We start from the raw sequence: 132,188 nt of genomic DNA on the forward strand, positions 1-132,188 counted from the left end.
TGCCGTATTTGCTAGAACCACGTAACCAGCCAAGTCCAATCCCTGGCCACAAAATGAGACCGCACTGAGCCGGTCGTCCAGAATTTATCTTGATTGTTACTTCAGGGCGCCGGAGAGATTTATGCCAGCACCGGGATTTAATTTCTCCCCGAAATCGTGTGCAGGGCGACCGGGGTAAACTGCAAGCGTAGAGGATGTGTGTAGCTGGGGTAGCAGCAACAGAATGTTACATCTGAGGTGGCTGTATGCCGACTGTCTCCACTTCTTCGGCCTCTATACAGTCTGCATCATGCTAGAGCGGCCATTTGCCACCTGGCCCACCGACATGCGGTTATTACCTAGCCGACTGGTAGCGTGTGTTCGGGTCCACCGGGCACTCATCGGTCAGTCCCGAGCTTCCTAATTCGTCTTACTGCCGAGAACTCCGCTAAACTCTCACCTGGCCGCGCCGGGGCGTCTCCGGCGCGCCACATTCCTCCCCCACTCCACAGGGCAGCCGGAGGACCGGACCGGACCGCCCGCTCCGGCCCACGGCGGGCTGCAGGCCCATTGATTGAGTGCCGGGTGTCAGCGGGTCGGGGGGGGGGGGAGGGGAGGTCAGTGATGTCAGAGAGCTCGCAGACAGGCACGCAACACGAGGGCCGCTCTTCAGACGAGCAGGCTCTCAGGACGGCATGTCAGCCCTCAGCAGACGGCGTGCCGACCTGGGCCCTGTTAGCTTGCACAAACGATTCCGCATGCAAGCGCCGGCCAGGGTGCAGTGTAGCTTTCATGGTGAGAGTCCCGCATGCAAGGGAATTTCGCCTGCTGAATGAACACATTCCTACCAGTTTAGCATTTCCCGTTGCAGGGATTGATAGCATGTTTAATTAGACGGAGGTATGCAGCTAAGCAGTGCCGACGACGCGATTACGTACCCGGTCAATAATTTATTACCGCAGGGGCGAAAACTGCCTTATTCAGTAAAGTTGTAAACGTATCGGAAAATATGATCGCCGTTGATCATTTCTAAAACGACGCTCTTAAGAGAATCGCTGCAGAGTACAATTTCCTTAGAGACTACACACAGACAAGAACTGAACTGAGACTGGAACTGAATTGATCAGGGCACCGGTGATTTATGAAATCATAAAGAGTTATTGCTAAGATATATTTTAGATGTCTTATCATTACTAAGGGCGTTATATATTATTTTTGTTTAATTTTGATATGCTCTATAAATGTTGATGCAACAAAGTTTTAGCAGAATCGCCGAGTCCCGCATTAACTTAACAATTAAAATTAATAATTAATAATCGAAGTTGATAATTTCAACAGCGTTATCAGTGCCACTTTCGAAAAAACGGATATCAGTTCATATAACTTTCTAGCTACATGCCTGTTCTCGTGTAAGGGGGCTGGTGAGACGGCGCGGCGGTGAGCTGGCCGCTGCCATCATCTTGCGCCTCCGCGACTAATTTCTGCACGCGACCAAATGGGCCTGTCAGAGGAGACTCGTCAGGCGCGAGTCAGCACCTCGAGCAGACATACAGTAGACTGTGTGCGACTTCATCCATGACGGCTCAAATGGACGCTCATGAACATAAATGATGAGCGTTTGCACAATGCATGGGCTCTCTGTCTGCATTTTCACCGAAAACAAAAGTGTTGTGGGAATGCTAGTGAGATATGGTGAGGCAGTTTGTACACCTTTTTTCAATCCGAATCGGCATCCGTTCATTCAATTACGGCAGCGGGCACCTTATCTCGACAGGCACTCCAGCAACTCGACACTGGAGCACGCATTTCGACACGTTTCACGGATTTAGACTAGCATCTGTTGATATTCGACCAGGGTCATTGAACAACGGCATGGGCATTTAATATCGACAAAGGGCATTCTGTTTTGTCATATTGCATTTTACGTCGGCAGCTTGCAGCCAAGCTAGACAATGGTCAATTCATCTCATCAGTGAATTAAGCAACTCTTATCTTTTCGGAAAGGCATTTTAAGAATGTGCGTTAACCCTCGCATGTGTAGGGGGGGTCGGATGGACCCCCCCCCATGGTTTTTCGCGAATAACTCGCGTAAAAAGCGGCCGATCGCGACGAAACTTTCAGTCCCCTCACATTGATCAATTTTACACATACCCTGAAAATTTCATGACCCTGACCCAAATGACCTTTGACCTGTGACCTCTTTTCCGAGACCATGTTTGGCCGGAATCGCGATTTCGCGTATGTCGGCTCGCACTAGCCGCGTGTTTGCAAGCTTTTCGTGGTTTCAAACGTTCAAACATGTGATTTGATGTTACTCCCGTGTGTGTCAAGGTCACCTGAAGGTCAGGTCAGGTCATTGACCTTTGGTGACCTCGGGTGACCTCGGGTCACTTCTTCGAGTTTTACATGTTTCTAGGCTAGTTTTTGGAGCTGAATTCGAATTTAGCAACCATTTGAACATTTACGAAGTAGTTTTGGTGACTTCGTAACATGTTACGAAGCTGTCAGAGGCGGTTGACACGTACTACGAATACCCGTCACGACGCTTACTGGTTGACCTGACCTGACCTGACCCGACCTGGTCTAAATGCTTCAAGACATCATCTGTGATCAAAACTAACACGATATTCGTGATCAGCACCCCGAAAAACCCCTTAGCAGCCACACTTTACGACTTTCTAACAGGTCCCGATTTTCCCGACTTTGGGTCATTGACCTGACCTGGAAGGTCAACCAATGACCTAGGACCTTAAAATTGGGTATCATCGGCTTCCTCTCGTCACGGGCAACACGCTCGTTTTTTTCGCGAAGCTCTAGCTCGATCAGGGGCCAAACGGCAAGGGGGGGCGTCCAACCGACCCGACCCCCCCCCCCCCACACATTAGAAGCTGGCAAACGCCGCACACATGCGAGGGTTAAAATGTACCACGGTACTGTAAAGAGACACTCAATATGGGCGCTTGGTTGCTAAGTAATCACACCTTTTTCAATCCGAATCGGCAACCGTTCATTCGAATACGGCAACGGGCACCTAATTTCGTCAGTCGCTCTGGAACCTTAACACCGGTTCGTCCCTAACATCAACCGCTTCCGGCACACAAGCTGACCTCATTCGAGGTCACCATCCTTGCGTCACTCTGTGACAATGTGGAAGCACTGGCGAATCCAAAGGGCGACGGGGGTCATTCGGGGCCACGCTCCTGGCAAATCCAAAGGTTGACGGGGGTCATTCGGGGCATCGATCCTTTCAACGCATCTAAAGTTGACAATGTTTTAGCCGTATTTCTTGCATGAAAAAACAAAAATATTGATTTTTTCATTTGTGTCGATCTGTCGACACATTGTGAGTGGCGCTGACCGCCAGCGCGGATGGTTCAGGTCTGCCGAGATGGGAATGGGCGTGTCACCGGAGAGCGGCAACAATGTTTGCAGGACGGCGGTGGTGTCAGTCATGGTCAACTGTACCTACTTCTGGACAAAAAAAAAAACTGCCCTCTGGAAAGGTGGAAACCCTACGGGCTGACCCATATCGATCGCTTTGGCTGCTTATCCGTAGCGAGACAGTTTTATACCGGCGTCTTGTCAGCCGCCGCAGCTCACCGCTCACACTGGTTGACTCACCCAAATGCTTCCTCCGCATGATCCTCTCATCTCACGACTCTGACATGGCTTGCTAGCCTATACTCACCCTCCATTCACAGAAAAGAAGAAGAAAACGTTTAGACCTTAAAACCACGGCCTTGGCGTATTTTGTGTTCCATTAATCCAAGGGAAGTCTAAAGGAAAGGAAAATGCTATAAATTCTAGTGGTAAGCATTGAAAACGCATCAATGTAAAAGAATGGTTTGAAATTTGTTCGATTTAACTTGTTATACCGCCAACGAAACTGCATGACCATTGCCATTGTAAAATGAAATTTGCCTTTTTCCAATGCCCGATGTCACAGTCCTATGCCGTGTGCCGAACTCCATTAGCCAGTGTCGAAATCACGCTCATTGTCGACATCAAATGCCCCATGTCACGCTGCTGCACTATGCCGAGTTTGAGGCGTGGTTTGTCGAAAGCGCACTCCAGCTGACGTTCCTAATGCAGATCTGCCGAAACTAACTGACCAGATGCCGATTCGGATCGAAAAAAGGTGTAACTGAGAAGAATTGAAGACTGATCTTTGAACACTGTAGGTACATACATATGTTGTTTGGAGGATAATGTTCAGGCTGCCTGTTTATGGTAATTTAATTTTCTCTGAACTTGATAAGGGTAGAGATCGAAATACATAATGTTACGAAAATGGGTGATTGATTTAAATGAGCCGTTTACCTCGAAACTATAATAGCTTCAAATGTCCTTATCTTCTCCCACATTCAAACAATTGTGAACTTGTAAGATCCTCGAATGACATGCCATTTTTCCTGTGAAAATATGCCAGTTTTTTTTTTGTCCAGGTCAAAATAAACAAGCAAATAAATGAATAAAGCAAACGGATGCAACGAATCGATACTAAATTAACATCCGTACTCGTCGCTAATGCTGACAGCTGTTCGCTTTTACCGTATCATTCTCAAATAACATGAAGCATGGATATCACTTGTTGAAATTGATCGGTTATCCCTGATGTTTTTCTCTGTCTCAGGATGTTTCCGGCCCCGAGTTTACTGCTGATCCTTCTGCTGTCGCATGCTCAATGCGAGGTTCCCGATGAAGACGACTCCCGGGATCTGGAGGACACCGAGTATCCCGACGTAGGTGGCATTGACGGCCTCAGCCTCAGTGGCCTCCTCAACGACCCGGTGGACCAGTTCGCAGGTGAGGCTTGGCACGGCGGATTTTTTTTTTCTCGAATGCCTCACACAAACATAAAAAAGCGATAGGTGTACTTAAATTGATGAATGGTTTTAGGGCAATGTTCTGAGAGGAGGAACGGTACAAGTCATGGTTGCGCAATGTACTCATCGAGTTATGCAAATCGCAGAAATTCAAAGCAATAAACACAGCTACCTATCACGTCCTCCCAATAAAACTACACAGGAATGGGTCCATAATGCACCATCAGCAGCCACGCACCGGTATCTCAACTCGCGACAGTTTTATTCAGCCTCCGAAAAATGACCCGCCGATTACCGGAAGCTCCTCGGGGCTGTCAGCGGTCCGGCGGTCCATCTGGTCCGCACTGATCACATCGTCGGTAACGTCGCTCCACGTTGATCGCCGCGTCGTCGCCGACGGCGCGAGCTGATGGCCGCGTGCCGCCGTCACCCCTGGACGGCGAACGGGCGCCCATTCAGTGCCGGAGCGGCGCTCAGAGGTAGCCGATATCGAATGGCTGCCATCGGGCGCGGCGCGGCGTCCCGTCGCGGCCGTCTCCGCTCGGGGTGAAACGAAGCTCGTTGGGTCGTCGGAGCGGCAGCGATCAGGTCTCGAGCGGCGCTGAGTGCCCTCGTCACCGGCCGGTCGGCAGCTATATTAATCGGCCGCCGCCCTCCGACAGTCGAGAGTTCGGCATAGACAACGGAGGGGCTGAGGAAGAGAGGGACTGAGTAGAGAGGAAGAAAAAAGAAAAGAACAATAGGAGAGAGATGGAGAGAGAGGGAGAGAGAGAGAGAGAGAGAGAGAGAGAGAGAGAGAGAGAGGGAGGGAGAGGGGGAGATAGCGAAGGAGTACCGTACAGGACCGAATTCATTTAAACCGGTGCGAGACCCTAAAATCCGGCACACTCCTCATCCTCAATCCATCCCAACCGGGCTTTCGTTTTCAGGGCGAGACGCGAATTGTGTAATTCCTAATGCACTTCCAATAAACAGAAGCCCTAGGTCAACTAACAAAGCGTCTGTCCCAGTTCCAGTCCTGTCTTCTGCGCGGAACGGTTAGGCGTAATGGACGGTCATTTTACCGCGACCACGGCATTGCATCACCCGTCTAAAGCTGGGGAGAAATCCTCCGTTTGCACGGAACGCGGCCCTCGTGTCTGGCTGTCGGCGGGAATGTATGACACCGGCGCCGGCCGCCGGTTTGCGTTCGCCCGGTGGCGCCGAGTGTAAATTTGGCGCGGCTGCTGCCGGTGGCGGGTCGATGGACCGGCCTCGGGTCGCGCACCTGGCCGCCTGGGGTCCCACCGGCTGCAACACGGGCCCGCGGCGACAAGGTCAACGGACCAGGTCGGCTGCATGGTGACGAGGGTCACCGCTGGATATATTTGAACAGTGACAAGAGGGTTGGTTATACTGCAGCAAACTTAGGGCAGATGAGCCTATATGGAATCCCCTTGTTCCCTGTGTAAAGCATGTGCATTTATATGTGAATTTCTAAATCTTCCTCAACTGGACCTGCAAATTCAACATGGGGTAGCTTATTTGGAACGTGAGGCGCAGTTAGATAAATCCACCGTTCCGCCAGCCGATGCTGCTTTTTTCTCTCTCGAACTGCGTCTAACGAAAAGCGGAGGAAGTTTCCGGGCCGGGGTTTCGCCCACTGATGATCCATTGACTCGCTGGCGGCCGGTGAATAGGCGGCGTTTGGTGGTAGATTAGCCCCCCCCCCCCCCGGGAAAGGAAGCTCTGCCCCGTCCTCTGAGCAGACCGATGCAAGGCCCTATATTGCTGCAGAGTGAGAAGTGAGTTCACCAACTGGGGTTCATCCTAGGGGGACGGAGCTCAGGAACTCAGCAGGACGGGAGATGAGGGATGGTATTGGAAGTTAAGTCATTCTTAAGCTATGCAATATTATTTACCGTTCAAAGCAGTTTGAATAGGGAAGGGACACGAGTACGGCAATGCAGAGTGGTAGCTTCACAGACCCAAATGTTATAGGATTACTCCGGGCCGTCGTGTGATCTTTTAACAATAAAAAAAACGTAGTGCAGATAACCGACAAATACCGAAAAGCTCATTTTCATTGCCGAAAGTTGTTTGGCCACTTCGCGCAATGAAACACTTGAAAATGTGTTTTTTTATGTAATCATTGCAAATTTCGATAACACTATAGACAATGCACAACGCGGGTGAACAGTTCGTTTTATAACGTCTTATATCTGCTCTAAGCTCATTATTATTGGTGTCTCATATACGAACGTTCTGTTGAAGCAAACACTGCCAACCAAAGGAATGATATGCATTTGTATGGTTTCATGATCTGCATTTGTATTCTTATTCAAATGCTTGTATGAAATGTTTTTCTGTTTTACGTCCTCCTATAAACAAAAGCTCAAAATTTCTGCTAGTAAAATGGACATTTATCATGAAGCCTGGAATGGCAAGCCCGCATTCAACACATTTCGCCTTGCTCATGGACATAGACGAGGACCTGTTCTTACAATTGCCGAAGTGAAAAGGTATGCTGTTTCCGATAGCGGACCAAATCGGGCACATCTTTGAATCTCGGTACGCGCGCCAGCGGAGACGTGTGACGAATGTGTCCCACCCACGTGGATCACAGCGACCAGCTGGCGTCTGTCGGCCATATTTGGACAGGCGGCCGACAGGATTAGCATGCACGCGAAACCAGTTATCCGGCTGAAAATACAGATTCTAGAAGCTGATGTCACTCAAAATATGACAATCAATCTGCTTCATGGCCAGCTCAGAAAACCATGCTTTAGATTTTATCGCACAAGGTATACCATTCATGCACACAACCTTGTTAAAATATCCGAAACAAATAAAGAAGAGCTAAGTCACATTCAAGTCCTTACGACTGACGTGAGAAAATGTCCTCGATGGACAGTCCGTCCGTAACTAACAGGGAAAATAGTCACGTCGTTCTATGGCAAGATCCACATTTAATTTTGTTAGCCCCTTCAATGTGTCCACATTGATTTAAATCTTGCATCAATAATTCGCCGTTGTTCAGCACGATAGTATCACCGCCAAATTATGTAACAGTTGATGAATATCGTCTTTTTGGCAGCAAAGGTGATGGCTGGTGACTGCCTGGTAAGAAGACCCTCCAGAACTCTGGGCTAGAGATGTCCATAGGATACCAAGATTTTGGTTTACGGATACATACCGATACCAAACCGATGCTAACTTGGTGTTTGGTATTTTAAGGTATATGCATTTGGTATTTTGGTACAAAGTTAGTATTTCCCTTATATTCCCATGTCGGTTCGGTTTTGGTATTTTCCGTGGGTATTGTTGGTATTTGGTTTGGTATCGGTATCACGATTTTCCATAATTGACAACACAACTCTGGACCTCACAGCTGCTGCTCTCCTCATCTCCCCGCCAGTTTCTGTTCAGTGCTCCTGCTACTGCAGAGGTACAGTCCACAGCAGAAGTAATGTGGGGTTTCAGTCATGGGTATATTCTGCTTCTGAAGCTTAGGAACGATTAGCCAGACTACAATGAAACTTTGAATGTAGCTTATATGTTTCGTCACCCTTGCAGCTGCAACTTTAGCTATTGAAATCTTCTTTTCGATCACTCCGCATTAAACAATCGCCAGTCAAAGCCAACCGTTGAGATTGGTAAAACCCTACATTACTTTAGCGGTGGGCTGTACGTCTTCAGGCGCTTATACAGCCACCCTGCCCTCCCCACCAGCTGCTGGTTGGTCAGGCTCCTGCCGATGAGATATACCTCCAGGCCCTACAGCCACCCTTCCCTTCCCACCAGCTGCTCCTACTCCTAAAACAGGCCTCCGGGCTCCAGTCCTTCCCTCCAGGCTCTGCAGTCCATCCCGCCCCACCCAGCGCTAGCGTCTGCCGGCGCACGGCCGGCCGAGCCGTGCGGGTCGCATCGGCTGTTCAAATATTGAGCCACCCGCGCAGTCGGCTCTGCTCACAGACCGGGCATAATCCCCCGTCCCGAGGTGACGCCCGGGCAGAGATTGTCCGAACCCGCGCCCTCCCCGGGCCAGTGTCTAAACTGGGATGGTTATATAAATAACCGAGGACACTTTCCCCTTATTTTACACCAACGGTCTTCTCTTTTGTGTGCGATTGTTTCCCCTCTATCATTTTCCTTCCCTTTATCTCCCAGGTGCTCTTCCTCCCTCCCACCCATCCCTCTCTCTGTCCTTTCCCTGCACCTTCCCTCCACTAATTCTCTCATCTTTCCATTTTCTCTTCACCTCCTACTCTCTCTTGTCTCGTTTCTCCCTCCCTCCCGCCGTTTACGACCAAAGCTCGCCTGCCCGCATCCAGTCTCCGTCGACACTCTACACGCCCGCGAACCACGGCCAATCGGTATGGGTCGTCTCTGAACCACCGCTATCTCCGCTGCTGGGGCGCCGGGTCACACGTCACAGGCGGGCCGTACGCGTCGAGTGCGTGGGAGAGCCGCTCGCGCCGTATGCGTGTGCGCGACCGATGGCCTCCTGGGGCCACTGACCGGCCACGACGAGCCGTGCCGTTCCGTGCTGAGTCTTACCATGCTGACCAGACGTGGGGGTGGCTGACAGCTCGGAGTTGTGAGCTGGAATTGAGATGCACAGAGGCTGCTATCTGGCTAATAGTTATGCTCTTAATTTGTGTTTAGATATCTGGGCCCAATATGAGAAATAAACACGGCATTCATTTACATCTAGCGATTTAGGAAATTACGAGCTAACGTGGGCAGATTTCGTCTTATGCATTCCTCGTGTACCTATGTCATCAAGGCTGCATACTAACATTGCCTAGGCCGGCAGAACTACCGAAATAGCGGCATTGGCAGTGGAATTATTGTCGCTATTTATAAATACGGCACAATGCATACACGTCTGTTCAAGACCAGAGCCTGAACTGTGATTGATCCGCTATTTCGAGCTGTCATTCAGCAGCTATTTACCACCGCCATTCATATAGCCGGTGCTATTTGCAGCCGTTTCCGATCGGGGTCCCGTGTGGCCCCATTGGTTTGCTGCGTTAGAGGTTGTGGTTCCCGTGGTAATGGTTCTCCTGGTCCCCACGGTCGCGAATCAGCGCCGTTACCGATCATTACCGCGCACTTCCGGGCGGCAATCTGCGTCTGATCGGTAAATATTGGTGCCGTATACGGAAGACCAGTGGGCTTGGTGCATTACGATTGCACAATATACGGCGTAGAAGCACCCTATGATAACATGCTCGTCACCGACTACTATTGCAAATGCTGATTGAAGTGGCGGCTGGTGGTGGTGACAGCTGACTCATCCGGCGGTCAGGTCGGACAGCCGGCCGACGGGGGCTGACGCCGGAATGTGGCCGTGGTCCTCAGACCGACGGGGCCTTGCAGAACTCACCTGGCTGGGTGGTCTGTACGGCTCTGATCGGCTCCGAGCCGTGTCTTTATCAGATCAGCGTCAGCAGGACAAGCAGCAGCAACAACAACATGACAATACAATGACTGCGGTGACTGGATCAGCGTGCAGTGACTGCACTTCCAGGCTGAGTCTGAGTATGCTGTTTGCCTTGATTTGTTTATTTTCAATTGCTGATGTGGGTGTCTGTCAATGTCTACTGCCCAGTTTCTTCAGAGTCTGACAGGGTAATTTTCCTGTGACCGTTGCCGAAGACTGTTGGTGATTACTTCCGTCTGATTCAGAATTCTACGGACCTAGTTATGTAGTAAGCGTTGACACAATGTCAACAGTCTGCTTTCGGCGTATACCAGATCATACTACTGGAGTATATCAGCGGTTACACGGCGTGTTGACGTCTGTGGTCCCACTATCGGTATGGATCCAGCGTCACCGTCTACGACGATCGGTATGTGCCGTCCACGGTCCTGTCGGCGCGCCTGGCCCTCTGCGGCACCACCGGAAGTCTGCCGTCGTCAGTGAGGCTGCGTGGGAGGGTAGCTCGCCACTCACCCCCGTCTCGAGCGCCGTGCACCGGTCTGCACCGGCCGCACTGCTGAGACCGCGCGGCCGGTCCGTGCAGACATCAGACACTATTACTGCGTGATGGACACGCAAGGTGACTCGACTGTGGTGTGTTGTATACCTACTATGCATTTCAGACCCCATGAGACCCTGTTTTTCGGCGATAATTTATTTAATATTTATCCAATTGGCTTCAAATTTTCGCACAGCACATTTCAGCTCAAGCGCCAATTTTCGCTAATATGGTCTCTTAACAAAATATCAATTGTTAGGGTACTTGTCGTTGCCTCGTAATGTTAAAATCAGCTCCGTAAATCCGTCAGTGGAGTAGAGGCTATCCGTACGTAGGCGTGACGTCACAGGCACGTGACCATCAAGCTCCGCCCTCCCGGCGGACGGAGCGGTGACCTTGGCCGGTCAGTCGGATGCGTGGAGCCGACGGGGCAGTAGCCGCCGCACCCAAGGCCGTATGCCGGACCGGGGCGGCTCGCATTGGACGTGGCTGCCTTGCGGTTGCCGTTGCAGTAATAACGATACAGCAGAAACTAGCGCTCGTTATTAGCGCACTAGCCTTCGGTATTGCATTTATCGCAAAATAACCTGCACCTTGTCAATCAATAAAGATATATCTACTTTAATACTAAGTTCAGGGCTAGTGACTGCATTTTTGCTTGATTGAACGTCATTAAAAAAGGCCGTTGATGTCAATTGACTGTGAACTGATGCAAGACGTCGGTAGGCCTACGTCAAATTTGCAAGACATGGTAAATAGTTACACCGTAGCATTTAAGAAGTGTGGTTAAAATCATGGGTGGAGCCTTTCCAGGGAAGTTGGTGAGGCAAAAAGTCGTCAAACTCACAATGTCCGATTATGAAGTTGAATAAAATGCCACACTGAATCAATTCTTATCATTACATATATGATATTTTGCATTAAACAGACATTCCAGGCAGGGGCGTCGCCGACGGGGGGGTCGGGGGGGTCGCGACCCCCCCACTCGTCAGAACCGGAGGGGTCGACCCCCCACTTTTGGCGATGCTGAGTATGCTTTTTTTAGCTATCATGTCAGAGAAGTTGGCGCCAGCAACATCAACAAATACAACGTCAGATTCAGAATCGCTTCAAGAGCTCCCTAGTCCCTATTGCTTATAGGTCAATAAGCTGTGGGCTAGAACATCAGCATGACAATATGATTCTAGTCCCTTTTTATCCATCAAATGAGCGAGCGCGTCAAGACTGACCCAAGCGTTCGTCTGATTGTCAAAATAATGGTTGCAGTCGATTCGTCGGATGACGTATCAGTAACTACGAGGTACCTGGCTAGCCTCAGCCCTGCTACCCTCGGACCTGCCTGAGGTATAGCCGGGAAATGGGGTCAGTTGGTGGACCCCTCTCGGGCTTTCCCAATAAGACGCGCAAAAAGGAGTATATTGCAAAGAAACTTAATGAATTTTACACCTATTCTAAAAAAATTGGCCCTGATTCGAATATGGATGAACTTGGTTAACTTTAAGTTTTATTTGCTTCCACTTACAAGTGTGGTTTTGGGGCTGATTTCGAGTTTAGCGTCTGTTTGAACATAATAAGTAGTTTTGATAAATGGTGGTTATGTAACATGTTACGAAGCTATCGTTGGTGGTTGTCAGTCACCCACTCTAGATGGCCGGCAGGAAGCCTGCTGGTCGACCTGACCTGATCCGACCCGATCTACCCAAAATGCATAAAGTCATCATCTTTGTTCAAGACTAACATCGTCATCGAACTCGTACTCGGGACCCCGATGACAGCTACGGCTCACTAAGTTCTAGCAGGCGGCCAGATTTTTCCTACTTTTGGGCGTTGACCTAAGATGACCCGGCCAAGACCTTGTAATTGGACATCATCGGCTTGCTCTCATCACGGGCAGCATTCTCGCTCTTCCGCGAAGCTCTACCTCGATCAGGGGCCGAAAGCATGCCTTAGCGTTACGTTGGTAAACGTTTTACCTTAGCGACCCGTAAAATACGAATAAGAGCTACAGCAACACATAAAGCGTATTCGATAGCTTTTTTTAAAGCTCTTTCGCCAACTTCGCCTCAGATATGACTTCGGGTCTTTGGGTTGTGTACCATAGAGTCCAAACAGCTAAACGGACAGATTTTGCCGAAACATTTGTTCTGTAACAACCTATGATTCAGTGAATGTGTATGATATCCATGTTATCACCATCGTTTTTATTTCGTCGAAACACGTCGCATGGCTTACAATTTGAACTTAAAAACTTGAATAGAAAACTTGACATCAGGTAAAGGTCATGACCTGATCGGAAAAGAACCTGCTGCATATGGATCGATCTGTGTTACTGAGCTGAACACACTCCAGGTGCTGTCATCGCTCTACAACGTCTCCATCAAAAGTTGTTGTCGAAAATGTGTTAGAGACCTTTGATGACCTAATCACTGACCATTCAATTCACCACTGATCATTAGCTGCACCTTGTCTCTAAAATGAACAAGGTGCCATGGCTACAAAAGTATCTAGCGTTTTTAGCATATTCTTTCAAAGCAGAGGGCATCGTGCTTTTTCCCATATCTTATCATGATAGGTGAGGTCACATACCTATTTGACCGGACTTCACTTCTCAGACGTAAAATCCCAGATTCATGAACTGTTGGCACTTATAATCCCATTCACTACACCAAATTTCAGACTTATAGGAGTCAGGAAAAAATATATAGGAATGACAAGATTGCAGTTTTTAGACGCATTAAAACTGAAATTGACATGACATTGTGACCTGACCTCAGGTGACCTGTGCTTGATTTTTATGCACGATGCAAAATTGATGTACAATAAGATATACCGCTGCTTTCGCGGCGCTGCGCGCCGAGGTTTTTCTCCGGGCACACGAAAAAACCGGGAGTGTGGCTAAAAACACCCCTACCCATCAAGACGAAGACCGGAAACCCGACCCCCCCCCCACTCAAAAATCCGTGAATCCAGAGCTCTTCAATGCGAAAAAGATTTATTTGCAAAGTAACAAAGTCTTAGAAATAAGCTTAAGTTGGTGGGGCAAAACGCTTATTGGTGGGGAAAAATACCAAGTTGGTGGGGCAGCCGCCCCACCAACTGTAAAGGAAGCTCCGCCCCTGGTTAAAATATGAAATATATTATGCTTATGCGTATGCTTGAGATGGATTCATGTGATTGAACACCTTCAGAACTAGCCCATTTTATAATTGGCTAGATTGAGGTCAGCGGACTGACTTGACCCCAGGCTTTCGTGTTGAACTGCAAATACCTAATTAAGATACCTGTAAGCAAGTACCCTACTGTCTCACTATTGGAGAGCTTGAAATGTTACTTTAGTTTCACAAAAAGACGCGATTTCTTTACTAGCCTATGCTCTTGTTTCCCTTATTCTGATGTCACATTTCTACCATGCGCAATAAATCGCAACATCACATTTGTGCTCCCTTCTCAACTCTTCCTGAACCAGTATAACGCCTTTTGGGGCGACTAACGGAGCGAGCGAGAGGGTGAGCCTTGCACGTGCGAAATTTCGAGGCGGTACCTCCAGCTGACTTGTGCACGGCACTCTACTAACCGGTCTCTAGCGATGTGCCAAATTTGAGCACAATCGGCCCAGCCGTTCTCGAGATCTGGAAGCGGCACCCTGCACGTGCGCACGTGCAAAATGGGTCCCAACTGACTTTTGCACGGCACCCTACTAACCGGTCCCTAGCCATGTACCAAATTTGAGCGCCATCGGTCCAGCCGTTCTCGAGATCTGGAATCGACCCCTGCACGTGCGCACGTGCAGCAGCACCCCAACTCTGGCACATGGATCTGCAGTGCCTAGTGGGTGCCTACCTTCATGCCAACTTTCAGCGCAATCGGCCAAGTAGTTACCGAGATATTGCAACAATTACAAAAGTGACACCTCTTCGTTTTGCACGTGGCACGGCACGTGCATAAGGGGTCACCCACATGCATCGGGAATAGTCCAATACTTGGTAGAAGGAATGAAGCTACCCTACAAAAATTACCGCATGTAAATCGGTCAAGTGGTTGCTGAGATATAAGCGTCGCAGAATCGTGACCACGGCCGGCCCGGCCGCTCATACTCAGAAATTTCCGTTATTCTTCGTAAGACTCCGCTCGCTTCGCTCGCTCCGTAATAATGAACACAGCTCGTGGAGCGATGTCTGAGGCAATCGGAAGTGCTCGCGACTAATAATCCTACTCTGTTTTTTTTTCTGCATAGTTAGGTATAACAGCGTCTTCAGAAACAGCAATTGACGCAGCCAACCATATCGATATTTTTGAGTAGTGCAGAGGCTTCGCATGATGTCATAGGTGACAGAATAGTGGCACGATCTGACCATGAGGTAGGCGCCAGAATGTGCATTCATTCAGATATTCAGATATGCATGACTCAGCCTCTCTATTTAATGTTGGTTCTGGGGAGGTTGATATCCTCATTTTGATTATTCTTCATATTCTGAGCTGGATCGGTATTGATATACCAAAAAGAGAGAAGCGGTTACCAACTCCCCCAAATGAAGAGCAAGCTTTCGCTCAGGCACTTCCTGTCGATTCCATGTATATTTCCAGTGCACGGCCCCCGTGCGACCTCTCCGCGGTTCTGCCGCCGACTGAGCCTGCATAGACCCAGCGCGGTCACGGCCAGTGGGCGGAGCTTAGTTGGGCCCGGCGCGACGTGATTGGCCAGCGCTCCCATCCAATCCGGTGCGGTAGCGAACGAGCCTCTATCCGGGTGCAAAATCTAATTAGCATTACGAGCCAATGACAAGTGCTCTAAATATTGACATTTTGTTAAGAGACCATATTGATGAAAATTGGCGCTTGAGCTGAAATGTCCAATGTCAAAATTTCAAGCCAATTAGACACAGACTGAAGAAATTATCGCCGAAAAACAGGGTCTCACGGGGTCTGAAATACATAGTAGATGCCTCTCAGCACTGACAGACTCATAGAGGCTATCAGCGGGAAGCAGGAGGCCGTGAGTGGGAAGCTGTGTACAGTGGGTCTATTTAAGATCTCCAGAGCCACCACGTGGCGCTACGGTCGGGGTAGGACGAGTCCAAATCCCGAGGGAAATCAGGTCACCGGTCATTGTGGGGGAAGGAGGGAGGGGGAGTGACGCGGTATCACGGCGCATGGGGCGTGCGTAGCGCCGGGAGTGGGCCGCCCAGGGCCGCCCGCCACTGCGCCGAGGCTGAGGGGAGGGGATGATGGTTGCGGGTGCGTTCACTCCGGTATGGTGGTATCCTGTTCATGTGGAACCGGCAAGAATGCGACTGAAGGGAATCATTATCTCAAACAAACGGGCAAGCCAGAGGCAGCGTCAGTTCCAGCCAATATGTTGAACAATGATAATTGAAATCTAGGACGCATTCATAGCATGCAACTATTCAGTCGATAGTTGCATGATGCTTTTCATGATGCATGATGAGGCTTTTCTAAACTGTTATTTGAGTTAGATATTTTTCATTTGGCACGTTCAGTTTTGGTGGGCTTTATCGGGTCCAAAAGAAGCAGAAAAGAAAAAAAAGAGTTGAAATGGCTCCAGACAAATGACCAAAAATATTTTCTTAAAAAGTGAAACTTAGTTAAACATTTCAAGCTATATTTTTGACTTTTGGAGGGGATATTGGGGAAATATATGAGGGAAAGATGTCATCGTGCTTATCTGTGTTGCAGTAGAAGGAAAGGTTTTGGTTCTTGTCTAGAGAAAACTAGACCCGGGAGTGGGGCTCGAACTCACGACATCGCGTTCAGCTCACAGGCTACCCAACCTCAACGCTACGAGCACCTATCGCCCTGCGCAGCTTGCTCGGTGTTTCGGCTAAAGTTCGGCCAAAGTGTCTGACATCTGTCAATGTCACGAGGCGAAACCCCAATGTAAATGTCCGTCCCGGTAGCTCGGTCGGTAGAGCGTTGGACTCCATGTGCCATGTTGGTGAGAGCGCACGTCCCGGTTGCAATAGTCCGGGCTCGAAACTCGACGTGTGCTTGACATTTTTGAGCGGCTCTTGACGGTATGGTTTTGGTTGGTGGCAGGCCGCTGCCAGGCGAAGTCAGTGAGGGGACCGGCCGTGCGCGACTATGTGCGAACGTTAAAATTTGGACTCTAAATTCTGCCATAGACCAGGAATTGCTTGATCGGAGGGTTGAGAGCAGGGTCAACGCAACAAGCTCAGCTTAGCGGGGAGTTGTCCTTTGTCCTTGTGATTCCTTTCTTTCAAAAGGTTCGGGCCAAATTTATATCAAAAAAGGGCCTAACCAGGTTGGGCCGGGTTGAACCCGGTTGGACCGGTGTCTTACACGCAATCATGATCAGACAAAACAGAGGCTACTTTCGGGTCAAATATTTTTGTTAACTGATCTTCTTGTTTTTAGCTTACACGTATAATAACTGTTAGCTTTTTTAACCCCTGACTGCATTCAAAAAAAAAAAAAGTGGTATTCGTCCACTTTTCCTCATATTCTCCTAGCGACTTGATTTGACCTTCAAGGCCCATCTTACCAGCAAAAAAAAATCACCTGCGTGATAATTATTTGCCAAAGTGCGCTCTACGCATGAAACGCCAGCCGGTCAAAAAACTGGCGAACGATACGATCTTTCTATTGCTCGAATTAAAATAATCTTAATCCTTATGCTACTGGTCGCCCGGAGCATTCGCTAGCATTCCATTGCCAGCTGCATTACCAATATCACATTTGCATTACTTTGGGCTCACCATAGTTGATAGTCATGCCTCATTATCCTTTCCTTCCAAGCAGCCAACTGCCAAGCTAACCGGCCGCCCGGCCCACCACCGCGATATGGAACAGCGCTGGAGTGCGCCATTTGCCTGCGGGGGCTGTTTGACAGGTCACCCGCACCGTGACCTCGCCACCCGACCCACCCCCCTCCCCCCACCTCCCCATCGGGCCCAGCTCGGTAGTGACCTCTCCTTGAATATCACATGGACTCGACTAAGGCTCAACGCCATCTAGTTGCGTCTGGAGATCCTTACTAGATCCACTGTACGTGTAAACACTGAACATTCATACGGGCGAATGAATGGCATGAAAATGAATGGCTATCACGGTGCTCTTTCAAAGCTTTTTAAGGGTACCCGTTTTTGTTTGATACTTGCCGCTTGGCCTCAGGAAGTCACTAGTCAGCATGTTCTTTTACACTCTTTTTTAGTTCCGGGCATCTAAGGTCCACGTCTTCAAATAACGGTTAGGAAGAAGCTCCAGCATTCAGTTTTCACTGTTCCCGCTCCTGGTTGTCAGACGCCAGGCCCTGTAATTCACGGCACCTCCTGCTACCGACAGTCGCTACTCCTCGCGAGTTTTGTTTGGCTCATAGAACTGAAAGAAGCAAACAATTCATTCCTATACCAAAGTTCAAGGCCACTTGGACGATTACTCCAAGATGCTAGGAAGGAATAAATAAGACATGCTGTGATGTGTATTGGTGCACACATAAGACAACAATCAACAGAAATAGAACAATACAATACGCAATAAGCTGCGCGCTGCCTTTGCTCCTGCCGCCCGGTTCCGAACCAAACGGTTCTGTGCGCCCCTTCCCCATCCCCTCCCCCACGGCGGCGGTCACTCGCCTCGAGCGCTGATCAGTCGTGTCAGCTGGCCCAGCCAGTCAGCTGGTCAGTCCAAACGCTCAGCTGTTTAGCCCAGACGGGCAGCTGCTGGCCCAGCCCAGCCAGTCAGCTGGTCAGCTCAGCCCAACCCAGGCCCAGTCCAGCCAGCTGACCAGACTCTCTGGCGGTGGACGCGGCCTGCATAGATAACACATAACTAAACAATACTTAAAATGTGAATGCTGCCTGAAAATTAAGCATTTCTTATACTTTCAGTCTTTTCCCAGACTTATGTTATGACTTATTTCCCAGACTTATGTTACTAAATAGCAAAATATCAACAGCCCCTTATCCTATGCTGTTAAACAAAAAAAGCAAACACGAAAATATTGTCTGGCGACACAGCACAGATGATCAATATCACCTACTCATCTCACGAGCACTGATTTACATTGCAGATATCTCTTAGAGAGACACGCGAGTGGTCGTCCTCTTCAGCATCCGGGGCTTAGCATATCTAGGCCTCCAGAAATGAAACCAGGCTTCTCTCACGTTTAAAGACAACTGCTGTTTCGGCAGAATGTATTAGCGGGTACACTGAATGTCCTTTAGCGGTTGATGACGCTGTTATATTCGTTGTCACTTTGTCACCCGAATGTAGGTACTGGTATCCCATTTTTACCTTTTTCTTAACATATTTTACTTCTCGTTACTTTTTCATTTACGATGCTTAACCTAACCCGTGCTGCGATGATAAATTCATGCTTTCTTGTTGATCTCCAAATTAGCACTTCATTACGTCATAGCTTGTTTTGAATGCATGAAAAACGATGTTGGTGAATTAGCCAATGTTTTGCTCTGTGAGTCATTTTTAACTTTGAATGTGCACGAACTTTAAAAGGAACGTCCTAAGATTTGTTCAAAGAAATTCATGATTAGCGCACTTTTGGATGCTAAACAAAATAAATACGGAGCATCCTTACGCAGGATCCAGCTATGAATGAATGAAAGAAATGAAGAATGAAAGGAATGAAAGGAAATGAATCAATTGAGGATGAAATAATGGATGAATATATGAATGATTGAATGAATGAATGAATGAATGAATGAATGAATGAATGAATGAATCTTCCCCCCTAATTCCATACCATGTCCGTGCCTTATCTATTCTGCACGTCTGCAGTCTGCCGCGTGCACACTGCCCTGATTGCTGCTCTGCCCGCTCCCGCTTCCCCTTGTCCCATCACCCCGCACCCTGCACCAATCCCCTGCGGAGCCAGTCTGGCCTGCGTGAGCCCGCTTCTGACCTGTTTTACGACCCTATCACGACTGCCGCCCCCGCGGCCCCGCCAGCCGCCTCAGAAGTCGCCGGGGTGCCGGACGAATGGCCAGCGCGGGGTGATGGGCGTCTGTTGGAGCCATCTGCAGCCCCGGGCGGAGGGCGTTGAAAGGCGACCTTCACTGACAGCCGGGCCGGGGCGGGGCAGTTTTAACACCTGGCGCTGGGAGGGGGTAAATGTCTGGGGGCGGATCCACCAAACGGAAACGGTTTTATTTGTCACGACGGTCGTTCGGTCTCCGTTTCACGACGCGTCTCGTTATGCCAGCTCACGGTGTTGTTTTGCTTTCTCCTCGTCTGTGTTTGTGTGTCTTCCCTGTGTTTGTGCTTCCCGCACCCGGTGTGAAACACAAACTGAGCGTGCCTGCCTTTGCAGCCTTATCTGTATTTTGAATCATTTGTCTTTCACGATGCCCATATCAGTAACCAGTAAAACGCCTTTTGGGCGACCAACGGAGCGAGCGAGAGGATGGGCCTTGCACGTGCGAAATTGCGAGGGGGTACCTCCAACTAACTTGTGCACTGCACCCTACTAACCGGTCTTTAGCGATGTGCCAAATTTCAGCGCAATCGGCCTAGCCGTTCTCGAGATCTGGAAGCGGCACACTGCACGTGCGCACGTGCAAGCGGGGTCCAAACTGACTTTTGCACGGCACCCTACTAACTGGTCCCCAACCGTGTACCAAATTTGAGCGCAATCGGCCCAACCGTTCTCGAGATCTGGGAGCGCCCCCTGCACGTGCGCACGTGCTGTAGCACCCCAACCTTAACACATGCAGATGAATTATCTGATGGAGACCTAACTGTGTACCGAGTTTCAATTCAATCGGCCCAACCGTTGTGCCGTTATTGAGGTTGCAATTTTGGGGGTTCTTAAAAAATGTCCAACTTTACCACGCGCCACGTGCGGTGGTTGGCAAGAATGCATGGTGGCAATCACACCACAGAACTTTTACGTCCAAGTGACATTCAGTAAAGAAGACCGCTTGTCAATCGGATGTCCCGTTCCTAAGATATTAGCTTTTGAAGAGCGTCCCCACGGCCGGCCGGCCGGCCGGCCGCTCATACTCAGGATTTTCCCTTAATTCAGTATGAGACTCCGCTCGCTTCGCTCGCTCCGTAATCATATCACGTGATGTTGCCACGAAATCTTCAACCCTATCAAAATTGGTCACACCTGTCGATTTTCTACGTGCTACAAACCCAAATTGTTCCGTTTCTTATTTATTTGAAGCTCCTCAGAAAAAAAAAACGAGCATGCTTTCCATCATAGACACAACGAATGGTATGTAAGTGCCTACATACCTATGTATGGGTGTTTGTTTGAGTATGAACTCTAATCAAATATATAATGGCCTCCCACTGCCCTCCATGCAATTGCGAGTCTTCGTTTGGCAAAAAGCTGGGTGCACCTGATTTGAATCTGATCAGGTAGGTGCTGCAGCATGTTTTGCGCAGTGGAGTGGCATTGCCGCCGCTGACTGGACGTTTTCCGTCATTGCACTGCCCAGTGCTCGTCACTGCCCCTCTGCCTCGGACAACAGTCCGTCCTGTGCCGCTGTGCAGCGCGGTGCAGGAGCGCGGTCAGCACGGGCCGACGTGCCGCAGCCGGTGCACGCCGCGCTACCAGCGTGTCGGGCTCTGAATGGTCGGCGCTGACCGTGCATTTCGGCCGTGCGCCGTGCCGGGAGGTCAGACCCCGTTCAACAGCGGCACGTCGGACCACTGCGCTCGTGCGCCGCTGCAGCTCGGGCGGGCGGAGAGCACACTCAACACGCGCCTACAGAGTCGCCACCACGTGCTACCTATTCATAGGGAGCAGCGCCGGTTACGTCCCGAACTTGAACTGCCATCATTGGGCGTGGCCTAATAACTCGCTGAATATCCGCTGAATCCCGCGCACCGACGGGGGTCTGCGCCAACTTCGCACCGACGGGGGGGGGCGGATGACCGCCCCCCCCCCCCTGAGATCTCGAGAACGAAGCAAGATAGCGACAAGCGATAAACAGCATCGGATACGCACGGCCAAGATCTACAATTTTTACTAAGGTCATTTTCAGGTCAGGTCAAAGATGACGTCACAGGGGTCGAAAAAGTCAAAATGGCGGCGCTAGACATGGAGAGAGTTTTTCTCGAATAACTTTCGAATTAATCAAGATAGGAACAAACTAAGGGCATCATCGTGATCCTCTCGTCAATCCGCATCGAATGATATATATGTTGACCTCGAAAGGTCAAGGTCAAAGGTTGACCTCAGGTCACGTGACCTCGAGGTCATCATGTATATCATTCGATGCGTCTTGACGAGCTGAACACAATGAGACCATCCACGCGTCTGTATCTTGTTCCTGTACGGAGTTATTGGCCAAAAACCTTTGGTGACCTTTGATGACGTCACATGACCTCACAGCTGCCCAACAGCAAAACAGACCTAAAGGTAGTGAAGGTTGATTGTATATGAAGTCATGTAAAGTATATGGGGCCATTCCGACCCGTTTTAGTGGTAAAAACAGGGAGTTGATTTTTCCCCCATTGACGTATAATGGGGAGGTCGCGAAATTGACCTGACCTTAGGTCACCGATATCAAAATTCCGAGATATACAAATTGTAGCTACTAATGACCTAATAATATCCTGCGACTTTCAAAGGCCTCCGACATCTACTGTAGCTCTGGCACGGTGACAAAGTTGCAAAAAAGTGACTTGAGGTTGGGTCATTCAAAGTGACCTGGTGACCTGACCTTAAAAGGTAGGAAGTTCAAACTTGCACACCATGTGTAAAATTGATGAGGTTATAGTCATACCAAATTTCGCGGCGCTACGCGCCGCGGTTTTCCCGCTATTTGCGAAAAACCTCAGGGGGGCGGATATCTGCCCCCCCGTCGGTGCGCGGGTTAAGTTCTCTATTGTTTACTGTGAAGGCAGGTGCACATGTGAGATCTCATTTCACATTGTGTAATGTGCATAATACATTGCCTTCATCAAAAGTTCAATGTCACGGCAAAATTGCTCTCATATTCCTAATTCCACCCTCGTATTTGCGGTAGCAATTACACGGCGTGTTAACTCTCACCAAGCATGAATGTAATGCGGCTAAGATCATGCAAAGTTGAAAAATTTTGTAATTCAGCACAGCTGCAGACATTTTATTCTGCTAACCAATTTATGACTTCAATCGCCCGGTTAATTAAAGAAACGTCTCATATGTGATTGTCAACTTTCCGTACCGTAGCTCCAATTTCGCAGAAACGACGTCGTTAGACCAGGATTTATAAAACTGGGCACAGTTTTATCAAGTTTAGGCGCATCGTGCATTGTTATAAAACTAGCAAGGCATGATATCAGAAGTATCTGTGTAGACAGTCGTGTTGAAATGAAGGTATAACTGTATAGAGCAGTGGTCGGCAGGTCATTCGGGGTCGTGCCCCCTTTTTGGGCGCCAGGCAGGGCCATTACCCCCACCTACCAGACCCCATTGCTGACACAACCAAGTTTACTGAAATTCCATACCGTCCTGGAACTCTTTGGGTATTTGTGCATTTCCAATGCATCAAATTTAAAACATGACACTTCCTCCACAAAACATTTAATGCCTATATCCCAGTAGCGGCGGAACACCTTCAATTAAGGGGAGGGGGGGGGAGCACTGCCGACTTTTGGTCCCATTCTTTCCATGCAACGCCCATAGGGCTAATGTTAAAATGCAAAAATCAAAGGGTGCACGGTGCCCCGGTGCCCTCCCCGTTCCGCCGCCTATGCTATATCCCATTTAACCCTTGTACGTATAGGGGCGGCGGGTGGTTTTTCGTTAAAAGTTCACGTAAAAGGCATTGGATCACGACCAAATTGTACCCTCGAGCCATCATTTTTTTTTTTCACCAGCCCGGAAAATATCATGACCGGAGACCAGTTTTACCAACAGAAAAATAACCGCCTGCCGGAATTTTTGCCTCAAGACCGCTTCACATATGGAGCGTAAACGCGATGGGCTCGTAAGCGGATAGGGCTTTACCGTTTACGCTCCATATGTGAAACGATCTTTAGGCAAAAATTCCGGCAGGCGGCTATTTTTCTGTTGGTAAAACTGGCCTCTGGACCCATAATGACCGTTGGCTTATGAGCTTTTTCTGGAGATCATCTTGAGCCATAAAATCTCACTTCAAGAAGTTATAGCGGGTCCCGATTTTCTCGACACTTATCATTGCCCTCTTGAATGAGACGGAATGACCAAGGACCTTAAAAATGGGCAGCAGCGGCTTCCTATGGTCACGGGTAGCACGCTCGTCTTTTTTATGCACAGCTCCATATCAGAGTCCGAGAGGCCGCGGGGGTCCGATCGACTCCTCCCCCTTACGTTAGCGGCTGTTGAAACGCCAACAGACGGGCGACGGTTAAAAGTTGCAGCTGCTTTTGAACGACTGTACACGGAGGGGTGAGATGGTGAGGCGAGCAGGTACGTGAAAATTGGTATGTAATCAATGTGTGCTGTGCCTTTGGCCTGGGCTAATCTTTGAACCCTGGGATGCAACAGTCACGATGGCTCCATCATTGGAGCTACAAACTCTAAAAAGATAGGCTTTCTCAGAATCCCTCATTACCCCCACCGAAAGGGCTCCATTACCCCCAAAGGGGGCATGCCCCACCATTTGCCGACCCCTGGTATAGAGCAAGCAAAATCGTAAACGGGGGTGACTTTGCCAAGCTGGGTGACTTTGCCAAGCTGGGTGACTTTGCCATGCTTCTCAAAAAATGCTTTAGGGTGATCTCCAGTGATATTTTACGAATAAGGTAATAATTTTGTATGCACAAATGAAAGATAATTGATGGGCCTTCCAACATAACCAACACTGAGAGATAAGTTACCACTAAATACTGAACTGGGCTCCATTTTATTGGAGTCATTGAAATGGTCAAATTTGAAGAGGTCCGAACTTTTTATTATCTAACCATGTTCTAGACCAACTGCGATGCTGAAACTTGGTATGGATGATCATTGATCATGACAAGGCTGTTAAGGTAGTATATCCAACAAAACTGGCATTTGTCACTTCATTTAGCTAAAATTTTTGGTGGCGATTCTTCCAAGTGAATTGCAGGCCACACGGGGTGACTTTGCCACCATGTTATTAATGCAAAAATGAAATACTTTTCCGATGCAATTCAAAATAAGTTTTAAATGTAGCATCATTTTGATCTCCAAACTGGTTTCTTAAATGTTAAAGTTTATATGTTGAAAATTAACACAGGAATGCACAGTGGGAGTATAAAAGGCAAAGGTTACCAAAATAAAAAAATGGATGAAGCTGGGCCCAACTTTTAAGCACAGCGATGATCATCTACAACTCCTAAGTTTGTCAATAAGACTGGCTGAAGAAATCTGTATCATTTCCCGGGGGCGCCACGAGCAGACGTAGCCGGTTTCACGTCGTCAGGCATTGTTCTGACTCTAATACACTACGAAAAGAAAAAAAAACACACACACAAAGCCAAACAATACACGACACCACAGAACAGTACTTAGCTCATTAGAAGTGAGTGAAGTCTGGTTGAGAGGGCAGGTTCAGCGCACCAGCGGCAGCAGCCAACCGGGCGGCGGCAGCAGCAGCCGACAGGGCGGCGGCAGCAGCAGCCGACAGGGCAGCGGCAGCAGCAGCCGACAGAGCAGCGGCAGCAGCAGCCGACAGGGCAGCGGCAGCAGCAGCCGACAGGGCAGCGGCAGCAGCATCCGACAGGGCAGCGGCAGCAGCAGCCGACAGAGCAGCGGCAGCAGCAGCCGACAGGGCAGCGGCAGCAGCAGCCGACAGGGCAGCGGCAGCAGCAGCCGACAGGGCAGCGGCAGCAGCAGCCGACAGGGCAGCGGCAGCAGCAGCCGACAGGGCAGCGGCAGCAGCAGCCGACAGGGCAGCGGCAGCAGCAGCCGACAGGGCAGCGGCAGCAGCAGCCGACAGGGCAGCGGCAGCAGCAGCCGACAGGGCAGCGGCAGCAGCAGCCGACAGGGCAGCGGCAGCAGCAGCCGACAGGGCAGCGGCAGCAGCAGCCGACAGGGCAGCGGCAGCAGCAGCCGACAGGGCAGCGGCAGCAGCAGCCGACAGGGCAGCGGCAGCAGCAGCCGACAGGGCAGCGGCAGCAGCAGCCGGCAGGGCAGCGGCAGCAGCAGCCGACAGGGCAGCGGCAGCAGCAGCCGACAGGGCAGCGGCAGCAGCAGCAGCCGACAAGGCAGCGGCAGCAGCAGCCGACAGGGCAGCGGCAGCAGCAGCCGACAGGGCAGCGGCAGCAGGGCCAGAAGTCCAGCAGGGTGAGCAGTATCGGGACCGATCGTTAGCGTCGACCGAGCAGTCAGCCACAATCAGCTACTTTACCCTTGGTTTGGGTCAGTAGCTACACAGCCAATGGAACGTTCAAAGGCAACACTGGATTCAACTCACCGCTGTCACCACTGTAGTCTCTGCTGGAGAACACCAACAGAGTCCATTTATCCTGTATTCGGCCAGTCACCATTCACAGTTCACACGTGGATCCGGGCCGGCCGGCAAGCCCGCACCTCCACGACTGGCGCGCCTCCCCGATCGCACCGCACACGATCCCGACGGGTCACGCCACCGGCACGTGGCGACCACCGATTGGCCGTCGGCTCGACCTCGACCGGGTCACGCCACCACCACACACACAGCCATTGGCCGACCACGCAGCGTCACCAGGGCGGCCCGGGCGGCCGGGAACCTGCTCGGGCGGCACCGGCGGCAGCCGCCCAGCAGACGGGCCGCCCAGCTGGGCTGCCGCCCACATATAGATCAAAACGCTGACAATAAGGGTGTCGGTAAGTTCCCGCAAGAACTTCCTCTTTCTGTTCCTCTTAATGCCGCTGGAAAAACGCGGCAAGGTCCTAGAGTACCGATACAATAATATCTTTGCTTATTTATCTATTCTGAACCATTTTCAGTTTCTATTTACGATCAAATCTCAGTTATTTTCAACAAACATAATGTATTATAAAAAGTAAGGTACCTATCTCTCCTTTTTTGTACATCGTTTAGGAGCAAAAAATATCGAATTGCTTTATTTTTTCTTATTAAACAGTTAAGGATGGTTGCCCTTCCCCATACAATGGAACAAATATGCTTGAAAAGTATTTTTAGGCAAGATATAAATACGATAATAACAAAACCCAAAGAGCTAATCGTCATCCGTGTTTTAAACATAGAGTCATCCCGCCAAGTTTAAAAAATACAAGCGTCTAAAGTTGAAAACATGGCAAAGTCACCCTCGTTTACGGTATCGGCAAAAAAATCCTTCAAGTATTCATTAGCCACCACAATGATTTTTGCTATTTATGATCACATCTCAATTATATTGCTCCGAATCTATTCAAACGTTTCTAAGTATCCCTGACCTTGCCATAAGCTTCCAGTCTGTTTTCATTAGGGTAGCCTGGGGCAAGACGCCCCAGATAATTTATTTTGCTACATAACTTTTGTCCCACATCACCTGGAAGGCCAAATTTGTGCTCAATGCGTTCTTTGGACATTTTACTTTAAATTCCACCCCTCAAATTCATTCACTTATGATCGGACTCCCAGCTAGGAAGTGATTTGTGAAGCAACTGCAAATGGGGCATTTTGCCCCAACCCCAGGGCAAAACGCCCCACGGCCTGGGGCAAGACGCCCCATACTCTAGATTAAAGATTGAACATGCTAGTTGACTAAATCTTATATGAGAGGCCCGTTAGACCTTTGGAGGCACGGCACTGAAGTTAGCACCTTCCATGCTGTCAGGTGTTCAGCTATGACACTATTGTATGTACAGGTTTTTCACCTGCCTCATAAGGCCAAATAATAAATTATTGCAATGCAAATGTTAACAAAATACTTCCTTTGTCATTAATTTGCTGAGAAAGGTGCATAAAATTGCATAGAAACTTACTGTTCGCCAGCAACCGAACATTAGGAAGTGGATAGTCGGAACAACACATGAGGTAAAACGCCCCATGGGGCTTTTTACCCCGCGACCTACTGGGGCGTTTTACCCCATCACGTAGTTTGGTCAGAGAACAACGCCTTGCACTCCAGCAAGGCATAATTTAAAACGGACCAACCCAGCATTATAAGCGTTAGACAATAGTTGTTCAAAATACATAAAAGTCGTTAACCTGATGTGAACCATAAAAGAACGCCATGATGCATAATCTGACTACAAAACATAAAAATCACTCCAAAAACAAATTTTTGGCTATATCTCCCTAAAGAGTTATCACAATATCTTTCCAGTCTGCTCATATAATGATCATATAGTGCACGTTTTAAAGAAGAGAGAATGTTTCCCCAGAACCTTGCCAGTTCCGAGAAACATCGGTGAGGCGTTTTGCCTCGGCGGGGCGACTTGCCCCGGTCTACCCTACCGTATTCTCCGACCTAACATTTAACAAGCGACATCGGTCAAGCTGGAATATCGAATCAACCCAGAGTCATTTTACTGCCAAGTTGCTGATAGTTTCCGACTGGTGCCCATAAAGCGCCTGCATGCGTGCGCGGCTGCTGGTGACAGCTAGCGGAGGCGAATAGGTGCACGTGCTGCTGGCTGCCGCCGCTACATGTGGCGGCCGTAATTAACGCTCCGAGTTAGAGCTCTGTGGACTGTGGAGTCTTGTGGAGCCGCCCACGTGTACCAGTCTACTCGCAACGGGCTTGTGGCAGAACACTCTGAATGACTTGGCTACCTGACTCACTTACTTTTCATGTTTTACCCCGTGGAGCGCCTGTTGTATACAACAGGGGCATATCGGGGTAACATATGCAAACTATAATTTCAAGAAGTCAAGTATGCATTAATCGTTGCAAACATACAATATCCCCGTCAAAAAAAAAAATAGATTGCACTTACCGTTATTTAGAAAAGGAGAAACAGCGCGATTTGATATATGCTTGGTTAGGCGTTGAACCTAATTGAAGAGTGAAGGGCATGCTACACAAATGCGTCATGTATTTCCTTTTCGACAGTCAGTTGCCTCCATCGTAATCGTTCTGCAATGCTTAGCACAGTGACAAGACTACCTGGATACCACAGTCCCACCTATCGCCTACCAAGCCTTCCATGAAACTCCAGCTAGGAAAATACTACACAATAACCGACTTCCATTCGGATAAGATAAGAGGAAAGTTTTATTCACACAGCCGCGAAGATGGCCACTGCACTGACCACAATAAGCGTCCCTCACTGTACGGTCACCGCCGTTTTCTCGGCCGTATCGTCCTGGCCTTCGTGGCCACCGCCGCGCGCAGTTTTGCCGAGGTTAGTCAGACCGTGGCCGAGGATCTCCGAGAGCTCGCCACGTCTCCGCTGGGCGCCTTCTGCCTGCTTCAGGTCACTCGCCAGGTCCTCCATGATGGTCGATAAGGTCTGGCTGTAGACCTGTTTGTACCACTGCACGCTGGGATCGCAGTTGTTGTTGTCGTGGGTGACTGGTGGTACGACAGGGGGCACCAGCTGGTTGTAGGAGAGCGCCGCCATCAGCAGCAGCACGGACACCACGCCGGTCAGGCCCAGGTAGGTCATCTGGGGCCCCAGCTGGGAGTACACGGCTGTGAAGGCCACCGGGTACACCGATCGGCCGACGTTGGCACAGGCGCCCATCAGACCCCAGTAGGGGCCCTGGCCGGAGGCGGGCAGCAGGCGCGAGAAGGTGGCGCCCGCGCTGGTGAACAGCACCGCCGCGCTGGCCGCCGTCAGGATGACGCAGGCCACCAGCTGGCTAAACGGCAGTCTCGCCGCCGACGGACACCAGCTCTGGTAACCGGGACAGCGCGCCGATGAGTTACCGCTCGCCGAGAGCAGCTCCGGCCAGAGCGTGAGGCTGCGCCGCCCGCCGCCGGGCGCGCGCTGCGAGAGGGCCAGCTCCTCGAGCGGCAGTCCCAGCACACTGCTGATCAGAGCCCCCAGCAGGGCGCCGATCAGCACGGGACGCTCGCCGTGCTTCTGAGACGCGCGCGCAGAGAGGCTGTTGATGGCCATAGCCACGACACTGGCCAGGAGGAGCACCAGACCGGCGTCCCGCAGGGCGCGAGTCTCCTCCCACCCATAGAGCTCCATCATCATCGGCACGAGGAGCGACTCGTGCAGGCGCATCGCGCCGAAACTGTGTGCAGAGGCGAGCAGGCAGACGAACAGGCCGAACCACTGGGCTCGGTAGCGCTGGTGAGAGAGCGCCAGCATGCGACTCTCCTCGGCAGCTATGTCGGAGTCCGTGAAGAGACAGCAGGACGCCACTGTCACTGCGGTGAAGAGCGCCGTGAGGAACAGCGAGCTCACCGTGAACTGGTTGAAGCGCATGCCGGCAGCGCTGAACCCCTCGGTACCGATGTACGACATCAGCGCCACGACACCGGGGCCCAGCAGAGTGCCGATGCCGATCGTGCCGCCGGCCTGCGCTGTGGCCAGAACTCTCTCCTCCGAGGAGGTTCCGTGCGCCACATAGGTCATCAGCAGCTCCAGCTGTCCCCCGCAGAGACCCATCACGGCGCGGGCCGCCAGCAGCCACCAGGCGGCCGGCAGCGGGGCGGAGTAGGCGGCGCTCCAGAGCAGGCCGCCGACACAGGTCAGCAGGTCACAGGCCAGTGCCACCCAGCGGAACGACACGCGCCGGGTCATCCAGCCGGCCAGTGGAGCGCTGAAGGCGCGCACCAGCGGCGTGGCAGAGACGATCAGCGCCGCGGCCGTCTTGCGCGCGCCCGGCTGCGCCGACTGCAGGTAGGGCCACGTCTGCGGCAGCGTCACCGAGTTGATGAGGAAGAAGAGCGCACTCTTGGCCATCAGGAGGCGGAGGCAGCGCCGGCGCCGGCCGCGCTGCTGCCACGACTCCAGGTGGCTGGTCGGGAAGGCGATGGGGATGCCACTGCGCTCTGGGGCGCTCAGCTCCTTGGAGCGGGTCCACTTCATCCTGCCGAGGGAGGCGAGCAGCGTGTGCATCCCCGACCGTCAGACGGCGCTCCCTCTAGCCGCCATGATCAGGGGCGACCCCCGCTGCCCCGGGCCGCAGCTGGATACGTGGAGTTTCTGCCCACGACGAGGATGCAGAGATGACGCTCTCCTCCAAGTCTGAAGTCCCTGAAGCTACTAGAGTCGGTTCCGTCACCCCGACACCGTTGGCTGGCCGGACTAGGCCGGGACGCGGACTGTCGGCCGGCGGCTGCCGACGCGACACCGTCCGCCACTTAGTCGGCCCCATTAGGGCGGTCATTAGCGCCGCTCTGAGCACACGCGCCACACCTGTGCCGACTGTGACGAATGGCCAACGGACTGATGACGACATCAGTGGACCGAGTGACGTCATTAGTTCCATTAGACGGTCTGAAAGGCGCTAGTCCGCACCGGCAGTGGTGTTTGGCAGAGCTAGCGGCTTCTCAAAGTGTTTGTGGGAAAACTAGTTACCTTGGCACACGGCGTCTTGGAGTGTTGGAGCGGACGATATGGCTGATGATTCATGGTATTTTTGCACGAGCGATTCCGAGTGGATCTTGGCATTACTAACTGTGTGGATTCCGTCATTATTTCTTCACTGTGCTAAGATTACTAGCACAACAGTAAAATGACTTCGTAATGCTGTTGTATCATGCCACATCCGTTCTCACAGCACAAAACAATACACAGGCCTTTACTGCTCAAGCTTCTACTATTGCTTCCTTTCTCGTCCATCTCCCCAATCCGTTCTGATTAATTATACAGCGGATTCTATCTGCAATGCCGCCAATTGGCCGGACCGATCCCTATGTCCAGCGCCCCGGTCCTCCAATCATGCGACCACCTGTGTCACGTTGGTTTGATGACTCGGGAGGCTGACCCTCAGCTGTAATTACATTTGGACAAAGTCCAAATGTAAATGGCCAGATCATGCTTACGGAAGCCGAACTGTCTTTACTGTGTTTAAGCTGAAACTCCCTGAGATACACTACCTTTCGTAAAGTCTACATCAGTCTTGAACTGATCCCTAAGTGGCAGTATTCTTAGTACCGGCGTATATGCCATATGCCAGGCGTAAGTGGTAAAAGTACTTCAAAGGAAAAACATTTCGAAACAAGAGTTACCAATTATGGGTTTTGTGTTCACTCAGATACCATGGAATCAAAAGCAGATTAGATGTGACAAACAATAATGAAAATGATATTGCAACTCCATATTCAATTTAGATATACAACTGGACAAGGTCGAGCACAATCGAAATCAATAATCATATATTCGATTCAGGTTTTGGCGTTCAACTTTATACCATGACCCTGACATTACCAGCACCCTTGGCGCCGATCGGGGGCACATTCTGTTCCGAGACGGCCCTCCCGGGAGCGGATATTGGTTTTGGTCGGTCGGCCGCCGCCGCCCGCGGGGATATTGGTCGAGTCTGGTGCCGAAACCGGCGCCGGTCGCGACTGTGCAGAGCCCTCGGGCAGTTCCCGGAATCATGGCCGAGCATAGTGAGACTCTCACTGCCGCACTCCTCTTACAAGTGAAATTACTCCTTAGGTGGGACTGAAAGTGCATTAAAAAGAGGTGCAGTCTCAACATAATCAGAACATTTGGTCTTTTACCACATGCCGAGATATCCCTTTAACATTAGCACGTGCATTTGGGAAATGGCTTCGGCCCGCCTCGGCTAATGTTGAAGGTATTTGGGAAACGATTCGGCCCTAGGGCTTTTTGATTTTCCCAGACAAAGTTTTACTGAATATTCTGAGCGGAAGAACCAAATCCAAAGAAGATATTTTCGGATTGTGTGTTCACTAACAGCAACAGCAGAAGTGAGCAAAATTAAGTGACGGCGTTTTCACTTGCTTTTGCTGTCAACGTAATTCAACTAAACAAGGGTAGGTATCGTTCCAATGCCAATGTATTTATTGCTGCAGAACATGGTCAGAGTACCTACTCATTATTACAATTCATAATGCACGCAAAAAACGAACACTTTAAATGCGCGAAGCATCTTAACGAGCCACAATGAAACATTTGGATATCGTTCCAGCTGGGATCTAAGACGCGTTTGATTCAGCGTTTCACCCAATTTTCGGTTTTCCTCACGGTTTCCTCACTCCTGCTGGACTCCATATCTTTATAGTTTATTCTAACTTCTGGCGCTTCACCATCTTCATCCTCAGCTTTTTCAATCCCTAAATAAGGGAAAAGTAAGGAATTTCATCTTTCATGCTCAACGGCCAGCGCCGCCCAATAATGAAAAACACAAAAAATAATCGCAGTGACTATAAATATGGACATAGTATTAATAGAATATTAACACCATATTAAGAATATAATATATAATACCAAATGAATATGATATTAACTGTTGCGCCGGTACGGCATGTGGTAAATCTCTTCCCAACCTTGGGCCAGCCCCACGGACGTATAATTAAACTGGACCCGCAACCACCTCCATTCAGGTGAAGCCGACAAGGCGCCATTTTACGTTGCCAAAACCCATGCTCTGAAAGGTCATCGAACCATTACAATTGGAATTGCGTCTTAACGGATGATCGGATCGAGATGCTGGTGGTACCGTTCGATGGGTAATGCTTTGAGGCAGGTGATGATGCATGACACAGGTCATTCGGTGTCACGTGGCGCGTGCCACGTGCCGACAAAGTCGGGAAGGGCAAAAACCTTTAAGCGACGCTCCAAATTAAACGGTGGACGGCACAGGTGCCAAATTCACAGGTCACATGTCCCGGTGTTTGACCATTACCATATGGTATGCTCGGCAGCAGGGGGTGCGGAATGCACGCGCCAGGGGCGAAAAACATGTTTTGAGGATGCATCCTCCGATTCCGGAAAACCTTGACCTAGGCACACCAAATTTGGTACACTGACACTGATGGACACGCGCTTTAAGGTGCTGTATAAATAGGCGTGCTTGGGTACACGGTGCACGTGCTGTGCACGTGCAAACCTTTTGATGTTGCACTCTGTGTCACACATGCGGGTAGGGCGGGTAGCGCTGGCAAGCTCAAATTTACACAGGCCACCCAGAATGCATTCCAGCATAGTTATTGAGCATATCTATCTCCTGGTGGACCCCAAAGGTGCGCTCTGCACGTGCAAAAAATTATCCGCGCCGGGCGGTGGGGATGCTTGGACACCCCATGTAGGTTTATGTAAATATATCTCGAAAACGGCGTTGTGGAGCGCCGCCGTTTTTAGCACACCCTTTCATGCATCTCTTTCACGCATGCTGCATAACTTTCAGACCCAGGTCACTCAAGGTTAGGTCACCAGGTTACGTCCAAGTGGCCTTACCTTAGGAAAAGTTATAATGCCCGTCATAGCTACACAGACTGAACAATCGGTCTAAAACGTTGGCGGCGATTATTAAGAGCACCATATAGGTATACGTAAAGTATCTTATCCATAGTAAAGTATCTTATCCATAGTAAAGTAGCTTATCCATAGTAGGTGTCCACCACCACTGATGGCGTCGTAACATGTTACGAATGCACTAAAACTATTACTTCTTAAATGTTGAACTGAATGCTAAATTCGAAATCAAATCAGCTCCAAAACTGTCCTAGAAACATGTAAAACTCGAAAAGGTGAACCAAGGTCATTAAAGGTCAGTGGCCTTGACCTAATTTTCACGTGACCTTGACACCCACCAATCACCATATTGCATGTGACCAACATCAAATCACATGTTTGAACGCTTGAAACCACGAAAAGACAGCAAACGCGCTGCTAGTGCGCGCCGACGTACGCCGAATCACGATTCCGGCCAAACATGGTCTCGTAATAATAACTTAATATCAGATGCTGATTTACCGCTACTCAGTCAAGTTGGAGCCATTTCTTCTTGGCCGCGGTCACCGGTCCAGGCCACCACATAATCGTATTACACCGCGCTTGCTCAATGCTCAGTTCGTATTGTAAAAGCACTGCGGCACAGCATAAATGCAGGCGCTCTGCTACTGCCATCTATGGGTGAAAGATGAAGATAATGGTTATTGCGGTACAGTATCACTACAGGCGCAAACAACGTGGAAACAAAGATGCCTATGCTGCGCTATCGGGCGATGGTAGCGTAAATTTGCGTTGCTGGGTAACTAAAAGTTTTGGAGCCCGAATTTGACAAAAGAAATGGTTTGCCGTTTTAAAGACCGTATCAAACAATCCGCGGTTACTCTCAATTCTTGCTTTGAGATAATTGGTGATTTGTTTATCAAACTGTGGTACTACCTATTGCCAGCACATAACGAACTTCTTCAGGCGACACCGCTCGTCTATGTTTTGTGTCCTTTGCCTCACGTGAGGGTGATGGGTACCTACTGGAGTAGGCAAAAGTGATATCATCTCCCATTATCAAATGGATCAGCACCTAAATGGTGAGCCGACCAGGGGGACCGACGAACGTTGTTGTTATCGTCATCATCGACCATAGGTGGCCATCGACCATCGACTATCGACCATCGACTATAGGCCAACGTTTTAGACCGATTGTTCAGTCTGTGTAGCTATGACGGGCATTATCACTTTTCCTAAGGTAAGGCCACTTGGACGTAACCTGGTGACCTAACCTTGAGTGACCTGGGTCTGAAAGTTATGCAGCATGTGTGAAAAAGATTCATGAAAGGGTGTGCTAAAAACGGCGGCGCTCCACAACGCCGTTTTCGAGATATTTACATAAACCTACATGGGGTGTCCAAGCATCCCCACCGCCCGGCGCGGATAATTTTTTGCACGTGCAGAGCGCACCTTTGGGGTCCACCAGGAGATAGATATGCTCAATAACTATGCTGGAATGCATTCTGGGTGGCCTGTGTAAATTTGGCACTTTGAGCTTGCTAGCGCTACCCGCTCTGCCCGTATATGTGACACAGAGTGCAACATCAAAAGGCTTGCACGTGCACAGCACGTGCACCGTGTACCCCAGCACATCTATTTGCACAGCGCCTTAAAGCGCTCGTCCAGTAGTGTCAGTGTGCCAAATTTGGTGTGCCTAGGTCAAGGTTTTCCGGAATCGGAGGATGCATCCTCAAAACATGTTTTTCGCCCCTGGCGCGTGCATTCCGCACCCCCTGCTGCCGAGCATACCATATGGTAATGGTCAAACACCGGGACATGTGACCTGTGAATTTGGCACCTGTGCCGTCCACCGTTTAATTTGGAGCGTCGCTTAAAGGTTTTTGCCCTTCCCGACTTTGTCGGCACGTGGCACGCGCCACGTGACACCGAATGACCTGTGTCATGCATCATCACCTGTCTCAAAGCATTACCCATCGAACGGTACCACCAGCATCTCGATCCGATCATCCGTTTAGACGCAATTCCAATTGTAATGGTTCGTAGACCTTTCAGAGCACGGGTTTTTGGCAACGTAAAATGGCGCCTTGTCGGCTTCACTATCTTCCATAGGAGGTCCATTGGGATCGTCAGTCCAGTTTATTTATACGTCCGTGGCCTTGGGCTGTGAAAATGCAGTTTTATTCACCTGCTCCAGAACCGCTGTGAACGGTAGGCGCACAGGTGCAACTCGAAGCACACACTCAGTGCTCTCCGGGGCCCGCGTTTTTTATCGTGTGTCGTGGAATTGTCATGTGTCATTTGTCCGTCCTTTTTAAGTAATTACGAGATATCAAGCCGGAAAGCGAGCCGTGTCGGCCCGATTTTCGGCCGACCGCCGCTCTCGCCGACACCATGCTATCCCTATGAGAGCACCCTTTTGCACGTGCCGACGGCGCACCCCGGGACCAATCAGCCCCAAATTTTAATACAAAGGCCGCCCAGGCCCACAGATTCGGCATGCCAAATTTCACGCCGATACGCGGCGCCTTTCAGGCGCAATAAGACACATAAGGCATGACACACGCACGCACGGACAACTTATAAATCATAATATAGACTAGATGGCATGTTTTGCGCTATAACTGTGCGTTTTGATGGATGCGTTTGAGGAGGCATTATTTTGGGTGTGGGAACTTTTGATTTTTATTTGTCTTATTTTGTCGGAGTTGGATATTTGTTTGAACGGCATGGTATGCTGGTGCTGGTTGCGGGTTGTTGGAGCCTTTCTCATGGTTTGCCTTTATCAAACTCAAACCCACCCTACCCTACCCTAACCTACCCATACCCTACCTTACTAATAACACTTAGTTACCCTTCTCATACTCGATTAAAGTAACGTACCAAGTTTGAGCGCAATCGGCCCAGCCGTTCTTGAGATATAAAACTGGCCCACTGCACGTGCGCACGCGCTAGCTGAGACTCCAGATGACTTGTGCCAGCCACCTTTCTAAATTGTCCCCAACAGTGAACGAAATTTGAGCGAAATCGGCCCAGCCGTTCTTGAGATGTATAAGTGGACCCCTCACGTGCGCACGTGCAATCGATCCACCCTACCTGTCAGAAATGACCATGCATCGCCAGGTTATTGTCCCCTCCACCCACAGTCCAAGTTTCAGCGCAATCGGCCCAGTAGTAGCTGAGTTATTCCTAGTACAATAATGTGCTGTTTACTGGTAGGCGCTTATTTTCAGTGTTTGGAATTCCCCTTTACGGGTGGTGCATTGCAGCCCATGCTTTGACAGCTATTGTGAAAAGTTGTATGACCTGCCGGCCATAAGCCATCGATCAGATTTTGTCGAAAAATACCTGTAACGTTAACAAAACACGGTCGTATGTTTGAGTCATTTTCACAAAAGCTTATTGACTTTTCGATAATATTTTGGATGGATATTGGTCAGAAAAGAATGCTCTTTCCGAATATGTAGGTTTCATAGCGATTTATCAGCGTTTTCAATACGTTTTGATGTTGTAAAGGACATCGCGCTCCGTACGAATCAAATTTTCAAATAAATCTGTCATTTTTAAAGAAATGGTACGGATCAACAATTTTTATTTGCTTTCCTCTGATTACACGTACATTTGTCTGCAAAATGATACAACACCGATTTTATTCCGTTAAGCCGTTTTCCAGCGGCATCGGTTTTCTTCCCACAATGCACGAAATCGGTCATTTTTTCACAACCGGGGATTTTACCTTGCACGTGGCGCGTGCTATACTATGAAACCATATCAATACGCTAGCTCCATCTCTCCTCTATCCAGTGGTGGCAACCGCATGTCTCTACGACCTCGTTTCGCCGAGTAATAAGCTCGGGAAAGGAGCGCTGCAGGCCCAATTTTCGTCCGATCGGCATGTCAGCCAGCCCCGTGTTAACCCTATGAGAGCACCCTTTTGCACGTGCCGACGGCGCACCCCTGGTCCGATCACGCCCAAATTTTAATACAAAGGCCGCCCACGCCCACAGATTCGGCATGCCAAATTTCACGCCGATACGCGGCGCCTTTCAGGCGCAATAAGACACATAAGACATGACACACGGATGGAGATCGTACAGACAACTTATAAATCATAATATAGACTAGAATACAGGTTTACGCGATAACTGTACGTTTGGATAGATACTGTTGATGGGGCCATTAGTTTGGTTTGTATGTTTATATAAGTAGGGTTGGGTTTGATGGTTACTTTATTTAATTGTATAGTAGGTAGGTATGGCTCTTCGAGGAGCACTACGGATGTAAAAGTTTGGACATTGAATTATTTAAAAAAAAAAAACACGCCCGCCCGCCGCCAACCGCAAACGCCGCAAAAATGAAAACGACCGCCTCCAACCGCAAACAACACCGCAAACGGCGCAAAAAAATAAAAAACCGCTGGCATCGCGCGCCCGCCCGCCGCCAACCGCAAACGCTGCAAAAATGAAAACCGCCCGCATCGCACGCCCGCCCGCCGCCAACCGCAAAATCCTCGAAAAAAACGGCCGCTCGCCGCCAAACGCTAAAACCGCAAAATGCGCCAAAGGCACGCCCGAAATGCCGACGCAAAAACGCCTAAAAACCGTCCGCATCGCACGCACGCTAACCGCCAACCGAAAACGCCTAAAAATCGCCCGCCCGCCACCAAACACAAACACCGCAAAAAGCGCCCGCTCGCTCCAAACGCAAACACCGTAAAAAGGAAACAAAAAAGCGCCCGCCCGCCCCAAAACGCAAAACGCGCAAAACGCACGCCCGAAACGCCAACGCAAACGTCGCAATAAATTAAAACAAATAAAAAATCGCCCGCCCGCCGCAAACCGCAAAAAACGCAAAAATGCCGCAAAACAAATCAAAACCGCCCGCATCGCCCGCCCGCCCGCAGCCAAACTCAAACACCGCCGCAAAAAAACGCCCGCATCGCACGCCTGCCCGCCGCCAATCGCAAAACGCCGCAAAAAAAGCGGCCGCCCGCCGACAAACTCAAACACCAAAAAACGCAAACACCGCCGCAAAAAACCGCCCGCATCGCACGCCTGCCCGCCGCCAACCGCAAAACTCCGCAAAAAAACGGCCGCCCGCCGACAATCGCAATCACCGCAAAAACGCAAACACCGCCGCAAAAAACCGCCCGCATCGCACGCCTGCCCGCCGCCAACCGCAAAACGCCGCAAACGCCGCAATAAAGGAAACCGCCCGCATCGCACGCCCAACCGCCGCCAATCGAAAAAGCCGCAAAAGGCCCTACCCTACCCTACCAATATACATACCCTACCCATACCCTATTCCTACCCAAACCCTACCCTTCCCATACCGTACCCTACCTATACCCGGCATACTCATGCCCTACTCATACTTGACTGAGGAGATTTACCAAATTTGAGTGCTATTGTCCTACCTGTTCTTGAGACATGTATAAATGGGCCCCTGCACGTGCGCACGCGCTTAATAAACTCCAGATGACTTATGTCAGCCACCTGTCTAAATTGTCCCTAGCAGTGTACAAAATTTGATTGATTCGACCCAGGGATTCCTCAGATGTAGAAGCAGACCCCCTCACGTGCGCGCGTGCATAAGTCCACCCCACTCGTGACACATGGTCCTACATCGCTTGGTGAGTGCCCTGCCTGCCGACAGTCCAAGTTTCAGCGCAATCGGCCCAGAAACGGCTGAGTTATATGCAAGTACAGTTTTCAAGGGTTTGGCGATATCCCTAAGCGGGCGGTGCCCTGTAGCCTATGCCGTGCTGACTGATTGGCAAAAGTTTAAAGACATGCCGGCTATAAGCCATCGATCGGATTTCATCGGAAAATATGTCTAACGTTAACAAAACACGGTGGTATGCCTGAGTCATTTTCACGGAAGTTTATTGACTTTTCGATAATATTTTGGGTGGATATTGATCAGAAAAGAATGCGCTATCCGAGTATGTGCGTTTCATGGTCAATTTTCAACGTTTTCGATACGTTATCGTGTTGTAAACGACAGCGCACTCGGCGCGCATCAACCTTTCAAATGAATTTTACATTATTAAGGAAATGGTAGACATAATCACTTTTTGTTTACCATCATCCATTTTCTCATATATTTACCTAAAAAATGGTACCACACCGATTTCATTCGGTCAAACCGTTTTCAAACGGCACCGATTTTTCCTCCACGAGGCCCGAAATCGGCCATTTTTTCACAACAATTGGTCCTGATGTGCACGTGACGCGACCAACGTTATAAAACCATATCAATACGCTAGCTTTATCTCTCCTCTATCGATCGGTGGCAACCGCGTGTCGCTGTGACCACCGGTCGTCAAGATATAAGCCAGGAAAGGAGCACGCGTCGCACCGATTTCGGCCAATATCGCCATTTTTCGCGCCGCGTGTTAAACCAATGGCGAGCGTGCCTCGTGCTCGCGACGCCGCCAGAGACGCACCCCTGGTCGGATTGCGCCCAAATTTTAATACGATCGTTCGATTTGACCACGCTTGGAGCCTGCCAAATTTCACGCCCCTACATGGCGCCGTTCCGGCGCAAGACACCCAGATGTGGATGACACTTTTCGTTTGTGACACACAGACGTACAGACCGACAACTTCTCTTTTATAATATATCCGACTAGAATACAGGTTTACGCGATAATTGTATAGGTTGGAGATATATGTTTAAGCGAATTATTAGTTTGGTTGTCAAAACTTGTATGTTTATATAAGTAAGGTTGTGTTTGTTAGCTTCTTCATTGAACTGTGTGGTAGGTAGGTATGGCTTTTCGAGGAGCACTACGGATCCAAAAGTGTGGACATTGAATTATTTAAAAAAAACACGCCCGCCCGACGCCAACCGCAAACACCGCAAAATAAAAAACGGCCGCCTCCAACCGCAAACAACACCGCAAACGCCGCAAAAAATAAAAACCGCCTCCATCGCGCGCCCGCCCGCCGCCAACCGCAAACGCCGCAAAAAAATTAAAAACCGCCCGCATCGCACGCCCGCCCGCTGCAAACCGCAAACGCCTCGAAAAAAACGGCCGCCCGCCGCCAAACGCTAAAACCGCAAAATGCGCCAAATGCACGACCGAAATGCCGACGCAAACGTCGCAAAAAATAAACAATCGCCCGCCCAACGCAAAAAAAAAAACGCCAAAACGCCGAAAAACTGTCCGCATCGCACGCACGCTAACCGCCAGCCGAAAACGCCTAAAAATCGCCCGCCCGCCACCAGACGAAAACATCGCAAAAAAGCGCCCGCTCGCCCCAAACGCAAACACCGTAAAAGGGAACAAAAAAGCGCCACCCGCCCCCCCCCCCCAACGCAAAACGCGCAAAACGCACGCCCGAAGCGCCAACGCAAACGTCGCAAAAAATCGCCCGCCCGCCGCAAACCGCAAAAAAAAAACGCAAAAACGCCACAAAAAAATCAAAACCGCCCGCATCGCCCGCCCGCCCACCGCCAAACACAAACACCGCAATAACGCAAACACCGCCGCAAAAACCGCCTGCATCGCACGCCTGCCCGCCGCCAACCGCAAAACGCCGCAAAAAAAACGGCCGGCCGCCGACAAACGCAAACACCGCAAAAACGCAAACGCCGCCGCAAAAACCGCCCGCATCGCACGCCTGCCCGCCGCCAACTGCAAAACGCCGCAAGAAACGGCCGCCCGCCGACAAACGCAAACACCGCAAAAACGTGCAAAACGCACGCCCAAAACACCAACGCAAGCGTCGCAATAAAAAACAGCGCCGCCAACCACAAACAAAACCGCAAACGCCGCAACAAAGGAAACCGGCCGCATCGCACGCCCAACCGCCGCCAATCGGAAAAGACGCAAAAGGCCCTACCCTACCCTACCAATATATATACCCTACCCATACCCTAGTCCTACCCATACCCTACCCTACGTTTACCTTATACCCTACCATACCCAACTTTACCCTACCCTACCCAAACGGCAAACCTACCTCTACCCTATACCTTGCCATACCCATAGTTTACCCTACCCTACCCATACCCAAAACTACCTCTATCCTATACATTACCCTACTCATGCAATACCCTACCCTACCCTACCCATACGTACCCTACCCTATCCTTCCCTACCCTACCCATACCCTACCCTTCCCATACCATACCCTACCAATACCCGGTATACTCATGCACTACTCATACTTGACCTTGGGGTTTAACAAATTTGAATGCTATCGTCCTACCTGTTCTTGAGATATGTATAAATGGGCCCGTGCACGTGCGCACGCGCTTAATAAACTCCAGATGACTTATGCCTCAGCCACCTGTCTAAATTGTCCCCAACAGTGTACAAAATTTGAGTGAAATCGACCCAGGGATTCATCAGATGTAGAAGCGGACCCCCTCACGTGCGCACGTGCGTGAGTCCACCCCACCTGTGACACATGACCCTACATCGCTTGGTGAGTGCCCTGCCTGTCGACAGTCCAAGTTTCAGCGCAATCGGCCCAGAAACGGCCGAGTTATATGCAACTAAAATTTTCAAGGGTTTGGCGATATCCCTAAGCGGGCGGTGCCTTGCAGCCTATGCCGTGCTGACTGATTGGCAAAAGTGGAATGACATGCCGGCTATAAGCCATCGATCGGATTTCATCGGAAAATATGTCTAACGTTAGCAAAACACGATGGTATGACTGAGTCATTTTCACGGAAGTTTATTGACTTTTTGATAATGCTTTGTGTGGATATTGGTCACAAAAGAATGCGCTATCCGAATATGTGTGTTTTATGGTCAATTTTCAACGTTTTCGATACGTTATGATGTTGTAAAGGACAGCGCACTCGGCGCGCATCAAATTTTCAAATAAATTTATCATTATTAAGGAAGTGGTAGCAACAATCACTTTTTCTTTTCATTCATTGTATCACACGTGCAATTACCTAAAAAATGGTACCACACCGATTTCAATCGGTCAAACCGTTTTCAAAGGGCACCGATTTTTCCTCCACGAGACACGAAATCGGTCATTTTTTCACAACAATTGGTCCTGATTTGCACGTGACGCGACCAACGTTATAAAACCATATCAATACGCTAGCTTTATCTCTCCTCTATCGATCGGTGGCAACCGCGTGTCGCTGTGACCACCGGTCGTCAAGATATAAGCCCGGAAAGGAGCACGCGTCGGACCGATTTCGGCCGATATCGCCATTTTTCGCGCCGCGTGTTAAACCAATGGCGAGCGTGCCTCGTGCTCTTGACCCTGCCAGAGACACACCCCTGGTCGGATTGCGCCCAAATTTTAATACGATCGTTCGATTTGACCACGCTTGGTGCCTGCCAAATTTCACGCTCCTACATGGCGCCGTTCCGGCGCAAGACACCCAGATGTGGATGACACTTTTCGTTTGTGACACACAGACAACTTCTCTTTTATAATATATCCGACTAGAATACAGGTTTACGCGATAACTGTACGTTTGGATAGATATTGTTGATGGGGCCATTAGTTTGGTTGTCAAAACTTGTATGCTTATATAGGTAGGGTTGAGTTTTATAGTTACTTTATTTAATTGTAAGTAGGTAGGTATGGCTTTTCGAGGAGCACTACGGATCCAATAGTTTGGCCATTGAATTATTTAAAAAAAAACACGCCCGCCCGCCGCCAACCGCAAACGCCGCAAAAATAAAAAACGATCGCCTCCAACCGCAAATAACACCGCAAACGCCGCAAAAAATAAAAACCGCCCGCATCGCGCGCCCGCCCGCCGCCAACCGCAAACGCCGCAAAAATGAAAACCGCCCGCATCGCACGCCCGCCCGCCGCCAACCGCAAACGCCTCGAAAAACGGCCACCCGCCGCCAAACGCTAAAACCGCAAAATGCGCGAAAGGCACGCCCGACAAACGTCGCAAAAAATAAACAATCGCCCGCCCAACGCAAAAAACGCAGAAACTCCGAAAAAACGTCCGCATCGCACGCACGCAAACCGCAAACCGAAAACGCCTAAAAATCGCCCGCCCGCCACCAAACGCAAACACCGCAAAAAAGCGCCCGCTCGCCCCAAACGCAAACACCGTAAAAAGGAAACAAAAAAGCGCCCGCCCGCCCCAAAACGCAAAACGCACGCCCGAAACACCAACGCAAACGTCGCAATGAATTAAAACAAATAAAAAATCGCCCGCCCGCCGCAAAACGCAAAACAAAACGCAAAAACGCCGCAAACAAATCAAAACCACCCGCATCGCCCAACCGCCCGCCACCAAACACAAACACCGCCGCAAAAAAACTGCCCGCATCGCACGCCTGCCCGCCGCCAACCGCAAAACGCCGCAAAAAAACGGCCGCCCGCCGACAAACGCAAACACCGCAAAAACGCAAACACCGCCCCCCCCCCCAAAAAAAAAAACGCCCGCATCGCACGCCTGGCCGCCGCCAACCGCAAAACGCCGCAAACGCCGCAACAAAGGAAACCGCCCGCATCGCACACCTAACCGCCGACAATCGAAAAAGCCGCAAAAGGCCCTACCCTACCCTACCAATATACATAACCTACCCATACCCTAGTCCTATCCATACCCTACCCATACCCTACCCTACGTTTACCTTATACTCTAACATACCCAACTTTACCCTACTCTACCCAAACGGCAAACCTACCTCTACCCTATACCTTACCATACCCATACTTTACCATACCCTTCCCATACTTAAACCTATCTCTATCCTATACACTACCCTACCCTATCCATACGTACTCTACCCTACCCTACCCATACCCTACCCTTGCCATACCGTATCCTACCTATACCCGGCATACTCATGCCCTACTCATACTTGACCGAGGAGGTTTACCAAATTTGAGTGCTATCGTCCTACCTGTTCTTGAGATATGTATAAATGAACCCCTGCACGTGCGCACGCGCTTAATAAACTCCAGATGACTTATGTCAGCAACCTGTCTAAATTGTCCCTAACAGTGTACAAAATTTGATTAAAATCGACCCAGGGATTCATCAGATGTAGAAGCAGACCCCCTCACGTGCGCACGTGCATGAGTCCACCCCACCTGTGACACATGACCCTACATCGCTTGGTGAGTGCCCTGCCTGCCGTAAGTCCAAGTTTCAGCGCAATCGGCCCAGAAACGACTGAGTTATATGCAAGTACAATTTTCCAGGGTTTGGCGATATCCTTAAGCCGGCGGTGCCTTGTAGCCTATGCCGTGCTGACTGATTGGCAAAAGTTTAATGACATGCCGGCTATAAGCCATCGATCGGATTTCATCGGAAAATATGTCTAACGTTAACAAAACACGGTAGTATATCTTAGTCATTTTCACGGAAGTTTATTGACTTTTTGATAATATTTTGGGTGGATATTGGTCAGCAGAGAATGCGCTATCCGAATATGTGTGTTTCATGGTCAATTTTCAACGTTTTCGATACGTTATCGTGTTGTAAACGACAGCGCACTCGGCGTGCATCAACCTTTCAAATGAATTTTACATTATTAAGGAAATGGTAGACATAATCACTTTTTGTTTACCATCATCCATTTTCTCATATATTTACCTAAAAAATGGTACCAAACCGATTTCATTCGGTCAAACAGTTTTCAAACGGCATCGATTTTTACTCCACGAGGCACAAAATCGGTTACTTTTTCACAACAATTGGTCCTGATGTGCACGTGACGCGCCCAACGTTATAAAACCATATCAATACGCTAGCTTTAGCTCTCCTCTATCGATCAGTGGCAACCGCGTGTCGCTGTGACCACCGGTAGTAAAGATATAAGCCCGGAAAGGAGCACGCGTCGGACCGATTTCGGCCAATATCGCCATTTTTCGCGCCCCGTGTTAAACCAATGGCGAGCGTGGCTCGTGCTCGCGACGCCGCCAGAGACGCACCCCTGGTCGGATTGCCCCCAAATTTTAATACGATCGTTCGATTTGATCACTCTTGGTGCCTGCCAAATTTCACGCTCCTACATGGCGCCGTTCCGGCGCAAGACACCCAGATGTGGATGACACTTTTCTTTTGTGACACACAGACGTACAGACCGACAACTTCTCTTTTATAATATATCCGACTAGAATACAGGTTTACGCGATAACTGTATGGTTGGATAGATATTGTTGATGGGGCCATTAGTTTGGTTTGTATGTTTATATAAGTAGGGTTGAGTTTGAAAGTTACTTTATTTAAATGTATAGTAGGTAGGCATAGCTTTTCGAGGAGCACTACGGATCCAAAAGTTTGGACATTTAATTATTAAAAAAACACGCCCGCCCGCCGCCAACCGCAAACGCCGCAAAAATAAAAAACGACCGCCTCCAACCGCAAACAACACCACAAACGCCGCAAAAAATAAAAGCCGCCCGCATCGCGCTCCCGCCCGCCGCCAACCGCAAACGCCGCAAAAATGAATACCGCCCGCATCGCACGCCCGCCCGCCGCGAGCCGCAAACGCCTAGAAAAAACGGCCGCTCGCCGCTAAACGCTAAAACCGCAAAATGCGCCAAACGCACGCCCGAAATGCCAACGCAAATGTCGCAATAAATTAAAACTAATAAAAAATCGCCCGTCCGCCGCGAACCGCAAAAAAAAAAACGCAAAAACGCCGCAAACAAATCAAAACCGCCCGCATCACCCGCCGCCAAGCACAAACACCGGCGCAAAAAACCGCCCGCATCGCACGCCTGCCCGCCGCCAACCGCAAAACGCCGCAAAAAACGGCCACCCGCCGACAAACGCAAACACCGCAAAAACGCAAACACCGCCGCAAAAAACCGCCCGCATCGCACGCCTGCCCGCCGCCAACCGCAAAACGCCGCAAACGCCGCAAGAAAGGAAACCGCCCGCATCGCACGCCCAACCGCCGCCAATCGAAAAAGCCGCAAAAGGCCCTACCCTACCCTACCAATATACATACCCTACCCATAGGCCCGGGCAGCGCTTGTCGAACAGCACTGCGGATCCGAAGGTTGGGACTTTAATTGTGAAAAACCGCCCGCCCGCCGCCAAACGGCAAACACCGCAAAACGCGCAAAACGCACGCCCAAAACGGCAACGCAAACTTCGCAAAAAAAAAAACAATCGCCCGCCCGCCGAAAACCGCAGAAAAAAACGCAAAAAACGCCGCAAAAAACGAGCGTCCGCCACAAAACGCAAACACCGCAAAAAACACAAACACCGCCACCGCAAAAAAAAACGCCCGCATCGCCCGCCGCCGAACGCAAAATTCCGCAAAAAACGGCCGCCCGCCGCAAACCGACAGACCACAAATAACGGCCGGCCGCCGGCAACCGCAAAACGCCGCAAAAAAGCGGCCGCCCGTCGCAAACCGCAAAACGCCGCAAAAAACGGCCGCCCGCCACAAACCGCCACAAAAAACGGCCGCCCGCCGCAAACCGCAACACCGCAAAAAACGGCCGCCCGCCGGCAACCGCAAAACACCGCGAAAAACAGCAGCCCGCCGCAAACCGCAAAACGCCGCAAAAAACGGCCGCCCGCCGTACCCTACCCATACCCTAGTCCTACCCATACCCTACCCAACGTTTACCTTATACCCTACCATACCCAACTTTACCCTATCATACCCAACTTTACCGTACGCTACCTAAACGGCAAACCTACCTCTACCCTATACCTTACCATACCCATACTTAACCCTACCCATACCCAAAACTACACCTATCCTATACACTACCCTACCCATACAATAACCTACCCTACCCTACCCATACGTACCCTAACCTACCCTACCCTACCCTACCCATATCCATACCCTACCCTTCCCATACCGTACCCTAGTCTCTACCTACATATACCCGGCATACTCATGCCCTACTCATACTTGACCGAGGAGTTTTACCAAATTTGAGTGCTATCGTCCTACCTGTTCTTGAGATATGTATAAATGGGCCCCCTGCACGTGCGCACGCGCTTACTGAGACTCCAGTTGACTTATGGGAGCCACCTGTCTTAATTGTCCCTAACAGTGTACAAAATATGTGTGAAATAGACCCAGGGATTCATCAGATGTAGAAGCAGACACCCTCACGTGCGCGCGTGCATGAGTCCACCCCACTCGTGACACATGGCCCTACATCGCTTGGTGAGTGCCCTGCCTGCCGACAGTCCAAGTTTCAGCACAATCGGCACAGAAACGGCTGAGTTATATGCCAGCACAATTTTCAAGAGTTTGCAATATCCCTAAGCGGGTGGTGCCTTGCAGCCTATGCCTTGCTGACTGATTGGCAAATGTTTAATGACATGCCGGCTATAAGCCATCGATCGGATTTCATCGGAAAATATGTCTAACGTTAACAAAACACGGTGGTATGCCTGAGTCATTTTCACGGAAGTTTATTGACTTTTTGATAATATTTTGGGTGGATATTGATGAGAAAAGAATGCGCTATCCGAATATGCGTGTTTCATGGCCAATTTTCAACGTTTTCAATACGTTATCCTGTTGTAAAGGACAGCGCACTCTGCGCACACCAAACTTTGAAATGAATTTTACATTATTAAGGAAATGGTAGACATAATCACTTTTTGTTTACCATCATCCATTTTCTCATATATTTACCTAAAAAATGGTATCACACCGATTTCATTCGGCCAAACCGTATTCAAACGGCACCGATTTTTCCTCCACGAGGCACGAAATCGGTCATTTTTTCACAACAATTGGTCCTGATGTGCACGTGACGCGCCCAACGTTATAAAACCACATCAATACGCTAGCTTTATCTCTCCTCTATCGATCGGTGGCAGCTGTGTGTCGCTGTGACAACTGGTCGTCAAGATATAGGCCCGGAAAGGGACACGGCTCGCACCGATTTCGGCCGACGGCGCCGTTTTTCGCGCCCCGTGTTAAACCAATGGCGAGCGTGCCTCGTGCTCGCGACGCCGCCAGAGACGCACCCCTGGTCGGATTGCCCCCAGATTTTAATACGATCGTTCGATTTGACCACGCTTGTCGACTGCCAAATTTCACGCTCCTACATGGCGCCGTTCCGGCGCAAGACACCCAGATGTGGATGACACTTTGCGCTTGTTACAGACCGACAACTTCTCTTTTATAATATATCCGACTAGATGGCCATGTTTGCGCGATAACTGTATGGTATTTAATTGATTTTACGGGTTCTGTAGTGTGCACCAAGTTTGAGAGAAATTGGCCCAGCCGTTCTTGAGATAGGAAACTGCTCCTTTCCAGGTGTGCACGTGCATTAGCATTTAGCACCCTACATATGGTAATGTGTCGTTCGATATGTGCCCGTTGACAGTCCCAAAATTCAGCACAATCGGCCCGGTAGCGGCTGAGTTATTGCAAGAATAAATTTATTTTATTTACTGGCGAATTCCCCTGGCGAGAGGTGCCTTCCGCTACCGTTTGTTGTCAAAGGTTCAATGGCCTGCCTGGGCCTGTCTGCCGAAGCCACCGATCCGATTTCGTCGGAAAATACGCGTAACGTTATCAAAACACGGTCGCATGCTTGAGTCATTTTCACAAAAGTTTATTGACTTTTCGATAATATTTTGGGTGGATATTGGTCAGAAAAGAATGCTCTTTCCGAATATGTAGGTTTCATAACGATTGATCATCGTTTTCAATACGTTTTGGTGTTGTAAAGGACATCGCGCTCCGTAAAAATCAAATTTTCAAATTAATTTTTCATTATTAAAGAAATAGTACGGATCGTCACTTTTTATTTGCTTTCCTATTATTACACGTACATTTGTCTGCAAAATGATACAACACCGATTTCATTCCGTCAAGCCGTTTTCCAGCGGCATCGGTTTTCTTCCCAAAATGCATGAAATCGGTCATTTTTTCACAACCGGGGGTGCTGTCTTGCACGTGGCGCGTGCTATACTATGAAACCATATCAATACGCTAGGCCCAGCTCTCCTCTATCCAGTGGTGGCAACCCCATTTCGCTACGGCCCCCCGTTGCAGAGTTATTAGCGCGGGGAGCAAGCAGTGTCGGCCCGATTTCGTCCGATGTCCGTTTTGGCCGTTTCCCGTGTTAACCCTATGGCGCACGCGAGCGCGTGCTGACGGCGCACCCCTGGTGTGATCACCCCCAAATTTTAATACAAAGGCCGCCCACACCCACAGATTCGGCATGCCAAATTTCACGCCGATACGCGGCGCCTTTCAGGCGCAATAAGACACATAAGTCATGACACACGCACGCACGCACGGACAACTTATAAATCATAATATAGACTAGATGGCATGTTTTGCGCTATAACTGTGCGTTTTGATAGATGCGTTTAATGGGGCATTAGTTTGGGTGTGGCAACTTTTGATTTTTATTTGTCTTATTTTGTCGGAGTTGGATATTTGTTTGAACGGCATGGTATGCTGGTGCCGGTTGCGGGTTGTTAGAGCCTTTCTCATGGTTTGCCTTTATCGAACTCAAACCCACCCTATCCTACCCTAACCTACCCATACCCTACCTTACTCATAACCTACACATAGTTACCCTTCTCATACTCGATTAAAGTAACGTACCAAATTTGAGCGCAATCGGCCCAGCCGTTCTTGAGATATAAAAGCGGCCCGCTGCACGTGCGCACGCGCTAACTGAGACTCTAGATGACTTATTCCAGCCACCCTTCTAAATGGTTCCTAACGGTGTACAAAATTTGAGCGAAATCGGCCCAGCCGTTCTTGAGATGTATAAGTGGACCCCTCACGTGCGCACGTGCAATCAATCCACCCTACCTGTCACACATGACCATGCATCGCCAGATGAGTGCCCCCTCCACCCACAGTCCAAGTTTCAGCGCAATCGGCCCAGTAGCAGCTGAGTTATTCCTAGTACAAAAATGTGCTGTTTACTGGTAGGCGCTTATTTTCAGTGTTTGGAATTCCCCTTGGCGGGCGGTGTATTGCAGCCCATGCTTTGATAGCTATGGTCAAAAGGTGAATGACTTGCCGGCCATAAGCCATCGATCGGATTTTGTCGAAAAATACCGGTAACGTTAACAAAACACGGTCACATGCTTGGGTCATTTTCACAAAAGTTTATTGACTTTTCGATAATATTTTGGGTGGATATTGGTCAGAAAAGAATGCTCTTTCCGAATATGTAGGTTTCATAGCGATTGATCAGCGTTTTCAATACGTTTTGATGTTGTAAAGGACGTCGCGCTCCGCGCGAATCAAATTTTCAAATTAATTTTTCATTATTAAGGAAATGGTACGGATCATCAGTTTTTGTTTGCTATTCTCTGATTACACATACATTTGTCTGCAAAATGATACAACACCGATTTCATTCCGTCAAGCCGTTTTCCAGCGGCATCGATTTTCCCGTCACAATGCACGAAATCGGTCATTTTTCACAACCGGGGGTGCTGTATTGCACGTGGCGCGTGCTATACTATGAAACCATGTCAATACGCTAGGCCCATCTCTCCTCTATCGAGTGGTGTAAACCGCTTCTCGCTGCGACCCTCCGTTGCCGATTTATACAGCCGGGAAGCGGGCGCCGCAGGCCGGTTTTCGCCCGATCTTCGATTTGACCGTTTCCCGTGTTAACCCTATGGAAGCACCCTTTTGCACGTGCCGACGGCGCACCCCTGGCCCGATCACGCCCAAATTTTAATACAAAGGCCGCCCACGCCCACAGATTCGACATGCCAAATTTCACGTCGATACGCGGCGCCTTTCAGGCGCAATAAGACACATAAGGCATGACGCATGGACGGACATGTTATAATTCATAATATAGACTAGATGGCCATGTTTGGGCGATAACTGTATAGATTCGATAGATATTGTTAATGGGGGCATTAGTTTGGGTGTATGAGGTTATATTTTTATTTGTATGAGCTAGGTGAAGTTTGACATTTGGTTTTAACTGAACTGTATGGTATGCTGGTGCTGATTACCCGGGGTTGTTTTAGTCTTTCGGATGTTGGGCCCTTATGCACTCAAACTTAACATAACCTACAAATATACATACCCTACCTCTACCCTACCCTACCCTACCCTACCCTACCCTACCCTACCTTACCCTACCCTACCCTACCCTACCCTACCCTACCCTACCCTACCCACACCCTACCTTACTCATAACCTACAGGTGGGGCATTCCACGTCAAATCGAACAAAAATCGGCTGTTTTGCACCTTACCATCAGCGATTTCATTATAAATTTGTGAGCGAGTTCCTGTGTCGTCCCGAACATTACATTGATGTTTTTTGCACATTCTGACCACAGGTCTTCTAAATATAGGGCATCGAATTTTTACAAAATGCTGCATCTCTATATTTTTGAACGACCATAACTTTGGTTGTACTTGTTTGATTTGAATGAAATAAACCTTACTGTTTAGGTAATTTCTTAAGCATTTGTTTAGAATTGCACCTACTTAAATATATGACCTTGAAATTTGCTTAACTCTGTTCTTAAGCACAAAAATTGAAATAGCAAAAAACACGTCACCTTCGATTTGGCTAATTTTCATATATTTTATTGCTTACCATATTATTAACAACCTGTGAAAAAATTAGAGTGGGCCATTCATAAGTTTTGAAGAAAATGGCACATATGCTAACGCATGTTACCACGCGCAGTGGAGGGGGAAGAGTGAATTTCGCCCCACCCCTCCTGTTTTTCGCCAATATCTCATAGTATTAATGCGAAATTAATTATAGCTACCTGTCCAAAATTGAATTGCACATCTCATCGTGCAAGCAAGAAGAAAATCGGTTCACAACTGGTCTAGTATTAGCGGTGTAAAGTGAACATCCTGTCGCCGCGGCGACGCGGCGACTCGGCAGCCGGCGCCGACCGCTAGCCGCCGCCTGAATTGTAGACTGTGCCGGGACGGAACGGAACGGTTCCGTCTTTACATCGCGCTCCTTACCGCTGATTACGTTCGATTCGCTTCAAATTTTGTGAGAAGACTAAAAAATGTATAGGCAATCTTATGGTGTAAGAATTTTGAAAATCGGTTGGTAAACAATTGAAATATGAACGTGTAAACACAAAATTGTGATTGCTGCGTTTCCCGCGTCGGCCGATCCCACCTCAGTCGGCGACATGTTCTTAGCAGGTCTCTAACTGCCATATTTATTATTGGATTAACTAGAAATTCCCCATACATACTCAAAAATGTATATTCTTTCGTATAGTGAAGATAAAAAGACGTGAAGATATCGTTGCGTGATAATGTTTTCGTTGAATTTTTGGCTTCATGATGCATTTCCACACGGCTCAAAATTCGCCGCAAAATACCGTTTGCCTGAGACACTTTTACTATGGAACTTGCATGCTTGACTACGATGACTATGTATTTCCATTCTCGCAGAGTTTGGGTCGGGATATCACTAATCAGCAATCATTCATTTCAGAAAGTGTACACAAGCAAGCATGTCTTGACTCTGTCTTTCAAGGTCACGCGCGGTTGCGTGATGTTGATGCATGAAAACGGCGTTTGCCGCGAGAGTTATGAATGGCCCACTCCAATTTTTTCACAGATGGTTAGGAACATTGTGACGGACATAATATGTAAAAATTACCCGAATCGAAGGTGACGTGTTTTTTGCTATTTACATTTTTCTGTTTTAATTCAAGGTCAAATGCATTTCAAGGTCACTTCAATTTAATTTTATAATGAAAAACCAAAGCCTTATCAATTGCCTACAAGACCCTGTTAATATCATTTTGATACCAGAAAAGGAACCAGAGTTATAGACATTTAAAAAATTGATGTGTGGCATTTTTGGCTATATTCGATGACCTATATCTCAGCGATACTTTATCAAATTTCGAAAATATTATACGTAACTCAGTTTTGAACCATGCCCAGTCTGCCTACAAATTTTCAGAAAAATCGAAGGGGATGACGGATTTCGGTGTTTGATTTGACGTGGAATGCCCCAGGTAGTTACCCTTCTCATACTCGATTAAAGTAACGTACCAAATTTGAGCGCAATCGGCCCAGCCGTTCTTGAGATATAAAAGCGGCCCGCTGCACGTGCGCACGCGCTAACTGAGACTCTAGATGACTTATTCCAGCCACCCTTCTAAATTGTTCCTAACGGTGTACAAAATTTGAGCGAAATCGGCCCAGCCGTTCTTGAGATGTATAAGTGGACCCCTCACGTGCGCACGTGCAATCGATCCACCCTACCTGTCACACATGACCATGCATCGCCAGATGAGTGCCCCCTCCACCCACAGTCCAAGTTTCAGCGCAATCGTCCCAGTAGCAGCTGAGTTATTCCTAGTACAAAAATGTGTTGTTTACTGGTAGGCGCTTATTTTCAGTGTTTGGAATTCCCCTTGGCGGGCGGTGTATCGCAGCCCATGCTTTGATAGCTATTGTCAAAAGTTGAATGACTTGCCGGCCATAAGCCATCGATCGGATTTTGTCGAAAAATACCGGTAACGTTAACAAAACACGGTCACATGCTTGAGTCATTTTCACAAAAGTTTATTGACTTTTCGATAATGTTTTGGGTGGATATTGGTCAGAAAAGAATGCTCTTTCCGAATATGTAGGTTTCATAGCGATTGATCAGCGTTTTCAATACGTTTTGATGTTGTAAAGGACGTCGCGCTCCGCGCGAATCAAATTTTCAAATTAATTTTTCATTATTAAGGAAATGGTACGGATCATCACTTTTTATCTGCTATCCTCTGATTACACGTACATTTGCCTGCAAAATGGCACCTTACCGATTTCATTCCGTCAAGCCGTTTTCCAGCGGCATCGATTTTCCCGTCACAATGCACGAAATCGGCCATTTTTTCGCAACCGGGGGTGCTGTCTTGCACGTGGCGCGTGCTATGCTATGAAACCATATCAATACGCTAGGCCCATCTCTCCTCTATCCATTGGTGGCAGCCGCTTCTCTCTGTGACCACCGGTTGCCGAGATCTAAGCCCGGAAAGCGATACATGTCGGCCCGTTTTTCGCCCGTTGGCGGTTTGCGCCGGCACCGTGTTATCTCTATGGAAGCGCCCTTTTGCACGTGCCGACGGCGCACCCCTGGCCCGATCAGCCCCAAATTTTAATACAAAGGCCGCCCACGCCCACAGACTCGGCATGCCAAATTTCACGCCGATACGCGGCGCCTTTCAGGCGCAATAAGACACATAAGACATGACACACGGATGGATGGAGATTGGACGGACGACTTATAAATCATAATATAGACTAGATGGCATGTTTTGCGCTATAACTGTGCGTTTTGATGGATGCGTTTGAGGAGGCATTATTTTGGGTGTGGGAACTTTTGATTTTTATTTGTCTTATTTTGTCGGAGTTGGATATTTGTTTGAACGGCATGGTATGCTGGTGCTGGTTGCGGGTTGTTGGAGCCTTTCTCATGGTTTGCCTTTATCAAACTCAAACCCACCCTACCCTACCCTAACCTACCCATACCCTAACTTACTAATAACACTTAGTTACCCTTCTCATACTCGATTAAAGTAACGTACCAAGTTTGAGCGCAATCGGCCCAGCCGTTCTTGAGATATAAAACTGGCCCACTGCACGTGCGCACGCGCTAGCTGAGACTCCAGATGACTTGTGCCAGCCACCTTTCTAAATTGTCCCCAACAGTGAACGAAATTTGAGCGAAATCGGCCCAGCCGTTCTTGAGATGTATAAGTGGACCCCTCACGTGCGCACGTGCAATCGATCCACCCTACCTGTCAGAAATGACCATGCATCGCCAGGTTATTGTCCCCTCCACCCACAGTCCAAGTTTCAGCGCAATCGGCCCAGTAGTAGCTGAGTTATTCCTAGTACAATAATGTGCTGTTTACTGGTAGGCGCTTATTTTCAGTGTTTGGAATTCCCCTTTACGGGTGGTGCATTGCAGCCCATGCTTTGACAGCTATTGTGAAAAGTTGTATGACCTGCCGGCCATAAGCCATCGATCAGATTTTGTCGAAAAATACCTGTAACGTTAACAAAACACGGTCGTATGTTTGAGTCATTTTCACAAAAGCTTATTGACTTTTCGATAATATTTTGGATGGATATTGGTCAGAAAAGAATGCTCTTTCCGAATATGTAGGTTTCATAGCGATTTATCAGCGTTTTCAATACGTTTTGATGTTGTAAAGGACATCGCGCTCCGTACGAATCAAATTTTCAAATAAATCTGTCATTTTTAAAGAAATGGTACGGATCAACAATTTTTATTTGCTTTCCTCTGATTACACGTACATTTGTCTGCAAAATGATACAACACCGATTTTATTCCGTTAAGCCGTTTTCCAGCGGCATCGGTTTTCTTCCCACAATGCACGAAATCGGTCATTTTTTCACAACCGGGGATTTTACCTTGCACGTGGCGCGTGCTATACTATGAAACCATATCAATACGCTAGCTCCATCTCTCCTCTATCCAGTGGTGGCAACCGCATGTCTCTACGACCTCGTTTCGCCGAGTAATAAGCTCGGGAAAGGAGCGCTGCAGGCCCAATTTTCGTCCGATCGGCATGTCAGCCAGCCCCGTGTTAACCCTATGAGAGCACCCTTTTGCACGTGCCGACGGCGCACCCCTGGTCCGATCACGCCCAAATTTTAATACAAAGGCCGCCCACGCCCACAGATTCGGCATGCCAAATTTCACGCCGATACGCGGCGCCTTTCAGGCGCAATAAGACACATAAGACATGACACACGGATGGAGATCGTACAGACAACTTATAAATCATAATATAGACTAGAATACAGGTTTACGCGATAATTGTATAGGTTGGAGATATATGTTTAAGCGAATTATTAGTTTGGTTGTCAAAACTTGTATGTTTATATAAGTAAGGTTGTGTTTGTTAGCTTCTTCATTGAACTGTGTGGTAGGTAGGTATGGCTTTTCGAGGAGCACTACGGATCCAAAAGTGTGGACATTGAATTATTTAAAAAAAACACGCCCGCCCGACGCCAACCGCAAACACCGCAAAATAAAAAACGGCCGCCTCCAACCGCAAACAACACCGCAAACGCCGCAAAAAATAAAAACCGCCTCCATCGCGCGCCCGCCCGCCGCCAACCGCAAACGCCGCAAAAAAAATTAAAAACCGCCCGCATCGCACGCCCGCCCGCTGCAAACCGCAAACGCCTCGAAAAAAACGGCCGCCCGCCGCCAAACGCTAAAACCGCAAAATGCGCCAAATGCACGACCGAAATGCCGACGCAAACGTCGCAAAAAATAAACAATCGCCCGCCCAACGCAAAAAAAAAAGCCAAAACGCCGAAAAACTGTCCGCATCGCACGCACGCTAACCGCCAGCCGAAAACGCCTAAAATCGCCCGCCCGCCACCAGACGAAAACATCGCAAAAAAGCGCCCGCTCGCCCCAAACGCAAACACCGTAAAAGGGAACAAAAAAGCGCCACCCGCCCCCCCCCCCCAACGCAAAACGCGCAAAACGCACGCCCGAAGCGCCAACGCAAACGTCGCAAAAAATCGCCCGCCCGCCGCAAACCGCAAAAAAAAACGCAAAAACGCCACAAAAAAATCAAAACCGCCCGCATCGCCCGCCCGCCCACCGCCAAACACAAACACCGCAATAACGCAAACACCGCCGCAAAAACCGCCTGCATCGCACGCCTGCCCGCCGCCAACCGCAAAACGCCGCAAAAAAACGGCCGGCCGCCGACAAACGCAAACACCGCAAAAACGCAAACGCCGCCGCAAAAACCGCCCGCATCGCACGCCTGCCCGCCGCCAACTGCAAAACGCCGCAAGAAACGGCCGCCCGCCGACAAACGCAAACACCGCAAAAACGTGCAAAACGCACGCCCAAAACACCAACGCAAGCGTCGCAATAAAAAACAGCGCCGCCAACCACAAACAAAACCGCAAACGCCGCAACAAAGGAAACCGGCCGCATCGCACGCCCAACCGCCGCCAATCGGAAAAGACGCAAAAGGCCCTACCCTACCCTACCAATATATATACCCTACCCATACCCTAGTCCTACCCATACCCTACCCTACGTTTACCTTATACCCTACCATACCCAACTTTACCCTACCCTACCCAAACGGCAAACCTACCTCTACCCTATACCTTGCCATACCCATAGTTTACCCTACCCTACCCATACCCAAAACTACCTCTATCCTATACATTACCCTACTCATGCAATACCCTACCCTACCCTACCCATACGTACCCTACCCTATCCTTCCCTACCCTACCCATACCCTACCCTTCCCATACCATACCCTACCAATACCCGGTATACTCATGCACTACTCATACTTGACCTTGGGGTTTAACAAATTTGAATGCTATCGTCCTACCTGTTCTTGAGATATGTATAAATGGGCCCGTGCACGTGCGCACGCGCTTAATAAACTCCAGATGACTTATGCCTCAGCCACCTGTCTAAATTGTCCCCAACAGTGTACAAAATTTGAGTGAAATCGACCCAGGGATTCATCAGATGTAGAAGCGGACCCCCTCACGTGCGCACGTGCGTGAGTCCACCCCACCTGTGACACATGACCCTACATCGCTTGGTGAGTGCCCTGCCTGTCGACAGTCCAAGTTTCAGCGCAATCGGCCCAGAAACGGCCGAGTTATATGCAACTAAAATTTTCAAGGGTTTGGCGATATCCCTAAGCGGGCGGTGCCTTGCAGCCTATGCCGTGCTGACTGATTGGCAAAAGTGGAATGACATGCCGGCTATAAGCCATCGATCGGATTTCATCGGAAAATATGTCTAACGTTAGCAAAACACGATGGTATGACTGAGTCATTTTCACGGAAGTTTATTGACTTTTTGATAATGCTTTGTGTGGATATTGGTCACAAAAGAATGCGCTATCCGAATATGTGTGTTTTATGGTCAATTTTCAACGTTTTCGATACGTTATGATGTTGTAAAGGACAGCGCACTCGGCGCGCATCAAATTTTCAAATAAATTTATCATTATTAAGGAAGTGGTAGCAACAATCACTTTTTCTTTTCATTCATTGTATCACACGTGCAATTACCTAAAAAATGGTACCACACCGATTTCAATCGGTCAAACCGTTTTCAAAGGGCACCGATTTTTCCTCCACGAGACACGAAATCGGTCATTTTTTCACAACAATTGGTCCTGCTGTGCACGTGACGCGCCCAACGTTATAAAACCACATCAATACGCTAGCTTTATCTCTCCTCTATCGATCGGTGGCAAGCGCGTGTCGCTGTGACAACTGGTCGTCAAGATATAGGCCCGGAAAGGAGCACGCGTCGGACCGATTTCGGCCAATATCGCCATTTTTCGCGCCGCGTGTTAAACCAATGGCGAGCGTGCCTCGTGCTCGCGACGCCGCCAGAGACGCACCCCTGGTCGGATCGCACCCAGATTTTAATACGATTGTTCGATTTGACCACGCTTGTCGACTGCCAAATTTCACGCTCCTACATGGCGCCGTTCCGGCGCAAGACACCCAGATGTGGATGACACTTTTCGTTTGTGACACACAGACAACTTCTCTTTTATAATATACTAGAATACAGGTTTACGCGATAACTGTACGTTTGGATAGATATTGTTGATGGGGCCATTAGTTTGGTTGTCAAAACTTGTATGCTTATATAGGTAGGGTTGAGTTTTATAGTTACTTTATTTAATTGTAAGTAGGTAGGTATGGCTTTTCGAGGAGCACTACGGATCCAATAGTTTGGCCATTGAATTATTTAAAAAAAAACACGCCCGCCCGCCGCCAACCGCAAACGCCGCAAAAATAAAAAACGATCGCCTCCAACCGCAAATAACACCGCAAACGCCGCAAAAAATAAAAACCGCCCGCATCGCGCGCCCGCCCGCCGCCAACCGCAAACGCCGCAAAAATGAAAACCGCCCGCATCGCACGCCCGCCCGCCGCCAACCGCAAACGCCTCGAAAAACGGCCACCCGCCGCCAAACGCTAAAACCGCAAAATGCGCGAAAGGCACGCCCGACAAACGTCGCAAAAAATAAACAATCGCCCGCCCAACGCAAAAAACGCAGAAACTCCGAAAAAAACGTCCGCATCGCACGCACGCAAACCGCAAACCGAAACGCCTAAAAATCGCCCGCCCGCCACCAAACGCAAACACCGCAAAAAAGCGCCCGCTCGCCCCAAACGCAAACACCGTAAAAAGGAAACAAAAAAGCGCCCGCCCGCCCCAAAACGCAAAACGCACGCCCGAAACACCAACGCAAACGTCGCAATGAATTAAAACAAATAAAAATCGCCCGCCCGCCGCCAAAACGCAAAACAAAACGCAAAAACGCCGCAAACAAATCAAAACCACCCGCATCGCCCAACCGCCCGCCACCAAACACAAACACCGCCGCAAAAAAACTGCCCGCATCGCACGCCTGCCCGCCGCCAACCGCAAAACGCCGCAAAAAAACGGCCGCCCGCCGACAAACGCAAACACCGCAAAAACGCAAACACCGCCCCCCCCCCCAAAAAAAAAAACGCCCGCATCGCACGCCTGGCCGCCGCCAACCGCAAAAACGCCGCAAACGCCGCAACAAAGGAAACCGCCCGCATCGCACACCTAACCGCCGACAATCGAAAAAGCCGCAAAAGGCCCTACCCTACCCTACCAATATACATAACCTACCCATACCCTAGTCCTATCCATACCCTACCCATACCCTACCCTACGTTTACCTTATACTCTAACATACCCAACTTTACCCTACTCTACCCAAACGGCAAACCTACCTCTACCCTATACCTTACCATACCCATACTTTACCATACCCTTCCCATACTTAAACCTATCTCTATCCTATACACTACCCTACCCTATCCATACGTACTCTACCCTACCCTACCCATACCCTACCCTTGCCATACCGTATCCTACCTATACCCGGCATACTCATGCCCTACTCATACTTGACCGAGGAGGTTTACCAAATTTGAGTGCTATCGTCCTACCTGTTCTTGAGATATGTATAAATGAACCCCTGCACGTGCGCACGCGCTTAATAAACTCCAGATGACTTATGTCAGCAACCTGTCTAAATTGTCCCTAACAGTGTACAAAATTTGATTAAAATCGACCCAGGGATTCATCAGATGTAGAAGCAGACCCCCTCACGTGCGCACGTGCATGAGTCCACCCCACCTGTGACACATGACCCTACATCGCTTGGTGAGTGCCCTGCCTGCCGTAAGTCCAAGTTTCAGCGCAATCGGCCCAGAAACGACTGAGTTATATGCAAGTACAATTTTCCAGGGTTTGGCGATATCCTTAAGCCGGCGGTGCCTTGTAGCCTATGCCGTGCTGACTGATTGGCAAAAGTTTAATGACATGCCGGCTATAAGCCATCGATCGGATTTCATCGGAAAATATGTCTAACGTTAACAAAACACGGTAGTATATCTTAGTCATTTTCACGGAAGTTTATTGACTTTTTGATAATATTTTGGGTGGATATTGGTCAGCAGAGAATGCGCTATCCGAATATGTGTGTTTCATGGTCAATTTTCAACGTTTTCGATACGTTATCGTGTTGTAAACGACAGCGCACTCGGCGTGCATCAACCTTTCAAATGAATTTTACATTATTAAGGAAATGGTAGACATAATCACTTTTTGTTTACCATCATCCATTTTCTCATATATTTACCTAAAAAATGGTACCAAACCGATTTCATTCGGTCAAACAGTTTTCAAACGGCATCGATTTTTACTCCACGAGGCACAAAATCGGTTACTTTTTCACAACAATTGGTCCTGATGTGCACGTGACGCGCCCAACGTTATAAAACCATATCAATACGCTAGCTTTAGCTCTCCTCTATCGATCAGTGGCAACCGCGTGTCGCTGTGACCACCGGTAGTAAAGATATAAGCCCGGAAAGGAGCACGCGTCGGACCGATTTCGGCCAATATCGCCATTTTTTCGCGCCCCGTGTTAAACCAATGGCGAGCGTGGCTCGTGCTCGCGACGCCGCCAGAGACGCACCCCTGGTCGGATTGCCCCCAAATTTTAATACGATCGTTCGATTTGATCACTCTTGGTGCCTGCCAAATTTCACGCTCCTACATGGCGCCGTTCCGGCGCAAGACACCCAGATGTGGATGACACTTTTCTTTTGTGACACACAGACGTACAGACCGACAACTTCTCTTTTATAATATATCCGACTAGATGGCATGTTTTGCGCTATAACTGTGCGTTTTGATAGATGCGTTTAATGGGGCATTAGTTTGGGTGTGGCAACTTTTGATTTTTATTTGTCTTATTTTGTCGGAGTTGGATATTTGTTTGAACGGCATGGTATGCTGGTGCCGGTTGCGGGTTGTTAGAGCCTTTCTCATGGTTTGCCTTTATCGAACTCAAACCCACCCTATCCTACCCTAACCTACCCATACCCTACCTTACTCATAACCTACACATAGTTACCCTTCTCATACTCGATTAAAGTAACGTACCAAATTTGAGCGCAATCGGCCCAGCCGTTCTTGAGATATAAAAGCGGCCCGCTGCACGTGCGCACGCGCTAACTGAGACTCTAGATGACTTATTCCAGCCACCCTTCTAAATGGTTCCTAACGGTGTACAAAATTTGAGCGAAATCGGCCCAGCCGTTCTTGAGATGTATAAGTGGACCCCTCACGTGCGCACGTGCAATCAATCCACCCTACCTGTCACACATGACCATGCATCGCCAGATGAGTGCCCCCTCCACCCACAGTCCAAGTTTCAGCGCAATCGGCCCAGTAGCAGCTGAGTTATTCCTAGTACAAAAATGTGCTGTTTACTGGTAGGCGCTTATTTTCAGTGTTTGGAATTCCCCTTGGCGGGCGGTGTATTGCAGCCCATGCTTTGATAGCTATGGTCAAAAGGTGAATGACTTGCCGGCCATAAGCCATCGATCGGATTTTGTCGAAAAATACCGGTAACGTTAACAAAACACGGTCACATGCTTGGGTCATTTTCACAAAAGTTTATTGACTTTTCGATAATATTTTGGGTGGATATTGGTCAGAAAAGAATGCTCTTTCCGAATATGTAGGTTTCATAGCGATTGATCAGCGTTTTCAATACGTTTTGATGTTGTAAAGGACGTCGCGCTCCGCGCGAATCAAATTTTCAAATTAATTTTTCATTATTAAGGAAATGGTACGGATCATCAGTTTTTGTTTGCTATTCTCTGATTACACATACATTTGTCTGCAAAATGATACAACACCGATTTCATTCCGTCAAGCCGTTTTCCAGCGGCATCGATTTTCCCGTCACAATGCACGAAATCGGTCATTTTTCACAACCGGGGGTGCTGTATTGCACGTGGCGCGTGCTATACTATGAAACCATGTCAATACGCTAGGCCCATCTCTCCTCTATCGAGTGGTGTAAACCGCTTCTCGCTGCGACCCTCCGTTGCCGATTTATACAGCCGGGAAGCGGGCGCCGCAGGCCGGTTTTCGCCCGATCTTCGATTTGACCGTTTCCCGTGTTAACCCTATGGAAGCACCCTTTTGCACGTGCCGACGGCGCACCCCTGGCCCGATCACGCCCAAATTTTAATACAAAGGCCGCCCACGCCCACAGATTCGACATGCCAAATTTCACGTCGATACGCGGCGCCTTTCAGGCGCAATAAGACACATAAGGCATGACGCATGGACGGACATGTTATAATTCATAATATAGATCCGACTAGAATACAGGTTTACGCGATAACTGTATGGTTGGATAGATATTGTTGATGGGGCCATTAGTTTGGTTTGTATGTTTATATAAGTAGGGTTGAGTTTGAAAGTTACTTTATTTAAATGTATAGTAGGTAGGCATAGCTTTTCGAGGAGCACTACGGATCCAAAAGTTTGGACATTTAATTATTAAAAAAACACGCCCGCCCGCCGCCAACCGCAAACGCCGCAAAAATAAAAAACGACCGCCTCCAACCGCAAACAACACCACAAACGCCGCAAAAAATAAAAGCCGCCCGCATCGCGCTCCCGCCCGCCGCCAACCGCAAACGCCGCAAAAATGAATACCGCCCGCATCGCACGCCCGCCCGCCGCGAGCCGCAAACGCCTAGAAAAAACGGCCGCTCGCCGCTAAACGCTAAAACCGCAAAATGCGCCAAACGCACGCCCGAAATGCCAACGCAAATGTCGCAATAAATTAAAACTAATAAAAAATCGCCCGTCCGCCGCGAACCGCAAAAAAAAAACGCAAAAAACGCCGCAAACAAATCAAAACCGCCCGCATCACCCGCCGCCAAGCACAAACACCGGCGCAAAAAACCGCCCGCATCGCACGCCTGCCCGCCGCCAACCGCAAAACGCCGCAAAAAACGGCCACCCGCCGACAAACGCAAACACCGCAAAAACGCAAACACCGCCGCAAAAAACCGCCCGCATCGCACGCCTGCCCGCCGCCAACCGCAAAACGCCGCAAACGCCGCAAGAAAGGAAACCGCCCGCATCGCACGCCCAACCGCCGCCAATCGAAAAAGCCGCAAAAGGCCCTACCCTACCCTACCAATATACATACCCTACCCATAGGCCCGGGCAGCGCTTGTCGAACAGCACTGCGGATCCGAAGGTTGGGACTTTAATTGTGAAAAACCGCCCGCCCGCCGCCAAACGGCAAACACCGCAAAACGCGCAAAACGCACGCCCAAAACGGCAACGCAAACTTCGCAAAAAAAAAAACAATCGCCCGCCCGCCGAAAACCGCAGAAAAAAACGCAAAAAACGCCGCAAAAAACGAGCGTCCGCCACAAAACGCAAACACCGCAAAAAACACAAACACCGCCACCGCAAAAAAAAAACGCCCGCATCGCCCGCCGCCGAACGCAAAATTCCGCAAAAAACGGCCGCCCGCCGCAAACCGACAGACCACAAATAACGGCCGGCCGCCGGCAACCGCAAAACGCCGCAAAAAAGCGGCCGCCCGTCGCCCGTCGCTAGAGGGACAGCATTACGCGCAGCGTAATAAATCAAGTTTCATTGCAATCGGCCCAGTAGCGGCCGAGTTATGGCCAGAATAAATTTGGCGTCTCCTCCTGGCCGGCGGTGCTCTGTTCCGGTATTCATTGCCAAAGGTCAACGACCTCCGACTCTGTTTTCCCTCATTTTCGCAGCGAACAATCTGAGCCTAGGGCGCGTGCCGTCTGCTCGGCGCCGGCCGCGGCCCAAAATGCTGCAAAGATGCGCCCGCCACGTGCACACCGCTGCACGCACCCCCTCCAAAATTTAATACGACAAACAGATGCACGCGTCCGACTTACGTTCAAACTTTCACCCCCGTAGCCCGCACCGTTCCGGAGCAATAGCCCGCCAAGCGTGACTGACGCGTTACATACATACATACATACATACATACATACGTACAGACATTTTGACCGGACCACCAGTATAACGCCTTTTGGGGCGAGTAACGGAGCGAGCGAGAGGGTGAGCCTTGCACGTGCGAAATTTCGAGGGGGTACCTCCAACTGACTTGTGCACGGCACCCTACTAACCGATCTCTAGCGATGTGCCAAATTTGAGCACAATCGGCCCAACCGTTCTCGAGATCTGGAAGCGGCACCCTGCACGTGCGCACGTGCAGAATGGGTCCCAACTGACTTTTGCACGGCACCCTACTAATTGGTCCCTAACCGTGTACCAAATTTGAGCGACATCGGTCCAGCCGTTCTCGAGATCTGGAAACGACCCCTGCACGTGCGCACGTGCAGCAGCACCCCAACTCTGGCATATGGATATGCAGTGCCTAGTGGGTGCCTACCTACATGCCAACTTTCAGCGCAATCGGCCAAGTAGTTACCGAGATATTGCAACAATTACAAAACTGACACCTCTTCGTTTTGCGCGTGGCACGTGCAAAAGGGGTCACCCACATGCATCGGGAATAGTCCAATACTTGGTAGAAGGAATGAAGCTACCCTACAAAAATGAAGACAAAAAGACAAACACTATTCGTTAGAATTGTGTTTTTCTATTGAAAAACAACCGGAGCGGTCGTTCTCCGGGCTATGTTTTGCAAGTCTGGCAGCGAATTGGGGCAACTTGGTAGGGGCCTAGACGAAATGTACAATCGTCGTAAAAAGTTCAGTGTATGGGCTCCCGGAGGCGATCTACCTGATGGCAACGGTCGCTACTCGCTTAAAACCTCGTGGCACGTGGCACGTGCGATTCCATTTTCCCCGTGTTAAGTCAATGGGGTTTTGGACACTTTTTGCGCGATCGCCAATAGCGGGAAAACTAGCCAAGAAGGAGGTGGTTTTATTCCCAGCATTTTATGGCAAACACGTTCAGGTACACGCCAGTGTGCGCTGTATACCCCTCAGAATCTCGGAACGTGTCTTTGCACGAGGTCAAAGTTGGAATTTTGCTGTGTCCCATGTTAAGTCAATGGACGGCGATGTCGAGACTTTGCAGAGACATTTTCATTCGATCTTTGTACAAAATTTTAGAGATAGATTTCGCCCAAACTCTTATATCTTGTAGAGGAAAGAGCATAGTACTTGCTGGTATGCTTCGTTAAGGTGGCAAAACTCATTTTTTCTTTTAAAGTTAATTTGAAATTTAAATTTTTTAACATGGAAAGTCAATGGGAGCGTCTTTATTCCTCTATAACTTTTAGCTTTAGTAAGATATATAGGTGAAAAGTTAATATAATATACAACTTTTGATGCTCTTTCCACTGATGCATAGGACGTCACTGCACGATGTGCCGTTTTTAAGAAAAGCTGTAAAAAAAAAAAATCAGGGCTCGACTGTGACTTGAACCCAACCACATTAGAGTATACGAACAGGTGACGGGGATACCTCCCGTGTGCGGATGCGACACTGATTATTGCTAAATATTTGCAGTTGGCCGCCTGTGGGGTGCCTTTACAAACCTTATATCTCTGCAACCACTGGACCGATTCACTCGCGGTCTTTTGTGTGGGATAGCTTCTTCCTTTCTTACACGTAGTGTGCTGTTCTCGATGCGTATGGGTGACCCCTAATGCACGTGCCACGTGCAAAACGAAGAGGTGTCAGTTCGGTAACAAGTCTAATAACTCTGTAGTTAGTTTGCCGATTGCGCTGATACTTGGCATGGTTGTAGGCACCTGCCGCGCGATGCATTTCCATGTGTCACGGTTGGGGTGCCGCTGCACGTGCACACGGGCAGGGTGACGCTTCCAGATCTCGAGAACGGTTGGGCCGATTGTGATCAAAGTTGGCACACCGCTAGAGGCTGGTAAGTAGGGTGCCTTGCACAAGTCAGATGGGACCCGTTATGCACGTGCGCACGTGCAGGCTGACGCTTCCAGATCTCAAGAACGGCTGGGCCGACTGTGCTCAAATTTGGCATACCGCTAGAGACTGGTTAGTAGGGTGCCGTGCACAAGTCAGTTAGTATGTATTTTCATGTGCCACGGTTGGGGTGCAGCTCCACGAGCGCACGTGTAGGGGTCGCTTCCAGATCTTGAAATTGACGGGGCCGATTGAGCTCCAATTTGGTACACCGCTAGAAACCGGCGAATAGAGTGCCGTGCACAAGTCAATTGGGGCCTAGGCTGCACGTGCGCACGTGCAGGGTGTCGCTTCCAGATCTCGAAAACGGCCGGGTCGATTGCACTCAAATTTGGCACACTGCTATAGACCGACGAATAGGGTGCCGTGCACGTCAGTCCGTAGCACACCGACTCCGGTCTGCACGTGCAAGGCTCATCCTCTCGTTTGGTGGCGGGCGTTTTTGCTGCGTTTACAAAGGTGCTTGCTCAAACAACCTGCGGTCCCGCGATGCGGAGCCCGGCATCGCAGATGCCGGGCTCCGCATCGCTATTATCTCTACGCTCCGCATCTCTATTAGACATAGAGAAGTTGTCGGTCTGTCTGTAACAACCGAAAAGTGTCATCCACATCTGGGTGTCTTGCGCCGGAACGGCGCCATGTAGGAGCGTGAAATTTGGCAGGCACCAAGCGTGGTCAAATCGAACGATCGTATCAAAATCTGGGTGCGATCCGACCAGGGGTGCGTCTCTGACAGGGTCGCGAGCACGAGGCACGCTCGCCATTGGTTTAGCACGGGGCGCGAAAAATGGCGATATTGGCCGAAATCGGTCCGACGCGTGTCCCTTTCCGGGCCTATATCTTGACGACCAGTTGTCAAAAGAGAAGTTGTCGGTCTGTAACAGACGAAAAGTGTCATCGACATCTGGGTGTCTTGCGCCGGAACGGCGCCATGTAGGAGCGTGAAATTTGGCAGGCACCAAGCGTGGTCAAATCGAACGATCGTATCAAAATTTGGGCGCGATCCGACCAGGGGTGCGTCTCTGGCGGCGTCGCGAGCACGAGGCACGCTCGCCATTGGTTTAACACGGGGCGCGAAAAACGGCGCCGTCAGCCGAAATCGGTCCGACGCGTGCTCCTCTCCGGGCTTATATCTTGACGACCGGTTGTCACAGCGACACGCGGTTGCCACGGTTCGATAGAAGAGAGCTAAAGCTAGCGTATTGATATGGTTTTATAACGTTGGGCGCAGCACGTGCAAATCAGGACCAATTGTTGTGAAAAAATGACCGATTTCGTGCCTCGTGGAGGAAAAATCGGTGCCGTTTGAAAACGGTTTGACCGAATGCAATCGGTGTGGTACCATTTTTTAGGTAATTGCACGTGTGATGCAATGAATAAAAAGAAAAAGTGATTGCTACTACCACTTCACTAATAACGAAAGATTTAGTGAATAGCCTCGGCTTTTGCGAGGCTTATATCTCAGCAACCACTTGACCGATTTACATGCGGTAAATTTTGTAGGGTAGCTTCATTCCTTCTACCAAGTATTGGACTATTCCCGATGCATGTGGGTGACCCCTTATGCACGTGCCACGTGCAAAACGAAGAGGTGTCAGTTTTGTAATTGTTGCAATATCTCGGTAACTACTTGGCCGATTGCGCTGAAAGTTGGCATGTAGATAGGCACCCACTAGGCACTGCATATCCATGTGCCAGAGTTGGGGTGCTGCTGCACGTGCGCACGTGCAGGGGTCGTTTCCAGATCTCGAGAACGGCTGGACCGATGGCGCTCAAATTTGGTACACGATTAGGGACCAGTTAGTAGGGTGCCGTGCACAAGTCAGTTGGGACCCATTTTGCACGTGCGCACGTGCAGGGTGCCGCTTCCAGATCTCGAGAACGGCTGGGCCGATTGTGCTCAAATTTGGCACATCGCTAGAGACCGGTTAGTAGGGTGCCGTGCACAAGTCAGTTGGAGGTACCCCCTCGAAATTTCGCACGTGCAAGGCTCACCCTCTCGCTCGCTCCGTTAGTCGCCCCAAAAGGCGTTATACTGGGTTACGGCGGCGTGGGCATAAAAAATGAAGCTACCCTACATGACGGACCTCGTGCCTACCGGCACTCGGTCCTCCGCACAAAAACCTCGGTGAATAAAACGCATTTTCCCAGCCCCGGTCGGGAATATATATTGCTCACTCGTCAGAAGTCTTTCAGGATATAAAATGTTTTTCCATTATCTTCAATGCAATCTTGCATTTATAGTTCTTAGTGAATATTTTTTGTGCATTGCCACATCTGTGTTTTGAAGTGTTAAGTAATTAAACTTCCAGGATTGCGATTTTCGGAAACATTCGGGACCACCTTAACTCTTCTGGGGACCTCTGGAATCGATGCTGTTTTGATAAGTTTTTTTAATATCTTTTCCACAGGCAAAATGTATAAGCGCTTAGAATATTTATGTTGTTAAATGTCTTAGTCGAGCCCCAGAGACACCAAACCGCGGCGAGTGCCGAGAAACTGCAGAGCGCCGGAGTTCCAGACAGCAGAGCACTACAAGTCAGGTTCAGGTTCTGTATTTGGCCCAGTATCGAACGCCCCCGCCTATCGCCCCCCCCCCCCCCAGGCCGATCTGGGGGTGGCGCGAACCTCAGTCGGACCGACAGGAAATTAAAATATGATTTACGAGCTGCCTCGGGCTCCAAGAGCCGGTGAAAAATGCCCTCAGGGCTCGGCTCTGCCCGCCCGCGTTCAGTGATGACTTCATCAATTGCATCGGCGGCTACAGAAGCTGTCTGGGGGCAGCCCAGTTCCCCGGGGGGCCACTGATAGGGTCGGATCTGCGGCAGTTAGCCGGAAACTATGTCACACCAGAGCGCGCCGTTTGCGGCCGCTCGGGACGACGCCTCGCGATCCAGGTACTGCGTACTAGGATGCTGCGCCCAGTTTGATGTGACATCAGCGCGTGGGGTGCGTGGGAGGGGACATCGCGCTACCATGTCACAGGGTGACTTCCAGCGCATCACGCGAGCCGGTCAGACGGTGACGCACCGCGCCTTGGCGTGAGGCATCCTGAGGTGACGTGCCGCGGCGTGATGTGAGCCATCCAGAGGTGACGTGCCGCGGCGTGATGTGAGCCAAACAGAGGCTGACGTGCGGCGCCACCGTGTGACGTGAGCTGGTTAGGGGTGACGTGCCACACCGTGATCCTTGTGAGCCATGAGCCATGTCCACGCCCGTCCGACACCGAGAACACGCTCCGACCGCTGTCTGATCAGCTGTCGGCCCGACATCCACTCACGGACGGACAGGACAACACAATACAATCGAGCAGAGAGTGACGTGGTGCTACTGCATGATCTGCAGGCACGGCCGCACCTTCGGAAGGGCTTGATCGGACAAGATTTGCAGGTCGAGCTGTGGCGGCCCCCGTCGGGCCTGTGGTATTGTGCATTGTGCAGGGCTGTTACATCGCACGCGACGGGGAAGGAGATTGAACGTAGGTGTCGTTGTCAATGTGTTGGCTCATGGCACACATGATATAGCATATCAAATCATAGGTAAGAACAATAGACAATGACATGGTACTTAACCCTCGCCCGTATGGGTGTTTTGCCAGTCTCGAACGTATGGGGGGGGGGGTCGTTGGACCCCCTAGACGTTTGGACCCTGATCGAGGTAGAGCTTCGCGGAAAAAGCGAGCGTGTTGCCCATGACGAGAGAAAGCCGGTGATACCCAATTTTAAGGTTTTAGGCCATTGGTTGACATTCCAGGTCAGGTCAATGACCCAAAGGCCGGGAAAATCGTGACCTGTTAGAACATCGTAAAGTGAGGTTGCCATGGGGTTTTTCGGTGCACTGATCACGAATATCATGTTTTTATCACAGTTAAGATGTCTTCATGCCTTTGGGCAAGGTCGGGTCAGGTCAGATCAGGCCAGCCAATAGGCGTCTCGCCGGGTATTCATGTACATTGTACATACGTGTCAACCGCCTCTGACAGCTTCGTTACATGCTATGAAGGCACCAAAACTATTTCGTAAATGTTCAGATGGTTTCTAAATTCGAAATCAGCTCAAAAACTAGTCAAGAAACATGTAAAACTCGAAAAAGTGAACCCAGGTCATCAAAGGTCAATGGCCTGACCTGATCTACAGGTGACCTTGACACCCACCATAATGCATGGGACCAACGTCATATCACATGTTTGAACGCTTGAAATCGCAAAAAGACGAGCGGCTAATGCGAGCGTCATTCACCAAATCGCGATTCCGGCCAAACATGGTCTCGAGAAATATGTAGGTCACAGGTCAAAGGTCATTTTGGTCTGAGTCTCTAAATATATGTACAGGGCAGGTGAAAAAATGATTGGCTCGAGAGTAATGAAAGTTTCGTTGCAATCAGCCGCTTTTTACGCGAGTTATTCGCGAAAAACTGAGGGAGGTCCGTTAGACCCCCCCCCTATACGGGCGAGGGTCAAGTAAGACATAATATTTTATACACTCGCGATACACTTTTGTTTCTTCTTGCTGATCCACAGTTGTTGAATACCTGCTGACTGCTGTAGTAAATAATTTCATTGTAAGAAAAAAATGAATGAATGATTAATTTATAAAATTTCATCTCGTCTAGCAACTAAACGCTGGGAAACATTACGTGTATGTTTATCCACCACTTGCGCTGCTTCTAAAAGGAAAATATATGGCTTATGTCTTACTTTTTAGTGATTAATTGCTTTCAAGAATCTGTTATAAGATTGCATCAGAAGTACCTACATACGCTTTTATTTGGTCATACATCGCATAGCACAGTGAAGGTAATGTCGGCTCCGTACGACTCTGTTCATTTCCAATCAATGTTAAAATGGGACAATATGCAAATACTGTCAATTCGATTTGCGATGGGCAGCTGTGGCAGATGGAGGCCCGCTCCCCGTACCGACGACGTAAATCACCGTTCTTGCTGTCCCGAGTCTCCCAGTCAGGATTGCCGTATAGGTATCTATATTGACTATATTATATAACACAATGCTGGCTGATGACCAAAGCCACGGCCAGTTGTTCCGAAACCCGCTCAAATGCAAATCCAGCAGCGCACAAATGCACCGACGGTAACGTCATGCGCTGCTGGCTTTCAATGACAAGCGTGCCAGATATATTCATGGATCAGTAGACGGGCTGCGTTACACAGAGACGCCGTATTCCATTACACACCTGCGCTGTGACGCCGGCGATTCACAGACGGAAGCCGACTGTCTCACACACGTGTGCCGGGTAGGTCTGCTCTCGTGGGTCCGATACTGTGAGCAGGCGCCATCAGCCGCCCAATGTCCATGTCTCGACGCGTGCGCCCAACTCAAACTCAAACAAGTGGCTGTCGGCAGCCCCGACCGTCGTGTCACAAGCTGTTCAGCGTGTTTATGGAAGCGCTGTAGCTTTGACGGGCCGCGGTGATGAGTTGCGTTATTTTAGTGTGTCGACGTGGGTGCTCGGGTGGGCGCCGTCGGACAATTGCGCTGCGTCTGAGTGTTTTCCAACACTGCGTCTGACTGTCCGGCGTGACAAGTGGGCCTGTTAGCGGCTGCTGTGTGACAGCTCGCCGTCTGCCTGTCGACAGGAAAAGTCAAGATCATCAGCCTGCTGGACGCCATCCCGGTACCATTTCCCGAGAAGAGTAACCTGGCCTTCGTGGAGGGAGAGGACGGGTTTCCTGCGTACGGCTTCAAAAAGGAACATGAGGTCAAGGTGAGTATCCACTCCAGGCGCTATTCTTTTTAATTGTATTGTACCCTTTATAAAAGTAAATCGGTGGAATGCTGCATGCGACTTTTAGATGACACAAAATAAGCGTTTTGGAAGAATTCCTCCATTCCAGTTGACATATTACGCTTTCAAGAGTAGCGGCTTAGAAATGTCAAACATCCATATTTGATAATGATTGCCCCCCCCCCCCTGCTGATGATATACCCCTACCTCTTCGTCAGCGGCCGTACCGGCTGTCCCCCCCCCCCCCCCCCGCCTCCTGCTGATAGTATCCCCCCCCCCGCTGATGGTACCCCCCTTCGTCAGCGGCCGTACCGACTCTTCCTCCCCGAGCGGCTGTCGCCCTCCCCCTGCTGATGGTACCCCTCCCACTGCTGATGTCCCCCCTCCCCCCTTCGTCAGCGGCCGTACCGTCTGTTCCTGCCGGAGCGGCTGTCGTCCTCCCCCCCCCCCCCCCTGCTGACGGTACCCCACCCCCCGCTGATGGTACCCCCCCCTTCGTCAGCGGCCGTACCGTCTGTTCCTGCCGGAGCGGCTGCCGCCCTTCTCCTGCTGATGATATACCCCCCCCCCCTCCGGCAGCGGCCGTACCGTCTGTTCCTGCCGGAGCGTCTGCCGCGCGAGTTCGCGGTGGCCGTGACGGTGCTGCTGCGCTCGTCGGACGGCGGCTTCCTGTTCGCCGTGCTGAACCCGCTGGAGACGGTGGTGCAGCTGGGGGTGCAGCTGACGCCGGCTGCTGACGGATACACCAACATCAGCCTGCTGTATACCGACTCGGAGGTGCACTTCACCTCTCAGAGACTGGCCACGTTCACCGTGCCCAGCGTGCAGGTGAGCCGTCCCGGAGACAAAGGGAATAGGGTATTGTGTTGGAAACTATGATGATAAGGAAAGTGCAGTACGTTTTATGACTTATAAAAGCAGCATCTTTTGATTGAAGTCTAATGAAAAGGCGAATATGCTACACAGCCTAATAGAATTGTTGATAGCCATTTTTGTACTTTTTGTTTTCTTTTACAACACCTGCAATGACCCTACTCTTTTCTCAAAGTCTAGAAAATGTTAGGTACTCCATTTACCCTGACATTATACCACCACACTTTTTGTATTAGTAGACAGTGCCGCTGGAACTACTTTCAGACTGGGGGTGAGGGTGGGGGGCACACCATAATAGAGATCAACCTAGTATACCCCCAAATCTTTTCCCATTGGTTTTAGGTCACTTAGTTTTCAGTCCTTGGCCTTTTCAACGAAAAAAAAAAACAACGAAAACATATGCGAAGAGGTTAGGTAGGTATTCCGTCTCAGCTGAGTTAAAAAAAAAACGTTTTGGCAACCTGGAATAAAGGTTTTAATCCGCCAAATGAGTTGCTGAGCCAGTGAAAGAGGTGATTTTTTTGGGGGACCATCAAAGCGTCCAAAACCGCAGGATCCAAAGTACGCAACGTCCAAAACCACAGCGTCCAAAGTACGCAACGTCCAAAATACGTCCAAAATCGGGTATATAGGGGGGGGACCATCAAAGCGTCCAAAACCGCAGCATCCAAAGTACGCAACATCCAAAACCGCAGCGTCCAAAGTACGCAACGTCCAAAATACGTCCAAAATCGGGTATATAGGGAGCATTCACAACGTCCAAAACCGAAACATCCAAAACCGCAACATCCAAAACATATCATCCAAAAACGCAACATCCAAGGACGCATCATCCAAAGTACGCAACATCCAAAGTACGCAACATCCAAAGTACGCAACATCCAAAACCATTAGGTTAGGTTAGGTTAGGTTAGGTTTCCTTATCCCCGGTAGGCATAAATCAGTAGGTTAGGTTAGGTTAGGTTAGGGTAAGTTAGGTTAGGCTGGGTTTCCTTATCCCCGGTAGGCAAAAATCAGTAGGTTAGGTTAGGCTAGGCTAGGTTAGGTTAGGTAAGGTTTTCTTATGCCCGGTAGGCATAAATCAGTAGGTTAGGTTAGGTTAGGTTAGGTTAGGTTACGTTAGGTTAGGTTAGGTTAGGTTGGGTTTCCTTATCCCCGGTAGGCAAAAATCAATAGGTTAGGTTAGGTTAGGTTAGGTTGGGCTTGGGATAGGCAAAAATCAGTAGGTTAGGTTAGGTTTGGTTAGGTTAGGTTAGGTTAGGTTGGTTTTGGATGTTGCGTGCCTTGGATGTCGTGGTCTTGGACGTTGTGGTTTTGGAGGTTACGTACTTTGGATGTTACGTCTTTGGATGTTGCGTTTTTTGGACGATACGCTTTTGGACGGTGCGGTGTTGGATGTTTCGGTTTTGGACTTTGTGAATGCCCCCTATAAACCCGATTTTGGACGTATTTTGGACGTTGCGTACTTTGGACGCTGCGGTTTTGGATGTTGCGTACTTTGGATGCTGCGGTTTTGGACGCTTTGATACGGACCCCGGGAGCATTCACAACGTCCAAAACCGAAACATCCAAAACCGCAACATCCAAAACGTATAATCCAAAAACGCAACATCCAAGGACGCATCATCCAAAGTACGCAACATCCAAAGTACGCAACATCTTAAGTACGCAACATCCAAAGTACGCAACATCCAAAGTACGCAACATCCAAAGTACGCAACATCCAAAACCGTTAGGTTAGGTTAGGTTAGGTTAGGTTAGGTTAGGCTAGGTTAGGTTAGGTTTCCTTATCCCCGGTAGGCATACATCAGTAGGTTAGGTTAGGTTAGGTTAGGTTAGGTAAGGTTAGGTTAGGTTAGGTTGGGTTTCCTTATCCCCGGTAGGCAAAATTCAGTAGGTTAGGTTAGGTTAGGTTAGGTTAGGTTGGGTTAGGGATAGACAAAAATCAGTAGGTTAGGTTAGGTTAGGTTAGGTTGGGTTAGGGATAGGCAAAAATCAGTAGGTTAGGTTCGGTTAGGTTAGATTAGGTTGGTTTTGGATGTTGCGTGCCTTGGATGTCGTGGTCTTGGACGTTGTGGTTTTGGAGGTTACGTACTTTGGATGTTGCGTTTTTTGGATGATACGTTTTTGGACGGTGCGGTTTTGGATCTTTCGGTTTTGGACTTTGTGAATGCCCCCTATAAACCCGATTTTGGACGTATTTTGGACGTTGCGTACTATGGACGCTGCGGTTTTGGATGTTGCGTACTTTGGGTGCTGCGGTTTTGGACGCTTTGATACGGACCCATTTTTTTCACCTAAATGCTTTCTTTCTTTGTGACCCACAAACCCTAATTTGGGAAGGACATGCTGTCCCAACGATTCCTAGCCCTATGAAAAGCTGTGGGGCACCGCCCCCCCCCCCCCCCCCACCAGCCCCAGAGTTGTGGGGCAAGCTGCCCCCAGTGCCCCCCCCCCCTCCCGTTCCCGCGCCTATGTTTGTAATGTTTTGCAGTGATTGTAAAGTATCCATGACAGTTGGATAACGACAACTCAAGAAACTCAAGATTACCAACCGATATTTATTTTAAAATTACTTTTAAATACACAAAGCTTTCGGTCACATACGACCTTGATCACTGTGTTTCACAATGTTTCACAATTATACAAACTTTGCAAAAATGATACAAAAACCGTCTAAAATTCTTAACCCGCGCCGTGCTGGGGGGGGGCGTTTTTACGCCCCCCCCCCTCAGGCTTTTCGCAAATATCTCAAAAACGGCGGCGCGCAGCGCCGCCGTTTTTGGTACACGTGTTCCTACATCATTTCCGCACATGTTGTGAAAATTTCAGACCTAGGCCGTTCAAGGTCAGGTCACCAGGTCACGACAAGTGACCTTACCTCAGAAAAAGTTCAAAGGCTCGCTATAGCTACACCGACTGAACGATCACTTTGAAACTTTCAGCGATTGATATGAGTAACAGTATGTATAAAATGTATATCTCGGATTTTTGATATCTGTGACCTAAGGTCAGGTCAATTTTGCGACCTCTCCATTATAAGTCAATGGGAGAAAATTGAAATGCGCCTCTTTTGGACGAATATCGTTCAAAACGCTCTCAAACATCGGTTCATAGGTAAACATGACACACTGAATAGGAAAAATGCACCTGTGACCCCTCTGTGTGCCCCTGAGGTCATCTCAGGTCATGAACGGTCGCCAGCAGTTTTTTGGCTATAACTTTTGATAGAGACGTGCTAGAGCGGTGAAAACACGTCAGATGTGTTCAGCTCGACGATACGGATCGACTGATATGCAACGTGACCCTTTTCGGTCAGGTCATGACCTTGACCTGAGGTCAAATTTTCAAAATGACCTTTCAAGGTCAACGAATAGTTCATTCGACGCGTCTCGACAAGAGGAACACGATGCTGGCAAAAGTAATATCATGGCGCTTATGAGTCAAAAGTTATTGACGAAAAAACGTTTTTCGTAAAAACGGCTATTTTTGGAGTTTTTGCCCTCTGGAGGCTAAACTGTTGACCTGAGGTCAAATCTGAGAACATTACTCAGAAAGGTCTGTAAAAGGGCTATCGAATGCGCTTTTCCGCGGCGCTGTAGCTCTATCGGTTTCGGAGATAGCCGTTGGCAGTTTCCAAAATGTTGAAATAGTCTACATTTTACCTTTGGTGACCTCTGGTGACCTGACCTTTGACCTGACCCAAAAAATGACCGAAGTGTTTTCGTCCTTATTTTTGACGCTCTTTCGATTGCCGCTTTTCGCGTGTCGCTACGTGGCCCAGGAGCCGAGTTAGACGGGGGGGCGTGAAAACGCCCCCCCCCCCCCCCAGCACTCGGCGGAAAGTTCAGGCCACCAGCACGGCGCGGGTTAATGTGAAGCGCATGAAAATTTCCTAGCCTACCGCCAGTTTTGCTGCCCAGGATGATAATGAAATGAACACACTTCTCGAGTTAAATGTGTCCCGGGTGATGCCTATGAGCGGCTTCTAACGTTTTTCGTGTAGACAAATGCAATCAATCAATTGCAAGAATATTAGAAAGAAATATAAAAAAGAAGACACGAAAAACGTTAGAAGCCGCTCATATCATCACCCGGGACACATTTAACTCGAGAAGTGGGTTCATTTCATTATCATCCTGGGCAGCAAAACTGGCGGTAGGCTAGGAAATTTTCATGCGCTTCACATTAAGAATTTTAGACGGTTTTTGTATCATTTTTGCGAAGTTTGTATAATTGTGAAACATTGTGAAACACAGTGATCAAGGTCGTATGTGACCGAAAGCTTTGTGTATTTAAAAGTAATTTTAAAATAAATATCGGTTGGTAATCTTGAGTTTCTTGATTTCCAGTGATTGTGCCGACATTGGAACTACTTTTCTTTCTTTTCTGTATGACTTAAAAGTACAAGCTAACCGAGTTTGATATGCGCTGAATTACGATTTCCCTTCTCCATCCCATCCCATATCCTGTCGGAAGGGAAGCAAAGTCCCAGGTGGAACAGTTCTCACAGGAACCGGATGGTCTTGACACATTTATTGGACCATAAAACACGTGAAAGACGTCCGGAAATCGATCCAGCAATATGCAATGTTATGTCGGTTAATCTAAGCACCGGCCTAAAAAAAAAGAGACTGTTGGCTCATGGCTGTAAGTCTCGTAAAGGTCGGTGAATGTAAGTTAATGAGTTTCGTATGAGTGCATTGTGGGATGGACTATAAAAATTATAAGTATGACACGTTGCAATTTGCATCGATTTGCTTTTTTTTAACGGTCGCCAGGTACCGCTACTTCCAAATGCTTCGATCGCTTAACCCGCGCCCTGATGGGGGGGGGGCCATTTTGGCCCCCCCCCCCCCTGTGGTTTTTCTTAAATAGCGAGAAAACGGCGGCGCGCAGCGCCGCCAAATTTTGGGTACCTTACCGGCCATCAATTTGACACCTTCACACAAAATTTCAAGTCACAGGTCACCTCAGGTCAGGAGTTATTGAGGTCAAACTGAGGTCATGTTCGAGTAAAAATGAGCAAAAAACATGACATCTTGAAACGCTCACCAATTCTACAGTTAACAAGCAATTTCAAAGTTCTTTATGTGGTTGTGTAGAGAAAAGACGGCGCTACAAAACTGCTATCTCGGATTTTCGAAATTTTGGGATTTTGACCCCCAAAAATAAAAAAATGATTTTTTTAGAAAAACTCAAAAAATTTCCAAAAAATTTTTCGAATTTGGAAAAAAACCGGAATATATGTGATAGTCCTTGCGCTCTTCGATATACATACCAAATTTTAGATCGATACCTCTTTTTTTGGCCAAGTTATAGCGAAAAAACTGTTAAAAATTGATGACGTCAAATTTTTGAACTCAATTTTTAGCAATTCTAGAGCTCGTAGCGCAAAACGGAGACCGCCATTGAACTCCCCGTGACGAGCTGCATCGAATCGATACCCATTTTATGCAAAAATATCAACTTTGAAATTTGACCTAATTTGACCTGACCTTGACCTGACCTTGACCTGACCTTGACCTGACCTTGACCTGACCTTGACCAAAACGTGACCTAAGCTGGCCCTTAAGTCTGTCTGACCCACATAATCGCATTTGTCATGTAAAATGGACCATAAAACATGTATCACACGACACTTTCATATTGTGACCCCCCCCCCCCCCAGTGACCTGACCTCTGTGACCTGACCTGGTATCAGTGACCTCAAATAGCAAAATATGTGTTTGAAGAACATTTCCCCATCGATGATTTTCAATGAAATGCATTTTACACGATTTTACAACGCATTTCTTGAAATGCCTGTAAACGGTGAAAATTTGACCTTTGACCTGACCTGTGACGTCATCGGTTTGACCGAGGTCAATGAAATTGGGTCACAAGGTAGTTACCCGTTGGGGCTATCCAACACCGTTTACCGCTTGTCGCTATGTTGCGTGGTTCTCGAGATCTGAGAGGGGGGGCCAAAATGGCCCCCCCCCCATCAGACCACGTTGCTCGGCAGACCCCATCTGGGCGCGGGTTAAAAGACAATTATGTGCTTATATAACGCCATATGAATATTCCAGGCTTCCAGGCTTTCATTTCAAGTTGCACATAAAATCGTGCATCAAAGAAGTGCATCATTGGCTTAAGCCAATGATAATCATGACCCTTTTACTTATGTAATAGGTTTAATACTTTCAAGGACTTCGGAGGTCACCTTGCACAATCATGGGTCAAAAACCTGTGGATTGAACATTTCTGAGTCGTCCGCCGTCTCCGTGGCCTCGTGCCAGTCGGAACATGACGCACCGGCCGCCCACCGCCCATCCACCCACGAACTTACAGTGACCAGAGACCCACCCACGTCCCAGCGCCTCACAGCCGACACCCCCCACTCCCCCACAGCCCACCCACCCACGTCCCGGCGTCTCACAGCCGACCCCTCAACCGATCTACCCACGCACCTGAGGTGACCCGAAGCCAAATATTTACCGCGAATAGTGAGACACCAAGGCCGGCGTGTCTGGCGTCGTTGGACGAAAATACTGCATACCGATGAACATGTGATATCACATATCCCTGCGTGGCTTCCATGATATCACATTGATGACCTCAAAGTTGTGAAAAAGTAAATAACGTGCCAATTAACACTGCAGGCCGGGTGTGCCAACTTATCCGCCCCCTGAAAGTGTGACGTAGCTGCTACAAATACCAGCCAGTCTGCGCTGATGTTCCTGCACATATTTCGGTTATTTTCAATGACCCCTTTCAGACAGACCGGATGGCAATCAGTAAACAGTTGATATCATGAGCTTTACTTATTTTCTCGTCCTATTTGACCTGGCATCGCTAGGACCCTTTCCGTTTTCGTACACACGACCACCTGGGGGGATGGGGTCGGATCCGGACCCCCCGTTATCTCAAGAGCCGATGGCCATATCAAGCCCTTCGAAACAAGGTTCTGCACGAGATCTTCCCAAAGCATTCTTAAGATTTTATGATTGAGGTCATTTTCCGGATCAGTAGGTATCAGGTCAAAGGTGAAATTCTGGGGTAGCCGCATGCTCCCATTTTTTAATTCCGTGTGAAATTTTGACGCACGGAATTTAAATTCGGCACCAGTGACCCCTCTATGCCCCTGAGGTCACATCAGGTCATGAAACGTCTCTTAGCAGTTTTTTTACAGTAACCTTAGAAACATGCTAGAACACTGAAAACACCATGGATGCGTTCAGCTCAATGATAACAATACACTGGTATGCAGTATGACCTTTTCATTGCAGAAAAAAACGTTTTCGGCAAAACGTCCAATTTTGAGAGATTTTGCGCTCTGGAGGCTGAACTTCCGTCAAATCTGAGAGCATTGTTTGAAAAAAAAAACTTTGAAAAAGCTATCGAATGCGCGTTTCCGCGGCGCTGCAGCTGTGTTGGTTCTCAAGTAATGCGCCGATTTTTGAATGTTGTTTAGGTCGTGAACCGAAAGTCATGATAATTTTACTTCAGGAGATCTCCAGTGACCTTAGTGATGACCAGATCGAAAAGTAACCTAAATGATCGCGAAATATCTTTTAGCGAGTGATGTCACCTTTTACCACGTCTTTCTATCTTTCTTACATTCCAAGATGACCTGGTGTGGCCAAATACCCCCACCCCACCCCCACCCCACTATGACGAATTGGCTGAGAGGTCTACCCGGGCGCGAGCTATCCAAGATATGGAGGTGTCCTATCTAACCTAACATGTGTTTTTAAAGCGGTGACGAACGGTTCTACTTCTGACCAAATAGGCGCAGCGTTTGGTGGGCCAGGCATAGAAATCTTATAATATTATAAGATCTATATGGTGCCAGGCTCCGCGTTTCCACCTATGTCTCAGACACCCTGCACTCCCTCACCCTTTCTCTCTCGCTCAGGACGAGTGGACCAAGCTGGCGCTACAGGTGACCGACTCTGAGGTCACCCTCTACCTGAACTGCACCAAGCACTCGTCCGCGTACGCGCCCCGGGTGCCGCTCGAGCTGATCTTCGACCCTGCCTCGACCCTATTCATCGGCCAGGCGGGCGGCATCATCGGGGGACAATTCGAGGTCAGTCCCCGACGAGGGGTCACCGAATTCAAGCTAGTGTTCCGCTTGGTCTTTTGCTAAATTAGGTGATAGTCATGATACGAGTAATTCATTCCGTCAAGATATGGGTCAATTAAAATCTGTTCGGACGTAATAGCATGGCACTGCTGTGTGTCTTTCTCAATCAACAATCTAGGGTTTACCACTAAAAGCTAGATGATTGAAGTGGTAGAGTTTTTGTTTTTGCTAGGTCCGCTGACGACTCTTGTGATAACCGTAACGAAAGTTTTATGTGGCTGTTTGCATTTCATTTTATGACCATTTAGATGTGTGTTCTATGTGCATAACTCCGTCCCATTTGCAGCGTCGTGGCTGGCGGTCCAGGTCCGCTCTTTCCCTCGGGCTCATCCTCCTTCCTCAGTACTCTTCCCTTACCCGACCATCAGCGGTGCTGCCGCGCCGCAGGGGTACGGCGAACTGTTAGTACCAGAAACGACCACAGGCGAAGAGGGCGCTGAGGGTGCCGATAGTTCGTCGCAGAACGGCGGAGGTGCACGGCGCACGTCGTCCCTGTCGTCCGGGCTTATTGATTTATCACTCGTGGATAACTGAGAGAAAGGAATACACTGTCTCCCATTCTCCACGAAATGGTGAAAAGGCTTTTTTGTAGCAATGAAAGAGTTCGTTTGTTTGTTTGTTTTGTTGGGTTAGGCCCTTTCGGTCCAATTAGACCATTTCAGAGCCGGGAGGATAATAGGATATAGGGGGAGACATTGGTCTGGGCAGGCACCCTAGTGAGTCGCCGGGGCTGAGCCCGACCAGAGGACAGGCCACCCAGCCCCAAGACACTCACTGCACCCGGCTACGGGGTGCGCTCCCTCGGGAGCAGCGGTGCCGCTCCAAGGGAGCAGTCCGCATGAGATAAAGTTGCCTGTCCAGCCCGGAGAGGATTGCGGTGTGGGGGAGAAGGATTTCAGTATCCTGAGGATAGAAGCACGGAACGGTGAATGAAAGAGTCCGTGATGTTTTCCTATGCGTATTATTCTAGTTGAAGCATTCGGGAGAGTTTTAATTGTTTTACATATTTCATTTTTTTCCTCTGAACCCTCTGATCCATCCTCAGGAAGCGCACTCCGTACATCTGTTATTATTTTCATCAATAGGTACCTCAATTTCCCTGCTCTGGGTTGGACGGTCGCCATCATCCGAACAGTGGCTTCATCGGGGCGGGCTTACGTGCGGCGAAGTGACCGTTTGGTGTGGGAAGTCAGCCTGAAGGCTGTTTTTGATTATTCCACGGCTGAAATAGTCCCATTGGACAGAAAGTGCTTAATTCAATACCCAGTAGACACAACCACATGCTTCTCTATTTAAAAAATCGTGCGTCAAACACAAATTTTTATACACTACCAGTATAGCGCCTTTTGGGGCGACTAACGGAGCGAGCGAGGGGGTGAGTCTTGCACGTGCAAAATTTCGGGGGGGGGGGTACCTCCAACTGACTTGTGCACGGCACCCTACTGACCGGTTTCTAGCGATGTGCCAAATTTAAGCACAATCGGCCCAGCCGTTCTCGAGATCTGGGAGCGGCACCCTGCACGTGCGCACGTGCAAAATGGGTCCCAACTGACTTGTGCACGGCACCCTACTAACTGGTCCCTAACCGTGTATCAAATTTGAGCGCCATCGGTCCAGCCGTTCTCGAGATCTGGAAACGACCCCTGCACGTGCGCACGTGCAGCAGCACCCCAACTCTGGCACATGGATATGCAGTGCCTAGTGGGTGCCTACCTACATGCCAACTTTGAGCGCAATCGGCCAAGTAGTTACCGAGATATTGCAACAATTACAAAACTGGCACCTCTTCGTTTTGCACGTGGCACGTGCATAAGGGGTCACCCACATGCATCGGGAATAGTACAATACTTGGTAGAAGGAATGAAGCTACCCTACAAAAATTACCGCGTGTAAATCGGTCAAGTGGTTGCTGAGATATAAGCCTCGCAAAAGCGTCCGCACGGCCGGCCGGCCGGCCGGCCGCTCATACTCAGAAATTTCCGTTAATCTAAGGAAAGACTCCGCTCGCTTCGCTCGCTCCGTAACCATGCACAAATTGCCGGCCATCAAAGAGCTATCATTTCCGCTCTCCGATTTATGGTACTTTTTAGGTACAATTCATTTGCTGGTCGACCCCTTGACAACCCCAAGAGTAACTATCTGCTACCGAGACTACCGATTGACCTTAAAGTGAAATGTGTGAAATTGTGAAATTGTGAAATTGTGAAATTGTGAAAATGTGTGAAATAGTGTGAAATTGTATGCATGTGTGCGTCTGTTTGTGCTATGCCACCGTAGTGCCCACTGTTCTGTGGTTGGTGGATGTTTGACATAATAATAGTAATAATAATAATAAAGGGACACTCTCCAATAACTTCACCGATTCTGGAGAACTTCTGATAAGCCTCAGCCCTCCCATGCAGAAGGCCTCATATGCACTGTGCAGCACGACTTGATAAATAAAATGTACCCGAGCGCCAGGACACGGACAGTAGAGCAGGCACTAACGATGCCATTTGACATTAACCAGTCGTCAATGACGGCCTGACGATTAGAAGACTCGTGACAAAAGCATACGGCGTGTCTTCATGGCTGCTGATGTGTATCATATTTCAGCAGTGTGTCACCTTAGCCGAGTACTGAATGGTTAACGATGTGTAATATAAAACGACAGCCTTGTACACTTACAGTGGTAGGTACACAAAAGTATATCTGCTTTTCTACGGATATTGTAACGATCCATAACACGGTACACCTTCCTCTGGTGATGCATTGTGTATGCCCGCCTCACGCTTAGTTAACTTTAATGGACGTCGTGACAGTGCACTTTCATAAACGTTTCAAAAATGTGCGAACGCAGGTTATCTCTATGCGAGGAAATACATTATCCACGACTGCGTCTGCTGCTAGCACTTGCGCTTTTTTGAGGTCACGCTTTACCGAAATTCGGGAATTCGCTTCAAACTGATGAGCTGTCGATAAAACATGTGTCGCTTTTGTTTCGTAATGATCTAACTACCTACAACAAAAGATATTGTCGAATCCCTGTTGGGTTTTCGGTGCACCATGGAAGTAGAAGGCAGGCCGCACTTGTTTATTTCAAAGCTCTTTCATTCAAACGTCCAGCCCGAGTGACGCTTTGCAATAGTCACTGGAACTTTGGAAGTGACATCAACGTTCAAAGGGCTACCAGCAGCCGCGCCGAGCGCTGTCATATCCGTTCTATGAACGGCTGCGACATGACGTAGTGATTGGAACTGATCTGGTCACCCGCACCAGATACACAGGGAGCGTCCAATCACGCTCCGCAGATATACAGAAATGCCTGTTCATCCGTCACAGACATTCAGAGAAGGTCTGGAGTTGGACTGCCTGCCCAGCCGACCGTCGGCATTTGTCCTGTGGCGGCCTTCGTCCTGTGACCCGCCCACCGCCTCTGGTGCCGCCCTTCCTGTGAACGGCGGCGGGACACAGACGGACACAATGACCGATTGTTTGTGTGGGATCCGTGACGCAGTCGACTGCACTGCCCGACCCACCCCCGCCGCCGGTCATGGCTGTGACGATTGCGACACTGCTTATCCCACGAGCCGCTGGGGGGGGGGCATAAAGTTACCCCCCTTTACGTTTTGTGAAATATCTCCGAAACCTGATGAGCTACGAACGTGAAACTTGGCATAGCTTCAAATAAATACTTAGGCAATGTTTGAGGAAAGTTTGGTGGTTGTAGCACCTAAGATGACGTCACAGTGACGTCATAAAGTTTTGTCGTTTTCCGATATGGACCGTTTCTGATGACGCTGAGCATGAAACTCAACTGTAAATGAACTAGACAGCACCTGCTGTCATCCTTAATTAAACATCTAACTAAACTTCCATCTAGTTTCTGACCAATAATCGACCCTTTATATTCGGTCCCATATATCTGATGTATCGTGAGGAATATGAGAGTCGCAAATCTATAATTTTACTTATGACGTCACTGTGAGGTCATTTCAAATGGGATTGACACCAAATTTGGACGCAACCTCGGCTAGGTATTCAGGAAGATGTGTGCAAAGTTTCGCTTCTCTATCTCTTCGCGTTACGACGATATCGTCGCAGAAGTAAAGGGGGGCAACTATATGCCCCCCCCCCCCCAGCGGCCGGTGGGTGGCGCGGAGGCCCAGCGGCCGCCGGGTTATGGAAGAAATGTTTAACCTGCATAACTTACTGAGGGAGCTGTTTTATACACTAGAAATCCTGAAAAAAATCAGAATTTTTGGAACAACTGTTTTCTCGAGCATCAAGTTGTACTGATCTCAGGCAGCTTTTGCCAAATTGTCAGGGAACTCAGATTTGTTTTTCAATAGAAAAACACAATTCTGAAGAATAGTGTTTCAACTATTGACAACAAACCTTCGGTTATTTCTCTTTTTGTTATGACTTGTTGGAAAACTAGAATTTCAAAGGTTCACATATGAAAACATCTATTCCCGCTTTCGCGCTAGCCGGTCTGTTTGCCACATATTAGCCATTTTCACGATGGCCATGCCTGGTACATATTTAGTGTAGATTAGGTGCAAATTTGTTCAAGTTAGGTTCATTGCGTTTTTTAAAAGTTATCAGTTTGGGTTGCACAGATGCTTATATGCCTTATTTTTCAAATTATCAGACATTATTTACGATTAAACCACTGAAATAAATTCATGATATACTTGTTATGAAAGATATTTGGTGCAGATTTGGTCAACTTAGTGCGTTCGCTAGATTGCCCCTCGTGAAAACGGCTATTGCCCCCTGACTCGGCTGGGACGCGCCGACCGGGCCGACCTGACTTGTCGGTCACCAGCCGCGCCATTCCATCCTTGTAGGCCGATCGGTATCGCCGCAATCCCGTATTGACGGCGTCCAAACGATACCCATTAGCGGCACCTGCGACCGGGTAATACCACATCGGCCCTCTGGCAATGCCGTATCCGGCGCGAAAGGCGACCCCGGGATCCGCGCACCGCGCACACGCACACATGCACGCGCCGAGCTACTTCGGTGCAATGGAGGACGACATATATAACCCATTGCTCTCTTTAAACATATGCATCTTTTTTCTTGAAAATTACTAGACTGACCTTTTGGCCATTTCCAAAGGCACTCGCTGTTTCCTCTCAGTGGTGGGGAGGCGATGCTCGGCAATCATAGCCGCGGGAGCGGCGCCGGCCCTCGGCGCACGATCGGTCACTGGGCCGCCCCTGACACCGTTATCGGGGGTGGGATTGGGGCAGGGATTGCAGTGCTAATGCCGGCCGAGTACCGAGACAGCGCGGCCACGGCCCCGCGGCCGGAGCGAGCCATTGTGCAATTAGCAGCTCACAGATGTATTCAATTATTATCATTGCACAATGCACATTTCCTCTGAAATGAAGGTGGGATTTTAGAGGAATCTATTTTTAGCTGAAATTGGGATGCCTTGTGAATTGTGATGTCGCTAAGAGAATGTTTCTTTCAGTGTCATCATGAAGTTCTCAATCATTTTGGAAGCATCTATTTTAGTGTAATTCAAGCATGGCATGCGACTTAAAATAGATCACATCTCAGCGACATTTACTCTTTTCGATCGTCTATCAAAGTCAAACCGAAGTTCTGAAACGCTTCCCACCTAATTAGCAGCAGTGATCGCCGACAACTTGTGACCCAGACCGGGGAAAGCATCCGAAGGTCAAAGAAATCCAATTTCCTCGGTAACTTCTGGAGGACTTTATGAATGTCCTATCCTAATGAACTGCGGACTGCGGAATTAAGGCGGAAGCGGGCGCGCTCTAAAGCTGGCCCAGGAAATGACTCGTCGCCGGCGCAGGCTGCGGATGATAAGCTGCGGGCGTAAGGCCTAGTCAGTTAGTCACTCTCGGGACTTGTTTGCGGATAACGCGCCGGTCCTCCACATAATGTGCCCCTGTCGTGGCCTCTGCAGCAGCTCAGTCAGTCGTCCGGTATTTATATCAATGATTCACTGCTTCAGCATTGTGGTGACAACATCAAACCACGGGCCTTCTCTGAACGTGGTGAACTCCTACATATTAGAAGCACCCGATGAACTCAGAATATAATTAATCCTATAACCCCAGGCCTATTTCGAAATGTAATTCAAATGTGCCCACACAAAAAGGGTTCAGCTTTACTGCTTCCGGCTGGATCAATCGACCGCATACAGCAGATGGCAGTACAGCATGGTGAACTGGGAACACCTTACTTGACCTTCGAAACTTCACTTGAATCTCAGTTCTAATGGGTGCGTATTATTTAGGCCAGGGTTCATAATGTCCAGGGCACAATGTGTCCAGTGCTCGAATTGGCCAGTGCCTTGAATTGGCCAGTGTTCACATTGTCCAGGGATTACATGGTCCAAAAGTGGCCAACTGGCTGCAGATAGGGTAAATTCAAAGAGGCCAGGGTTCATAATGTCCAGGGCACGATGTGTCCAGTGTTCAAAATGGCTGGGGTTCATAATGTCCAGGGCACGATGTGTCCAGTGTTCGAAATGGCCAGGGTTCATAATGTCCAGGGCACGATGTGTCCAGTGCTCAAAATGGCCAGTGCCTTGAATGGGCCAGAGTTCATAGTGTCCAGGGATTACATAGTCAACCCAACCCAACCCAACCAAACCTAACCTAACCTAACCTAACCTAACCTAACCTAACCTAACCTAAGGTAATGATGTTTGCCTACCAGGGATAAGGAAATAGTTTCTCGCATGAATAGATTGCAAGCAATAGTAAATCAAATATTTTTAGGTTAAGTGGTTATGCATCAGGCTTCAGGCCTTCGGCCTGTCCAGGGATGTAATCCCTGGACATTATGAACTCTGGCCCATTCAAGGCACTGGCCATTTTGAACACTGGACACATCGTGCCCTGGACATTATGAACCCTGGCCATTTCGAATACTGGACACATCGTGCCCTGGACATTATGAACCCTGGCCATTTTGAACACTGGACACATCGTGCCCTGGACATTATGAACCCTGGCCTCTTTGAATATACCCTATCTGCAGCCAGTTGGCCACATTTGGACCATGCAATCCCTGGACATTATGAACTCTGGCCCATTCAAGGCACTGGCCATTTTGACACTGGGCATAGCGTACCCTGGACATTATGAACCCTGGCCAGAATGAATGCTCCCCGTTCTAATCATCTGACGTGCTGTCGTTTTGAGCACTGACGTTTTCGAGTTTAACATGGACCACTGCAGGGGTGCGATAACTGCGGAATCGACTCTAGGGTCAAGGGAGGACGTTTTCTCGAGTGATCCGCTTGCTCTGCTGAGTAAACAGCGTGGCTGCCTGGTATGTTTGGTAACGGAACTTCACTCCGGCAGGGGGCGACAGTCCGCTCAGGAACTGATGGCACTGGCCATCGTGGTTATTGGTTAGCACCCAGCGTTTGGGAGGTTTTCTTTATGTCGCCTCGGTTTCGTTGGCCGGCCTCAATGACTCTGGTGTTCACTGTTCACTTGTGTCACAGGTCTTATCAAAGTGATTGAAGGTATGGCTGACGCTGAGTGCTTAAGAAAGATGCGTGGCTGTCCTAATCTTTTTATACTTTTTCTAAACTCTCGTTTCTTTATAGTTGGCATTACTTAGTAAGTAATGCCAACTATAAATGTTACTAATGTTGCAGTACAGCGCAACATTTTGCGCTGTACTGTAAGAAGCTTCAGTACAGCGGTGGTCTCAAAATCGAGGGAGGCAGCTGAGTATTTTTAGTTTAATAATTTCTATTTTTAGCGTTACTTCCATCGCCAGAATAAAAGGAATAAACCCTTCTTATGTTACACCACGGCTAGGTCCTCCAGATCCGCTTCGGCTTGTGGGAAAGTTGCTCGCAATTTATTGTTGTTTTTGACCTGCACAGTGCACAAAGTGCTCATGGCATTCCGTGCTCTTATGAAATATTGATCTTGCTTTTACGACTCACTGCTGGGTCCTCAAAGTTATTGAAAGTCTTCACCATTAAGGTATATCGGTACCTGTGTGGCACCGAACACATTGCCCGCAGCAGCAAATGCAAACATTCCAACTCGTATTTGCTTTTGGGTTGAGTTGGTGGAAGATCCGGGAGCTCGTGTCCCTTAGGTCACTTGAGCCTACACTCCGTACCTACCGTCCATCGCTTCTGCAAACATTCCACAGGCTCGGTACCGCAGCGACGGCCTCGTAATGTCTGGGTGATAAATTGCCCGATTAAAAGGTTCCGCTTATCAGTACTGAACTGGTGTGTTTTGTAACAACGTATGGATTCCCTTGCCAATCCATCCAAAATATACCTACTTTACCGCAATACAGCTACCACAACTACCGTTCTCTAAATTTATAGTTTTTGGTCTCCAAAGATTCCTAGGTGTAAGCCGAAATGTCGTTGCTCATACGCAGAAACCTTCAACGACATTTTCGTATATTAGAATATGTCAACGTCAGTTCAAAACTAATCGATTCAATTTAACAAGAAAATGGAAGGTGAATGGCTGACCCCGGTGCTTACATAAGTCGGGAATAAAGCGCTGGGTCTCCGGGCAGCGCTGCTGTCGATACTCGCGCGGCTCGCTGCAGCTCTCCCCTCCCCATGTCATTCGGTGCGCCTACTAGTCCAATTAGTGTCGGCCGAGCCGTCCGTCGGTCGCTGCCGCCGCTGCACCGCCCGCGGCGCGGGTCATGTGACCCCGTGAACGGCTCCGGGATGACCTACTGTCGGTACAAAAACAGCCTCGAGCGCCGCCGGCACACGGGGCTCCTATGATCCGTGTAATTGATCCGTGCCACGGCTCGGGGCGAGGACGCCGCGGCCGGTCAGACGGCCGGCGCAGAGCGGTCCGACGGCCGCCTCCGACCTGCTCCGACCGGCGCGGTGCGCGACCGTCCATCGGCATCGACGCGACGCGACGCGGCCGCCGAGCGCGCGCTGTCGACACCGACACACCGTCCGCCGCCGGCCGCTCCAGCTACCAGGTCCGCCGCGAGAGGTGCATGTCCGCTGGACTCGCCTGATGTGGAATCCCACGTCCTTGGCGCCTGTGTGAACTGTGAGGAGGCTCGGACACCGTGTCTCGGACGTCGAACGGGCGCTGTTTGTCTTCCAGTGGGCCCAGACGGACACCGGCCTTCGCGAGTGTGGTCATTAGACTGTGCTAATCAAGCTGACTACGAGTGTTCCGAGTGAGTGGTTCGCGGTGACAGGTCTTCCATTGCATCTCGGCTCAGCGTCATCCGTCCAGTGATACCTCAAGAGATTATAGATATATCAGGAGCGTTGGAGAGTCGACATCGCTTATTTCCGGAGCAGCAATTTTGTGACACTCGTGTTCTTATCGCCACTGAAGAAATCAGCGCCGCCGTCAAACTTTGATCCAACCGTAAGTCGGCATCGAGGCGCCACAACAGGGGTTGTTTGTAAGTTTCACCCAAGAATGAGAACGGATTCCTCCTTCTCCGCTCCTGTTCGTCCCTTCTCCGTTCATATCACTCCTCCTCGTGTCATGTTGTCCTGTGGGTCAATAAACATTTTTAATTAAAGCAGTAATTGATCATCGTTTTCCAGCTGGCTTTAATTACATAACACATGGGATAATCGTAATGTGTTCCCTTAGTTAGCAGGTATAACATACAAGGCATACGACCAATATGTCCAATGATCTCATTTTGTATCGATTTTTATGCGCCTTAAATTACTATTGTCCATCCATCAGTTTATGCTTCCTTGTTATTTATGTTGGTGTCTCAACACATTTCATGTTTGCCAAGAACGTTTAATGAATATTGAATAGTAGGTATTCAATTCCTTTCTCCACTGTCTATTCAGTAGCCTGATCTCTGATCGTGCTCGGTCATTGGGACTGTCGCATATGCTCAGACCGTCAAAGACCCCTCAGCTTGAGACAAGACTTCGACAACCAATTATGCGCTGCAATCGTTTCCAGGTTTCGACCTCTGCAGCAAGTGAGGAGAGGAGAGCATCTAGACAGCTAATGAAAGTAATCAGAGATCAATTTTGATCTTGAATCGGTCTTTGTAAATGTCCAGCCTGGAGCTCATTGTAGTGGTCAGCTTTTCCTCACGAGTTATTGTGATCAGGGGACATGATCAGCGGACATTTCGATGACCCTGTCAAACTGAAATTGTCGCGGTCTTGCAGAAGTGCCATTGGCTCAAGGGAATCCAATTTGGATTTCCGTCGAAGATAGCTACAAGATTCGATATAAATCATTGAGAGAAGTTCAGCTGGACCACCACTCCCCAGCGATGTTATAAACTGCGGTTGGTCTCTGTTGTGTGTGAAAACTGTCGCCGGCACTCGCTAATGAATGACGCCAGAGCCAGAGAACATAACAGTTGGACATGTGTCTGGCATTGCACTGGTACCGCGGACTGCTCAACTGTAACACCGGAGAAGTCAGTCAGTTGGAATGCTCGGCTCGCAATGGCTTCACTGGTCGCTCCCGTCGGTTGACTGAGTGATCTCGGCTGTCGGTGCGAGGGATCTCGATCGTTGGTGCGACTGAATCGCCGTAGTGACTGATCCCGGCTGCGGGTGCGGATGAAGAACCGCTGAGACTGATCTGCGGGTGCGACTGGTCCTCCGGTGTGACTTTCTCTACATAAACTGATCCTCCAAAGCCGGTGTGACACGAGTGTCTTGCGCACCTGACCTCCACGCCTCGGAGCACCGACTCTAGCAATGGCCATCGTGCTGTCCACCTCGACAAAGCTCGGTCTGGGTGTGTGCGTGCTGCTGCTGCTGGCCACCACGGTGCTGTGTCTGGGGGCGGCGTCCGGATGGTTCCGCTCTTTGACCGGTGGAGGGTTCTCCGGAGGAGGGTCGACGGCCAGCAGGGAACGAACAGCGCATCAGGTGAGGGTTAGCCGGAGTGTCGCCGGCACCGCATCGCATGCTGCACTGCACTGGCTGGGTAGCTGCTGAGAGTGAAATGTGGATGTCCGTTTGGTCTTGTCCGGGTTGTGATATGTTTGAGTCATGGCCATCGCTGTAGAGAAACGAATTATTTCACATAAGATCTATCACTTTTTAGAGTTCCTTTATCTGATGACATTACAACGTTCTAAAAAAGACAAGGTTCCAAATTTGGGCACGACGAGGTCGTCCTTGGTCTGTCAAGGTCCGTTCTGCCTTCCGGCAGCCGTTCATACTTTCATGCAGCTGGCTGGGGAAAATATGAAACGAATTGATAAGCAGCATTATGATGCAGTCTTGCCGAAGTGAAATCAAACAAGATTACGGAATAAGCCTTCATCTTCAAATTAAAAGCTTAAACGCCAATGGAAAAAACATACTATAATCGCATTCGCCGAGAACGTGTATTGTTCTTCGGCTAGTATTTTTTTTTTATAATTTGAAGAAACCGATGCTGAAGCTATATTTTGTGTTATTTATTTGCTTATCTTGTTATCGACGCCGGGGTCGCACCGTAACGGCAAAGAACCTACATATTTCGCTCTTTCTTTATATGGAACAAATACCAATCATTTTCCTCATGTATGGCGGCGTAGAAAAAGATTGAATCTTCATATATCAAATTGCAGATATTGCAGAGCCTAGTGCAATTCAGGTCCATTTAAGCTCAGCTAGTTTGCACTGGAAAAGTGCTCAGCCAGCTTGCAGTTAGGACGGTGTGCTCCGTATACTCTCAGGTTTAGCTTGGTCAGAACGGAAACCCATTGGAACCGTCTGGGTGTGGCCGGTGGCCGGACCGCCGACCCAAAGCGGGCATGTTTGTTGTCCCGGTCAAAACAGCACATATGTACTTTGGGGTGTGATGGATGGGCAGGACAAGGTTCAGTCCAGAGGGTATTCAACAGTGTCCTCACCTCCACCATGCAATGAAACGATTGGTTCAATGTCCAAAGTACATTCATTCATTCATTCAATGTTTTCCGATCCGGAAGCATTGAGGGACAATTTTGGACAATCTCAAAGTGATGCATTCGTCACAGTAAACGGCATAAAAAGACAAGGTTGAAATTATTGTTTTATGTGCTCGCATAACCCTCGCATGTGTAGGGGGGGTCGGATGGACCCCCCCCCCCCATGGTTTTTCGCGAATAACTCGCGTAAAAAGCGGCCGATCGCGACAAAACTTTCAGTACCCTCGCATTGATCAATTTTACACCTACCCTGAAAATTTCATGACCCTGACCCTAATGACCTTTGACCTGTGACCTCTTTTCCGAGACCATGTTTGGCCGGAATCGCGATTTCGCGTATGCCGGCTCGCACTACCCGCGTGTTTGCAAGCTTTTCGTGGTTTCAAACGTTCAAACATGTGATTTGATGTTACTCCCGTGTGTGTCAAGGTCACCTGAAGGTCAGGTCAGGTCATTGACCTTTGGTGACCTCGGGTGACCTCGGTTCACTTTTTCGAGTTTTACATGTTTCTGGACAAGTTTTTGGAGCTGAATTCGAATTTAGCAACCATTTGAACATTTACGAAGTAGTTTTGGTGACTTCGTAACATGTTACGAAGCTGTCAGAGGCGGTTGACACGTACTACGAATACCCGACACGACGCCTACTGGTTGACCTGACCTGACCTGACCCGACCTGGTCTAAATGCTTCAAGACATCATCTGTGATCAAAACTAACACGATATTCGTGATCAGCACCCTGAAAAACCCCTTAGCAGCCACACTTTACGACTTTCTAATAAGTCCTGATTTTCCCGACTTTGGGTCATTGACCTGACCTGGAAGGTCAACCAATGACCTAGGACCTTAAAATTGGGTATCATCGGCTTCCTCTTGTCACGGGCAACACGCTCGTTTTTTCCGCGAAGCTCTAGCTCGATCAGGGGCCAAACGGCAAGGGGGGGGTCCAACCGACCCCCCCCCTACACATTAGAAGCTGGCAAACGCCGCACACATGCGAGGGTTAAAATAATTTCCGTACGGAATTGACATTGATTGGGTCATCTGAAATCAGGAGACTGGTTTGCAGAGCTGTTTCCCATATGTGAAAAAATGTCACTTTTCATATAACTACATCTTAAAGTTCATTGGTTTATGTGAATATAATGACATAAATTGCAGCACTTAAAAGTGCAGCAAGTAACCAGCAAGTGATTAGTCCAGCGATAGCATATTGCGCGAAGGTCACGAACGGATGGAGGCAGGTAGCGGAGCATTGCATAAACATTTGGTTTTAACCAATTTTGGGAATGGTTTGGCGAGCAATAATGATGCGGAGCTGATCTAGCATAGGCCAAATACTGAATATCATGAGATACGGCCGTCTTATTTCTGGGCCTTTTGTCTGTTTCGATGACGAAGGGCGGCCACCGTTGGCGGACCACTCCGTAAATCACCACGCTGGCGTGGGCCTGTTCATAAACTCACAATGGCCGGCACCGGCCGGGCTGCCTGCTTTAGCCATCCACGGCGAAAATTAACACCAAAGGGCTACCCAGAAACATCCATCATGTATCTCGTTGTCCTCGAGTTCATGGTATATATTCTCGGAACATTTCCCTCCTTTGCAGTCAATTATCGTAGGCTGGACATAATTTGATTACAGCGCTTTGATGTAGTGATTTCAGGTCGAATTTAGTCCAATGTGCTAGCTGCCCGGTCTGCCGCTATGGTCCAGAAATATGGCCGCGCGGACCATTGACCTGCCAGAGTGAATGACGTCATGAATAGCGTTCGGAGAACCGACTTTGATTTGGTCGCTGGCACATTGACGGTCTCACTTAGCTTTGAACGTGAAACGACCCGTGCTGGCAAATTTGACGCCTCGGTGCCGGGAGTTGATGGAAACTTAGCACTGACTCGGAATGAAAGTTGTTTATGTATGGGCCACATTCGAAGATGTCTTTCAGATAATATGAATAGAGCGATAGTGAATGTTTAATTTGATCTTAAAACATTTGAAATACGCATTGGCGTGCTTTGGTGTGTGCATCGCGTGCGTGTACCTATTGCAAAATGCGTCGCCTCACTGATTCATCTTACACCGCTACCATGGCTGCCATCAGGGGCGTCGTTTTGTATAGGCCTGGGAGTGCCCGAGCACTACCAATGTTCAGCTGAGCACTACCAGTGTGTTGTTGAGCACTACCAACATTTTTCTTCACTTATTGGGAAAATTGCATTCAAACATGTCATACAAATAAAATGAATGAGGTTCTTATGTATAAAATCAACATGATAGCAAGTAACTTCAATGGTAAGTGGTAACTATTGATGAAAATCTATAGACTTACTCCACAAGTAGATTGAATTTGAATTGGTTGACCAATTCAATCTTCTTGTAGCGTACCTAAGTCCATAAATTTCCATCAATACCTAGGTATCATTTTCACTTTCCACATCATGTCATTACGTCAAGTAATTTCAAGTTATGTGGTACCTACCTACCTACCTACCTACCTACCTACCAAGTTTCACAATAGTCAGGGGCGTCGTTTTGTATAGGCCTGGTAGGGCCCGAGCCTTACCAATGTTTATTTGGGCCCTACCATTGTTCGCTGAGCCCTACCAATCTTTTGTCACTTATCAGTTGATAAAAAATCAAAATACCTTAACAGATAAGCAAATATTAAATAAGCACATATGCAAGTACATAAATAAGGTTCTAGCCACAGTAGGTGCATGTAGCTGACAATGAGGTTTCACGTGTCTAGGACTCCGGTCCTTAATGGATTTTAAGAGGCTCGAAAACGCAATTGGTTATAGAGGTCCATAACTGCCTCTGAGTCCCGCATACCACGCGACCGCCCCTAATAGACCCCGATCCGTCTCCACACCAGCCGCTGGAGGCCCTACACCGACTTCGGAAGGTGCCGCGGTGCTCCAGAATAGGCCATAGGTATATTGATTTGAGTGGGTGATGCAGCCTGATTCCCCAGGGTTCAACGCCAGGTCATTACCGCATCAGACCCCGAAAACTGAAGCTCGTAACTACGAGGGGCGTTCAAAAAGTTTCGGGCCGAACAATGAAGGAGTTGGAATTTTGGCCTGCAAGGCGGTGTGTGTTATTGGGATGTCCACTTACGCAAATTAAGTAAGTGGCCATTAATTAAGTCTCTTCTGTGATTGATTCGGGCTTCTATTCGTAGCGTAGTTCACCATTTCGGATAGGATGGGCGACGCCCAGAAGAGAGCAGTGATTCGTTTCATAGTAGTTAGTGCAGAAAAGGCACCAAGCGTTAACCCTCGCCCTGGGCATTTTTCATAACACGGCCTGGCAGGGGGAGGGGTCGATGCGACCCCCCTCCGCTCGTCAACTTTCCAAAACAGGGGCACACAATTGATGATGTGCGTCCATTCGATAAACATCGAGGAGAGGCTATAGGGAAGCTGACGTAAAGTGTGCACCTGATCCGCGACCACGCACCTGCGTACATAGGGTAGCCTGGGGCAAGACGCCCCAGATAATTTATTTTGCTACACAACTTTTGTCCCACATCACCTGGAAGGCTAAATTTGTGCTCAATGTGTTCTTTGGACATTTTACTTTAAATTCCACCCCTAAAACTCATTCACTTATGATCGGACTCCTAGCTAGGAAGTGATTTGTGAAGCAACTGCAAATGGGGCATTTTGCCCCAACCCCAGGGCAAAACGCCCCACGGCCTGGGGCAAGAAGCCCCATACTCTAGATAAAGATTAAACATGCTAGTTGACTTAAATCTTATATGAGAGGTCTGTTAGACCTTGGGAAGCACGGCACTGAAGTTAGCTCCTTCCACCCTATCAGGTGTTCAGCTAAAACACTATTGTATGAGCAGGTTTTTCACCTGCCTCATAAGGCCAAATAATAAATTATTGCAATGGAAATGTTAACAAAATACTTCCTTTGCCATCCAGTTGCTGAGAAAAGTACATATAAATGCATAGAAACTTACTGTTAGCCAGCTACCGAACATTAGGAAGTGGGTAGTCCGAACAACACATGAGGTAAAACGCCCCATGGGGCTTTTTGCCCCGCGACCTACTGGGGCGTTTTACCCCATCACGTAGTTCGGTCAGAGAACAACGCCTTGCACTCCAGCAAGGCATAATTTAACACGAACCAACCCGGCATTATAAGCGCTAGACAATAGTTGTTCAAAATACATAAAAGTCGGTAACCTGATGTGAACCATAAAAGAACGCTATGGTGCATAATCTGACAACAAAACATAAAAATCACTCCAAAAACACATTTTTGGCTATATCTTCCTAAAGAGTCATCACAATTTATTTCCAGTCTGCTCATATAATGATCATATAGTGCACGTTTTATAGAAGAGATGATGTTTCTCCAGAACCTTGCCAGTTCCGAGAAACATCGGTGAGGCGTTTTACCTCGGCGGGGCGACTTGCCCCGGTCTACCCTACATGGGCGGGATGACGAACAGTGAAGCGATGAGCTTCGAGTTGTTGTCGCATCCACTTTTTTTCTCTTCGAACCTTGCGCACTCTGGTTAGTGGTTGCCACCTCTTCCCCAACATAAGAAAATTAGCAGCGGCAACCTCGCTAACAGCAGGGAGACGAAATCAGTCGTCTTGGACGTGCAGGATGGGTCCAAAACCCACTTGGTTATGGAGGCCTTGAGGGCTCTCGCGAAGCGCTGCGCGAAATGTGTTTGTCTTAACGGTGTTTATTTGAATAAATGAACTTTTTGGTCTAATGAGTCGATGCTGTATCTCTCTGCTCCTTCATGGTCGGGCCCGTAGCTTTCTGAACGCCCCTCGTACTGTCATCCTTTTATTTTGGCAAGAAGGTCTTTCTAACTATCGTTGTGTTTCCAATCCTCGTTAGTTGTCGAACCCTTCAATTGGCGTGGGTCTTCAAAACCGTTCCTGGCCCCGCAGCCGTCTTTTTTAGTCGGCTTGGGCCCTCAAAGCTGTTCCTGTCCCCTTTCAGCACAGCCGTCCTTTTAAGTCGATGTGGGCCTCTTTCAGAATGGCGTGCATTCCTCCGACACTATTGCCTATATAACTGCACGTTTTGTGCATGGCGTCCGGTGTGGACCCAGATTTCCAAAGTTTTTTGTGTTTTTTTATATTTCGGTTAGTCTTGTCAATGACCAGGGCGAAAAATAAGTGGCCGAAATCCGATGAGAAAGGCAGATTTGGGGGTACCCTACCTTGTAAGCCCCGTCATATATGGCCAGCCGCCGCCTTTGGGCACTACCAATCGTTTTCGGAAAACGACACCCCTGGCTGCCATTTCCGCTGCAGCGGAAGAGTTGGCCGTTTGACGCCGCCTCCTTCCGGTGTGGCCGCTCCGCTTCAACCCACTTTATCGTCTTCCGCCCCCCCCCCCGCTCCTCCGTGAACTGGGGGGGGGGCACACAGTGGGCCTGCCCGCCTTCCGCCCGGGCGCCACGGCGCACCAGGCCTCATTTGTTTCCACTGGCGTGTTATGAGCGCCTATTTCCAGCTGGCTGGCGAATGAGGTAGCTCTCTCAACATCCACGTGGTCGCTCCTTCAAAAGTCGACCTCAGACGGAAGACAAGCAGCTGATGTATGAGATAGTGCTCAGCAGCGCCCACGAAGTGCCAACTGGGCTGCTACACGCTGTTTACTCGCGTTATGATTGTGGCTTAAAATCTCAGGCTTTCGTCGATAGCAAAAAAGGTTGACAACTGGTCTCAAACACTTATCTGAAGTAACTGATGGAGGACACTGCTTGTTCACCTCGGTCTGCCACGCGGGCTGCTGAGGGAACATCTCGGCCCGATCAGGCGGCGTTTAGGCGCCGATCAGAGCGCAGTAGAGACCAATCATGGCGTAGTGGCGACCGATCACGGCGCAGTAGAGACCAATCATGGCGCAGTAGAGACCAATCATGGCGCAGTGCCAGTGGCGACCGGTCACGGCGCAGTAGCAGAGGTGCGCCACGGATGTGCTGGGCCACTGTCTACCTGCAAACGAACGACATGCCTGGCATTGTCTCGGAGAGCCAGCCGTGATACCGTGGATGTTATTGACGAGGTGTGCTACAAGATCGGACGGCAGGCGGCGGCTAACGAACGGAGAAATACGGACGCGTCTGAACGAGATAGATGACGGCTCTGCAAGACTAGAGACATGACTACTGGATCACATCCCGGAGTCGTGAGTCATGTCGAGTAGTCATGACATCACGGTTCCAGAGACCTCGCCTCGTGTCAGCCAATGTCAAAACAACATGACTCATAGATACACTGTAAAAAATATTGACGAGCTATGTGTCAAAACAAGGGTCTCGAAACAGTCACCAGGTTGTCAATGCTTCCGGTACCTACCACTTGACTAGTTACCGCTTAGTTAGCTTACAGGCTGAGAACTATCCAGATCGTTATGACCCGGTATTGTAATGATACCCTAGGTGTACCTTTGTTTTGAAGTGCTGAATTAACTATCAAGGTTGTTTGACGTTTGTTTTCGCCTCAATCCGAAACGAGGAAGACCCTCATCAAATTATTAGGTGAAAGCCAGCCTCAGGATGATCAAAATACTAGGGGTAGTTTTGTCATAGTAATCTGTGAAGGTTGAGGAACAAGCCGTAGCAATGCACTCGTCACTAAACCAGCCTGAGATTATTCGCCAGGTAGCGGCTGCGTTTCCCTACTTGCTGAATCATGTTAGCAACTTTCCATTTCCAGACACTTTTTACGGCAAATAAATTGTTGGGTTATTTGGAAGGTGAATGACAATTTTATTTCTATAAGTCAATACATTTGTATTTCCGATTGCCCAAAAACTTTTTTTTTTAATCGTTTGCGGTAGGTTTTTATTGTTCGCAATAAAGTTGCGCACCTGTGAATCCTTCACTTAATGCGTTCCCGGCTTCCCGGCGCCAGCTGTTGCGCTGTGCCGTGCCGGTTATATGGCCTTGGCCGTGCCGCGTTCGGTCGGGGGTGCGCGAGTCTGTGCAGTGCGAGTGTTTATCACTGGGCAAACCTGTATCGTTTCCATTTGTGCAGTGTCTAGTTATGAAGAATTGCTTGCCGATATATGACCTGCAGTGATCGACGTTCTGATTCAATAACTTGCCATAAGCCATTATTCTCAACCAAATCGCGCAGAGACGTTTGCAAAGTTGTCGAGGGGGGGGGGAACAAGAGCGATTTTAAATGAATTGCTCTCCATGCAGTGCAATAGGACTTAGGTTTAATTTTTCGAAAGTTGTGGAGCCGCCCCCGGTGTCCGGCCTGGCCAACTCTCTCAAGAACCGACAGCTAACGGAACACTGAAGTTTCACTACGACGATTTCCGCCAAAGTTATGAAGAAAGGGCAAGTGCAAGAAGTACAAAACTTCTCTTGGTAATCAAAACTTAGGTTTGGCAAATTCCAAACCCTAAGTCACTACAACTGTGGATATAAATAAGCTGGTTATTGACGGCCAAGCTCTGGCCAATCTGAGGTTCAGACCTATCATCAAGTTCATGAGGCAGCTGCGGTTGGGCGGCTCACGGGCTCCACTGCATAGGCTCAGACAGGTACTCTACAAAATGTCGTCTGTGTTCTTAGGTTCAGATCTATCGATAGGTATGTGCATGCTTCTGATTCGATTGATAACTGTAAACGGGCGCTGGAAGTGAAAGATTCGCTTGATATACGAAAGGTGCATTGCAAGAAAGCATATTATTTCAGAAATACACTTTCATTTTATCTTGAGCGTTTTTGGAATGGGCCGGATGAATTCGTCATCAAACTGGTAAGGGATTTCGTTTGAAGACCACCGATATTTAATAATATGATGGTCTTCAAACGAATTCGCTGGCAAATTCGATGACTGGATTGGGCGGCGTAGGATCTGCTGGTCATCTGACTATGGGTTGAGCAATACGTTAGTTTTGACCTAGTTTGAGCTTCATTCGTTAAGTAGGAACAAGACGATGCTTCTTTTGAGCATCGTCACTAAACAAGCCGCCCTCGTTTTGACATTGTTTTTCGTTATTATTGTTACTAGGTACTTTGTTATCATACACAGCATTAACGAGGACCTGCTTCCAAAACAAGGCAGAAACGCTCCAGCTATTTTTGGGACGTGGTAAAAACTAACCGACACCTGGTAACTGTCATCTGACGAACACAAAACAAGCCAGGGGCTCGCAGCGTGTGTCAAAAGTAGGATGCAAAACTAGTCTGTACCCCCGACATTTAGCGTTGAGAATCATTTGACGAGGGGCTAGTCAATATTTTTTACAGTGTACGGTCACTTTGCGGCTGGCCAATGTTGATTTAAACATCGCACCTATTTAAAATGTGAGCTTTTCGCCAATTGAAATGGTTTATTATATTTCCAAAGCGCGCACCTGTATTCAAAAGACCCATCTACGAGGGCAGCCTAACAAGTGGGGTGGATCACACCATGTAGACACCTCCTGGAGACACAGTCCCGCTGACATAGACATACATATTAGCCTCCGTTCTCGGCGCCGCACGCCTCCGGTTGATGGCGGTATGCTGTATTACAATGTCTGGCACTGACACGCGTTTGACTCTGACTACCTACTCGCTGCTAATCCGCCACTGCAGTGGCCGCGACTCTGAGCCAAGAACAATACCTACTCAGGTTTGCAGCACTTCCCAGTGATAAATGCTGCGGCGGCGCCTCAGACCGCAGCCAACGGTATCCAGTTTTCGCTGGCCGCCGCCTCCTCACGTCACCAAAAACATAAACAGCATGGTCTGAGCGACGGCGGCTGAACTGGCGGCGCGGCGGCCGCGCCAGCTGTCTCGTTAGGTGGCGGCCGACCGCTACATTGCAGACCAGGAAGCTGCAGTTCAAGCACTGATCAATTTTGCACTTCTTTGGAACGAACAATTTTCCAGACTGTACGGGACTGTACAATTTGAATCAGATTGTTCGAAAACGCTGCAAAAGGCAGCATAACAATAGGCATTGATCAATTATTTTAACCATGAATCATGAAATATTTTCATGAGTTCACGGAGCTCCACTCAATAGCTTCATATAAGAAGTGATCATCGGAGCTCGCCAGATGTCATCAAACGAATTATAATTGTTTGCTTATTTTCTCGTTGCAATGTATTGTTGAAACTTGAAACTTTTTTAGATGCTGTCATTGCGGTGACTTGCAAGCAAAGCATATTTTCTGGAAGCGGATAATATATTAACTTCTTGATCTTCCACATTGTACAAAACATAGATCGTTGAGTCGTTGATCTAAGATCTAAGATCCAAGTTCTAAGATCGTTGAACTTAGAACTTGGAATCTGTAGAAGCCATAATTCAGAAAGCAGTGTACGTTTCCTATATAAAAAAGAATAAAAGAACACTTGAGAGAATTGAGGGAATTTGATGATACCGACGACAACTTATCAACTCTACTGTGGAGAAAGCATTCAACACATAATGGTAATGTTTTTTGCAACACATGCATATTTGCAACAACACATATTTGGAATGAAGAACTTTTGGAATCAAGAACTAAAAAAACTTATTGGAATAACCTTGGAATCAAGAAGAAAGCGCCGATTTTCCAGACTGCTATCCTTTGCACTAAGCATTTCCAAGCTCGCACCCTGTCGCTAAAAGCTGCGGTGGCCGGCCTTCCAGCTGTTCGTGCGCTGATCGGTAACTGTGCGGCGCCCACAGCGCCCAGAGCTGGCGCCCCCGACGGGTTCGCCGCGGCGCCCGGGGCGGTACACACAGACAGGGGTTTGTTGACCCGTCTGGGCGGGATGGCCACCCGACAGGGCTGCTCTGCAGTTGGGGGCACCCGGACACGGGGGCGGATGGAGGAAGGGTGCGGGTCGGAGCAGGGTGAAACCGAGAGGACCGGGCAGGAGGAGAGCAGATGCACGGAGGGCTGGAGAGACAGATGCTGCGGAATGAGTTACAGCTCATACGGGTTAGAAAAACAAACCAGAATGAATTGAAGGGCATGGAGGCACTAAAGAAGTGGTGGCGGGATGAAAAACAAATGAGCGGGGCAAGCGCTGGGGAGGGGAGGATGAAAATCACCTCGGAGGCATTGTCACCGTCAGGCATTGACCTAGGCATCAGCTATTGGCAAACCTTTTCTGCAGGGTCACGGAATGCGGGCGGTGACGGTGTGGCGCCGATGGGGCTGGGTAAGGTATCCTATAGGGACTAGGCGGATGTCGGGGGTGAATCAGCACTGGCCCGGGGTGCGACTGCAGGGCCAGGTCACGGCAGCGGTGACTGCTGACCTGTTCGGCCGCCCCAGGAGGACCATGAGGTCAGCGTGCCGCGGCATTACGGCGGATCTGGAGCGGTTTACCGTTAATGAGGGAGCTGCCGATGACAGGCCGATCCCAGCCGGGGCTGGCCGCGCTCAGCTGACCAGTGCCCTCTCAGCACTACCCACCCGAAATGACGCGCAGGAGGTCAGCATGTTCAGATGCGGGCCATGGGGTGGAAATGTCGAACAGACGCCGGCTGGTTGATTAAGGAGACCGATGCACTTCCTAAATCATGCGTAAGTTTCGGATATTGGATATGGTATACCAGTTGGTCTAACGGCAATCGTTTAACATGGCAAAAGTAGGTGTTGCACTAATTGCTCCGTGCTGCTGGCCATGGTAAAAGTACCTTAAAGGTACGCGCATGTTGTCCGAACCAAGCTCATTTGTCCTTACTGGCTTACTAAGACACATGATGTTGATTGCATACGGGCGCTGACCTTCTGACATATCTAACTACTAAAGAAGAGCCGATTTCAAATTAATGAAGGCTGATTATGTGTTTAAATGCGTCTAACTGAATTGTCTAGAATTAAGAAATATGTAGTGTAATCTTGACTTTATCCTCAGTACCTATTCTGTCATATGGACACAATGTTCTTCATCTTATGGACCAGTCTTGAATAGATGAAGCAACTAATTTTGAAACAAAACTTTGGCATAAAACAAACAGTTGACCCAGGCCACCAACCTTCGTTCAATGCTGACCAGGAACGTCAAACACCGAACAAAAACAAAAACGGCACTGTTCCTATCTGAATATGATACCGAGTAGTAGGTATGTCAGCGCATCCGTATTGACAGGGAGCAGGTAATGGTGTAATCAACCATGTGCATTCGACACAATTCGTAATGGAAAGAAGCTTCGTAAGATAAGTACGGCGTAAAACTCAATAAGGAGGGTGCCGGTGATCAGCACACCCAGGTATGCGCCTTAGAGTGACCGGAGTTAAATCAGCACACCCAGGTATGCGCCTTAGTGTGACCGAAGGTATCCGTGCGCGGTGAATGACCAGCGATATAAAACGCACTGCGGCACTGCACTATTCATCCCATCCCCTGTGCGCAGTACTGACCGCCCAAATGTGGGCGGTCATTGCGACCCTACAGTACCTACCATCGCGGCCGAGTTTGGACAGCGGCGGCGCGGCGGACCGGTCGGGCAGTGTGAAGGCGCCCCGCCCCCGCCCACCCCGCCGACGGGAGGCGGACGGCGGCGGCGGCGCCGGCTCGGTCCGCCCCAGTCTGCGCCGGCGCTGGCGGCCGGCGGGTTGTGCCGGGAGTGGACCTGACCCCGCACGCTGTATGCCCAGCGCGCAGCCAGCCACGGCGCACGTGTAGCTGCCCCAGGAGCTCCGTAAGGGTGGTGTGACCGCCGGGAGCTAACCAGTGGTCTCTGTAGGCGGCACGTTATCTAGCCGCCCCGTCCTTACCTACCCTACCGAGCACGTGTGATCCTTACCCGACCAGGACCGCCAGCCATGACGTCCCTCCTGCGTCTGGCGCTCACCTTTCTGGGCCTGCTTGCCTTGAAGGGTTCGCTGCAAGACCTGAAGATCTACGACGACCCGGCGGTGGCGCCTCACCACTGCGAGGCGTTCAAGTTCGAGGTGAGTGTTCGAGCGGCTCTGGCGCCGGCCCGCTCAGCTGACCCCGGCGCGCCAGTGCGCCACACTCGCCGCCGGAGCGCAGCGCTCGCCGCCGGTGTTTGCCCAGCTCCGCTATCGTCCTTCTGCTTACCCATAGAGCGGGCAGTTCCCCTGTGCTTGCACTGCATGCTGATAACCGTCCTAGTGAAGTGACTAAGGTGAAACGGGGGATAGATTGCGAACAATGAGGCAAAGCTGTAGCGGTGAATACCCCTGCCGAAGCCTCAAGAATCGATATCTTGCAGAACGCCTTGATTCAGACAGGAAAACAAACACATTCATTGAAGGATTCGTTTTTTACAGTCGATAGGAGTCGGCGTATCGTGCATCGTTCAGTAGCTCTGTCGGTATAGCCTTAGAGCGTGAAGTGAATGCACTCATTAACTACACATGCATGAGCTTTGGACCCGCGCGGGCGCGGGGGAGTATCCCCCCCCCCATACGAATGTTTGCGACAGTTCCCGAACGCTTACAGACAGAGGCGCAAAATTTCCAGTACCCACTTTTTCCTTCTAAGTTTGACATCTGAAGCAAAAATAAATGAATTTACCCCCTCCTCGATACCCCCCATGACCTCGCAGGGTCAATGGTGCCTATTGACCCTAATGACAAGTTTATATGTAACAGGCGTATATTACAAACAAGTATCGATTACCTATAGAGTTTTAAAGATAAGTCAAATTACGAATGTGAGCTAGGCTAGACAAAATATGTAAATAGTTGGTGACCTGGGGTTAGGTCACAAGAGGCCAGTTTTACCAACATAAAAGCCGCCGGCTGTATGTAATTGTTTTAAGCGTCAAAGACACTGACAAGTTTCACCATTTAGGCTGGGAAACTAAGTAGTCACCGGCGCATGAAGCGTCGGCCAACATAGCTTATAAGTTTTCATGTAAGCGGCTATATATTTCTGCGAGGTTGTTACACCGTGGGAGACCCATAAAGGCGGTATTGGACGCTGAGGGTGCATACTGCATACCACCAAAAAGTGTCTCCAAATTCCAAAAACTCGCCGGATTTCGATTCCTTCCGCACCGCTGTGCAGTTTGAAGCATACTTTCCCTCATAAAAGTTGTTTATTTTTCGTTTTATTCTCGAACAACCGCGAATTTTCGTCGATTTCGGGCACCCCAAATGCAAATCCCCTGGATCCGCCAGTGGGTTGTTACGTACTACTTGTGAGCGACTCGTACGCTATACGCATGAAAAAAATCGGAGCCGGCGATTTTTCTTTCCGTAAAACTGGCCATGTCACAGGCCTAATTATTAACGCCGATTGCGCTTTTGATCCCATGGGATCCATCGAAAAACGGGATACGTGGGATAAAAAGATGCCTATCTGTCCCGGAAGTTTTTTGGTTCTATGTCAAGTCAGGTCAGGACAGCCAAATAGGGGCATAAATGTGTCAAAATTTGCATGAGATCTTCACTATCACCGTGAAGGAATACTATAGCGCGAAAGCGTGAAAGAAACAAGGAACATGAAGACTCATGAATAAAAATGCTGACACAAAAATCCAACTCCTAGAATAAGTTTTGAGCTTCCGTGACTCCTGCGGAAAATTTCTTGAAAGTTTCTTGTTTCAAATATTCATCGTAACTGCCACTGCAAAAGGATTTATCGTATCTCGTGAAGCATGACCAAGTACGACCGTGCTTGATATTCATTTCTTACAGAATGATATGTTGAGGCGTTTAAGTCAGATGCCTCGTGCGCTGTAAAGACTCTGCAGATCAGTCTGACTGACCGTTAGCAAGCATCACTAGCGGGCTTTTGGCTAGTGCCATGACCGGTCGACGGGCTACGCCGACGAGCTGCTCGTGTAGATCGCGGGGAGGCCTGTCACTATCGGCAGCCAGGTCTGTCATCCACGACGGTCAGGTCTGTCACTGGCTGTCTGGTCTGTCACTGACTGTCTGGTCTGTCACTGGCTGTCTGGTCTGTCATTAACGACAGTCCGAGACTGAGGACAGGCCTTTTTATTGTTGCGGTCTGGTCTGTCACCAGCGGCGGGCAGGTCTGTCACTAAAGGTCTGTTACCAACGTCGCGGGTCCGGTGGGCGTCCGACCGCTCCCGTCACCTTCCTTTACCGGCGCCGCCGCAGACAGCTTAGTCCGGACCACACCGGATCAGCCGCGCGGGGGCTTACCCGTCGGACAGCCGCCGCCCGGCGCGCCCTGCCAGTGGGCTGGAGGGGGCTGGGGGCTGTCTGGTCAGCCGGTCACCTATCTCTGCCTGAAACGGTGACAGGTGCGGAGCGCCGCGCCGCCGCCCTGCACCGCACTCAAACTTACCAAATCGGGGGCGAGCTTCATCGGCGATCGGTCTCTCGGAATAGCAAGTCAACGCCTCCTGGTGGCCTCATGACACCAGAAGAGCGAGTGACCTACCGAGACTGGAGCGTGTTGTGATTGTGTCTGTCGTCGCTGCAGCCCGGGTCTGAGTACCATGAGCTGCTCACCGCGCTGACAGCTCAAGACCACGGTGATGACAGAACACAGACAGCTACACTTTGAGAAACATTTACTGTCGGTCGCTCACTGTCCGAGGGGTTTGGCAGGCTGGCCCAGTTTCTTCCGGTGTGCGCTCTGCGCGGCGTGGCCGGACGTGTCGGGAGGAGCGGTGTGACTGACCTCCAGGTGGTGTCCGGGCCACGTGCCGCGGGGCGGTGTGCGCTGCGCGTGCGGCCGCTGTGGGCACCGTGCCAGGCGCGGTCACACTGCCATCGGTGCAGAGGAGGCTCTGTTCTGCGCACAGTGGAGACATTGTGCTCCCGAGTCCTTGCGGTGGGAGGAAGATGAGGACGTGCAGTCTGCACAGCGCGTAGGTGTGGATGAGTGCCGAGAAAGTCGATGTAGAAAAATGAGCACCACCGCACAGTGCTTCTGTAGCTTCTGAGTGTAGACTGTAGTGAGTGTAGAGTGCCGAGGAACTATTTGCAGAAAGCCAAGGGCCCGTGGCGGTGCTCTGACCCGCGCTGTCACCGTTGCCGGCGGCTGAGACACGGGGCTGGTCTGCAGCTCTCGGACGGTGTCCCGCCGCCGGTGCAGACTGTCTGGGGCGGTGCATTGACCTGTTTGGCGGCCGACCGTGACTGTCACTGCGGTCCCTTGTGATATCTCCTTGTGAGGTCCTCGGCAATGTTTGGCTGCGTCATGCATTCATGTCCAAAGTCTATATGTCAACCAAGGAGAGGTTCGTACCAGAGTTGCTCAACCATAAATCGCTGAATTCGAATGACACGGGACGTTGATTGCATTACTGGTCATGCTGCCCTTCCCAGAAGTCTCATTGGTTTTGTATGTTAGGTTGTGTAGCTAGGTATAATAAGAACAAGCCCGTTGAAGTTTGATCAGGATTTGATTATAGCTGATGCTGTTCGATCTCGACCCCAGCCTGTGGTATTGCCCCTCTAACCGACCTCTCACAAGTCTCCCTCGCCAGTTTCCCTCACCAGTCTCTCACTAGTTTCTCTCGCCAGCCCCCTCCGTGCCTCCTGGTCAGGCACGACGCTGCTTCCTGGTCGAGCAGTTCCTAGCGCGTCCTCCTGCGCCTGCGCTGCTCATTTTTCCACACCCTGCCAACTCAAATAGAGCGCGGCGCCGTGCGGTGTGCGCTCTATCAGCCGGTTTCTGACACAACTCACGGCTCCGTGGGCTCCTGACCTCCCACGGGCGGTGGTCTATCGCCGACTGGAGCCGTAACTCACCGCTGAATCATGCAGCAGCGGCGTACCGCAGACAATCGCGTCCAGCGCGAGCCACGGACGGAGGGGTTTTATTTATGGCTGTCCGCGCCCAGCCACGGTGACAGGAGGAACAGGTTATAATTATCACAGGCTTCGCTGCATCTGGCAGGGATAAGTATGAACAATGGAACAGAAAAAAGTGGGATTAAGCACCTCCAAAAAACGGCTTTTAGAAAACAAATCCAACTTTAGTTCGGTTGTGGCTACTGGCAATCTTTGGTAGGCAATAAATTTATGTGACATTGTTTCCCGAAAGCTCTCCGTTGCAAGAAGCCGATATTTTTTTTTCATTGTTCTCTCGTAGTTTGCATTATTCATTCCCTAGAAAGGTGCGCCACTGTACCGTTCCGCTTACATCACCTGCCCTGCCCGGCTAGTGTGGTTCTCTCCGACTATTCCTCAGAATGGGTGAGGTCCTTGTCGTCTCTTAAGGATGACTACGTAGGTATATTATTTGGTATCATCTTCATCATCTTCATATTTCAGTGCAAATGCAGTGGCATTGAGCTAGGTCCAACATTGAGCAATGATGGTCGTATAGATAAAAGCAATGACCGAGCAAGTAAACGCACCACTCGTTCCCGTATTTGCGCTACCGTTGAGAGTACTCCGTGCACTTCAGGTGCACTACGACAGTAGGGTTTAACATAACACTGTCTGCAGTTGAAGACGAATATTGAAAGAAGAGATGTCCGGTCTATGTTGTTTGCTTTCTTGCAGTCAAGCACACTGTGTTTTGCAAGTACACAATTCAAGGGAGCACGGCAGTGACAAGGATTGTTCGGCACCGCCAGACGAGGCAGCCCCGATCTCCATCTTTCTTGTCATTGACCCCAGGTGGCACAGGTGCACACGCTGGGGCTATCCCAGTCTCTGAGGCATAAAGCGAGGTTGTGCCCTGTAGACATGCCACCGGACCAAAGAATCTGTTTAGAGACGGATCAGGCTCGTGTCCGTACAGCCGGGGGCGCTGGCTGGCACAGCACGACCGAGCTCTGCCATAATCCCCGTAACCGAGCAAACGAGCCGCACCTGTTTATGGCCATTTGCTGGGTTGAATCTGGTCGAAAAAGACTTCCGAAAGTTTGTTTTGATCCAAAGACCTTCCACACAGAACGGAGCTGGCTATTGCCATTCCATAGGAGTCTCCTTAGTGGCCCATTCTTCTAGTCATGATCATAGTCTGATAAGACGGACTGCTCACAAGAAGGTTCGTTTTCGGGAGATGGCGGCTTTGCTTCCGGCGGCGCCTGGCTCTGAAAACTCCTGACTGCGCCCCACTCAGTCTCAGTCCGCTACGGAAGTTGGCTCACAGCTCCCGGCAGCTGAAGGGGTGAGCAAACGCGGCCCCTCCGCCGGCAATGGCTTCAATTTACTCCTAACTTGGCGGTCGTTAAAAGGATCCTCATCGCTGCCGGCCTTCGTGCCGTCATGGAAACTATGAAGTTTACGGCTTCTACATACCCTCTGCATGTCCAGCTGCTGTGGAAGTCTGAAAAAGTCTTGCGCGGAAGATTCGGTCGATGAAAACGTCGACTGCCTGTGCTGCCGACGTTTGCGCTGCGTCTCACAGATGATCGGAGCAGGTGTCGTGAGGTGCTCGGGCAATCTGCGCGCGGCGCGGATCGCCCGTCGTTTGACCGGGGTGCGGACGGCAGCCGCCAGCAGTGACTGTCTGGTGGCCGGCCCGTCGTTTGACCGCGGGGTGCGGGGCAGCGGCGGCTGTCTGGTGGCCGGCCCGGCGTTTGACCGGGGTGCGGACGGCAGCAGCGGCGGCGCGATGATGGAGTGGCTGCCTCGGAGGCGGTCGGACACGCCGGGTCGGGCCGGTAAGACTGATGGCGCCGACCGACTGAGAGCCCGACGACAGAGGGTGCGCCGCCAGCGGTCTCCGTCGGACGGCTTCATTCTGTGCCGGGCGCGAGCGGTGGGGGTGTGACCGGAATGGGGAGGAGTATGAGGAGGTGTGACGGTGACATAACGAAGGTGCGACGATCAAACCGGAAGTGGTACAGGGATTTAAAGGGACTATCCCACCTTCTAAAATGTTGTTAAAACCAGTTAAATTGTGCCCGACTTTATAGATTGGATGACCAGGAACACGGTTCTGGCATTTATTTTTCATTAAACATCTTAGGCTTCCCATATTCCAAACACAAACTTTCAAATATGTGACGTCACAGCCCAAAATTACCTCCTTCCCCAGGCCACATTACTGTCATAAAGCTGATTCTTTTTACTCTGTAGGCACCACAACAAAGTTCAGACCAAGTTTTAAGCGATTTTTCAACGAACAAACCCATTTAAATCAGAATGACTAAACGAGGTGACGTCACACTAACGGTCGCTCCATGTTGAAGATAGGGCCTTGTACAAGGCCCATTTTCAAATGAAGGGAACGAATTTCTTCAACACCAAGGGCCGCGGGGGTTGCAACCTAGATAGATAGTGGTTTCTTAACCTCGCCGCAAACTTGGCTATCTCAACTCAAACCCCATGTTAAAGGTGGGATAGTCCCTTTAATAGGAAGGTTGTGTTGGATGGATGATAGGCGGAAGAAGTGATGGAGTATGGCACTGATTTAGGGTGAATAGGACACGGCGCCGGCCAGCTCCTATGTAACAAGACTTCTCTGAACTTCTATCGTCCTCATTTTAGGGTTATGAGTTATGACCACTTGACTCCAGTGATTCGAATTTCACGGTGGCTCCGCGCAGTCCGACTACCACTAACGTCAAGCTACAAATCGGAAATATGTCCCACAACACCGATGAAAGTCCGTTAACATATTGTGCTGACCTGCTATCCATTATTCATGTCAGTCGAGGTGGGAGTGATGCATCTTACGTGCGCCGTGCCCGCTGTGGGGTCAAATCGAGTGGTCACGACTGCCCGATGCTAGAGTCCCGCGTGTTTGCACCGGTCGCACGCCTCCTGGACGATATGCACACTGAGTGCTGGAGTTTAATCCTGGCAGCCTGGATGGACTTAGAGCCTGCTCCTTCCTCTCTCACATAAACTCCAGGAGAGTTTCGACTTGAGCAGAGTTCACACCCAGCTATATCTCTCCTCATGATGACATTCGGCTGGCTCTGAATGAGTGGCGGCTCTTCCCGCGGTAATCAGCAGTTTCTGGGCTCCATTGAGCAGGATATGGTCTGTGTTTGGTGGATCGAATGCGATCAATCATCGGACATGTCGTTAGTTAGGGATTATGACTGCTAACTGCTCGGATAGATTCTGAGTAACTCCTCAGCGTCTGTCGACTGAGTGTGGTGAGAGTGGCTTCGAGCCGCCGTGCTGAAACTGGGATGTGCGCCAGTTCTCACAGGAGATCCTCCCACGGTCAGCCGAGACCAAACAACGGTCTCCGTGTCTGCGATAGTGAGTGGTCTCGGCCCGCCGGGGGTCGGGACATGAGTGAGCGTCTGGAGGGCCGCGGGCCAGGCTCCTCTGCGACTCCGCCGCCCATTTCTGGGTCAAGGTTCCAACCCGTGACGTAATCAGACCGTCGTGTGTCATATTAAATAGTCAGACGTAACGCGGTTATCGATGCTCTCGTAAAATGACAGCGTTGGTAGCAAAGTCGCTGTTTATTAGGAGCAAGGTTGGCATGCTCGTAAAGTAGATTCAAACGAAGTGATTTAAAAGAAGTTAGGGTGGTAACGGGCCATTCACCAAGATAACGTATTCTACTGCTGCTACGTCATTGAAATAGGCGGCCTCTCGACAGCCGGCGAGATGTGGGCGCGTTGCCACGGGTCTGTCACCGCCAGTGTCGACAGACAGTCTGCAGCCGATGGTTCCAGCAGGCCGACCCACCCTCCTGCCAGCCAGATCAGATCTCTGACTCAGCCGCCGACGACAGATGTAGCTGAGGTCAGAATGGCTGACAGGGGAGCGCTCGGGCGGCTGAGGTCAGAATGGCTGGCTGACAGGGGCGCTGGGGCAGCTGAGGGCTGAGGTCAGAATGGCTGACAGGGGAGCGCTCGGGCGGCTGAGGTCAGAATGGCTCGGGCTGACAGGGGCGATGGGGCAGCTGAGGACTGAGGTCAGAATGGCTGGCTGACAGGGGCGCTGGGGCAGCTGAGGGCTGAGGTCAGAATGGCTGACAGGGGAGCGCTCGGGCGGCTGAGGTCAGAATGGCTCGGGCTGACAGGGGCGATGGGGCAGCTGAGGACTGAGGTCAGAATGGCTGACAGGGGAGCGCTGCAGGGTGGCTGAGGTCAGGGTGGTATCCAACAGGGCGCCTCCTACTATCTTCCTCTTTCGCTCCCTCCCTCGACCCCCCCCTCTCTCTCTCTCTCTCTCTCTCTCTCTCTCTCTCTCTCTCTCTCTCTCTCTCTCTCCAGTCTCCAGTCTCCAGTCTCCAATCTATAATCTCTTATCTTCAACCTCTAATGTTGAATTGCTGATCTCTGAGTCACTCATAGAACAAACCCGCCAGCCGCTCTCAGATTTGCTTTACCCAGACAGCCCTCCATTGTCGGGTGATTCACCCCATCTTCAGTCTGTTTGACACCGTGTTCGACCGATCAAGGACGACTCCAAACTCTTCTGCCAGCGACATCGGCCCTCTCCACGCCCCTCCAACTGACACACCAGATATCACCGACGCGTCTATCTGACTGAGCTGGCGGACCTGCAGCAGCCAGTGGGTCTGTGCACCTCAGCAGTGTTTGTCCGCTCGCCTGACCACCGATCCGAGACGGACAGACATTGTTTGCCTTCTCCCGAACCCGTCTCTGGCCGCCGTATTTGCCCGATCACCTGACAGCGGCGCCCGGCCGACCGTCCATGGAGCGGTGTGCTGCTATGCGGCGCTCGCTGCGCGCCCGTGCACCGCTCGTGCACCAGCTGGGCAAATTTGATCTCGGTGGGGTGCCACTGATCCTGAGGGGAGGGGAGCCGGGCCGTGAGCCGCGGTCAGTGCCGAGCGGCCGCCGCGGGGGCCGGAGAGCCAGTCACGACTCCGCCAGACTCGACGGCTGTGACTCCAGCCGGCCTAATCGGGTATGGTAACTTTGGGCAGGTGACTTCCGGTAGCCTACGGCAGGGTATGCGGAATTGTGGAGATTGATAGCTATCAGGACTTTCAGGGTCTGATTGATTTGGGTACCCTTCTGTTGTGCGCATTGTTAAAAGCCAAATACAGTCTTCATCGGAGATTTATCTGGACTCGATTGAGAAGAAATGCGATGCATATTCGACTGTAATCCACGGGCACTTAATCAGTTGAAAATGCAGTTCGGATCGCTCCTTTCCGGGGCCCCAGTGCGCGACTTGCATATAAAATTGAACCAGCCATGTTGCGCAGAAGTCGTCCAACAAGAGGTGCAATGTCTTGACGGAACGCCGCTATGGACAATGGAGGTGGCCTTGGACTTTGGATAGCTTTTATCTTGGTACTTGACAGACTGATCTTTCCAGAACAGTCTTCTGAGGAGAGTTATATGTAACAGACTGATATGTCTGAATCAATCTGATTTGGAGAGTAATCTGAATGACAGGCTGGTCAGTGGTCTGGCTGCAATAGTCTGGCAGAGAATAATACAGCTCCAGGCTGCTGTGGCTGCTCTCTGAGGCAGTCTGGACTGCCCGCAGTATGCAATCTGGCCTCTTCACTGTTCAGTGTACTGTCCAATACAGCCTGCACATGCAGCTCAGCCCTGAGACGTGTCGCAGAGCTCCGGTCTGCTCGAACGGTGACCCTGTCTGAGATTGCCGACCACCGCCGGATGACTGGCGCGGCGCGGGGGCACCTGGCTGTCTGGCCGCGGCCACCCCGTCTGTCTGCCTGTCTGCCCGCCGGCGGTGTGGCTGTTCGGCATGACCGGCAGAACGGTCGGACCACCACGGCTTTAACACTGACCCAGCGGGGCACTAGCACCAGTCCAGCGACAGTCACAACCACTGCCTTCAACGCTGGAGTACCCCTTCACTGCCTTCAACGCTGGAGTAATCCTCCCATGTATGGCCATACCGCTCCGTTTGGCGCCTTACCGGGACGGCCCGATACCAGTCGGTGCAGCGGGTGGGTTGACAGCAGGCGCTTCCCGGCGGTATACATCACATTGGATTGTGTTTTGTAAATCGCAGCGACACCGTCACCCACCTGGTCATCCTGTTGGCACCGTGAGCCGTTAGGGATGCCGCGGCTGGTCAGTGCACCCTGCTCACGGCTCGCAGTGAACACTGTAGGTCTGGATGCCGCAAATGGACTGACACGTGCTCTCAGCCCTCAAAATTTGCACGTGGCACGATAACGATTAGGCACGCGAGTTCTCCACCAGACACGATGTCGTCTATGGCTCAATGTGCTTGCCATTGCAAAGCACCTCATATTCGTAATACTACTTCTTGATGCTCTCTGCAGTTACAGGCCTGCTGTACTTTGACTTACTTTATAGGATCATGGATCATTTCATCATTACGTCATCTAAAGTACCTAAAGCCACGAAATCCGATCGGATTAAAGAAGTAAGCTCTATGTAAATACTGATACAGGTACAAATGTCACTTAAATAGCATACCAAAGCTCCTTATACCTTATGCAGAGAGAAAGAATGCAGAACACATCACATTACGTATAATCACCTGAATGTGACACTTTCGTCAAAGGATTCGCGCAATTCATATCAAAGTAACCCATATCTTCCCCTTCGATATTGCATCAGAAGATCATCAGATTGATACAAAGCAGTTCTGTCCCCCGTTGCGAGCTCCGACGACGGGCGGCGGCTGTCCGGGCCTTCCCCTTCGCTCGGCGCTCGGCCGAGTCACATTTGACACTACACTGCACGCCAGAAACACCTGACTCATGACTGGTTAGGTCATGAAGTAGATCATCCACTGCTCACCTGAGTTCTGGCCAGCTGACTGGATGGATCACATTAGAGACCAGACTCTGCTTCCGGTGTAGCTGGTTGCGGTGCAAAGCGCCGGGCTCCATCAGCTTACAGCATCTGATGCGAGAATGCACCGGGAATCCCATGGAGCTCAGAACCTTCCCCTGGAAAAACACCACAGATTCTTGTGTCAAAACAGTCTTTGAAGCATCCTCCCAACGAACTTCTCAGCGCAGCCTGACCTCGCTGTGGAGTTTGCCTTCGGGGGATTCCTTGGAGCGAGCCAGGCACCTTGTTCACCGCGGTAAATTGCTCGGCAGGGGTGCCCCACCTGACAGTCTGCTTTGTGCCGTGCAAGAGAGGCGGGTTGTGCCGGCCGCGGCCTGGCGCCTCATAATCACACGTCCATTCACTGGTCTTCAGCCTGCAGGCGCCAGTGTCTGGGCCGGGATGTTCGGGAGAAGTCCGCCGCATTTGCAGGCGATATGTTGATCGTGTCCACTACATCGGCTTGCTAAGACGGGTCAACTGCCCTCCCAGTAGGTATACATTGCGATCGATTTCGAGGAACGGGGGCCCGTTTTGTTTCTGTTAGGAGATAGCCACAATTCTTGCGCATACCTATCGTGTCACACGGTACCATAAATGTTTAGGCTTTATGATAGAATATCAACTTTTAGATCAACAGAAATTCAAAGTCGATCGAAAAGGTCGTGACATCATCTTAACTTGAACTATTTCCATTTAAACAGCTTCACGTGTTTCATAAAGTTACGGGAATTGTCTGTTGCTCTTAATTTGTGCTCTCAACTTATTCCAGGTGATCGTGTCTTTTTTCTTGTTGCTGTCATAATGGGCATTTGTCATAGGATGCATTAGGTCGTAAGATGCATAACAAACAACATCATGAGTACTCCTATGAAGTGGGTTAACCCGCGCGGGGCTGGGGTCTCCAGCCGAACGCGCGGGGCTGGGGGGGGTAAATTTTACCCCCCTGTTATCTCCCGAACTAACGGTCCGATTTGGAAAATTCAAACGCCAATCGAAAGCTCTCATCACGAACTACTAAAAACATGTACTTAATTTAAAGTTTGAGGTCAAGGTCAAGGTCAGGTCAAGGGTACAAATTGCAAGTTTCTACAGTATCGGCCTTGCACCGTAGTTGCCGAAGAATGGAGTCATGGACTGAGACTGATCGCCCAAAACGTGTTCTTAGGCTACCAAGACAATATTCGTTGCCTACAATATCATTCAGAGGTCAAGGTCAAGGTCAGGTCAGGTCAGGTCACCAAAAAACAAAATATAGAAAAGGGCATGTGCGACACATGTTTTATGGGTCATTTTACTCATAGAATTCAATAGGCACACTCAATAAGTGATATGGACCACTTCTGGATGAATTTCAGGTCGAGGTCAGGTCAAGGTCAGGTCAAGTGAGGTCAAATTTTGAAGTTGGTTGTTAAGGCCTAAAAAGGTGTCTATCTGATGCAGTTTTTCACGGCGAATCGAATGGTGCTATTTTTGTTTCCGTACGAGGTCTAGAACTTCCAAAAAAGTCATTTTTCAAAAATTTTGTGTGTCGTGACGTCATACAATTTTGAATAACTCCCACATTTTTGAACCGATTCTTCTAAAATTTGGTATGTAGGTGCACATAGACCACTTCTCTGACATATATTCCGGTTTTTTCGATAGACTCAAAATTTTGGATTTTATAATGATTTTCCCAAAAAAGTCAGTTTTTTGAAAAAAAATTAGGCCAAAATCCAAAATTTTCAAAAAACCGAGATAGCCATTTGACAGACAAAGTAAAATTACGTATAACCTTTTTTGTTACGTCTTGATTACTTTAAAAATGAAGATGTTAGCGGCGTTTGAACTTTTGCCGTTTTTGAGGCGAAAATGACGAACATGACGTCACTAAAACGTCAATTTCTCAAAAATTTTCCGACGGATTTCGCTCAAATTTTCAGGGAACGTGTCAAATTGATGTAAGAAAAGGTACTGAAAGTTTGGCGGCGCTGCGCGCCGCCGTTTTTGAGATATCGCAAAAATTCGCGAGGGGGGTAAAATTTACCCCCCCCAGCCCCGCGCGGGTTAACTGAAACATATTCTGTTGCTCCTGTCTGACACCCCTGTATACACACGGTCGACGTTTGGTTTATGTTGGCGCACGTTTACGCCAAGTTTAGGTAATCTCCCGTTCGGGTTTGAGTTCACACACGGCCGACTTCGTTAAACACGCGCGTGGGCGGTGACTTCCGTGACTTCGGCCCAGACGATTTACATGTCAAACCGTAAAAGCTACGATTTTGTTTATTAATCATGGGCTGTTTTATGACAAAATCTGGCACAGAATGGCGATGGAATGCCTTCTGCAAGCTGCAGCCATAGGCTTGTGTCTACATTACCAACAAAGTTAATTTGCTAATGTTATGTTCTGCACTCTATCGCAAGCATCTTTGCTACAGGGAATGATTTTACTAACCACTTGAACGTTCATTGATCGGTGAACTGAACCTATGATGACCCGTAATGGGCCATGTGTTTACCAGTGATGGCAAACAGCCTGGGGCAGCCCGGTAAGGTATCGTTTATTAACAACACTAACTAGGCCTGTGGGGAGCGGATCGCCGCCACCGCCGCCACCACCGCCTCCATCGCCACCGCCGCCGCCATCGCCATCGCCACCGCCACCGCTGCTATAACTGAACTGGGGGACTGGCAACCGTGTTTGTTTCCTCTGGTTCCGGCTCATGGGGGAACCGCTTCATTACGCGGCGAGCGGAAGCTCTGGAATAGTCGTTTGGCTACTGCTAGCTGACTAACTCTGCGTTCGGCACTCTCTCGTCATCAGAAAATAAACGACGCCCAGTGGAATGATGGCAATAGATTGCTGCTTACATCCTGACATCGTCTGTTACCAGGCTATTTTTCTATACGAATTACCACAGACAAGATGAGGAATTGTTTCCGATAAACCGGAAATGGTTTGTAACTGCATGTTTTCTAGTATTGAATGGTCGTTACCTTGTCGGTAGGTAAAAAACATCGTTCAAAGAAAGATGAAAGAAGACCCGTGCGTCTCGGTGGGACTGAGGAGCTTCATCACTCGTATCTTTTCATTTTGAAAGGCTTAATTCAGCTAGGCTAGCGGGCTGCTCCAAGGAGGATCGCCCAGTCTCGGTAGAAATGTTTGTCCGACTTCTGCACCAACTGGCCCGCCCCCCTCCGGTGGTCGGGGGGGGGGGCGTGGTGCCACGCCGGTCCACTCCGATGTCGGCGGCCATAGAGGTCCGGTGTCGACCACAGCAGTGCTCCGGTGTCGGGCCGCTACACCAGTGACCTCGGTCGTCGCCGGAGCGGGTCACACTTTTTTCAGCTGACGTTAAAACGCGGCCGAATGAAGGACTGAATGCCGTTCTGTCAGAAAGGCATTTTCAAAGCGTTTGGTGTCTTTCGGCGTGGGTTCATGCAATGTTTTGGCCATTATTGTCTGCAATGAGAATAACATTTTGATCATATGCCCCGAAGTTAAGCGAATGAAATGTGTCTGGAGAACAATTACGGTAATATACGGCATATGGCGTTCATATAAAATGTTACGAGGAGTGAAGGTTATAATTCAACAGACATTTGACAGTTTAATGATGAGCATTGAGCAGAATTTCCGGTAGGTGTAAAATTCGCGGCTCAGACCCCTTCAACACTCGACTTTCACGGTCACCCCCCCCCCCCTCTGCGGCCAATCCGTTACACACGCGCCGTACGTGGTTCGTGCACTTAGCGCGAGGCACGTGATGTCATTCAGTGTTGGCCAGTGTTCTCTCATTGACATCCTGTCTGCCCCAGAGCTGCTGGCCCGTCTGCTGGCGCGCGCCCGTCTGGTCTGACAGCCGGCTGGAGCGTCTGTCCAGAGCTGATGTCTAGCTCTGAAACTGAGGGACCCCCGCGGTCCCTGTGATCAATTAATGCTAGTTAACGATATGACCCTGGCGCCCGGAATACAGAGCGACTGCGACCATGGGCGGCCGGGCCGGACCGGAACACTGCCCGGCGACCGTTCAAAGCAACTTCTAATGAGCGTTATACTGTGCTTATCGCCTGACAGATATGGAAGCCCGCGGACGCCGACTGGCGGCGGTGCTCAAAGCAGCCTCCTAGCAGGTCTCCTAATTTATTCAAGCGAGTCATAAATCTCGCAAACTTTACCATAAATTAGAGCCAAACGTTTATAGACGGGAGGCGAATGCTCGTTAACGTTGGCCGCTTGCTGTTGCGTTAATGGTATCGATAAGGCGAATCGTTGGGCATCGAGACGGCCTTGTCCGTGCACCCCGGGGTACGAGTTTCGCACCCCAGTGCCGGTCCGTGCAGACTCGGGCGTCCTCCGTCCTCCACTCATCGGCCGCAAATCGGCCATCAGCGCCGGCCGTCCGCCCTTGCCGGGGGCGTGGCGCAACAGAACATCCTTCCAACGTCCCTAACTGGAATACCAGACCATGCTCAGGCGCGGACTTCTCTCTCCGACATTGGTGGTTAGCGGTGAACGTAGACACGTTTTTGTTTGCGCTTCGTCCTGTCGATGATGGTCGGCTGGTGGACCTGGTGTCGATCCCTTCGAGGTACAATATGGCATGAGGTTCTGCGACTTCATAACTTCATAACTAATCGACTTACATGCTTCTAAGATATTGCCATGATCATTTGCCCTCGATTGATATGGATCAGCGCGATTTGTCTGTTCTGTTCTGATCTGGTGACTGAGGTCCCGGATTTCCGTAACCTGGGGCGCCTGAGGTCCCGGATTTCCGTAACCTCCGGCGGCTGAGGCCCCGGATTTCCGTAACCTCTGGCGGCTGAGGCCCCGGATTTCCGTAACCTCCGGCGGCTGAGGCTCCGGATTTCCGTAACCTCTGGCGGCTGAGGTCCCGGATTTCCGTAACCTCTGGATTTGAGGTTACGGATTTCCGTAACCTCTACTGGCTGAGACCCCGGATTTCCGTTACCTCCGTCGGCTGAGGCCCCGGATTTCCGTAACCTGGGGCGGCTGAGGCTCCGGATTTCCGTAACATCTACTGGCTGAGGTCCCGGATTTCCGTAACCTCTGGTTGGCTGAGATCCCGGATTTCCGTAACCTCTACTGGCTGAGGTCCCGGATGTCTGACCCCTCCATACAGTCGAGGAGCCACTCCGGGTCCGCTGGTCGCTGGTGGGCGGCCGTCAGAGGTTGACAAAGCCTTATACGCAGCACTGGGCGAAGCTAGCCATTGACTCAGACTTAGCGGCCGGCGCCCACCGGCCGGGCCCATAGTTCGGGGCGCGATCTCACCCATGAGTCACTCACTGATTGAGTATCCCATGCTAAATATTGCAGGACGGGACACGAGATGGCCACTGTCAAAACCGCTTAAGCCACTTGACTAGCAAATGTAAGCTCCTTGGTGTTTGACTGCAAGGCTGTTTTTCAGCTACAAACACGTTACCGTTGATGCATTCGATGAGCAGCATTTTATCGAGTATTTGCACCTTGAGTATGTTCCTTCCACAAGTGGGGTGCGCTGAGGGAGCTTATCCGTGATATCACGGGATGAGCTGATGACGAAACATTGGAAATATTGAAAGCAATATTATCGGACAGTAAAGGCGAGTTGGTATCGGGGTGTGGCAGTGGGGTCTGTCCGTTGTTGATCGTTATTTGCAGACGCTTCATCGCCGACCACCGACCACAGGCGAGGCCGGCCCCATGTTTTGGAGTCCCCTGTACACACAAACAGCGGCGCCACGGCGTGCTGTCTCGGCTGCGGAGGGTCTGCGGCCGAGTGAATCGCACCTGCACGGCAACTGAGCACCGTGGGAGGACAGGACAGGGACGCGGTAGCAGTCCAGCTGACGGGAGCTCGGGACAGAGCCTCGGCGACAGTCCAGCTGACGGGAGCCCGTACAGGGCCGCGGTAGTAGTCCAGCTGACGGGAGCTCGAACAGGGCTGTGGTAGCAGTCCAGCTGACGGGAGCTCGAACAGGGCCGCGGTAGCAGTCCAGCTGATGGGAGCTCGGGACAGGGCCGCGTTAGCAGTCCAGCTGCAACACTGCCCGTGACGGGCGCCCTGTGTATTACACCGTGGACGGAGGGGCACTCGAAGAGAGCTGCAGCGACAGTACAGCAAACAGAACTCCCCCGCGACGGCGCCGATGACCGTGTTCGGTTCCGCGCGACACCGGGGGCGGGACTGCTGCCAATCCCTGTACGTGCGTGCAGCCTTGTGATACTGCGATCAACTGGTCTGTAGACATGGGTTCAACGACAGGGGCTCGGGGATGTAGATCCAGCGAGCCTTCCAAACTTTGCAGATTAATCTGATGAGTGTTGGCATGGTGGCACTCTGCATTTCCGTCCAATTGTCACACTAGGTGGGTGGTATGGAACTCTCACATCGGATTTTCCATTGGAGTTGAGTTGACAGATGATTTAAAGGTGTGGTCGCAATGCGATCAGGGATGATGCTAGTCAACCAATTATTATCATCGGCTATTAATATTATTTTCCCCAAAATCGTCGATGCTTGCCAAGAAAAGCCGCCTTGCAGTTTCTCGTTTTGCGGACTGTTGTGCTAATGACGAAGAACTCCGTGTATGGTCCGCTTTCAATGCCTTTTGCTGTATATTTTATGACTGGATAAGCCTAACCGTAGATTGCCCTGATATGTTTCGAGTGGCCTATAACCTTGAATATGATGCAGCTGCTGCAACTTTGTATGTATGTATTTATGTGTTGATAACAAAAGCCTTCCACACGGCGTGGCGATTACGGCTTTGGGAGGACTATGAATATGATGTAAACAGTAAACAGAAGCGACTGGTCTGCTGCTTATTTTCCACTTACTTCGATGGATACTGTTTCAGTCACTATAGACGAGATGCTTTTCAACAGGGTTGGTACTCTTGGATATGCCAGTGTTTTCCGATATGCTATGCCTACGAAAACATCCTATTGATTGCAATCTCCAGACGACTATGTCATTGCAGAATCTGTACTGGATTATCATGTTCCCCGTGTGCAACATGCAGCTTGCAGGGGACCATGATGCTGGTTTTGCAGCTTGGTGATGCGAGTCTGCTTTTCCTCCGGTCTAGACATGTCAGCGCAGACACCCACGGGGCGCCAAGTGCGCGGAGGTTTGACAGACGACTGACTGCTTCTGACAACACTGCGGGGCCGCCGCTTCGCGCAATTTATACTGGAGGTCGTCAGCTAATTTTGTGATAATGAATCTTTTTAGTGTGAGCAGCGACTAAATATTTGACAATTTGCCAGTGTCCCAACTCAAAATACTGGTGATGTAACACATATTTATCCAGAAAAAAAAAATAAATCGCTACACCAAAGAAGTGGAAACAGACGTCAGTGCAGGCAGTGCCACAAAAGGTAAACGTCAACCAAAATGCATTTATAAACCTGTGAACCTCTCTGGGTCACAAATCTTGTTGAGCTCTCTGACCAACAAACCTCCGAGCCGAGTCTCGATAAAAATTGAGGCGTTTGTAGGCGAGCCTCAGACGCCGAGCTCGCGACACGCGACGCTGGCAGACGTCAGCGCGGCCGGTGACACGCGATCGGTCGTCTGTCGGTCCGATCGCACCGGGCGTCTGGGTGCCGGTCGGGCGTTGACCGGCGCGGCTGCCGACCTTGCTGACTCGACGCCAACCCTGACCGTCACACGGCAACAACGCCGGTATTGCTAGACAGCTGAGCAAACTACTTGTTTTATTTGCCATCACGACTATGATAACATGTCGTAAAAAGCAACAGTCTTTATTCGAAAAATATGATGTTGAGAAAATGGATCCATGACATTTATGTTATGGTTCTTGATTAATGTGCCTTTTCGAGTTGTGTCCCTTAACTAAAGCTGAAGAAAACAACTCATCACACAACTGTTTTCGGTGTCGCGAGCTGGCGCTGGCGGCAGCGACTGGCGACTGGCGCCCGGGCGTCTGTGACAGCGATCCCCCTTTCGCGGTGTCTCTATGGGGCCGCCATGAACCCCTGGCTGTCAGCCGGTCACCTTCAGCCCATGGTTCCGGCGCCTAGGCTAGTGGTGGCGGCGTCATCTCTCCACGACCGGGCGTCAGCAGCAGCGCCAGAATAAACACTGGCTCGTCGGACCGTCTGCAGCGGCGCGAGACGAACTCTGTCGGGTGGCGGCGATCGCGCCGCGTCTGCCGCGCGCGCCGGACCGTCGCGTCGGTGGCCCCCCGGGGGGGGGGGCATTCTGGTCTTGGGGTGAGCTCCTTGCCTCTAGATTCAGCCATCCCGGTTCAATTTCCGGTCAATGCTCGTGGCATTGTCGCTACCTGGCCGCTTGGAACAGCGTGAGAGCTCCGATTAGCACTTGGTTGGTGCTTAACCCAAACCTGCCCGCGTCGGTACCCCTCGGCACCGGGCCTTGCCGATCGGGAGAGGAGCAGGACTCAGAGTCCCCGCCGTTGGAGACTTGTGGCCTCTGGGCAGAATCTGGCCAAGTGGCGTGAATAAGTGGCCGTGGTGACGCGGCATGCGGAATGGCCGTGGTAAAGGGCGACAACCGCCAGCGGAATGGCGACAGTAGAGAGATGGTGACGGTCGTGGAAGGCGGAATGGCTGTCGTAAAGGGGCGGCAACCGTCAACGGAATGGTCATATTGCTTTATTCGCTCCAGCAGCTCTAAAAAGTAATTCGCCAGTGGGAGAAGCGATAGATGATTTGGTTGTGGCCGAAGTTATTTTGGTGTCATTGGCCCTCCAAAGTCTGACGGGGCGAGCCCCATCAAAAAAGGCCTGACCTCTTTTCACAACTTTTTGCCCTTCGAAAAAAACAATTATTTCCTGTATACATTTGTTTTCATTAAATGTTCCTTTGCAACTTCATTTCACTAGCATTAACTTTTTATTTTGCAAACAACGTCTCGGATTACTGATCAGTATGTGATTTTTTTTTTTTTGTCGACGGCAGTCACTTATTGCCAGCAGACCAGGCTCACTGTCTTGTTCAGTTTGGGACATGCAAACTTTATCTCTGCTCAGACTTCAGCAGGATAGCTGACGCCGCCGATCAGTGCGGCTTCACGGGGCTGTATTCTTTGGCATGGCTGCGAGCGCATGTGTGCGTGCGTGCGCGCGAGCGCAGGTAGCCGTCAGCAGCGGGTTCCGTGGGCTGGCCCCAGCACCGTGCGCCATTTTGGACCTGCGAAATGTGCAGGCTCTGCTGACTGCTGAATGTTGATGCTGACAGGTTTTTTACAGAGGATTGCTGGGCAGGCGCGATGAAGGCTGTCTGTGTAATAGACAAGTCAATTGTTGCGAGAAGCATGGGATTACAATGCTGTGCTTGCATTATCCATGCGTTACTTTGCCATAAGTATGCACTATGCATACACAATGCATGCTTGCGAATACATGCATTCGTTATCCCACACATTACCCGAAGAAGTGCTGATGCTTGTCAAAGCCGAACGAATTTCCCAGAAATTAATGGCGTTTTGAGTTCAACTCAGTATTTGCACTCTTTATGAACAGTCTCCGAGTACTTATAACTCGTTCTCTTTCGCATTTTGCCCATGAGCTGTGTTACTTTTGAAATTGGCTGCTTCACTCGTTCGTCGCTCCACTCGCCAGCCTGGCGGTACCCCTTACCCGATATCTGTTTGAAAAGACAGGGAGGTGACGCCGGTCACAGAAACATCGGTAGGGGGTGGCGGTAACCCGACGGGAGGCGTCAAAGGGACGCGCACAGTCCCCATGGGACGGCCCGGTTAACTCAGTCCCCAGTCCCGACCCTTCCCCCTCCATTGTTCTGTTGTGACGTTTTAGGTGCCTGGTCATTTATTATCATCGTACTGTTGGAGCGCACGGTGGGGATTTTTTGGGGGCCGTCGCGGTCACGACCCGAGCAAATAGTGGTGGTGCTGTTGAAGGACAAGTTTTTGAGTCTGTCGAGCCAGCCGGCGATATCCAGCTGCTCGGCCGCTGGAGTTTCTAACTTTCCACTTGCTATGTCCAACTGTCCACTCGCTGTGTTCAGCTGTTGCCTGTTCTATCCGCTGAATCCAACTCACAATCCTAGCTGTATCCAACTTGTCACCGGTGGCACCTGCGGTATCCACCGCTCCGTCCTCCGTGCCTTCGTTCGGCACTGGCGGTCGGCGGGCGGGCTCGGCGCTGACAGGAGCCGGGGAAAGGCTGTTTGTTTGTGGGGCCCTCAATCACCGCCACAGACGTCGGCAGTCCCCGTCAGACAGCCGAGGAATGTCCTGTCGGCATCCGAGGGGCCCGCAGAGGGAGACGATACGGGGAACATCGCTATCTGTGGAACAAAATGAAGCGCTGATTGTGGGGCTCACAGAGGGAATGTTACGGGGAACACCGCTATTTGTGGAGCAAAATGAAGCGCTGATTGTGGGGCTCAAAGAGGGAATGTTACGGGGAACACCGCTGTTTGTGGGGACAAATGTAGCAATGTTTGTGGGACCCACTGAGGGAACGATACGGGGACCAGTGCTGTTTGTGGGCAGGGCCCGCTTAGGGAGGTATATGGGGAACACTTCTGTTTGTGGGGTCATTGGGGACAGGTTATGGGGATTGCTGTCGGTGGGGTACACCGAAAGTTTCAGAGACCATTGTTGTCTTTGGGCCCCATTAGAAGGAAGGTTATCGGAAAAACTGCAGCTTTGTAAATTTTGTGAGCACTGAAGAAATAGTAGGAATATGGATGCTATATTTTTTTTTTAGTTTTTACGGGTTCATATTTGTTGTATTGGGAAAATGATTTATGGAAGGTGGAAGCGACTTAAAGACAAGCGTATATCCTAACCAGGGGCGGATCCAAGGGGGGGGGTCACATGGGTCATGGCCCCCCCCCTTGAGGCCCGGGGGCCCAAAGACCTGCCAGGGGCACCACCGGCCTATCAGGGGTATCACAGTCCTGACAGGGGCACCACAGGACCGCCAGGGGCACCACAGGCCTAGCAGGGACACCACGGGCCTGGTGCCCCTGGGCCCTGACAGGACTGTAACGCCCCTGACAAGCCTGAAGTGTCCCCGGCAGGCACGTGGTGCCCCTGACAGGCCTGAGGCGCCCCTGCAAGGCCGGTGGTGCCCCTGGCAGGCCTGTGGTGTCCATGGCAGGCCTGTGGTGCCCTTGCTAGGCCTCTGGTGCCCCTGACAGGCTTGTAATGCCCCTGGAAGGACTGTGGTGCCCCTGGGCCCTGACAAGCCTGAGGTGCCCCTGACAGGCCAGTGGTGCCCTTGCTAGGCCTGTGGTGCCCCTGGCAGGCCTCTGGTGCCCCTGACAGGGTTGCGGTGACCTTGGAAGGACTGTGGTGTCCCTGGGCCCTGACAAGCCTGAGGTGCCCCTGACAGGCCCGTGGTGCCCTTGTTAGGCCTGTGGTGCCCCTGGCAGGCCTCTGGTGCCCTTGCTAGGCCGCTGGTGCCCCTGGCAGGCCTCTGGTGCCCTTGCTAGGCCGCTGGTACCCCTGCGCCCGGGGAGGACTGGTGCCCCTGAAAAGTCTGAAGTGCCCCTCGGCAGGCCCGTGGTGCCCCTGACAGGCCCAAGGTGCCCCTGCGAGGCCGGTGGTGCCCCTGGCAGACCTCTGGCGCCCCTGGCAGGTCTTTGGTGCCCCTGGCAGGTCTGTGGCGCCCCTGGCAGACCTGTGTTGACTGGTGCCCCTGCTAGGCCGCTGGTGCCCCTCACAGGCCTGCGGTGCCCCTGGAAGGACTGTGGTGCCCCTGCCCCTAGGGGTGCTCATGGGCCCAACAGGCCCGTTGTGCCCCTGACAGGCCTGTCGTGTATACTTGCTAGACCTGTGGTGCCCCTGGCGGGCCTGTGGCGCCCCTACAAGGCCGTAGGTTGCTTACCTGATAACGTTCCTGGTAAGTACTCACTACTCAGCGTCCACAACATACATATATGTATACACATAGCACATTCATATATACTTGCTTACAATTGGTAAATGTGGTTGTGGCTAAGAGTTAAGATACTGACTAAAAATAAAAAAGAAAAAGAAAAAAAACTGAAAATGGGGGCACCACCAAAATGAAGTGGACGAAATCCGTTGAGTTTTTAATTTTGGGTATAGGTAGGGGCACCACTTCGATTCATGACCCTCCCCTTGGAGTTTTCCTGGATCCGCCCCTGATCCTAACATATTGAAGCAACTTGTTATCGTCACTCAGCCATTTATCTTGTGCCCCGTTAATTTGTTTGGAAACTGTTTGACTATAATTACCGTCGAACAGTACCTAAGCAGTAAACAACCGGCTGTAAGCTAACTGCCGGCACCTTCTTATGATCTTGTTTGTTTTGATGTTGATAATTTACTCCTGATAATGTTTTACCAAACAGAAAGTTTTTTTAAACATATCTGAAAGTATTTATGCGGTAATGACCACTGACCGGTCGCAGGGCTAAGAACGGATTAATGGTGACACCTGTGCGACTTCTTTTGTCCAGACGTGAACGGATAGCGAGCGAGACGACTGTATCGTCCGTCACCACATATCGTTCACTGGCTGCATTGACCACCGGCTCGCTCCGTCGTTACAGCTGTACCGCGTCGCCAGGTGGCGGGCAGCTGCCTCCAAAATAAGCCGCTGCATACGACATTACAGCCCCATGAACGCCTCCATTAACCTTGACGGAGAGTCCGAGCTCATTAATCATTCAGTGACAATTGCAGCCACCTGTGACTGCACTCAGCTGTACCTAGGCAGTAGGCATATTCCCACGGTATTCCTGGGCAACGGACCCGCCTCCATTAAACATCGGCCCACACGCAACGGCCCTGAAAGACAGCCTGCAGACTACTTGCGCTTATGTTTATATCTTATGCTATTGTGGTGACCGCCGGATACCTAGACATGGACATTTCGATGACAGTTGAATTAAAATTGAAACAAAGTCGTAGCTAGGGCCAATCAAGAGGACTGGAACCCTAGTATGAAGCGGTCAGTCCCTGCTTCTAGTAATGTTGACCAACCGCCAGCCCAACCCTTTCTTCTCCTCAGGATCCAAGCTAGGCAACACTCTCCACACTAGACTTCGTTTGCACACGTCCACCCTAAAGCACACCTCTTCACAGTTTTATCTAAGGACACCCAAGATGCGGCCTGTCAGTGCGGTCATCCTTGGGAGGACTCACGTCACTTTATGCTGCACTGTCCTCTTTACGCTGACGAACGGACGCTTCTTTTTAACTCTGTCTCCACTGTATTCCACGACTTTGACGCTTTTTCTTTTAGAAGACAACTCGAAATTCTCCTAGAGGGTCAAGGTATTGGCGGCGGCGGCGGCGGGGAGCTGGTCAGGGCTATTCAAAATTATATCATTGGCACTGGTAGGTTCATATAAAAAGCACGCTTTTGGAAGTAATTTCTCTAAGCATAAAATAGGCGGACTGGCGACGGGCGGCTCTGCTTCTGGTCTGCTGGTTGGGCGGTCGGGGGCGGTGGTCGTGCCTCCTACCTTGTAGGGAACTGGGAGAGGTGCTTAGAGATAAGCGCTTGTCGCTTCTGCACCAATCCGTGTAAATGTATGACTGTGAAAATGCTTCTATAAATAAAATATGAATCAATCAATCAATCAATCAATCAATCAAATATGACGGTCATCAAGAAGGTGCTTGTTTTTCTGAGAAACATCGGCATTTGTAAGACCCTGTCCCAGCGCCCAGAGCGGTGGCCTGCCGTTCTGCCCCAGCAACCCCCGGTCCAGTGAAGGGTACCAGCAGCAGCCGCCGCGCTGGTCCGAGGGGATCATCACCAGTCCGTCAGTCATGGGTCGGTCGCTGGGCGCACTTGGTGCCCTCAGTCCGGGTACCGGCAGTCCGACCCGCCCGCTCGGAACGCCACCCGCCCTCCGGGCTGCTAAACGCAATAATGAGATTATTCATCAGTGATGATGTTTCGTGTGATTTCCAATTATTCAGATGGCTGCCGGCTATGCATGATGATGGGGTGGCCGGTCTCCCCCGGAAAGTGGCGCAGAGCGAGACGGGGGGCGGGGCGCTACTTTAAACGGGGGCGGGGGCGGGGCGGACGACAGGTGGGGGCAGGTGATCACTTTGCATCGCGATGAGCTGCCAATCGACGGAACGAATTTACCTCGTGTCTGTAACTTGATGGTTGTTGGTTATGCGAATGGTAATGTAAAAGCTGTCCCGATGCAAACGCTTGGAGAGCTGCAGGCAACGATTTTCAAGCTATGGACTGATTTGTAATAATCTCTATCGGCTATTTTTTAGTTTTCTGCTCAATGTGTAATGTTTTATGGCGTAATACCATTGTATTTGTTTATGATCACAATAAACCGAGACTGATTTGTCAATATGCTATCGGTACCATAAAGACGTACATTTTACCAGGTTCTACCGAGCTCTCACCGATTGTTCACTCCAGCAGTGGCGTCATTTGCCATTCCACGAGGTGGAAGTTTAATTCTCCCGAACTGGCACCGGACTCTCTGCGCTCTGCCAAGCGGAATACGGCGCCGCCGTCTCCGAATGCCGCGATCTGTCCGGTAGTTTCTGCTGTGCGGTTTGTTCTGGCCGCGGCGACTGGCCTGACTCATGGCGCGATCCCGGTCAGCTGGGACCTGGTGTCGGAGCAGATGCCGTACGGCTGCACCTCAGCCAGACGAACAAACAGACGGACGGCTGCAGCTCCCCTGCAGCCTGCGCGGCGTCTGCACCCGTCCGCCCCCTCCACCCCGGTGACAGCAGAAAATCGGCAGACCGCCGTGCCAGACGAGCCCCGTTACCGGGTCTGTAGTTATGTCTGGGCCGAGTCTAACGACCGATTTATGAGATCGGGCACAATTTAGATAACTTTGGCAGCAACATAGTTTATTTTGATGTTAATGCTAACAAGCAAACTATTTAAGTTTATCTTTAGTTTTGAAATTCAAGCTTGGATAACAGCATTCTAATTAGATCACACCGAAATATAGCCGATACCGACATAAGAAACAATTGATATTTTTAATGCATGTTCCTCGCAGAAACATTTACATTCTTTGAAGACAAAAAACTAAGCTATTACGGATACCTATCCTGAAACTCCTATTTACCTGATGCCAAACAATTAACTGATCACCATCTGTTGTAGTATGGAATCCATCGCCATTTGTTTATTTCCATATTTGTGAGACGATTGTGGAGACATCCTAGACAAAATATTTTTAGAATAATCTATGATTTTGAAGACAAAAAGCCTCTGGCAAGTGGCAAGGATATAAAGCGTGAAGCGCGGGCGGGATGCGCTATTGATGAATGCACCATCCTTTATTGTCGGACCGGATATTTATTTGGCATCCGTCAGGTTTCAATATCGGAGTGGCCAATATATCGGCGTGCTCGACCGCATCTATACCTACATCAGAGGAGCGGCCGTCATACCGTGCGCCATTTATTCTCGGCGCCGGGCGGTGGGGTTCGCTCGGGCGGCGCGGACAGCCCGAGAATAGCTGCTCCGGCTCTCCCAGGCGCTTTCCGACCTTTTCTTCAGCCTATATGATATGATGTGCCCTCTCCCTTCCGTCGTTTTTTCAGACATCCTCTCCAGCCTGCTTCTGGCCTGCTTCTAACCTGCTTCTGATCTGCCCTCTGACCTTTGCGTAGATTGCAATAAGCTGATCAGTTGCGCTCACCGCGGCTTGTGGACGGGAGCTCTCACTGTGCCCATTGAATCGTCTTCTGTGTCGGTAACTGTGAGACACTTCTGTGAGTCTGTGAGCTCCTACCGAACCCACAGTTCTTTCTGC

General features: G+C 49.9%; 1 protein-coding gene across 1 annotated transcript; it reads left to right on the forward strand.

Annotated features, from left to right (window-relative positions):
- Positions 1-4,612: 4,612 nt before the first annotated feature.
- Positions 4,613-111,483, forward strand: LOC122374270 (collagen alpha-1(XV) chain-like; the record flags this gene model as incomplete). The annotated part of the gene is made up of 6 exons (XM_043352912.1): positions 4,613-4,785; positions 72,817-72,944; positions 73,545-73,793; positions 81,739-81,912; positions 105,681-105,755; positions 111,118-111,483. Coding segments are annotated over 6 exons (1,165 nt in total), but the record flags the coding sequence as incomplete, so codon positions are not given.
- Positions 111,484-132,188: the final 20,705 nt, after the last annotated feature.

Source organism: Amphibalanus amphitrite, unplaced genomic scaffold (genome assembly GCF_019059575.1).
Source record: "Amphibalanus amphitrite isolate SeventyFive unplaced genomic scaffold, NRLGWU_Aamphi_draft 001631F_arrow, whole genome shotgun sequence".
NCBI classification, from domain to species: domain Eukaryota; kingdom Metazoa; phylum Arthropoda; class Thecostraca; order Balanomorpha; family Balanidae; genus Amphibalanus; species Amphibalanus amphitrite.